Source organism: Spinacia oleracea, chromosome 5 (assembly GCF_020520425.1).
Source record: "Spinacia oleracea cultivar Varoflay chromosome 5, BTI_SOV_V1, whole genome shotgun sequence".
Classification (NCBI taxonomy): domain Eukaryota; kingdom Viridiplantae; phylum Streptophyta; class Magnoliopsida; order Caryophyllales; family Amaranthaceae; genus Spinacia; species Spinacia oleracea.
Genome location: NC_079491.1, coordinates 15,105,731 through 15,249,909, shown reverse-complemented (window position 1 = coordinate 15,249,909; position 144,179 = coordinate 15,105,731). Strand labels below are relative to the sequence as shown.

General features: G+C 38.6%; 7 protein-coding genes and 2 long non-coding RNA genes across 16 annotated transcripts; all 9 read left to right on the top strand.

Moving 5' to 3' along the window:
* Window positions 1–1,413: 1,413 nt before the first annotated feature.
* On the top strand, window positions 1,414–7,800 carry LOC110784612 (protein MEI2-like 4). 3 transcript variants are annotated; one of them, XM_056830342.1, is made up of 8 exons: window positions 1,414–1,897; window positions 3,199–3,547; window positions 3,638–4,348; window positions 4,974–5,616; window positions 5,838–5,922; window positions 6,009–6,077; window positions 6,162–6,341; window positions 7,242–7,800. In XM_056830342.1, exons 2-8 carry the CDS (start codon window positions 3,250–3,252, stop codon window positions 7,317–7,319), a joined length of 2,064 nt encoding a protein of 687 aa, XP_056686320.1. In that variant the 5' UTR covers window positions 1,414–1,897; window positions 3,199–3,249; the 3' UTR covers window positions 7,320–7,800. The 3 variants fall into 3 exon arrangements, with proteins under 3 accessions (XP_056686320.1, XP_021844755.1, XP_021844754.1); XM_021989063.2 differs by having other exon boundaries at window positions 1,414–1,902; window positions 3,223–3,547; XM_021989062.2 differs by having other exon boundaries at window positions 1,414–1,902.
* Window positions 7,801–13,684: 5,884 nt separating this feature from the next.
* On the top strand, window positions 13,685–17,968 carry LOC130460843 (uncharacterized). Of its 2 annotated transcripts, XM_056828491.1 has the most exons (6): window positions 13,685–14,908; window positions 15,005–15,258; window positions 15,347–15,430; window positions 15,505–15,588; window positions 15,666–16,340; window positions 16,427–17,968. In XM_056828491.1, the coding sequence occupies exons 1-6, from the start codon at window positions 13,834–13,836 to the stop codon at window positions 17,225–17,227; spliced, it is 2,973 nt and encodes a 990-aa protein (XP_056684469.1). In that variant the 5' UTR covers window positions 13,685–13,833; the 3' UTR covers window positions 17,228–17,968. The 2 variants fall into 2 exon arrangements, with proteins under 2 accessions (XP_056684469.1, XP_056684470.1); XM_056828492.1 differs by lacking the exon at window positions 15,347–15,430 and having other exon boundaries at window positions 16,427–17,967.
* Window positions 17,969–25,429: 7,461 nt separating this feature from the next.
* Window positions 25,430–27,349, top strand: LOC130462026 (uncharacterized). Its single transcript, XM_056830354.1, has 4 exons — window positions 25,430–25,837; window positions 26,421–26,576; window positions 26,823–26,893; window positions 27,015–27,349. The coding sequence occupies exons 1-4, from the start codon at window positions 25,513–25,515 to the stop codon at window positions 27,234–27,236; spliced, it is 774 nt and encodes a 257-aa protein (XP_056686332.1). The 5' UTR covers window positions 25,430–25,512; the 3' UTR covers window positions 27,237–27,349.
* A 36,739-nt stretch (window positions 27,350–64,088) lies between these two features.
* On the top strand, window positions 64,089–66,709 carry LOC110784583 (uncharacterized). Of its 2 annotated transcripts, none has more exons than XR_002532324.2 (4): window positions 64,089–64,245; window positions 64,346–64,603; window positions 65,124–65,187; window positions 66,623–66,709. It is a non-coding gene; the product is annotated as an uncharacterized lncRNA (long non-coding RNA). The 2 variants fall into 2 exon arrangements; XR_008921011.1 differs by lacking the exon at window positions 66,623–66,709 and adding an exon at window positions 66,113–66,608.
* A 2,606-nt stretch (window positions 66,710–69,315) lies between these two features.
* LOC110784611 (APO protein 3, mitochondrial) lies at window positions 69,316–77,099 on the top strand. 4 transcript variants are annotated; one of them, XM_056828451.1, is made up of 7 exons: window positions 69,316–69,472; window positions 69,573–69,830; window positions 70,350–70,413; window positions 71,849–71,935; window positions 73,469–73,903; window positions 74,742–75,942; window positions 76,302–77,099. In XM_056828451.1, the coding sequence occupies exons 5-6, from the start codon at window positions 73,503–73,505 to the stop codon at window positions 75,631–75,633; spliced, it is 1,293 nt and encodes a 430-aa protein (XP_056684429.1). In that variant the 5' UTR covers window positions 69,316–69,472; window positions 69,573–69,830; window positions 70,350–70,413; window positions 71,849–71,935; window positions 73,469–73,502; the 3' UTR covers window positions 75,634–75,942; window positions 76,302–77,099. The 4 variants fall into 4 exon arrangements, with proteins under 4 accessions (XP_056684429.1, XP_056684430.1, XP_021844751.1 ...); XM_056828452.1 differs by lacking the exon at window positions 70,350–70,413; XM_021989059.2 differs by lacking the exon at window positions 71,849–71,935.
* Window positions 77,100–79,095: 1,996 nt separating this feature from the next.
* Window positions 79,096–84,899, top strand: LOC110784610 (uncharacterized). The gene is made up of 7 exons (XM_021989058.2): window positions 79,096–79,540; window positions 80,949–81,321; window positions 81,464–81,620; window positions 82,305–82,349; window positions 83,582–83,744; window positions 83,859–84,229; window positions 84,314–84,899. The coding sequence occupies exons 1-7, from the start codon at window positions 79,277–79,279 to the stop codon at window positions 84,627–84,629; spliced, it is 1,689 nt and encodes a 562-aa protein (XP_021844750.1). The 5' UTR covers window positions 79,096–79,276; the 3' UTR covers window positions 84,630–84,899.
* A 7,582-nt stretch (window positions 84,900–92,481) lies between these two features.
* Window positions 92,482–112,309, top strand: LOC110784609 (protein BONZAI 1). Its single transcript, XM_021989057.2, has 16 exons — window positions 92,482–92,924; window positions 106,780–106,827; window positions 107,611–107,759; window positions 107,853–107,901; window positions 108,749–108,805; window positions 109,237–109,425; window positions 109,516–109,650; window positions 109,879–109,940; window positions 110,019–110,121; window positions 110,208–110,322; window positions 110,657–110,733; window positions 110,817–110,954; window positions 111,044–111,208; window positions 111,547–111,660; window positions 111,781–111,877; window positions 111,960–112,309. The coding sequence occupies exons 1-16, from the start codon at window positions 92,757–92,759 to the stop codon at window positions 112,061–112,063; spliced, it is 1,770 nt and encodes a 589-aa protein (XP_021844749.1). The 5' UTR covers window positions 92,482–92,756; the 3' UTR covers window positions 112,064–112,309.
* A 4,815-nt stretch (window positions 112,310–117,124) lies between these two features.
* LOC110784582 (ethylene-responsive transcription factor ERF114) lies at window positions 117,125–126,484 on the top strand. The gene is made up of 2 exons (XM_021989034.2): window positions 117,125–117,703; window positions 125,491–126,484. The coding sequence occupies exons 1-2, from the start codon at window positions 117,421–117,423 to the stop codon at window positions 126,153–126,155; spliced, it is 948 nt and encodes a 315-aa protein (XP_021844726.1). The 5' UTR covers window positions 117,125–117,420; the 3' UTR covers window positions 126,156–126,484.
* Window positions 126,485–129,318: 2,834 nt separating this feature from the next.
* On the top strand, window positions 129,319–131,664 carry LOC130460845 (uncharacterized). The gene is made up of 2 exons (XR_008921009.1): window positions 129,319–129,970; window positions 131,178–131,664. It is a non-coding gene; the product is annotated as an uncharacterized lncRNA (long non-coding RNA).
* The last annotated feature ends 12,515 nt before the right edge of the window (window positions 131,665–144,179 follow it).

The following is a 144,179-nucleotide window of genomic DNA, read 5'->3' as shown; positions in this document are numbered from 1 at the left end:
ATCTTACTCCTTATTTCGTTCATACGTATCAGGTTATAGTTTGAGTTTTAGCTTCTAGTTCTCCTTGTCCCCTCAAAAAAAAAAAAAAAAAACTTCTAATTCTCCCTATGCATTTTAAATCTTCTTATGTGGATAAAATAAAAAGGAAATCTACCAAAAAGTTGTTAAATATGGCTTGTAATAAATATTGTTTGTTTCAATTCGATCCTTCAAAATAAGTGACAAAACAAATTAAAGAAATAGACATATTATTTCAAGATGTACATCTTAAGACGAATAACTGTAATATGTTATATATTTTATTACGCGACATGCCTATGCTTGTACACACTAACTCCGCACACTTCACCCTCTCATCACATGTGTGATGCGATACATTATACATACTCCGCTACATATGATAAGTTACAAGAAACACACACAAATGCTCTTTAATAACAACATTATAACAATTGTAACCAACTCCATGAATAGAAGATAACTTTCACAACTCTTACAACGCCCAAAGTGAACACCAAGCTTCCTTTAAAAGTCATAAAAGAATCAATAAAAAAAGAAAAGGGAAAACAAAAAAACAAAGCAAATTAATTAGTTCATGCAAATGTTGTTTTTACTCCATATGACACAACACACAACTCAAGAGAGAGAAGAGCGTTACATCCTACAATTTGAGGCCAATACTCAATTCCCAATTTTCCCATTTCTTCAAACTAACAACTATACAACTTGTACTCTACACAACACATTCAATTTACTTTTAAAAAAAAATTATATTAAATTAAATATTATTTTGAATCATTCTCTTATCAAACCGTCTGACACATACATATATAATACAAAATACTCTATATTAACTGTCAAACTATGTTCACTAGCATATCAACTGAGTTAAAGTCCTTAGAGGTAATTAACGTCACATACAACATGACATTTTACTACTCCACTCCGTAACGGTTAAACGTCTTTTACAAAAGAATTTTATGACATACATAATACTTTACTTTGTAACCACAGAATACAGAGTAGTCTTTTACAAAAACTTGTTACCAGATTATACTGTATCATATTTAATATACGAAGTATTTAACTATCAAACCATGTTCACTAACATGTCATCCGAGTTGGAGTCTTTAGAGGTGAATAGCGTCATATACGGTCTGACAGTTTGCTAGACCATTCCGTAACCGTTAAACATCTTTTACAAAAACCTTTTACTCCACTTCTTATGACTTATTACAAATACGGAGTACTATTATTTGTGACTATCAAACAGTGTTTTACAAGAATTTGTTACTGTAGAATAATATTATATTTAATATAAATATAAAAAAAAGTTAATTTTATTAATATAAAATGATATCGTGTTCTCGTATTATTTTTTGTCCGAATACTCATAAGTCTTTCATGTGTCAAATCTCATCCCTTTCAACAACAAACAAAAGATAAACCCAGGCCACCTCTCCTCTCCTCACTTTCTCTCTCCTCTTCTCCACTTTCTCTCTCATTTTCCCCATTTTCTCTTTCTCTCTCTTACTTAGCCTGAACTGCCTTTCTGTTTTGTCTCCTTCCGTCTTCTCTTTTGCTTTCTCTCTCTTCTTCTTTTTCTCCTCCCTTCTTCCCTCAGTTTTCTTACAAGTACAAGTTTTTACCTGCTGCTGTTCCTGTAGATTCTTAAATTTCCCTGATCCGGGCTTTAAACCTCAAACCAATTTAATGTTTTTCAGTGGATCGCACCGGAATTAAACTCCTCTTAACTCCGGTAATTCGACGGAGTTTTCGCCGGCGTCGCGAATTTTGCAATGCAGGAGATCTCTATTTCTCTTTACTCCGTTTAACTTCCTTCGTCTCGAACAAGACAAGAATTCCATGGTTGCGGTGGTGGTAGTAGTTTAAACTTGTACGGTACGCTTTTTAATTTTTTTTTTGGTTTAATTTTGAATTATTTGTATTTATATATATATATATTTTTGATATTTTTGGGTGGTGGTTAAGTAAGAAAAAAAATTGAGAAAATCAAGTTCCGATCTATCTGTCTTAAAATTTTCTCTAGTGTCGGATTTCCATCTATAATTTTGTAAAAATGAAAATTAAATAAACAAAACTCCAATTCTTAATTTTGATTTGTTAGTCTGAAATACGGAATATTTTATTTTCGTAGACTGCTCACCTATTTATATTCCTTCCCTGTATATTATAATGACTAATTGATTGGTACTGTGCTTTAATTTTATTAATTAATTTAATTGAATCCCTTTTTTTAATTTTTTATATAATAAAGTTTTGAATTTTATCTTTCTTGACGTCTTGGTGTTTGGTTGCTGATTATGTAATTCAAAAGAGGATGAAAATTGAAGCAGTGGGTTTAAATTAAATAGTCAGAAAACGCGGAAATGGGGATTCTTTTTTATGATTATGACCCAATTAAAATTCGGTCCGCTTTCAAATTAGGTAGTAATAATCTTATAAGATACTCCGGATTTAACAATTCGGTGTAGAGAGAGCTATACAAGGTAGTGATGTAGACGGGATTTGATCCGGGTTTTTTTAATGCCGAGACTTAAAACCAATTAAACTAGTTGGCATCGAAAAATCTTATAGATATGATATGGTAATGAATTATTAATAATAAAATTGAGTAAAGTTTTGTTGCTACGCCTACCTTTTACCTGCAAAGTAGCTAATTAAGTCCTTATCTTATTTGTTGGTTCTGATCTGTATTCTCTTGTAATAATTAAAAAAAGGGTGTAATAGTTTACTATTTATATGATCTGTTGAATTATAGTCTTTCATCAACTTTGAATTTCAGTCTGGGAGGAAAAAAAACAAGTTATTCCCCAATTTTTTCTTCTTCTTGTGGAGTTCTGGGTCTTTTTGCAGAATGCAAAATTTTCAATTTTTTAAAAATTATGTTGGGTTGAGTTTGTGAAGAATTTCAGCTTGTGATATTGTTTGTACATTTTACATTTCCTTGTAAAATTAGGTTTTAGGTTCATATGAGTTAAATTATTGATCTCATTAATTGCTGGAAAATTGTGAATCTTCGGTACTAATGTAGGAATTTAATGCATGAAGTAAGGTTGAGTGTTTTTTAAGAAAAAAGAATATTGGGATTTCTTCAGAATTGTCACTAAATTGATGATATTAGCTGGAGTACTATCTTTGGGATATACTATTTCATTTTGGTTCTTGCTTGTTTAGGAGGCTACTTGATATTTGGTACAGAAACCAGGAAGAAAGAAAGAAAGAAAGATGGTTACTTTGTCATCTTTGGAGAAGATTTCGGCTGTGGGTAAATTGTCTGATTGCTTGGCAATGTCACAATCTCCAGTTCCCAGAGACCAGAAGATTGATGTAGTTGGAGAAGACGGAAACATTGGTGTGCATAGAGCTCTATCGAGATCTATGAATCAGAATAAAACGATGCGTCCTGATGTGTATTTTGATTCAACATATTGCAAAGGTGACAGACATCTTGTCGGTGTTGTCGGGGCACAAAATGAAAGCAGTCTTTTCTCCAGTTCACTCTCTGAGTTGGTTAATCATAAGCGTAAGTTCTTCTGCTACTCAATTTTTTCTTAATACCTTAGAAGTTGGTGGATGACTTGCTATATACTTATAGTAGTTTCCTCCTTTGCAGTTAGACTGTCATCCAATAAATTTGGGTCCCGCCAATCTTCTACTGTTGCTCCCCACATTGATGAGGTCGAGCCTTTTAAATCCCTAGAAGAAAGCGAAGGACAGACAATCAATAATCTTCTTCCCGATGAAGAAGAGCTGTTTTCTGGGATGGTTGATGAGATGGGTCATCTGGGTAATGCTAATGCCAGTGATGATTTGGAAGACTTTGATGTGTTTACTTACAGTGGTGGAATAGAATTAGAAGCGGAAGAGAATTTACAGGCCGGCCGGAGAAATGTGGGCTATCCTTGGGGGATTCACCAGAACCAGCAGCGACCCGTTCATGCAATGGATCATACCCAGAGGATCCATTCTACCGCGAGACTATCCAATGGGGCTATGATGGGTGATGCATCAGCTCATGAGAATTCTCGCATTTTCAATGGGTATCCATCTCCGGTTAGGATGCCATCTGTGGGCAATGAATTCGGTCTTAATGAGGCCAAAAAATCTTTTTCCCAAGCGCAGCTTGATAACAGAGGCATCCCAAATTTTCACCCCCATTCTCCTCAAATGCCGATGCATAATGTTCTTAATATGATGTCCCAGAACTCATTGGATAACGTGAATGGTTTTGCTGACGACTTCCGCTCCAGGGTATCTGAAAAAGTCAACTTGGAAAATCATCATTTGGGTTTAAATGGGCATGCTAGGGAACTCGGCGAAAGCGGTAAGCTAAAGGTTACATTATTGCTATAGCTATAAATCTATAATGCCATGTTTCTGTGTGCTTATGTTAGATATCTACTTCTGGTTGTCGTATGTAAACCACATTAAATATTGATCAGGAATACCTTTAAAGCATCGTTGGTGAATATATAGCTTAAGACTTTCATATACTACTAATTCCATTTAGCTCATGCTATTTGATACAAAAGTTATAATACTGTAGCGTGTAGTCCACTAACCAGTCTACAGAATACATCTAACTATTATCAGCTTGCAAAGCTTGGAAATCAATAATCACATTATACTGACAAGATTTGTTTATTTTGAGAAACATGTCCTCGGATGATGGTTAAATTATTTTCTTTAGGTAACCAATATCCTTCTATATTACTTTTGGTCATGATTGTGTAAAATAAAATCAACAATTTAGTTGAATATATGGTGCATTTACCATTTTTGTTTGGCTGTGTTTTCACTCCAATTTATTTATTTTTATTCATGTCATTGTTTTCTTCCTATTGGAATATTAGACTGTGGTTCTTGTGTTTGTGTGTGTGTGTTTATGTTGTGAATCTTCACAGTTTGGAACTTACAATGCGCTTGTGCTTATAATTTTCTTTTCCCAGTTTTTGGCTTTTCTCCTAGTGGAGTTCATGCACATCAGTCAATGGCAAACAAGCCTAACTCGTATCAGCAACATCATCTGAGATCCCTGCTTATGCCGAATTCCCCATCTTTTTTGAATAATAACCATACACATCACCTTGGAAGGCTCCCTGGATCTCCTGGCGCTCCACACCTTATGATGAATATGGTTTCACCAGTGCACCACCTTCAGGTGGGCTCAGCTCCTGTTGCACCAGTTATGAAGGCTTCCCTCTGGGACAGACAGCAAATTTATGCAGGAGAGTCTCATGAAACTTCTGGTTATCAGATGGGTGCCATAAGGAGTGTCGGTATTCCCGGATTTTCTGCATCGCCTGCTCGGGAAATATCTTCTCCTATTAGCTTTTCTCATGTTCATAGCACTGAGATGTCTAAAAATGCTGGGATACAATCTCCTCAGCAGATGTCTCACATGTTTCATGAGAGAAATACGATGAATTCGCTACCAACATCTTTTGGTTCTCCCAGTGAACGTGTTAGAAGAAGCAGAAATGAAACTAACTTGAGTCATGCTGACAGGAAGCATTATGAGCTTAACATTGATCGTATTATGCGGGGTGATGACAATCGAACAACACTGATGATTAAGAATATCCCTAACAAGTATGTTATTTTATATTCTAGTGGCTTTACTATAACTTTAAATAGTAAAAGAAATTCTACTTTTATGGCATCATCTAGCATATATTGTTACCAAGTTTAAATCATTCAGCTTTATCCATGTGGTTGTTTTGAGAAGTTGCTAACTAGAGTCAACTCTAACTCCCTCTACCCTATGCATTACATTGGTTTCCACTTCTTATGTAATGTTTTGGTGATGCCAGGTATACTTCCAAAATGCTTCTGGCAACAATTGACGAGCAGCATAGAGGAAAATATGATTTTATTTATTTGCCAATTGATTTCAAGGTATGGGACTCTTAAAAATCACCAGGAGCTACTAGAAAGTATTAATTGTTTGTAGATTTCTAATGGCTCACTTGTTTGATTGACAGAATAAATGCAATATGGGCTACGCATTCATCAACATGATTGACCCTGTCCAGATTGTTGGATTCCATCAGGTTTGTTTAAGGAAACTTGTGTCTAATTAATTTACATAAAGTTCTGTTTTTGTTAAATCTGAAATGGCAAAATATCTTCTGCAGACATTTGAAGGTAGAAAGTGGGAGAAGTTTAACAGTGAAAAAGTTGCATCTCTTGCTTATGCTCGAATTCAAGGAAAAGGTGCCCTTATTGCGCATTTCCAGAACTCGAGCTTGATGAATGAGGATAAACGTTGCCGCCCCATTCTGTTTCACACAGAAGGTCCAAATGCTGGTGATCAGGTTTGACAAATATTCTTTTCCATCTCCATTAGATATGTTTGTACTTCTATTCCACTTGCCTCTACATGTGATGCCTTTTATTGTACTACCCTTTCTAAAGTATTTGAATTTTTGTGGAATCTGAAGAAATAATCCATATGCTTGGTAGTTGGAACTATTTTACTCGGTCTCTTCCTTTTACCTCAACTACCCCTGTCGCCTTGTTAGATCCTCGGCACTCAGACTGTTAAATAGTTTAGAGTTCGGTTCACACTTGGCCACATACTCGTGTTTGATATGAGTTCACGAGTTCGAATAATATACCTCGGAAGCCATTTTGGTTGAGATTTCAGATTTTGAAATTCCCAGTTTCCCACAGCATGAGGAAAAGTTTTATGAAAATGACTAGTGGATGGATAAGTAACAGGTTTCAGAAAAGAATGATTGGACTGAGAATTGGGACCTCTATTATTGTTAGTCCATGGGTGGTTGGGTGGAGCAACCCAGATGTGTCAACATTTAGGTAGTTCTGAATGTAAGAGCCAGGAGTTGGTAAAGATGCCTTTTTCCATATAACTAGGGTAATAGTATTCATATAGCTTACCTAATTTAAGATAAATGATACTTCGTAATTGATGATGATTGAAGCAACTTAGTTAGCTTCGAACTCTTATACGGAGTAATATTCATAAATGGTTCTGTTTGGCTTGTTGACATTTTAGCCACCTTCAGTGATTAATTTTTTCAGATTTAGATTGTTACATGCATACTATAATTGACATCCAAGTTTCAACAAGGATACATCGGTCGTCACATTTATGGAAAGAATCCTGCACCGAATATTAGCCTACTACGTATTCGGTGTGATAAGGTTTTCCTGTATAACTGCTGCTGAATTGTTTTCTTGTTATTCTGTTGTAGGAACCATTTCCGATGGGAACCAGCTTCCGGGCAAAGCCGGGTAGGCAACAGCTGGCTAGCAGTGAAGAGGAAGAATAAGGAATTAAGACGTACGTGACTTGGAGCCCGGTGTTTGTAGGAGAAATGCTGTAAATTGTTTTTTCATGTGGCTCTGCATATTAAGACTTACCTTTTTGAAAGCACTGGTGAAGAAGACCTTGCTATTGTTAAGTAGATCGATCGAGTAATATTTTAGTCTAAAAAAAGCCTCTTCATTTCAGGTAGGAACTGAATTGGCCCTTTGTTTAAATTCTTTTTTCTTTTTCTAGAGTGCTTTTGGGGAAAGCACTTAGTAAGTATTTTCTGAAGTTTTGGGAACCAGAAATTTTGACCTAATCAGTCTCTGTGTTACGTAATGTAGCTGGGCCATTTTTGAGAATGCTGTAAATTTTTCATTGGGGGCATTTGGTTACATTTAGAGACTGGCCCTAAGACTTTTGATTACTGACATCTTTTACCTTAGGATGTAAGGCTTCTGTTGATGTTGTATGAGAATTTTCTCAGACTTTTTAATCTTGTATCCCTTACTTCGATTTTGTTGTTGAATTAATAGTCACGCGTACTAAACCAAACCGTAGTATTAAATACTACGTACTTATATAATTAACGCGATGGTAATGGTAGCTGGCTAGCTAGCTAGGTGACGATTGGCATCATGACATGGATGATGGATGGATGATGGATCTGATATTCTGATCTGCACACACTGGCAGTTAATATGCTGTTTCACATGACAAAGTATAGGTACCACAAGTACACACCTTTGGTTTGGGTGTGGAGATGGGTGTACGGGATATCTTTGGTTTTCGTCCATTAGTTATGATAGAGATATTTGAATTTTTCCAAAGGTGATGGTATAAATTGGCCTTTTCTGGTCCTTTGTCACCATGCATGATACATCTTGTTATTGTCAGTTGATTAATATGCTCTCCTTTCCCTTCATATGAATAATGCTGAGTAGGAGTACTCAATAAATACACTCTACCCCCAACTCTTTATATAATTCCGACCCATACAGCTAAGCTCATTTATGATTTTGCCACTTTTATTTATGCGTATAAAGAGCTATCGAGGAAAAATTATGTAGACGGGATCCGGTAAAACTAATTTATCTGTTAGTATATGCCTGAATCGGTCAAGTATCTTTCAAATAACCCAACACACAGGGATCTTGTTGTCCGATCAGTGAGTTGGGGTCCAGGGGCGCCACCAGGGGTTTGGGGACGTGACGTTATCCTAACTAGGCTTTTTCCGCATCTGTCTTGAGAGTGATATGTAAACTCTAGATTATAATCTAGTTGTACTATTCCGTAATTTGTACTTTCTAAATCGGTAAAACTTACCACCTTGAATATCTGTGCTCTTTATTTGCATTATAGAGAGTGGTAGATAGTAAAGGGAACCCTCCATCAAAGTGCCTCTAGTGGAGATTGAACCCCAACCTTTTGGTTGAAAGGTGAAATCCTTTCCACTAGGTCAAGGCATTGTTTGGTCTGTACTTACCATAGGACTTTAGGCTATTGATTAAAAAAAAATGTGGGTTTGAATTGGCATCCAAGTCAAAGTTTAAAGATAGGAAAAACAAGAGGCTTCACTTAAAAGCAAGAAGTTAGAGTGCTCACATTTCTATCAACATGTAGATATAACTATAACGACAATTGGGCTTTTCAAAAAAAGCCTTAGTAAATGTCATCTGGTCATTCAAATAGCGGACCATAGCGAGACAACAGTTGCGGACTTCATCCTACCCCCCAAAAAATGGGATACGAACAAATTGCAAAAATTTCTCCCAAAATCCTTAGTTCAAAAGATTAAAGGAATCCTAATTCCCTTACATGACAAGCAGGATGTTCCAATTTGGGATGTACAACTTCAGGAGAATTCTCAGTCAAATCAGCATATTGGTTAGCCCATAACCTACCAGCTAGTTTGCCTAAATGTTAATTCAGCGGGATATGGAAACTTGCCATCCCATCTAAGTTAAAATCTTTTATGCCAAATTCGCCACAAAAGTCTACCTTGTAGAGAAATTTTATTACAGAGGAAAATTATCTCAACCCCCATGTGCCCAAGATGCAACTCTAGTACGAAAACCATAAATCACCTCTCCCTGAACTGCAATTGCTCTATTTAAGTCTGGGAAGCACATGTAACTATTAATTGGCTCGATTGCACTATAAGGTTTAATGATTTATTCACAACTCTCAAAGAACTCCGGCGCTATACCAAAAGCACTTTCGAAATTTATTTTTCTTCTATGGTCCATTTGAAAAGAAAGAAACAACGATATCTTTTCTCAGACGGCTTTCTCTCCCCTGAGATGTTACTTCAAAGCCTACCATCTCTATAAAGAATGAGATTACAGACTCCAACTGGATTCTATTCAATCCCATGTTTCCTAATTTCTCATCACCATCGATCTTCATCTCTTCCAACCATCTCCCCTCCCATCATGGTGAGATGGTCTCCTCCTCCTCCAGGAGCTTTCAAGCTCAACTTTGACGGTTCTTGCAAGGACAACTCAGCAGCAGCAGAAATTAGCAGAAATTATAATCAGAGACACTGTCCAAATAAAATTGGCGGTAGCTTATAATCTTGGTTCTACTCAAGTCTACATGGCGGAAGCAATATCACTACACAAAGGACTTTAGGAAGCCATCAGTTTAAACATCTTCAACTTATACATTGAAGGCGACAACCTACTAGTAATTAACACCGTCAAAGGTGTTTGGGAAACCCCTTGGAAGCTGCAAAACATCATCGACGATATCAAGGAGCTAATGCTAAATTTCTCCACAGCCAACATCTAACACATCTATAGAAAACCGCGCCAACAGAGCAGCGGATTGGGTAGCAAATGTTGGTCATCTAGTTCCAGATTTCATGTATTTCTAGAATAATACTTCCTCCGTCTTTTAATACTCGCAACGTTTGTTAGTTTCACGCATGCCGATGCACAACTTTGATCATTTATATCTTAAATTCTCTTTATGCAAAAATTATAAAAAGTTGATATTTTGAAAATACACATTGAGACGAATCTAACAAGATCTCACATGACTATGTTTTATCTTATATAAAAAACACTACGAATTGTCAAAGTAGATTATATGAATAGTGGCAAAAGTCCAAACGTTGCGAGTATTAAAAGACGGAGAAAGTAATAGTCATATCCTTAATAAGATTGTGTATGATTACTACTTAGGAACCAGCCTCGAGCGGAGGGAGTCCTAAGTTCTTCTTTCCTTTTTCTTTACCTTTATAAAAAAAATGTAGATATAACTATATTTAATATGATCCGTCAGACCCATGATCACTTTAAACAAAAGGTCTTGCGCGTACAAGGTGTACAATAAATTTATTGTACACCAAGATAACTTTAACCCATTTTTTTTGTAACTTTAACCTAGTTTTGATTAATTTTTTATATTAGTAATAAAAAGTTGATAGATAAACATTTTAAATAATTAAATGATTAATTTTATACATTATTAGTGATTTTGAAAAAATAAGTTTTATTAAAATGAAAAAAATTATCACTAAAAAATAAATAACTTTTACATATATAAGCATAACTTTTAAGCATTTTGAGTTAACTTTTACTCCGTTGTACAATAATTATTGTACAACCCTTGTAAATAAGAATTTGTACACTTTAAAATACACCATAAGTTAGTTACCATTTGAAAATTTTAGGACGGTTGTTTGTGCTCATTAGACCTAATATTTTTTTTTAAAAAAAAAACCCGAGACAAACACATGGCTTAAATTTACGGTGGATCTTTTTTCTACAATATGGAGTACAATTTGAGGTTGACTTTTATTGCCCCGAATTACATAAATTACCTTGTCAATTAATGTTAAGGTGCGTTATGTTCACCTTAAGAAAATAAGTTTCAGGTCCAATAAGTTCAGATAAGTTCCAATAAGTTCAGATAAGTTTCAATAAGTTCCAATATTAATAATAATATTATTATTTATTATTTATTATTTATTATTTATTATTAGTAATAAGTTCCAAGAAGTTTCAATAAGTTCAGATAAGTTTAGATAAGTTCCAATAAGTTTCAATAAGTTCAGATAAGTTGAACAGAACGCACCCTTAATCAATATTTATAGATATATAATATTATTTTAAAAAACATTTAATTTATTATTAGTACGTATAAAATTACAATACATGTAATATAAAAATTTCACAACGTACACTAGTTTTCTTTAGAAGAGCTCTCAAAAGTTGAGATGATTCATAATGTGAGAAACGAACTCAGTTAGCCGTTAGGACACCTCCTTCCTTCCTTTCGCAATTTGCGCACGAATTGTTCTGATCGACTTGTTGATGATAAACCCTAAACCTGTATGAATCCAAATCTCATTCCCAATTATTGAAACCCTAAAAAAATTCTCATACATGTATGAGAATCAAAAAGCTAGAAACTCTAAGAAAGAAAAACAATGAAAAAACAAGAAAAAGGGTCAGAAATAGCCTAAAACCCGAAGAAATTAGACTATTTCCGACCTAAGCGACAAAGAAAATTAAAACCCTAAAAGATGAGAGAGAAGAGAGAAAAAGGAGAGAGAGGGGAGCAGCCAGGAATATTCACTTTTACGGAGTACTCCATTTGAATCTTATAGAGTATACTAAAAAAATACATGGGGAACTGTAATTTTCTTTTTGAATTAAAAAAATGATTCTAGAGAAAACTATTTTTATTTATATGCGCAAAGTATTACAGTATGTATTGTACTAGCACACTCATTCATTAATAAATACGGAATACAAATTACGGATTACTCCCTCTGTCCCTTAATACTCGACCTATTTTAACCGGACACGCTTGTTAATGTACAACTTTGACCACCAATTTCTTTAACTACATATTATAAAAATTTATAAAGTATTAATATTTTGAAAATATATATTAAGATGAATTCAACAATATATTATATACTAACATTTGTTTTTATATACTAGAAATAAAATAGGGTCAAAGTGAATAATGTGAATAGTGCAAAAAGTCAAAACAGGTCGAGTATTAAGGGACGGAGGGAGTATTCCTTAAAGAAAAATTAAGAGATACTGCCAAATTCATAAAAGTACGTTCTTCATCCCCAGTTCATATTTTACGTAGAAAGTCTATACAAATTCCGCTTTAATTTATTTTTTTCCACCATATTTTTTGTATATATAAATACAATATGATTCATAGTCTCCTTGCCATTCTAGATTTCATTTGTTGTATCTAGACCTGGTTATTGGACAGGGTAGTCCAATGGATACAGGGTTAGGGTCAAGTTAATAGGGCTTTTATTGGGCATGACTCCTATTGGACAGGGCCTTTATTGGACAGGGTCATTATAGGGTCGAACTTATACTACAATTATTTTGAAAAATAAAATAGTAATGATACAAAAAATTACGTGTATAGCTTCGTATTTACTTGTACTTGCACATGGCTCTTTTGTTTTTCATTTTTCATTGCTCGTTTATTGACCCGCCCACTAATGACCCGCTATTGACCCGCGACCCGCTTTTGACCCGCCCATTATCGACCCGCTAAAAATGACCCTTTCAATACCCGACCCTCTTTTGACCCGCACCGACCCTGACCCGCCCCGCCCGATAACCAGGTCTAGTTGTATCCTTCACTTGGTCTAAGCTCTTTTCATAACCATCTCAACAATAACTGTTCCGGTGTTGTAAAGATGGAAACAATGGGCTTCGAATGAAGGCCCTTTTGTATGTGTTGAAGATCTTGCTTGTTTGAATGAGTGGAGTCCGAATTCACCTGCACAATAGCAAAGTTACTAGCCTCGGGGGTGTTTCCGAGGAAAGCCCCTCCGATGCCTAAGTAAGAATGATGCTCGGATTCTAGAGAGAAGTTCTCTAGAAGAGTAGTCTTAAGGCGGTAAATTGGACGTACCTTGAGGTGTGAGCCTTGGCGGCCTATTTATAGTGTTTGCACAATAAATGCCCATAGGTCATTTATTGCTATTGGGCCTTGGGCCTTGATGGATGGCTGACTAGCCATTGGTGGGTTTGATGCTATTTGTTTAGAGCCATTGGGCTTTGGACTTAGTGGCCCAATAGAGAATCAATTGGGAGCCCAAACAACATGCCCCCCAGACCCGGTCCATTTAGAATTAAATGGGTGGGTTTCCAGCTGTCAGAAGTCCGAAAGTTCCCTCTCTTTTTTGAAAAGAGATGATTTGCATTGATGACAAGTGTTGGGAGTTGTACCGTGTCGTGGAGATCATGGGTTGAGGAAGTTGATGCGCCCTTTTCTTTTCTATAAATACTGGGTGCTTTGCTCTTTTTGAACTTTTTATTCCTTCTTTCAAACCCATTCTCTCTCTAAATTCCGGCGATCGCAGTGCAATTTGCTTCTTCAGATCTACGAAATTCGGCCAACTTTGGACTTCGGGAACTTGTGCTGTTCGTTTTATCGGCGAATTCCGCTTCGGAAGAAGGTAATTTGTTTCTGAATTCTCCTTTTTTCTTCGTTTTTCCTTCTACCCCTCAATCTCAACCCTAGACCGAGAATTCGCGGCCATGGCAAAGAATAGGGGCAAGAGCAAGTTCGTCGTTGGCTCCTCTAGTGAGAGGGAGAACGTGCCTTCGGGAAGGTTACCGAAAACTTCGAGGGGTCGGCCTTCGGAGAGGCTAGTGGAGAGGCGTTCGACTGGTTGGGATGCTTCGAAAGATGATGTTGTTGGCGGGTCTAGCGTGTCTGAACGCGCAACTTCTGGTAAAAAGGCTGGCTCTTCGGGTGTGCGCCGCTCCTACCCTGAGTTTCCAGTTCATTGGACTGAAGCTGATCCGCAGGGTAAGTATGCCCCGATTCTGCATGAGACCACTAAGATCGATGGTCCCTTGGAAAAATCGGTCAGTGGTGACTGGTTGGTGGAGGCGAAGCTGGGGCATTACCATCGGAGGGCCGAAGAGTTATACGGAATCCAGCACGCCTTGGGGTACTGGTGCGAGCTTCCCGACCAGGAGCGTCCTCGGGTGACTCATCCGCCGAGGGGGTTCATCTCTGTGTATACTCATCATTTGGAGAACGGCCTCCGCTTTCCTTTGGATCCCTTCATATCCGAGCTCCTGGTGTCGTATAACATCAGTTTGGCCCAGCTTACCCCCAAATCTATGAGGCACATCATCGGATTTAGATGGGTGTGCGATTTTATTAACTTTCCATGCTCTGTTGCCGTGTTTCGGGATCTGCACGATCTGTCTTTCAACCACGCTTCCAAGGGGGATGGGTATGGTTGGTGGACCATTATCAACAAAAGATCCCGAAGAAAGGGGGAGCCGAACTATATTACGGCCTACCCTTACCTCAGCTCTGATCATAACTGGAAGACGGAGTGGTTGTTCGTTCGTGTGCCGACAGATCCGAAGCATCCACATTTTTACCGCCCTCCGAAGTGGTTTGTGACTCCTGATCCTGATATGCGAAGCGTGGCTGCTCCGGATCGGAACCATCACCACTACGTGGATCTCCTCCAGTGGTTTTTGGCTCGGGAGGACAACTACAAATTGCCGTCCAACTGGCTCCCGAACCTCAACTATATCTTGCGGGAGGACATTCTTGCTGTTGCCGGTCTCAGCAGGATTTTTGACAGGGGTAGGTGTCTTTCGGCTGGGACCGTGCCTTAGTAAGTTTGCCCTCTTCCTTTTTGGTCTCGTTTTACTGATTTCGTTTTGTGCTTTGTTTCTGCAGAGTACGGCTTCAGCTGCGTTGATCCTGTGGTCTTGGGTATTTCTTTGGATCTGAAGACCATTCACGACTCGGCCCCTGATTATAAGTTCGGGAAGGAGAATCCTCGTAATCCTCGCTTGAAGGATTACGTGCTGTCTCCGTCGGGTGTCGCTCGGATATCTGAAGTTCGAGCTGATCCGTGGGATTCTGCCTCTTCTCCCGAAGCTGTTCCAGTGAAAGTCGTGCTCCCTGATTTGAGGACAACCTCGGATCCGGTGAGTGTTTCTAATCTCAATATCTTTTGTTTGTCTTTCTTTTTGGTTGGCCGTCGGCTAACGTCTTGGTCCTGGACCATCTTTTTAGGGTCCTGGGACTGACGCTGTGCCGCGTGCCGTTCCTTCGGTTTCATCTCCGGCTCGGATAGATATCTCTTTATCTAGGAACCGGGTACTTCGCGATTTTTCTTTATTCCTTCCTTTGTCTTGTTTTACCTTTATTGACCCTTGGTTTCTTCTGTTTAGGATCAGCGCAAAAGGAAGAGCAGCACTCTTTTGAGGCCTTCTGCGCATCCGAAGAAGGCGAAAGCTGATCAGTCTTCGGAGAAGGTATTTGTTCTGACTTAGAGCTTTTGTGGTCTGTTCTCTCTTTTTCTGAAACTGACCTTTGAGCGTTTGCCCTGTAGGAAGTGGTTTCGGAAGTCATGCCTCCTCCCAAAAACCTCCTTCACTTCATGCCCTTGCCCGGGCAGAAGTTGAAGAGTGTGGTGGTTGTGGAACCGCCTCCCGTGGACCAACCGCTGGCTGAGGAAGATACCATCCCTTCTCCGCTGAAGCCGTCTGCTGCTTTAGGGATCGAGATCCAGGATATAACCAAGGTGATGGAGGCAATTGAAGCCGACCTTGTTCCTGGCTCGGATGTCCCTATTGTGGCCGAGCAGAAGGAAGAAGCTGCTGACGTTTCTCTCGAAAGGGAGAAAAGTCCGGATAAGGAGATGGTGGATCTCACCGAAGCTCACGTAGAGGTTCCCGAAGCTGAGAAGGAGGAACCCGAGCAGGGTCTGACGAGGAAGAGGCGTCATTCGACCTTGGGCTCCACTTCGACCTCGGCCCTGGATAGACTGATCCACGCTGACCCTTGCTCGGATGTTCCGCTGAAACGGATCCCCGAGGAGGTAAGGGAAGCGATGGCTCGCTATGCCAGAGCTCCGGTTTTGGGGGAGAACCCCATGGCTCACGTGGGATCTTTGGTGGGTCCCGAAGCTGCACGGGAGAATCTTCTTCGGGCCAACCCGCAGTGGAGGGTTCCTGGAGCTGAGGAGAGGAACCCAGCTATGATGGCCCAATATTATCTGAATGAGGTAAGTCTTGGAAATTTTGTTTTGAGTTCCGTTTTTGGTTTGTTGTCTTCTTTCCTCATCTTTTCTTGTCTTTTCTTCTTTCCCAGGCTGTTTTCTGGTCCTCGTTCGCTTCCGAGTGTAGCTCGGTTGAGGAAAGGCAGCTGAGGAGGTATCAGGAGGCTTATGCTCGTGATATCCCTGTCTTGGACCAGAAGGCTGGGCAGCTCATGGCCGAGATGGTGGACCTCAAGCAACTGTACCTTCAGTACAGTCGTGAGGCTAGGGAAGCGGCGGAACAGATCGGGGCCGAAGTTGGGAGGCTCACTTTCCGAGTTGAAGAGGATGCTGAAAAGATAGCTTCCTTCGACAGGGAGAGGAGAGAAATGGCTGCCAAGTTTGCGAGCGAACTTGAAGAAAAAGACAGTCTTCTCAAGGAGATGACGTCTAAATTTGAGGCGGCCATTAAGCAGAGCCAGGAAGCGGAGGCGAGGCTTCAGCAGTTTATCAAGCACCGGGAGATTGTTCAGAATCAAGCTGACAAGGTGCCCGTTCTCCAGCTGAAGATCCGAGAGAAAGATGCTGCCATTCGGAAGTTGGAGCAAGAGAGAGTTGACCTCTACACTGCTGATCAGTGTAGAGAGCAATACTGGAATGGCATCCTGGGTGCTCGGCGGATGTTCGCGAAGCACATGCCTCATTTCCCTTGGAATGAGAAGGTTCCGCTCTGGATGAGGGCCCAGGATCACTTGGTGGAGTGCCAGGCCGATCGAGACGAAGCTGAAGCTGAACGCCAAGCTGCTCTTGCAGAGGCTCGGGCCCAGAAGGCGGCTTCCGAAGGTGATACTACTGCTGGGGGTTCTTCGAAGGATGCTCCTCTGGGGGATGCTCCTGAGACTCCCAAGAGCTAGGGATTCGGGCAGTCGTCTTCTTCAGAGTCGGTCGGTTCCAGTTGAGGACTTCCGAACATGTGCTTGCCTTTCCCCCCTTTTGCCTCGGCGCTGCGTTGTACTTATTTCTTTTTTGTTTTCTTTAGTACTTCGGTAGGCCGGTATTGTCTGTTGATGGCTGCCGATTTTAACTTGTTTCATTTTGTTTTCAATTTTTGAGGTTTTTCGATGTATTTGTACTTCCCCCAAATATTGAATAAAAAATGAATGTTTGTTACTTGGCTGCTTCTTTTCAACTTGTTCTTTCGCAATTTTTAGGTCTTTAAATCCGTAGATTTCTCGAGCTCCTCTTTCTGTAGACTTGCTAAAAACCTTTTGACCTTGCGAGCTCTTTAGATCCGTAGATCTGTTAAGAGACTTTTTAACCTTTACGAGTTCTTCAAATCCGTAGATCTGCTAAGAGGCTCTTTGACTTTGCGAGTTCTTCAAATCCGTAGATCTGCTAAGAGACTCTTTAGTTTTGCGAGTTCTTCAAATCCGTAGATCTGCTAAGAGACTCTTTAGTTTTGCGAGTTCTTCAAATCCGAAGATCTGCTAAGAGACTCTTTAGTTTTGCGAGTTCTTCAAATCCGAAGATCTGCTAAGAGACTCTTTAGTTTTGCGAGTTCTTCAAATCCGTAGATCTGCTAAGAGACTCTTTAGTTTCCAGACTCTTCAAATCCGTCGATCTGCTCAGAGGTTTGGATTGTTCTTCCGATCTCTTGTGGTTCGGAAACCTGGGCAAGAGATCGCTAGTCTGCCTCTTAGTTATGCCTTCGGCGATCCGTGGATCTGAGCCGGAGTTTTATAACTTGATTCGAGCGACTGTTTGTTGCGAACAAATTTTATTAGGGTACCGCGAATCCGAGGATTCTGGACGGTTCCCTGAAGTGTATGATTTGGTCATTTCTTGCATTTTATCAAGGAATGGGCAAAGTCAACCTGTTTTTAGTCTCGGATTGATCAGATCCGAGGCTGCATGTATATATAAAGGGACAATAAATATAGAGATAAGTTTAATGAAACTCATGGTGCCCATGGCTTTCCTCTTCTCATTAAACAACTTACTTGGTTTACAGACAGAGATCATACAAAATATTTCTTGAGAACATCGGTATTCCAATGGTTCTTCAGAATTGTTCCATCTAACTGTTTCAGCATAAACGTGCCTGGCCTTTTTTCGGAATGGATGATGTATGGTCCTTCCCAAGTGGCTGAGAGTTTGCCATGGATCCGTCCTTTCTGAACCGAGGCGGCGTTTCTGAGTACTAGATCACCGACTTTTAGGGGTCTGGCGTTGACTCTTCGGTTGTAATGCTTGTTGACCCTCTGCAAATAGGCTGCGTTGAGTGTCCTTGCATCGTTCCGAGCTTCGTCCAGTAGATCGAGAGCTTCGGATAGAAGTTGGTTGTTGCTTTCTCCTTGGAGCCCATCATACCTGTTGTATGCCTGGATCCTCAGGCTTTCTGTTCCGATCTCCACAGGGATTACAGCTTCGGATCCGTATACAAGGTGGAACGGTGTTTGCCCGGTAGCTTCTTTCTCAGTGGTCCGAAGGGACCATAGCGTTCCGGGTAGCTCTTCTAACCATTTATTTTTGTCATCCTCGACTCTTTTCTTGAGTGCATTGAGGATGAGTTTGTTAGCAGCTTCGGCTTGCCCGTTGCTTTGTGGGTGACAGACTGCTGAGTACGCTAGGTGTATGCCGAACTGTTTGCACCACTTTTGCAACGGGGTGTTGTCGAACTGTTTCCCGTGGTCGAAGACCATTAGTCTTGGTATGCCGAACCTTGTGATGATGTTCTGCCATATGAACTTGCGGACCTGAGGTTCGGTGATGGAGGAGACAGCTTCGGCTTCGATCCATTTGCTAAAATAGTCGACTCCTACAATCAACCACTTCTTCTGGTTCGTCGCTGAGGGGAAGGGACCAATGATGTCTAACCCCCACTGTGCGAATGGTAAGGGATACAGTGTTGATTGTAGGGTTTGAGCTGGTTGATGGATGGCTGGTGCGAACTTTTGGCATTTCTCGCATTTCCTTGCCATCTGCTTTGCCTCGGAGACCATAGTGGGCCACCAGTACCCAGCCCGAAGGGCTTTATGTGCTAATGTCCTACCTCCAATGTGGTTTCCGCATATCCCGAGGTGGATTTCCCTTAGGATGTAGTCAGCGTCTGTTGGACCCACACATTTTAGCAGCGGAGCAGAGAATGATTTCCTCATGAGCTCTCCTTCGGCGCTGATGATGAACCATCTGTTGAATCTTTTCAGTTTTCTCGCTTGCAGCTTATCTTCGGGGAGTTCTCCCCTTTCTTTGTATGCAACTACTGCGTCCATCCAGCTGGGTTCGGTACGTAAGCTGCATACTGTGGTGGGTAGCAAGTCGATGCTTCTCTCTTGGTGAACTTCCACGTGGACCGACCTGTTTAGGTCGATGAGTGTTGAGCTTGCGAGTTTTGACAGTGCGTCTGCTTGCGTGTTCTGTCCTCGGGGAATGAGGATGACTTCAAAGGATCTTAACTTTGACGTTAAGGATTTAATTTTTGCTAAATAGGCTGTCATGCTGGGCCATTTGGCCTCATACTCCCCTCGGATCTGGTTGGCTACAAGCTGGGAATCAGTTTTGAGGCGAACATGTTCGGCCTCCAGGGATAAACAAAGCTCTATCCCTGCGATTGCGGCCTCGTATTCGGCCTCGTTGTTGGTTGCTTTGAAGCCGAACTTTAATGCATACTCTATGCTTTTCCCCGTCGGGGGGATCAGTACAACTCCTGCCCCTGAGCCGTTTATTGTGGAAGATCCGTCAGTGAAGACCTCCCAAGTGCTTTTCGTATCATCCAACATTTCCTGGTATGAGCACTCGGCCAAGAAGTCTGCCAATGCTTGTGCTTTGATTGCTGTCCTCGGCTGATATTTGATGCCGAACTCTGATAGTTCGAAGGCCCAGGCAGCCAATCTTCCTGACCTCTCTATTTTGTCGAGTACTTTTTCGAGCGGTTGGTCAGTTAGCACTGTGATCTGGTGGGAGTCGAAGTATGGCCTCAGTTTTCGTGCAGCTACCACTACTGCATATGCGACTTTCTCGATGAGTGGGTACCGGGTTTCGGCCCCTGTGAGTGTTCGGCTGGTGAAGTAGATTGGCTGTTGCTTCTTTTCTTCTTCCCGAAGAAGCACTGCGCTGACGGTTCCAGGGCTAACTGCGACATATAGGTACAGGGTTTCCCCCTCCTTTGGTCTGGCCAGTGTCGGCAGTTGAGCTAGGTGGGCTCTGAGTTGCTGAAAAGCTTCTTTTTGCTCCTGTTCCCATATCAGTTCGGGATCCACTTTCCTCGGGCCCCCCTTTTTTCTTGACTGGTTCTGCTTCTCCTCCGGGGAGGTTCTTTGGTTTCAGTGCTTTGAAAAAGGGGGCTCCCTTATCCGAGGCCTTTGATATGAACCTTGTTAGTGCGGCTAACCTGCCGGTTAGCCTCTGCACATCTCTCTTGGTCTTCGGCTCGGGTAAATCCAATGCCGCTTGGACTTTGTCCGGGTTCGCATCAATTCCTCTTTCGCTCACCATGAATCCGAGGAATTTCCCTGACTTCACCCCGAAGACGCATTTTTTTGGGTTCAGCTTCATGCTGTATTTCCTCAGATTTCCGAAGGTCTCTGCCAAGTCTTTGACATGGTCTTCCTCCTTGATGCTTTTTACGATGGAGTCATCCACGTAGACCTCCACGTTCCTCCCTTTCTGGTCGGCGAAGACGTGGTCAACTAACCTCTGGTAGGTGGCTCCGGCATTTTTTAAGCCGAAAGGCATCATTTTGTAGTTGAACACTCCTGCGCTTGTGATGAACGCTGTCTTTGCCCTGTCATCGGGGTGCATGAATACTTGGTGGTAGCCTGAAAAGGCATCCATGAAGCTGAGCAGTGCATGGCCGCTGGTGGAGTCAACCAGTTGATCTATCCTTGGCAGGGGATAGCAGTCTTTGGGGCAGGCTCGGTTCAGATCTGTGAAATCTACGCACATTCGCCATGAGCCGTTCGCTTTCTTGACCATCACCACGTTGGCCAGCCACTTCGGATACATGCATGGTTCGATGAATCCGGCCTCTTGCAACTTCTTAACCTCCTCGGCGATGGCTTTGTTTTTCTCCGAGGAGTAATTTCTCTTTTTTTGCTTGATTGGCCGAGCTTCAGCGTTGACATCCAGCTTGTGACAAATCAGCTTCGGATTTATCCCTGGCATATCTGCTGCTGACCATGCAAAGATGTCTTTATGATCCCTGAGTAATCGGATCAAATCGATTCGGAGCCCCGAGCTTAGGCCCTTGCCTATTCGGACGCTCCTGTCTGAATCATCTTCGAGGAAGATATCCTCCATTTCTTGATCCGGTTCGGGGGATAGGGTTTCGGGGCGAGCATCAACTTCCGCGGGAGACAAGCTGCTCGTGCTTGCTCTTCTCCTTTTTGCCTCGCTTTCCTCTCCCGTAGCTCCTTTTTCCTCCTCGGGGCCGTCCCCTAGTTTGGGCTTTCGGACAGCAGTGTGGCAAGTTCTTCTCGCCACTTCTTGATCACCTCTGATTCGTTCGGCGAATCCTGCATCCGAGACGTATATCATCAGCTGGTGGTATGTGGAGGGGACTGCTTGCATCTTGTGAATCATGGTTCTCCCCATGATTACGTTGTATACGGAGTCGCAGTCCATCACCAAGAATTCGTCCCGAAGGGTTTTTGCTGCCTGGCCTTCGCCCACTGTGACTGGCAGGGTGATCTTTCCTCGAGGGATAGCTGCGGATCCGTTGAATCCGATCAGAGGATAACTGACTTTCGTCAGTGCTTCCTCTGGTTCTTCGAGGATCAGCTGCTCGAAGCAGTTTCTGAAGATGATGTTGACGGCACTTCCTCCGTCGACTAACACTCGATGTACGTTGTGATTGTTGAGGTCCATGGAAATGACCAAAGGATCGTCATGTTTGTACTGGACTCCGAAGCAATCATCAGCAGTGAAGGTCATGTTCGGGGGGTGTGGTTGGTTGTCTCCAACCGCGCTGAAGTTGACCCGATGGGAGAGGGCTCTTAGGTGTTTTTTGCTGGCCTGGCCAGACTTCTGTCCCCCGAACACCACTAGGATGTCATTTTTCTTGTGCCCTGTTGCTTCGTAGACCCTTTTCTGGGGTTGCTCGTGTTGTTTGCCGCTTGCGGCCTTTTCTTTTTCCTCCCTTCGGTCTAACAAGTACTGTTTCAGGTAGCCTCGGCGAACGAGGTCTTCAATGTTATCTTTCAGCGAGTTGCACTCTTCGGTATGGTGACCGAAGTCATCATGGAACTCGCACCACTTGTTCTTGTTTCTCCGAGCTGGGTTGGACTTGAGCTTCCCCGGTAGTTTCCACTTTTCATCATTTCTGTTGAGGCTAAATATCTCTTTTCGGGGCAGAGTTAGTGGAGTGTAGTTGGTGTATTTGGGTTGAAGTTCACCCCTTCTCCCGTCTTTCTTCGGGCTCATCTCTCTAGCTCCTACTTTCTCTTTCCCTTTCCTTGAGCCGCCCTCGGGCCTGCTCTGGTTATTCTTTGTGTCTCTCGGATCTGACGATCCCTTCAATTTTGCAGCGGCCTTGTTGAACTCTTCGGTTCTGATGAACGCATCGGCCATTTGGAGCACGTCAGCTATTTTGGAGGGGTTCTTCATTGAGAGTTCGTCACGGAACTTCCCTTCCTGGAGCGCGTGCTTCAAGGCGAAGATGGCCACATCTGGCTGCAAGTTTGGTATGTTTGTTGATTCTTTCATGAATCTGGCCATGAATTCTCTCAGACTTTCGTCTCTTTCTTGTTGGATTGAGGTCAGTTCTGCTGTGGTTCGCTCGGGGCGATTGTTGCTCACGAACTGTGTGCAGAATCTCTTTTTCAGCTTTTTCCAGCTCTTGATCGATCCCTTCGGCAGCGATCTAAACCACTCTCCCGCCACTCCGGTTAGCGTGGTTGGGAAGTATTTACACCAACATGCTTCGGAGTAGGGACTCAAGAACATTTGCTGTTCGTATGAGATGACATGATCCCTCGGATCTGTGATTCCGCTGTAGGTTAGGTGCGCTGGCAGTCTTACTTTCGGTATTTCTTCCATGATCAGCTCGTCCGAGAAAGGGGATGACGTAGGAGTCATGATTCTTTTCCCGAGTCTAGCCCTGATGCCTTCGTTTGCCGAGGTTCTGTGATTAGAACGCTCGGGCGTACGATGGGGGCTAGGGGTTCGATCATGCCTCCTGTCTCTTCTTCTTTCTCGGCTACTGACCTCGGGTCGTTCGCCAGACCTGCTCGACTCACCTACCCCGAGTCTCGTATGGATCGAAGGTCTTAACCTTGAATGGACCGAGGGTCTCAACCTGCTGAGCACCGAGCTTCGGATCCGAGTGTTACGGGTAGTTGATTCGCTTTGGAGAGCTGTTGGAGTAGGCGATGGTCTCGCAAACCAATCTGGTTGCTGTTGTGCCCTTTTTTGGGTGTCCCACGTGCTTTCCATCCACCTCGACGTCAAGTGTGTACCTGTCAAGGGAAGGAGTTCTCGTTCGGGTCTGGACACTTCCACACTGGGTGGCTCGTTCAGCCTTCGCCTGGTCCTCCTCTCTTCTCTGCGGTCATTTGCCAGCCCTTGCTGCTTCTCATTGAAGAGGAAGTTTTGCATGATGGTCATGGCCGCAGTGAGCTCTTCCCTAGTTGGAATCGGAGGTCCTGCATTTGTGGCGGTCGTAGCTCTGCTTGGCTGTGACCTCGCCATCGATTGAGGGTGCCCCTCTTGGTCAGATTCTGAATCTGACCGCACCATCATATCGTCGTCTTTGTTGTTAACAACATCGTTCACCATTTTCGCGGAAAGAGGTGATTGATGTCTTTCAAAGGCTTTGAAGTGTTCTTCCCCACAGACGGCGCCAAATTGTTCCGGTGTTGTAAAGATGGAAACAATGGGCTTCGAATGAAGGCCCTTTTGTATGTGTTGAAGATCTTGCTTGTTTGAATGAGTGGAGTCCGAATTCACCTGCACAATAGCAAAGTTACTAGCCTCGGGGGTGTTTCCGAGGAAAGCCCCTCCGATGCCTAAGTAAGAATGATGCTCGGATTCTAGAGAGAAGTTCTCTAGAAGAGTAGTCTTAAGGCGGTAAATTGGACGTACCTTGAGGTGTGAGCCTTGGCGGCCTATTTATAGTGTTTGCACAATAAATGCCCATAGGTCATTTATTGCTATTGGGCCTTGGGCCTTGATGGATGGCTGACTAGCCATTGGTGGGTTTGATGCTATTTGTTTAGAGCCATTGGGCTTTGGACTTAGTGGCCCAATAGAGAATCAATTGGGAGCCCAAACAATAACTAATTATTTTTTTGGGTAACATATAGGGGATGGATTCCAATGGTAAATTTATTGATGAAATAACACCCAATACGAAAGAAAATTGGAAGCTCAAAGTGCGAATAGTTTGTCTATGGAATGTCTGATGTTTTGAAACCATCGAAGAACAGTTGTATTGAGATGGTGTTCATGGATAAAAAGGTTAATCTTTGGGGTATTTTATGTTATCATTTTTTTTAAATGTATTACAATTTGAATGCTTTAAATTTATATTGGACAATGATAGAGTAACCCTAAGGGTTGGTAACCCTTTAAATGTTAAATTATGATTGGTTACAAATGCATTGAAACTCACCTTACAACACATTCTCTCTCCAATTAATTACACTTATATATTATTTTATGTTATATGTATCTTAAGGGTTGCTAACCCTTAGGGTCAACCAAACATTTTCCTTAAATATTCATGAATTTGTTGTTACACGTCTTTTTTTATTATAGTAATATAGTAGTATCTCAAATGGCAATATAAGAAAGTTATTAATATTTCAAAAAATCGTTCATCACACAATTACACGGGTATTACCTAGTGAAATACAATATAGTAGAATAATCTTATCCTTGATGTTTATCTCTATATACTAGATTATAATCATAATCTTATTGTAATAATTATTTATAAAAAATTTAATTGCCAAAAAAATTAGCAAATATATTTTGTTTTGAAACAGCAAGGATGAGTCGTTAACATTTTGATTCATTTAACTAACCTTAAATTTCTCAACACTTTTTTCAAAACCACAACAACATATGGAGAATCAATTTACTAATACCCATTAAATAGGATCACCATCATATTAGCAATACACTAATACTAATTAAAAACCTTTCCTGGCAGAATTACAATAACTAATCACTAATCATCAACAACACTAATTACAAGATCATGTTGAAAATCAAGATACAACAAGGATGGGTACTCAAAAGGGTTTTAGCCGTCGTTGCAAACATGGGCCCCACAGCCTTGATGGAGATCTTACCAACCGGGTTGTTATTCCGGGTCACGAATCCAGCCCAAGATGTTTCGACCATTCTAGGGATTAATACGGCGGCGTTTCATCACTACTCGTGTGATGAGGCTCTTGTTTTTGAAGTGAATCTCCAACAATTTAGCTCAATCATAAACTCTGCTACTGATGATGAAGACATTACCATATGTCGATCTTATGATACTCCAAATCTTGTTTCTTTTGTGTTTGTCAATAATCAAAGTATGTCCATGCTACCCTTTCTATCCTTCATGTGTCAATTTTTATTATTCCTATCAACTTCTTCTTTCTTGGCAATGTATTTGTTATATATATCTTCAACACAATCTGTATTTTTTTGCATTTTTTTATACATTCGATTCTCTGGTTTCTTTTTTTTTTTTGTTTTATTTTACTTTGTATTTTCATTAGGGATTTCTCTAATGAAAAAACTTAGAGAACATATTATAAAGCATTTTTTTTTGTTTTTTTTGAAGGAAAATAAAATGTATTTTGTTTGATCACTTTTCCAATATTTATACTTTGTATTTCTTTTCACATACTCCGTAGTTTTTATATCATGTGATATAACAACAGAAGTATATATATTTATTATCATGTTCTTGTCATATTACCGCATACAAAAGATGTTATCCTTGATAGGTTTATTGCACGTACTATCTTAAACGTTTATTTTTGCCCTAGCTTTTACTGTAGGCACATGATATAATTATTTATATTATATCAAAATTAAGTACCACGTATGTTATTTTGTACATTGTATGCATGATGCAAAAGTGTAATATATTTTCTCTATGTTGTATAGATAACGAGGATAACAGAAACATAGAATTAGAGGTTGCCAAAGTGGAAAAAGACCATTGGAGTGCAGGTGACGAATTAATGCATGAATTCAAAGTTTGCATTAGGTGTGAAGATTTAGCACATATTATGGAGCATTCCAAGGTGAACAAGGAAGCAAGTAAGAAGTTTCTCCCTTATTTAAACTTAAACTATATTTCTCAATTATCGAGCTAGTCAATCTATGATGGAGACTTACAATAAACTTATTATCGTCAAACATTTAATTTAAATTAAATTATATATCCCTGAAATTTAAAGTAGTTACATGCAAAAACATATGCATTTTAGTTATTTAACAAGATTTTGAGTGTATTTTTGTTTCTCCTTGGTTTTTTAATTATCAAAGATGTATGCATTTGAACAGTTACTATTACTATGATGGGAACCATGGTGACTCTAAATTCAGGCTATGAAACACTCCATCTCAAAGAAGAGGTAAAAAATAACTGCTTTTAAACGCGTTTTAATACAAATTATTGATTTATTAGTATGCTTTAAGAGGTAAAATTACTGAAAAGTAAAGATCTAACTTAAAATGTGTTGGTGGTAAGTGCAGCGTCAAGAATGCATAATTAAGAATGTACCAGCAGGAACAAGGCAACATTTACAACTAAGTGTGAATAGGCTGGACTCTTTTCTATTGGTGTGTCGTACAACGAACATAGTATGGATCCATGATTCCAATTCCCGGTCTCCAATTCGCCCGCTTTTGGAGTTTCCCCTCGGTGATTTGGGCAGGCTTCTTATATTTTTGCCTCAGCCTTTTATCATCTCTTGATCAATAATTGACAAATTAGACTCAAACTCCCATATCTCATTAATTCTCAACGTATATAAATATTATAAGGGAAGGTTAATTAAGTAACTCTGTATATCTATAATATTACAATATTAACATAATATATTTCGTATACTCCGTATATATTATCGTAACATCCCCTCAAGGTGGAGCATGAAGATCCCGAATGCCCATCTTGTTTAGAAAAAACTCAAATTGCGCCTTCCCTAATGTTTTGGTGAAAATATCCGCTAACTGAACCTTCATTGAGACATACAAATGACAGATGATCCCCTCTTTGATTGCATCACGAATAAAATCACAATCCGACTCAATATGCTTTGTGCACTCATGAAACATTGGATTCTGTGCAATATGCAACGCATAATGACTATCACAGAACATGCTCAAACCTTGCGTGTGCGGTACTCCCAAATCTTGTAGTAGTTGCTTCAACCACTTTAATCCACACGTCAATGCGGCCATCGAATAATATTTTGCCTCTGCAGATGAACGAGGTACGATATGTTATTTCTTGGTCTTCCAAGACACCGAAGACAAACCAAGTAACACAAACCAACCACTCAACGGACAATTCACCCAATGCGAGTCACACCATCCCTCCAACTTCAAAGCATTGTCAGATCGAAGTAGAATACCTTGACCCGAACATTTTTTCAGATGTCGTACCACTCTCAAAGTCGCTTCCCAATGCTCCTCTTTCGGTGACTGCATAAACTGGGACAGAATATGTACGGAGTATGCCAAATTTGGTTGTGTACCGGCCAAATAAATCAACCGCCCAATTAGGCGCCTATATTTCTGCCAAGTCTGCCCCGTCTGCCAAAGCTAGTTTATGATTCTGTTCCATCGGAAAATCCGCGGGCTTTGCACCCAACAATCTAGTCTGTAAAATAATATCCAGAGCATATTTTCTCTTACAGGCGTAAAATCCATGACTACTATGAGCCACCTCTAGCCCTAAAAAATATTTCATAGCACCCAGATCCTTCATTTTAAAGCATTTACTTAAGTATGCTTTAAAACTCTCAAGTGCAAATTTATTATTTCATGCGATAATCATATCATCAACATAAATAAGCACACTCAATTGCAACTCACCTTTTGACAAGGTAAACAAAGAATAATCAGAATAGGACTGCTTAAATCCGTATTTCATCAGAGCCGTAGACAATTTTTCAAACCAACATCGTGGTGCCTGTTTCAAGCCATGTAAATATTTCGCATTCTGCATACTTTGTCTGACGTATTTGTATGAAATCCGAGGTCTGTCAACTTAAAATAATAAGGATAAGTACCGAAGTCGTATGTCTAACGATGTATTTCCTATCACGTGATTGGACTCAAACCCCTACAACGAACGTAGTCAACAAAGTTGTTTGACATAGAAGAAAAGATCGGAGATCGAAATCGAAACGAATCGAATAATGGAAGTCAATGACAAGATTACTACAGCAACAAAGCTCAAGAGCAAACGAAAACGCAATATCCCCAAATAGTCGCCTTAGAATGATATAATGTACGAATCACGATTTTTATGTAAACGTGTTATGAATCAACCATGCTCGTGTGTTAGATCAAATGATTATGGATATTATGCTTATGTTGAATATGAAAATTTTCAATTGATGAATTATGTCTGTATGATATGGATTATGTTTATGCTGACATGATTATACTGGTAATCTAATTGTTATACATGGAAGTCGTCTTCGATGGAAGTTCTCCTGAGCTCAGAGAACGAGATTGATATATTAAATAACTTTTACAAATTATTTGGTTATTGCAATTGGTAGATAAATATTTATTTTCATTATATATACATATATTTCCAGAATTATAATTTTGCATTAATAGTTACTATTTTTGGTAGAAAATATTTTCAAACAAGATACCACAAATTAAAATGGGAGCCTAGTCTTAGCTAACAGCCACCCCCCGAAACCACCACATCACCGCACAAAATTCCTCTTGTTTGCGCGACCACCTTCTCCCCCTCCCTTGTTGTTCCGCCGCCGCGTAACCACCCCACCTCCGTCGCCTCTCCGACGCGGTTCCCCGCTGCCGCTCTGCCCAATCACCACCTCTCCTCTTCTCCCTCCTCGTTCTCCCCTGCTTCCTTGTGCGCCTTCCCTGCTTCGCGTTTCCCTGTTCCAGAAAACAATTTCCAATTTGGAACTTTGTTCTTCTTTTATTCCCCATATCCAAGCCCAAATTCCTGGCCCAAGTTTTGTTAGGTAAGCCCTTTTTTTTCATTTCAAGTTTTACCCATTTGTTTTGATACAATATTCAAGTTTTATGAAAGTAATTTTAGTTAAGCACTTTAACCTTGATTATATTATGAATTTTGATAATTAAATATATATAAATGTATTTTGACATAAATCTAATTTGATAATGTTTTCATTAAATTATAGAATTATGTTTTAAAATCATTATTTATAAACTTATTATTTATAAAAATATCGATTTTAGATTATTTATCGTTTTAATAACTAATTCAATAACTTGATACTTTGAAAGAAATCGAACTCGGGCTCAGGAAGAACGAACCAACGAAAAAGGCTTAGCAAATCTTGGAATAGAGGTAACGGTTATTGCTAGTACCCGCAATTCATTCGAAATGTATTTATGTACGAATGATGTTATGAACGATTGATGTTTTATAATGTTGTTTTATGATTTGTGGGATTACAAGTATGATTTGATTGAATTGCTTTATGATAATGCAGCTTTATGAAAAGTATTGATTTAATGAATTATTATTCCCGAAAGAAATAATTTTATGAAATAACGAGATTTAATGGTTTATTGAACCACCCTAAATGAATGAGATTTTCCTGATTAATGTTCCATTAAATAAATGCAAACATGATAAATGAAAGTGTAAGAACTGGTCAAGTTCCTCTGATATGGAGCTCAGGCTCCCCATGATAAGAAGCACTGATTTCCCCTGATATGGAACTAAGGTTCCCCCTGATAAGAAGAACTGGCTTCCCCTGATATGGAACCAAGGTTCCCCCTGATAAGAAGAACTGACTTCCCTTGATATGGAACCAAGGTTCCCCCTGTTATCAAGCACTTGCTTCCCCTGTTATGGAGCTCAGGCTCCCCCTGTTATGAAGCACTGACTTCCCCTGTTCGTAGGAGACGTCCTACCATGTTTTCCTGTAAAATCCTGACGACCAAAATAATACTGTTAAAAAGGAAAATGGTTAAAGAAATGATGTTCCTGAAATGATATTCCTGGAATGTTATTATGATGTTCCTAAAATGATATTTTCCTGAAATGATAATGTTTCTGAAATGATGTTTTATTGAATGTTTTACTATATTCTATTCTCCCTGTCTTATTAAATAAAATGAATTGAAATGTTGTTACGATGCTAGGGTAACTCGTTACTGAGTATTCGGCTCACCGTTTTTTTTTTCTGTTTTAGGTACTGCTGGGGACCACGGAAACAAGTAGTGGCGATGATTTCACTATAGCAATATTCACCTAAGTTAATGTTAGTTGTAACAAGTTTAAGTATGAATATTTATTAAGTTATGTACTTTATGGATAAAAAGGATTATTATGTTAATCTGGATAACTAATGGTAATTAATAAGATAGTTGCCTTGTAATTCCCAAGAGGGAGTTACGGCAGTAATGTCCCGATCGAATTAGGTAAATTCTGCTGCTTAATTAAGTAATTAGAGTTCGGGGTATATATATATATATATATATATATATATATATATATATATATATATATATATATATATATATATATATATATATATATTTGGTAACTCCGTATATCTATAATATTACAATATCAACACAATATACTCCGTATATATTATCGTAACAATAATATATGCCGATAGAAATTGATACATTTGTTGTGTGTCTTTCTGTTACGATGTTACCCTCCCACGACCCTTTGAAATAGAAAGCAGTATCCTTTGAAATAACATTATAAAAGTAAAACAAGAGAAATTGTTTAATGGTTAATAACTACAATTTTAAGAATGATAATAATTAACGACTAATAACTAGAGATATTAACAACACATTCTACATGTTAAGTAAACACCAAATTATTTCCACATTCAACCGATAACTATGTAGTACTTCAATGTCAAGTCCCATAGTGAGTATGTCATGTTTTTTGTTTAAATAAACCAATAATGTTTGCTATATCAAACACAAAATCACAATCACTTCATTTTGGTTCATGATGCGTTGAATACTTGAATATATCTATCTAAGTAATAGGTACTGCGTACTGTTAGGTTATGATACATATGACAATACATAAATCATGCGGAAAAACCATAAAGCCAGGAAAGCATATTATTTACACATAATCATTTAGCATAGTATAGATGCATACACTTTGTAGCGTGCCTTCCCTAGCTGCGCCCGAACCGAACAAGAACAAGTCTTTAGGACTCCAAGTGTCGTCCCTCCGTAGATAGTCCACAGTACGTCCGGATCCGCCTCAAGATTGACCAACTAGAATCGCCCTTAAGGTGCTTAGGAATTTTCGGCTATTATTGTGCAAGAGTGTGGTTGAATTTTCTTTCAAAAACTTACCCTTTGAATACTTCAATCGTATTTATAAATTATGACCCTAGGCCCTTATTTATAGAGGTTTGGAAAGGGAATTGGAATCTTAGTAGGATACGATTTAATTAAACTTAGAATCCTACAAGGACTCTAATTAATTAAATAATCCTAATAGGAATAGGAATTTAATCATACACCAAATCCTAATAGATTTAGGAATTATGCATGGACACAAACACACACACGCACGGAGCCACGAGGGCGCCCGCACGCGTGCGCTCGGCCCACGCAGCCCACGCTGGGCAGCCTTGCCTTGGCGCGCTGGGCCTGCCTTGCGGTGGGCCTGGCGCTGCCTTGGGCTGGGCGTTGGCGCGCGTCTTTGCTTGCTGGGCGATGGCCTGGCTTCGTGCTGGGCCTTCGTCCGGCAGGCCTCGTCCGATGCTTATTCGTACGATACGCTTCCGATTAAATTCCCGGTTCCGGAATTCATTTCCGATACGAACAATATTTAATATTTACGTTTCCGGAACTATTTTCCGATTCCGATAATATTTCCGATTCTGACAATATTTCCGTTTCCGGCAATATTTCCGATTCCGGCAATATTTCCATTTCCGACAATATTTTCCGATACGTACCATGTTTTCGTTTCCGGCAACATCTACGACTTGGATAATATTTATATTTCCGATACGATCCATATTTCCGTTTCCGGCAATATCATCGTTTCCGGAGTATTCATTTCTTGCTTGTGACGATCTCAGCTCCCACTGAAACCAAGATCCGTCGATTCCGAATATCCATAGATAGAGTATTTAATGCCATTAAATACTTGATCCGTTTACGTACTATTTATGTGACCCTACGGGTTCAGTCAAGAGTAAGCTGTGGATTAATATCATTAATTCCACTTGAACTGAAGAGGCCTCTAGCTAGGCATTCAGCTCACTTGATCTCACCGAATTATTAACTTGTTAATTAATACTGAACCGCATTTATTAGACTTAACATTGAATGCATACTTGGACTAAGGGCATTATTTCCTTCAGTCTCCCACTTGTCCTTAGGGACAAGTGTGCATTTCCTAATTCCTTTGTCGCTCGATGCTTGCTCTTGAACATAAGGTAAGAGCTGTCATCCTTATTATGTCCAGAGGTGTTTCTCGGTTTCAGAGTTCAACTGATCAAATAAACAGATAATCATAGCCTATGATTCATCTGAGCACGGCCATGCATTTCACAGTTTCTAGCTCTCCGAGTGGCCTTGTACAACGTTTAAGCATCTCATCCCGATTTATGGGAGGACAATCCCAATCTTGCGATCTTGAGATTAGACTTCGTTTGATAGGTGATTACCTGAGCGTTGCCTTTATAGCCTCCTTTTACGATGCGACGGTTGGTCAACGTCAAAGCAACCAGTTCTTAAACAAGTAATCTCAATCACTCAGGTATTGAGGATTTAGTGTCTAATAATTTTAATGAAATTTACTTATGACAGATTTTCATCTCTTACAGTAAAGTTTCATAGGTCTGTCCGATACTAGTCTTCCCAAAGTAAGTATCTATGCAAATGATTATGACATTGCCATGTCCACATAGTTCAAGAAACAGAATTACGTACTAGTCATCTTGCATTCTAGTCGTCTAACGTTTTCTATGCGTCCAATTTTATAGAAAACTCCGACCAGGGACCATTTTCAACTTTTGACATTCAAGTTCACTTGATAGACATTTCTTAGTCACAGGACTGGTCCTGACAGTCTATCTTGAACTCTAAAACTTTAAAACATTAAATAAGGACATCAAAGCCATTCTCCAATATGCTTGATTCCCATGGCTGCAGTGTGCGAGTTGTGCTTCGCCTGCGGTAGAGGTTTAGTTAATGGATCTGATATGTTGTCATCAGTTCCAATCTTGCTTATTATGACTTCTTTTCTTTCAACGAACTCTCGTAGAAGGTGAAATCTACGAAGTACATGCTTGACTCTTTGGTGGTGTCTAGGCTCCTTTGCCTGTGCAATAGCTCCGTTATTATCACAATACAGGGCTATTGGTCCTTTAATGGAGGGGACTACACCTAGTTCACCTATGAACTTCTTTAGCCATATAGCTTCCTTTGCTGCTTCATGTGCAGCAATGTACTCCGCTTCAGTTGTAGAATCCGCAATGGTGCTTTGCTTAGCACTTTTCCAGCTTACTGCACCTCCGTTGAGGCAGAAGACAAACCCAGGCTGTGATCTGAAATCATCTTTGTCGGTTTGGAAACTTGCGTCCGTATAGCCTTTAACAATTAATTCATCATCTCCACCATAGACCAGGAAGTCATCTTTGTGCCTTTTCAGGTACTTCAGAATATTCTTGGCAGCAGTCCAATGTGCCTCTCCTGGGTCTGACTGGTATCTGCTCGTATCACTGAGTGCGTACGCAACATCCAGGCGTGTACATATCATAGCATACATTATTGAACCAATCAATGATTCATATGGAATCCCATTCATTCGTCTACGCTCATCAAGTGTTTTTGGGCACTGAGTCTTGCTTAGAGTTATTCCATGAGACATGGGTAGGTAGCCTCGCTTGGAGTCTGCCATCTTGAACCTATCAAGCACCTTATTGATATAAGTGCTTTGACTAAGTCCAATCATCTTTTTAGATCTATCTCTGTAAATCTTGATGCCCAATATGTACTGTGCTTCTCCTAGATCCTTCATCGAAAAACATTTCCCAAGCCAAATCTTGACAGAGTTCAACATAGGAATGTCATTTCCGATAAGTAATATGTCGTCGACATATAATACTAGGAAAGCAATTTTGCTCCCACTGACCTTCTTTTATACACAAGATTCGTCTGCGTTCTTGATGAAACCAAAGTCGCTGACTGCTTCATCAAAACGTATATTCCAGCTCCTGGATGCCTGCTTCAATCCGTAGATTGATTTCTTTAGCTTGCATACCTTTTTAGCATTCTTTGGATCCTCAAAACCTTCAGGCTGTGTCATGAACACAGTTTCTGTTAAAACGCCGTTTAAGAAAGCGGTTTTGACATCCATCTGCCATATTTCGTAATCGTAATATGCAGCGATTGTTAACATTATTCGAATAGACTTTAGCATTGCAACTGGTGAAAAGGTTTCATCGTAATCCACACCGTGGACTTGCCTGTAACCTTTTGCTACCAATCTAGCTTTGAAAACTTCAAGTTTCCCATCCTTGTCCTTTTTCAGTTTGAAAACCTATTTGCTTCCAATGGCTTGGTAGCCATCTGGCAAATCGACCAAATCCCATACTTGGTTTTCAGACATGGAGTCTAATTCAGATTGCATGGCTTCTTGCCATTGCTTGGAGCTAGGGCTCGTCATAGCTTGTTTGTAAGTCGCAGGTTCATCACTTTCAAGTAATAGAACGTCATAGCTCTCGTTCGTTAAAATACCTAAGTACCTTTCCGGTTGAGATCTATATCTTTGCGATCTACGCGGGGTAACATTTCTAGATTGACCATGATTCTCACCAGATTCTTCTAAAGATCTCTGAGTTTCATCCTGAATGTCATCTTGAGCATTCTCTAGAGTTTATTGTTCGACTCGAATTTCTTCGAGGTCTACTTTTCTCCCACTTGTCATTTTGGAAATGTGATCTTTCTCCAAAAAGACACCATCTCGAGCAACAAACACCTTGTTCTCAGATATATTGTAGAAGTAGTACCCCTTTGTTTCCTTTGGATAGCCCACAAGGATACATTTGTCAGATTTCGGATGAAGTTTGTCTGAAATTAATCGTTTGACGTATACTTCACATCCCCAAATCTTAAGAAAAGACACATTTGGAGGCTTTCCAAACCATAACTCATATGGAGTCTTTTCGACAGCTTTAGACGGAGCTCTATTTATAGTGAGTGCAGCTGTATTTAGTGCATGTCCCCAAAATTCTATTGGAAGTTCGGCCTGACCCATCATTGACCTAACCATGTCTAGCAAGGTTCTGTTCCTCCGTTCCGACACACCATTCCATTGTGGTGTTCCAGGAGGAGTCAATTCTGACAGAATTCCACATTCTTTCAGATGGTCATCAAATTCATAGCTCAGATATTCACCGCCTCTATCAGACCGCAGTGCCTTAATCTTCTTGCCTAATTGATTCTCTACTTCACTCTGAAATTCCTTGAATTTGTCAAAGGTTCAGACTTATGCTTCATTAGGTAGACATAACCATATCTACTGAAGTCATCAGTGAAAGTGATAAAGTAGCTGAAACCACCTCTAGCATTTGTAGTCATTGGTCCACATACATCTGTATGGATTAAACCCAATAGTTCAGTTGCTCTTTCTCCAACTTTGGAGAAAGGTTGCTTTGTCATTTTGCCAAGTAAACATGATTCGCATTTACCATAATCCTCTAAGTCAAATGGTTCTAGAATTCCTTCCTTTTGAAGTCTTTCTAAGCGTTTCAAGTTTATATGGCCTAATCGACAATGCCACAGATAGGTGAGATCTGAATCATCCTTTTTGGCCTTTTTGGTATTTATGTTATAAACTTGTTTGTCGTGATCTAATAAATAAAGTCCATTGACTAATCTAGCAGATCGATAAAAGATCTCTTTAAAATAAAACGAACAACTATTGTCTTTTATTAAAAAGGAAAACCCCTTAGCATCTAAGCAAGAAACTGAAATGGTGTTTTTAGTAAGACTTGAAACATGCAAACATTCTTCCAGTTCCAAAACTAGCCCAGAGGGCAACGACAAATAATAAGTTCCTACAGCTAATGCAGCAATCCTTGCTCCATTTCCCACTCGTAGGTCGACTTCACCCTTGCTTAACTTTCTACTTCTTCTTAGTCCTTGTGGATTGGAACATAAGTGTGAGCCACAACCTGCATCTAATACCCAAGAAGTTGAATTAGCAAGTATACAGTCTATAACGAAAATACCTGAAGATGGAATGACTGTTCCGTTCTTCTGATCTTCCTTTAGCTTTGGACATTCTCTTTTGTAATGGCCTATTCCATCACAATAAAGACAGCTTGATGTGGACTTGTCCTGCCTTGATTTAGAATTGCCCTTGGACTTTCCACTTTTCTTGAACGGTCTCCCTTTATCCTTGAGTAAATCTTTGGCTTCACAGTCCAGTATTATCTCAGCCTTTCTGACAAGGTGAACAAATTCTGCAACTGTTTCTTCTCTTGGTTCACTTAGGTATAGTTGCTTGAAGCGACCAAACCCACTGTGCAGTGAATTGAGCAAGATAGAGACCGCCATCCTTTTGCTTATTGGTGTTCCTAGCAGACTTAGGCGATCAAAATATGAAAGCATAAGATCCACATGGAACCTTAGTGGGACGCCTACCCTTTGTTTAGTGCGAAGGAGATGAACATGTGTTTCTTGGACTTCCATCCTATAACACCTGTTGGGAGAACTGACCTTAAGACCTGACATTGATTCAATCAACTCATGGACGTTTAGGTCCCTGTCCTCCATGCTTCCACGACAGATATCCCTCAGATTCTTGACGAGCGTAAAAGGTTCATAAGCTACAAACCTTCTAGCCCATTCATCAGGGATATTGTTCAGCATGAGACTCATAACCTTTTTGAGATCCGCATCCCAGGCGAAAAATCTTTCAGGGGCCATGTCTCTGGCATAGTAGCTTGGCATGGGATGTAACAGTACATGCTCAAGTCCATTGAGTCTGACTATTTCAACTAGCTTAGTTTCCCATTCAAGAAAATTTGTTATGTTCAGCTTGACCATAAGCTCAGAACCCATGATGATGTTTTGATTGTTGTTTTCCATAGTTAAAACTACAATTGAAAAGAATAAACAAATAAATAACCATTCACAGTTTCTCTTAATAAACTTAAATTCTAGCATACATGCATAATTCAATGTTCATTAAGCATTTTATTCAAGTTATGTGTTCCGACAGGTGTGAATAAAATGATTCCAAGATCCTAAAATCATTGAAGAATTAAGCACAGTTTGTCGACTCTGTAGACACCTACTCTTGTCCCCATTCCCGCAAGGGAAAGGTTCGATGATGAAAGCATAAAAACTCCACTTGACAACGCATCTCCTATAAAATAAACGAATCTCAATTCCCCTTTTCATTTCACCCGAAACCAGCTATTTATGGAAACCTGCTAAAAATAGTAGCTGCCGTAAAACGTAGCTTCTAAAAGTGGCAAAATCATAAAAGATAGAAACCTGTCAGAATTAGGTGTTGCATTCCAACATAAATCCTAAATGAGATAGAAAACTGCGAGAATCCTATTCCTAATATGATTCGGAAATAAGAGTTACATATTAATTGAAATCCTAACGAGCCTAGAGTTCGTAACGGACCCAGACGCATTCCGTCACAAAATTAATACGCTGTAGACACCTACTTTTGTCCCCATTCCCGCAAGGGAAAGGTTCGATGATGAAAGCATAAAAACTCCACTTGACAACGCATCTCCTATAAAATAAGCGAATCTCGATTCCCTATTTCATTTCACCCGAAACCTGGGATTTATGGAAACCTGCTAAAAATAGTAACTGCCGTAAAAGGTAGCGTCTAAAAGTGGCAAATCATAAAAGATAGAAACCTGTCAGAATTAGGTGTTACACTCCAACATAAATCCTAAATGAGATAGAAAACCGCGAGAATCCTATTCCTAATAGGATTCGGAAATAAGAGTTACGTATTAATCAAAATCCTAACGAGCCTAGAGTTCGTAACGGGCCCAGACGCATTCCGTCACAAAAATGATACGCGCTAAAAGACTCGAATTAATCTCAAACTCTACGGATTTTAGGAATCCGAATCTGACAAAACAAAACTGCCCAGACCCTATTTTCAACGCCTGGCTCTGGGCGCCGAAATCTTCGGCGCCCAGGCTTAGGCGCTGAAAATACCTGGGTACGTCTCTTTTCCTAATTCTTTGCGGATTAGAACTCTGCAATTCTATCTTTCCGCGAACTCTTTCCTATAAATAGGCCCCTAGTTTCGACGTGAAACAACACACAACAACACATAATATACTCTGAGTATTGACTCTAAACCCCTTAGCCTAAGCCTCTCGCTGCGAAACTGTTCACGCGTTCTGTCGCAATCGATCCATAAATCGAACAGAACATATCCTGTCCCATAATCGAGATTCGTTAAATAAAAAGGAGAAATAGCAAAGTCAAAGTGGTTAGTTTTCTGAGAACCCTGACGCACCTCTCAAGGGTGCGTCGTAATGTGTCCCTTTTCGATGATTTAACTGCTTTCCTCGCCCTTTTTATGAACTGTTAAACTAACCTAATATGATTGTTCTATCACGCCTAACAAATATAATATTTTTGGGAAATCGGATTATCATGCTAGGTCCCTTAACGCTATTTAAAACAGATAATCACGATCGAATTAGTATTATATGTTGCATATTGCTAAAATCAATTCAGATTAGTTTAATAGTTAACGCATGTCCCTTCAATTATTTATGCTGAGCTAGTAAGGATATCCTGCCTCTGGAGTTATCGACGAGCGAATTACTCCTCTCGGTAGTTACAGTCCCCCGAACCCTCAATCTCTACCTTGCGGGTGTATATTGAGAGATCCCCACACCAGGGATCACAAGGGAACCTACGACCGTCGTGGTCAAACATAATTGCACTCCCTTTATGTCACGATAACCGGGTTTTGTCAGTTTTTCTCATTGTCGTTAAAAACTGAATGGCGACTCCTATATTACTAGTCAATTGGGTGTATACTCACAGGAAATCCAATTACACTTGATTGAATAAAAAGAATCGTCACACCCACGAGGGACAAGGTCACGCATTAGCCTCGCGCTTTTTCGACCCCTCACATACGCGCTAAAAGACTCGAATTAATCTCAAACTCTACGGATTTCAGGAATCCAAATCTGACAAAGAATTCGGCCCAGACATCACTTTCAACGCCCAGAGCTGGGCGCCGAAATCTTTGACGCCCATCCCTGGGCGCTGAAATTGCATGGATCTCTAATTTCAACGCCCAGCCCTGGGCGCCGAAATCTTTGACGCCCAGAGCTGGGCGCCGAAATTACCTGGGACGTGTTTTTTCCTAATTCTTTGCGGATTAGAACTTTGCAATTCTATCTTTCCACGAACTCTTCCCTATAAATAGGCCCCTAGTTTCGACGTGAAACAGACAACAACACATAATATATTCTGAGTATTGACTCTAAACCCCTTAGCCTAAGCCTCTCGCTGCGAAACTGTTCACGCGTTCTGTCGCAATCGATCCATAAATCGAACAGAACGTATCCTGTCCCATAATCGAGATTCGTAAAATAAAAAGGAGAAATAGCAAAGTCAAAGTGGTTAGTTTTCTGAGAACCCTGACGCACCTCTCAAGGGTGCGTCGTAATGTGTCCCTTTTCGATGATTTAACTGCTTTCCTCGCCCTTTTTATGAACTGTTTAACTAACCTAATATGATTGTTCTATCACGCCTAACAAATATAATATTTTTGGGAAATCGGATTATCATGCTAGGTCCCTTAACGCTATTTAAAACAGATAATCACGATCGAATTAGTATTATATGTTGCATATTGCTAAAATCAATTCAGATTAGTTTAATAGTTAACGCATGTCCCTTCAATTATTTATGCTGAGCTAGTAAGGATATCCTGCCTCTGGAGTTATCGACGAGCGAATTACTCCTCTCGGTAGTTACAGTCCCCCGAACCCTCAATCTCTACCTTGCGGGTGTATATTGAGAGATCCCCACACCAGGGATCACAAGGGAACCTACGACCGTCGTGGTCAAACATAATTGCACTCCCTTTATGTCACGATAACCGGGTTTTGTCAGTTTTTCTCATTGTCGTTAAAAACTGAATGGCGACTCCTATATTACTAGTCAATTGGGTGTAAACTCACAGGAAATCCAATTACACTTGATTGAATAAAAAGAATCGTCACACCCACGAGGGACGAGGTCACGCATTAGCCTCGCGCTTTTTCGACCCCCTCACAGTGGCGACTCCACTGGGGATAGTGAAGGAAATACTCGTGCTTGTAGGTAATCAAAATAGCCGAAGGGTGAAACGATCCTACCCCGCGTTTATTTCCCCATCAAGTTGGGACGACCTGAAAATCAGCATATTAATGTGAACGGGCAGAACATCATAACGAATCTCGGCTCCCTCGGGAGTTGGGACTAAGGATACCTTTTTTCGCCAATAGGGGGGTGCATACGCCGCGCATGTTTCCCACTCGGTACTTGTGCAGGTAGTACACCTATCCCGAACCCAATCGCTCGCCCATTAGGTCCCTCTCGCCTGCATGCCCCCTTGGCTTGCACTTGCGGGTTGGCCTCTTGAGCGAAATTCGTCTGTTGAAGACACTACCTCGACCGGGGCATGTGTTGGATCTACGATAGAAGCGGTACCAAGCCAGGCGCAAATAAACTACCCATAGAAGCCTATCATAAACTACGTGGCATATTTAATTTTCAAATCCATGTTTGTAATGTAGTTATGTGTAGCGAAATATGTGATTGTGTGTGACAAACTATCCTAGAAAACCAACGACCTTAAAACTGCCCGAACATTCATAAGACTAATTTGCCAAAGAGTTATACCGAAACACGTGTTCCGCAAACCTCAATGATCGCCACAAAATAAGCGACGCTCGGGATGGCCTGTAACGAATCCCACAAACGCTGTTACGCGTAAAGGACGTTATTAGGCAAGCACGCAAGTCGAAGTCGCATAAACAGAAGATAGAAAACGAGAACCAGCCAGGGACGCATTTTCAACGCCCCTGGTTGGGCGCCAAAGTTTCTCACGCCCACTTTTGGGCGCTGAAGTTGCTGCCTGGCCTTTGGTCAGGCACAGCAGCCTCGGTGCCCGCGCATGAAAATATATACGTAGCAAAAAAAACAACTTTTCGTAAAAACAATTGCTACGAGGGCGTATGAAAAAGCACTCGATTCTAAAAGCGACTTGTAAAAAATAAATAACTCTTTGTGTCGTTGTTAGGCCTCCTACGACGACGAGGTTCGGCACCAAAGCCGAGCATGCTAATTAAACCTTGAATGTCACATGGGCGAAGTATTCAAAAATAAATGTTCGAATAAAGTCTTCAAAAAATAATGTTCAAATAAATCCGAGTCTAGACTAGACTATGCCAAAATACAACCCAAATCCTAAGTCTTAGTTGTCTTATCCATAGAATCAGTCCTAATACTTGGTGTCGTTCTGCAAGTTAAAAGGTTAAACCATATTGAGTCTCCCTTCCTAACATTTAAATCAATAGGCACCCACATGTAATTGTCATCCCTTGCTAAGAATCCACGGCCTCAATACTCTCTCTCACCAATAAAAAGAATATGTTATAGTATTTGCAAAATGGAAACGGTCACATTCTGAAAATCATTCCCCCATAGTCGCACAACCCCTAAAGTGAACCTAAGGTGTCAGTACCATTGGCAAGGAAAATTAATGGCCTCAAGGCTTATAATCACATTGGGTCACGACTATCATAGTCCTCTCGAGTCACTCACTCCTTGAAATACTATTAAGTACGGACTAAAAGATTTTCCATGAATGCAACATGACCAACCATGAAAATACCCAAATCGGCGTACCAATAGGGCTACCATTGGGGTAAAGCAATACACACTAAGAGAGAAGCCGCACTAATGATTCTAGTCTTGCAAAAATAAAAAATTCGATCTCCCCAATTAACTACCTTGCCAACATTAAGTAAAATGGCGCATGATAAATGAACACCCAAGGGTTAAAATCTAAAGCGTCAACCAACGAAAGTTATGGTCCAATTAGCCTAAGTCTGAGAGTCGCTTGGTCAAGTATTATAGGCTTACGCCACGCCATTATTTTGAGTCTAGGCCACCTCCTTGTATTCATACACGGGTTATAATCAGAAAGATTAATGAAAGTTTGAGTCTAAATCACAACTTCCAATTAAATCCCGTAAAACCGGAATCTGAAAAGAAACAAAAAGTTATTTTCGATGTAATTCTTTCGTTAAATTTCAATAAGGTAAAAGCAACATTTTGAATCTACGCTATTTGCACATTTTAAGAAACGACTAAATACGCTTGCAAAGTAAGACAATTTAAAAGGTCCACCCTAGGCCTACGAAAATTAAAAGGTCCACTATAGGCCCACCAAACGAGGCTCACTCAGTCTCGCCTCGTGACTCAAAGACCACAACCATCTACCCTTTAGCCCAAATTGATTGAAGAATTTATGTTGGGGAGAAATCCCAAGCAAAAAGAAAAAATAGAAAGAGAAAAGGGAGAGCGAAAAGAGCGAGCCATGAAATACTAAGCCTGTACCTCCCAAAGTACGAAATTTACCCAAGTAAACGAAGGAAGAGAATTGAGTCGACCAATCCAAATCATAAAATTCTACGATGTCTACCCTTTCCAATCCTTATGCTCTTAGACGCATTCGCTCCGGGGTCCCTGTTCAGCTCATCTAACCCATCCATGTTCTCATTGCCATAACCCAAGAAACCATTACCTCGACTCTTGTTCTTGACTTGTTGTCAACCGCAAACCACGCACGGCCATTGACACGTGCGTCATACCCATTATTTCCAAAGCCCAAAACCTGTTCTTACGCCACCATTAGCATAATGACCATATAACTTATGTGGATACATCCTGTTGATATACCCTTAAGCCGTCCCCATACTACTCATTGACCTTGGTTAATTTAAACTCACGACACTAGTTCGAAGCTGAAAATTGTGAGCCCTAGCTAATATAATCCTCATGCTTGACCAATACCTATACAAATTATCCTATCTCATTCAACCCGCCTTTCAAACCGTCTTGAGTCACGAATATAAAAAAAAAAGGACAAATGAAAAGTACAAAAAAATGTAAATAATACAAAAGCAAACTTTGCAAAGCGCCTCTAAAGTTAGTCTAAAAAGGAAAAGAAGCATCTAGCGCACCAAAAAAAAAAAAAGATCCGCCCAGAAGTCATTTTTAGCGCCCAGAGCTGGGCGCCGAAATCTTTAGCGCCCCTGCCGGGGCGCCGAATCTCTCTGCTCGCCAAATTTTGTCCAGAAGTGCTCGTCATTTTATCCGCACATGCAAGGAAAAATAACGAACACTTGGAGGGGTACAACACGTATTCAGACACACGTATTCAGACAGAAAGTCGCACCTCACGGCTTTGTTAAAAATAGCACACTACTATAGGAGGTCGCTTGCACATACGAGCGTGACCCCAAACATGATTACAAGATGCAAAAACAACCGACGAGCCCCAACGCTTGGGGGCTCGCAAAAAAGGGGACTCCAACAAGGAGCGCGCAATCAAAATCACATTCCCAGACTGCACCACACACCATATCATGTTTGGATATCTCAAAAAAAAATATTGTTAAACAAAAATATACACAGTGTGGACCCAATTATAGGACACATCTAATAAGGAAATATTACGACCCACCAACAGGTTGTAATCACCAAAAGCTCTTCTACATAGGCAAAATTAGAAATTCAAAATGGGCTCGCCCACCCTCAGCGGGCGGGGTCTGCGTCACTAGCCGCGCAGGTCCTCAGTTTTTCGAAGAATAAAGTCTTCAAATTTAAAATAGGCTCGCCATCTTCAGCCGGCGGGGTCTACGGCGAGCCTGTCCTTATTTTCAAAAAAAACAAAATAAAATTTCAAAACAGATTCGTCCACTTCTATCGGACGGGGGGTCCACCCTCAGCGGACAGGCTCGCCATCTTCAGCCGGCGGGGTCTACGTCACAAACCGCGTAGGTCCTTATTTTCAAAAACATCAAACAGATTCGTCCACTTCTATCGGACGGGGGGTCCACCCTCAGCGGACAGGCTCGCCATCTTCAGCCGGCGGGGTCTACGTCAAAAACCGCGTAGGTCCTTATTTTCAAAAACATCAAACAGATTCGTCCACTTCTATCGGACGGGGGGTCCACCCTCAGCGGACAGGCTCGCCCACCTTCAGCGGGCGGGGTCTGCGTCACTAACAGCGCAGGTCCTTAGTCGCTGCAGCGATAACTTTTATTGGTTTTCCCTTTTTCCAAAAATTAAAGGATTGGTTTGTTGGATTTTTCTTCGTTTTACGTCCTATAAAAACAAGGGGGTTTTCTCGTTTAGCTAGCCCTGAAAATGAGAATCTTTAAAAACGTTTTACCTCGTGATTGGGCTTGGCCAGGCCCAATTACACTTTACAGCTTTAATTTCGAAAACATCTGTAGTTACTCCCAATGAGAAAGTGAGGGAGTTTCTACGCATCTTTAGATCCTTCCAATGACAAAGTGAGGAAGTTTCTATAGCATCAGTTGACAAATCCCAATGACACGTGAGGGATATGTCGACACTTCAAGTGATGACCCTTAAGTCAAATGTTATCACTCGGGGGCTCGTGAGACCCTCGCAAAACAGGTCACATACACCATGGCTTGTGTGACGCACTCCATCTAATACTTTGACCATCGTCTTACTCCAAGACTCAGTCAAAGTGGGGGCTAACTGTAGACACCTACTCTTGTCCCCATTCCCGCAAGGGAAAGGTTCGATGATGAAAGCATAAAAACTCCACTTGACAACGCATCTCCTATAAAATAAACGAATCTCAATTCCCCTTTTCATTTCACCCGAAACCAGCTATTTATGGAAACCTGCTAAAAATAGTAGCTGCCGTAAAAAGTAGCTTCTAAAAGGAGCAAAATCATAATTGCACTCCCTTTATGTCACGATAACCGGGTTTTGTCAGTTTTTCTCATTGTCGTTAAAAACTGAATGGCGACTCCTATATTACTAGTCAATTGGGTGTATACTCACAGGAAATCCAATTACACTTGATTGAATAAAAAGAATCGTCACACCCACGAGGGACAAGGTCACGCATTAGCCTCGCGCTTTTTCGACCCCTCACATACGCGCTAAAAGACTCGAATTAATCTCAAACTCTACGGATTTCAGGAATCCAAATCTGACAAAGAATTCGGCCCAGACATCACTTTCAACGCCCAGAGCTGGGCGCCGAAATCTTTGACGCCCAGCCCTGGGCGCTGAAATTGCATGGATCTCTATTTTCAACGCCCAGCCCTGGGCGCCGAAATCTTTGACGCCCAGAGCTGGGCGCCGAAATTACCTGGGACGTGTTTTTTCCTAATTCTTTGCGGATTAGAACTCTGCAATTCTATCTTTCCACGAACTCTTCCCTATAAATAGGCCCCTAGTTTCGACGTGAAACAGACAACAACACATAATATATTCTGAGTATTGACTCTAAACCCCTTAGCCTAAGCCTCTCGCTGCGAAACTGTTCACGCGTTCTGTCGCAATCGATCCATAAATCGAACAGAACGTATCCTGTCCCATAATCGAGATTCGTAAAATAAAAAGGAGAAATAGCAAAGTCAAAGTGGTTAGTTTTCTGAGAACCCTGACGCACCTCTCAAGGGTGCGTCGTAATGTGTCCCTTTTCGATGATTTAACTGCTTTCCTCGCCCTTTTTATGAACTGTTAAACTAACCTAATATGATTGTTCTATCACGCCTAACAAATATAATATTTTTGGGAAATCGGATTATCATGCTAGGTCCCTTAACGCTATTTAAAACAGATAATCACGATCGAATTAGTATTATATGTTGCATATTGCTAAAATCAATTTAGATTAGTTTAATAGTTAACGCATGTCCCTTCAATTATTTATGCTGAGCTAGTAAGGATATCCTGCCTCTGGAGTTATCGACGAGCGAATTACTCCTCTCGGTAGTTACAGTCCCCCGAACCCTCAATCTCTACCTTGAGGGTGTATATTGAGAGATCCCCACACCAGGGATCACAAGGGAACCTACGGCCGTCGTGGTCAAACATAATTGCACTCCCTTTATGTCACGATAACCGGGTTTTGTCAGTTTTTCTCATTGTCGTTAAAAACTGAATGGCGACTCCTATATTACTAGTCAATTGGGTGTAAACTCACAGGAAATCCAATTACACTTGATTGAATAAAAAGAATCGTCACACCCACGAGGGACGAGGTCACGCATTAGCCTCGCGCTTTTTCGACCCCCTCACAGACTCAATCCTAAAACATCTTAGGTAAGCAAAAACCTTTTGCTAATAGTCTAGAAACTATTCTTGATTGATAGGCACGTCTAAGAACTTATTAGGTAAACCTATCGATTTGCCACGACATAAAAGGACTCCTTACTTATATCGTTGAGTTTCACCAAAACTAACATGTACTCACAATTATTTGTGTACCTTGCCCCTTTAGGACCAATAAGTAACAGCTCGTTGAGCGAAAACTATTACTAGATTGATGTAAAGGATATCCAAGCAAGTGTATATTTTGGCATGGCACCTTTTAACTCAATTTTTTAAGTTTGGAACTTAAGGCTCTTACTATGTTGGTTAGATTTTAAGTGAACTAAAATCCTTAATCAAGCAACATAATCAAGCCACAATCTCATGCATAATTAAGACATATTTAAAGAAATAAATAACTTAAAGCATGCATAAGATAAATTTGATCTAGTATGGCCCGACTTCATCTTGAAGCTTCAACTTCAAAGTCCGTCTCGAAAATCTCCGTGGGAGGTGTTGTGGGAACTTTTACGGTGCTGACGTGACACGCGCTCCTCGGAGGTATCAAGTATGACCTGGCACGAACTTCTGGCAACCTGCAAAACAAGAATATTCCCGTAGGAATATTCCCTCCGATGCTTAAGTAAGTATAAGCTAGAGAGATAAGTAATTTGTAGAGAGAAGGCAGAGCAAAGATAGGTTTTCTGTTGCTGAGCAAGAATTGATTGCCCTTTTACCTAGGGATCTGCACTATTTATAGTGCTAGGGTTTCTCGGGAACTGGTCCCGCATGATTGAGTGTTTACGCAAGATTGGGACACGTGTCCTGCATTGGTTCTGGAGGCTTGTTTAGGCCCAATGTGGACCTCTTAATCGTTTGGGCCTGGGCTCTGTGCAGTTTGGAAAATGCCCATAGGCAAGCTTTTGGGCTCTTTCTTCTGGGTTTTGATAGTGCAGTCAGGTGGCAGTCTTTTAGGCCACATCATTTGCCCCTCAAGGAGGATACCCCTTGTCACTGTGGGGTAGGCTGCTTGATAGGGAGGAACGCCACGTGTGAGGGCTTCTCAGAGCTTAGATTTTCCTTTAAAAGCTTCAATTTCTCTTTCATTTTTCTTTTGTTACTTCAGAGCGATTTTTTCTTTTAGAGAGAGAAAGTAAATTTCGTCCTGCCAAAGATCTGCTGGTGCGTGCGCTTGAGTGTTCTTGGATTTGCTGTCCAGTGTTCTTGAGGGTTTAGAGGATTTGCCAAGACTTCTCATCAGTTTGATCATTTTCTGGTAAGTTTTCTATCAACACCTTGTTGTTTGTATGCTTGTGGGACCTCTCTCGTTTATTGTTTATAGTATTCTGTGGAGGCGTCTTGGGGGTTATGACACCTATCCCTTTCATTCATTGTTAAAGTCAGACGTCCTGTCCCTTATGCAGGATGGTATGGCTCTAATTAGACAGACAGCTAACGTGCGTGCATGGGCTGCACCGCGAGAGGGGGACGATAGGGTTCCTTTTTCGAACCCGTCCCAAGGAAGTAGGAGTGGAGTCTGTTCTTCCCATGATTGGCTTCCCGTCCCCGCGTTCCACGCGAGGATTTTGAAGATGACTCCTCTAGCTCCTCAGACGAGGAGTTTGCAAAAAATATTCCTCCTATGGTCCGGGGGAAGGAAGACGTCAATCTGTTCCCGTCGGATATCTTTCCCAGCATGAAATGGCTGCGGTACCTGAGGGAGCAGGGTCGCGACTTTGAGCGTTTTCTGCTCTTGCCTCCAGGTTTTAGCCTTAGGAGCCCTCGACCTCATGACTCCGTGGACCAACTCTCCCAAGGGGAGGTAGCCGTTTATACTGCTGCCTTTAGGTTGGGCCTTAGATTTCCATTGCACCCCTTTATGATGGACGTTTTAGAGGGGTATGACATTGGCCTTGCTCAATTGACGCCCAACTCATGGGAAAATGTCTTTGGTTTTGTTGCCAAGTGTGCTTTGAGCGGCGTCACCCCTTCCTTTCCTGCTTTCCTTCGTCTCGTAGTTATTGCCCCTTCTTCTCGTTCTCCCCAGGGATGGTTCACCCTTTACAGCCGTCGGGGATATAAGACGGTGGTGGGTAAGACCTCTAGTTGGGTTTGGTGGAGGAAGAAGTGGTCTGTTGTCCGAATGGAAGACCTCTCTCTTTCCAGACGTCTTTCTCGTTGGAACCGTCGGCCTCGTTATTTGTCTAGAGCTGACGCCTACCCTCGCCTCTCGTCCAGGGAGTGGGGACTAGTGAAGCCCTTGTTCCAGGCTGAGATGTATCGGCTGTCGTCAAAAAGCCATGCCTGGGTGCCTATATCTTGGCTTCCCTATGTCGGCCAGTTCACCAATATAGTCTTTCTTTCGGCCGTTGGTCTTTGTTCTTTTTTGAGTAGAGGTAGTTCCCTAGTAGATTTTTAGACATTTTTCTTCCATCTTTTTTTTTTTTTTTTTTTTTTTACTAACCCTTGGCTTTGTAGGTTCTGCCATGGATCGCTTATCTCCAGAAGACAAGGGTGTAGTGGAAGTACCCGCTTGGCTGTCCGAAATATATACCGAGGACATTCTCAAGGCCGTGGAGGCCAAGAAGTCCAGTGAGGGTGCCTCTGGCGAAGTCGCCAAGGTAATATATATATATATATATATATATATATATATATATATTATTTTCTCATTTCTGGTCATGATTTGGTCGTTGATTTCTTTTCCTTTTAGGAACCCACCTTGCCGGCTACTAAGAAGCGTCCGGCATCTTCGACGGAGGCTCCTAAGCCAAAACGACCCTTCTTTAAGAAGATGGGTCCGGCCGACGCTGTCACCAAGCCGTCGGTACCAAAACCGTCCGCTCCCCCAGCTATGGGGGAGGTTCCTCCTATCCAGACGCCCATTCCTCCTCCTGAGCAAAAAGAGGTTCCATCCCAGGTGGACACCGAAATGGATGGTACTGCCGGAGCAGCTGCTGACGAGGCAGCAGTCGATCAGCCTGCGGCGGATGACGCCCCCGCCTTGTCCAGAGAGGACAAGGGTAAAGGCAAGGAGACAGAGGCTCCTTCTACTGATAATGCCTCTACTCCTCCTGCAGCTTTGCCAATCGGTTAGCGTCTCTGTACTTTAAATTTGTGATAATCAGGTTGGGATTTGCACGATATTTATTAATCTTGGTGTTTGGTTCAGTTGAGATGTTCAAGCGGATGCGTCGGGCCGAGGTGGCGAGCATCCCTCCTTCTGCCGGTTTTAGCTCAGAGGCGAAGGATAAAATCCTTGCCGATGTGTATGCGGCCATCCCTGAGGAGTACGTGAGGTCACTCCCCGGGATTGACTTGGGATTCTTTGGGTCCATTCAGTCTCTCGTCCTTGATGTGAGATACTTACCCCTGTATTTCCGTGGTTATGATTATATGTGTACGCTATTTTTAATTCTACACTGTCTTTTGGCAGCTTTTCATTCGCTGTGCTGAGAGTAGGAACTACCGTTTTGATATGCACAATGAGATGCTCAAGCAGAAGGACCAGATCGAGAATCATGAGCAATATGCTGAGAAGACGGCCAGGTTGATCAACTTGGACGCGGATAAGAAGATTGCTCTGAAGACGGAAGAGCTGAAGAAGGCCGAGATGGACGCTGAGAAATATGAAGAGAAGCTGCTGGAGCATGAGGGGCGGCTTACCGTGCTGAGAAAGGAGTACTCTTCCGTCTTAGAGCGGGTGACTGATTTCTCTTCCAAGGTGAACGTTCTGGAAGGTCAACTCAAGGCCATGCAGGGGAAGATCGAGGCCGTGCGCAAGGAGGCTGCAAGCTCTTTTAAGTTGGGCGAGGAGTCCATCTTGGAGAGTGCCCAAAAGGCGTGGGATCAGTCTATGGACGGGAAAGATTTTTCCTGGTTCAAACGCCGTATCTCTCACCAGATAGCTGTTTCGACGGCTAGGCGCTTGGGCTTAGATCCTCCCGAGTTTGTTAGTGACGGGGAGGAAGACGTAGAAGAAGACGAGGTGAACTCCCCTGAAGGCCAGGACGTCCAGGACGGGAGTTCCATTGCCCCTCCTCCTTGAGCAGGTTTTCTTGCAATTGGTTTAGATGACGTCGTGGGCGTTTGTAAAACTTTGGTGCCTTCGGGCATTTATTTGATTTGGTTTCTTTGCGCTTTGGGCGCTATGTATAAACAGTTTGTGCCGTTGTGCACTGTATTTTAATTCTATCAGTTCGGTACTGATTTCTTAAAAAAATTTCTTTGGATCCAATTGTTGGACAGAAACCTCAGTGTTTTAGGTGATCAGCCTAATTTGAGGCGCTAATCTAGGCCACTTCTCAGGCCGTCAAACGATTAGTCTTTTTAGACGGCATCCCAGGAGGAGGTCTTATGTCTGAATGTTTCGCGAGCCTATTTTGAGGTGCTAATCTAGGCCACTTCTCAGGCCGTCAAACGATTAGTCTTTTTAGACGTCATCCAAGGTGGAGGTCTTAGGTCTGATTGTTTTGCTCTTTGTTTGAGTCTTTCTGGGCGCTTTTCAAAGAAAAGGCGTCATGCTGGATGTCAAAACCCTTCGTGTTTATTAGCACGGGGTACATCCAAATCCTTCGTGTTTATTAGCACTGGGTATTGTTTATTTAGCGGATAGGGACGTCAGTTTAGGAACTGTTTTCTGGTGAGTTTCTTTCAACAGAGACTTGTTTTCGTCAGATAAGTGTTAATTTACTAAATTGCTTGCTACATTCACAGCGTCTTAGACGCGTATTTACAGGCCGTTTTGTGGGCTCTGAGTACAATAGCTAGGTCGTTTTGTAGGCTCTGAGTACAATGGTTACCCTAATGTTCTACTCTTAGCCACCTTCTTCAATTTTGACCGCTTCTACTTGGACGGGTCCAATTTCTTTGGTGATCTGGGGTTCATCTTCATGCTGACGGGTTGAGGGTCGTCAGGTAACAATCCCTAGCCTGTTGTTGATCTCCATGTATGGTGCCTATGACTCCATCATCGCACACGAACTTCAGAAGCATCAGATCGATGACGACTACAGCCTTGATCTTGTTTAAGGTGGATCGTCCCAGGATGACATTGTATGCCGTCAGGTCTTTGACAATTAAGAAGTCCACTTCCATTTTCCGCCCATTCTGCCTATCTCCAATTCGAACTGGTCGAGTGATAACGCCAACAGGATGAATGATACTCCCTCCAAAACCAATGATGGGATAGTGAATTCTTTCGATGGCTTTGGGATCGTGTGCTAGGCGATTGAGGCATTCTAGACTCATTATGTCGGACGAGCTTCCCGTGTCTATTAGTATGCGCTTAACTCTCATGTTAGCTATCTTGAATTCAACCACAAGTGGATCATCGTGCGGCGTGGCTATCCGTCCACCGTCTGACTCACATATTTCAATCTTTGGGAATGGGTCCATGGGCGCTTTGGCTGACAGCAGCACCTGCCCTAAGCGGCGAGCATAATCCTTCTGTCCTCTCATGGTAGGTCCTCCAGCGGCTGGTCCTCCAGATATGACGGCTACAAATCCTTCGTCGCTATGTTGTCCCTTAGTCGGCGAGGCAGGGGACTTGTTCCTTTTGTATTGGTTTTTTCCAAAGCCCTGAGCATTCTTCCATAAGTAGTTCTTGAGATGTCCTTTGGAGGCTAGACCATCTAAAGCCCTCTTCAAGCTTCTACAATTCTTGGTTTCATGTCCTATATCTTCATGGAACTGGCAATATAACTTGGGATCTCAAGTCTCAGCAGGGGACTTCATGGGGAAGGGTCGATCAAGGTCGTACTTTTAGTATGGTGAGAAGGTCTGTGTTGTATTCGAAATATTCCCACTCTTGCGGTCGTTCTCTCTTGTGCCCCGGAAAGTTGGTATCATGCTCTTTAGAGAGAGCCCATGTGCCATTTACCCGTGGAGGTTTTCGGTCCACCTTATCCTTCTTCCCGGAGGAGTCTGTTGTTTCTCCAATCCTCCCTTCCTTTGACGCGCTGCATATTTCCGTTGCATGGATAAATGCTTCAGCCTCGTCTAGGACCTCTGCCATAGTCCTTACACTCTTCTTAACTAGGTCAAACTTGAAGGAGCCCTTCTTCAATCCCCTGATAAAATTATCAAAAGAGACACCATCGGGCAAGTCTGGGATCTGTCCCGCCTCCAGATTGAAACGCTTCACGTAGCTTCTTAGGGACTCGTCCTTCCCTTGCTGGATCCGTCCTAAATGCATGCTAGTTTTCCTTTCTTCCTTGTGTGCCATGAACCTTGTAGAGAACAAAGTCTGTAATTCGCTAAAAGAGGCAATTGATCCTGGAGGCAGCGGTTCAAACCATTTAGACGCTACTCCCTTAGGCGTGGCTGGGAAGTATTTGCACCAGGTGGCTTCATTGGTTCCCTGTACGTACATGTGGTGGCGGTATGCGACAAGATGCATGTCGGGATCAGTGGTCCCGTCATAAGCTTCAATGGTAGGGGTTTTTACTTTGGGTTCCTTCGGGGCGTTCATAATCTCGTCAGAAAAAGGGGTACTCATGTGCCTTAACGTCAGGTTGTTGAATCCTTGCTGAATATGATAGGTTGGCTCACGACGGCTTGATAGCAGGCGGGGGCGCATGCTTACCCTATGGGGCGTCATCTGGGTTAGTCCACGTGTAGTGGGATAAAATGGCGGGTCTTCCATCACAGGGGTGGACCCGGTGTCTGATAGTTCAGATTCAGCCTCATAGTTCTCTTGACGCCTTGCAGCTGGTCGCAAGACGGCTGGGGGACTTCCCCTAGATGATGGTCGTAGGACCGGGTCCCTTCGAGGTAAGAAGGTGGGCGGGTCACGGCCATATTCTGAGTGCTCAGGCACAGGGCTAACTCCCCTGCTTGCTTGTGGACGAGAACCTTCCCCAGCTCTCCAGACGTTGGACCTGAGCGGCATTCTGCTTATCCGATTGACGCCTAGACTGAGGGGCCTCTGCGGAGCCGTCCTCTAAGCGCAGTAGATCAACATGTTCTTCCGAATTTCATCTTGCAGTGTAGTGCTCATCTGTTGTCGGAAGGTCTGATTCATTTGCTGTTGGAATCCTGTTAAAATCTCACGTAGGGAGCCCACTGATACTGGCAAATCTAGATTCTCATCCAACACGACGTCTCGGACGTTAGGGCTTAGATGGCCGCCTGGCGGAGACGCCTCGGTTATTGGTTCTTCTTCCACCACCACCTCAGCTTGCATTCGTCCTGGTGTGTTCCCTGCATTCGCAATTCGATTCGTCTCTTCAATGTGCCGTCTCTCTTCTTCACTAGCATGCTCTCTGTCAGGGTGTAGTTCGGCCATGACACTGTACCTCCCCACAGACGGCGCCAAATGTTGTGGGAACTTTTACGGTGCTGACGTGACACGTGCTCCTCGGAGGTATCAAGTATGACCTGGCACGAACTTCTGGCAACCTGCAAAACAAGAATATTCCCGTAGGAATATTCCCTCCGATGCTTAAGTAAGTATAAGCTAGAGAGATAAGTAATTTGTAGAGAGAAGGCAGAGCAAAGATAGGTTTTCTGTTGCTGAGCAAGAATTGATTGCCCTTTTACCTAGGGATCTGCACTATTTATAGTGCTAGGGTTTCTCGGGAACTGGTCCCGCATGATTGAGTGTTTACGCAAGATTGGGACACGTGTCCTGCATTGGTTCTGGAGGCTTGTTTAGGCCCAATGTGGACCTCTTAATCGTTTGGGCCTGGGCTCTGTGCAGTTTGGAAAATGCCCGTAGGCAAGCTTTTGGGCTCTTTCTTCTGGGTTTTGATAGTGCAGTCAGGTGGCATTCTTTTAGGCCACATCAGGAGGCACCATTTTCTTCAAATAGGATAAGCTATAATTAAACTAATTACAACTATTTGATGGTACGCAGCCCATATTTGAATTGAAAAACAATTTTAGTACTTTAGACCAATTACATTCAAATTAATGGTACGCAGACCATATTTTCTATCCTATTTGGGCCATACTAGTCACTTCATAACCTGCAAAACAGTACATATACAATATATACCATTCACCCATTCATTATCATGAATGGCCCACATAGCTAGTTAGTAAAACACGTTATGCATCACATAAACATTTGCAGCAATTAATCAAGGGCACCAATAATCTACAAATTATTCAATCCTTATTAATTCTAATCAAGTTGTTTTAACCTTAAGGATTTGTAGACCTAATCAAGAGTTTATGACTAAAAGGGCTCCCACTTAAACCAATAAATTCATACGCTTTACTAATTTTAAACATAAAAATGTATTTCTAGTCTAACCGGAAACATACAAATTTAATTAAAATTTAAAGCTCATATAAATTTATAATTGAATCCACAAATTTAATTTATTTTCAGTCGTATTTAAATTAATTCATGATTTTAATTTTAGTAAAATAATTAGAATAAATGAAATTTATTATAATTATAATATTCAAAATTAAAATCCAAGAAAATAATTTAAATTATTGATTTTAAAATTAATTAAAATTACGTAAACTGAAAATTTCAAATTAAAATTTTAAAACGATCTAATCCTAACATGAGGTGCGCAACATCATCACGCAGTGCACAGCCATAGGCCACACGCACGCAGCCATCGCTGGCCATGTGCGCGCAGCCTATGTATTGCGTCGCATTCGTCGCTGCACACCATCGCAAGGTACCATCGAAGCACACGAGGCAACTGCTCGCTGCGCGCGCCAGCGCTCGATGCACGTGAGCCATCGCTCGCTGCGCGCTGTCGTTCGATGCTGGGCGTAGCGCTCGTCGCACGCGAGCCAGCGCTCGCTGCGCGCGAGGCATCGCTCGCTTGCGCGAGGCTGTGCGCGTTGCACGCGACTGCTCGCTGCCTTGCTCTCGCCCTTGCCCACTCGCCCATCGCTCACAGCACACGACACAAGGCGGGGCTGCTGTCTTGTGCTCGTGCACCATAGCCTTGCTCATTGCATTCGTACCGCATGGGCGACGAGCTCCCTTGCTCGTCGTCGCATGCCCGCACTATACAACACCCCTTAAGGGTAACACGTAGCGTCCATTGCTTTGTGCGTGCAAGTTTTATGAGTGATTGCATAAAAATTAAAAAAATTTAATTCAAAATTAATGACGAATTAATAAAACATATTAATTTCATAATTTTAGGGCGAAAAATCGAAAATTTATTAATTAATTGATTTCCGATTAACATGGATTCAAGTCTAGGTCATAAAAATTTAAAATTTAACACAAATTTACAAATTTTATGGTGGTTTTTAATCATAGGTATCTAATTAAATTATTAACTAATTATGAAAATCAAATTAATTCTAAATTATTCCAATTTTCAACAAATTAATCATAATTACAAATTAGATTGCATAATTAACAAGGCTAGGCATTCAAACTTGTTAAACATATACAGTAAGTCAATCAAAAAATTCAAGATTTATCAACAAGAATCGCAAATATTTAATTTAACATCTTAAATTTACGAAATTTTGCGTTCGAAAAACTAAAACCTCCGAAAAGTCATAGTTAGGCTTCGAATTTGAGAATTCTGGGTTCGGCCGAAAAATACTCTTTTTGTCAAAATTTTAGAATGCTTTTTACATACGAAATTGACACAAAAATCACTCGATTTGGATGAGTAACGAAGAAACTGCCGAAAAACTGCGTACATATAATTAAATAAACGCAATTTGCAATTAATTACCAATTACGAAAATTAATCACCCCTTTTAATTCTTGCAAATTTGTAATACTCCCTCCGTCCCGGAATACTCGACCCGGTTTGACCGGCACAGAGTTTAAGGGAATTGAATTGACTTATTTAATTTAATAGGTAGTAGTTGATAGTGGGGTATTATTTTAATGTAGTTAGTGGGAGGTGGGTTAAGAGGTGGGGTTGGGGGAGAGTAGAGGTTGAATTTTTAATTATTTTTTGTATGGAGTAGGGGGTAGGTGGGTTAATAGGGGTGGAGTGAGAAATAATATAATATTGTTAGAATATTTCCATTTTTAAAAACAGGTCAAGTATTAAGGGACGGCCCGATAAGGAAAACAGGTCAAGTATTCCGGGACGGAGGGAGTATTTAACCATGTTTATGCAATTTAGATTATAAAAATAATAAGAGGCACTGATACCACTGTTAGGTTATGATACATATGACAATACATAAATCATGCGGAAAAACCATAAAGCCAGGAAAGCATATTATTTACACATAATCATTTAGCATAGTATAGATGCATACACTTTGTAGCGTGCCTTCCCTAGCTGCGCCCGAACCGAACAAGAACAAGTCTTTAGGACTCCAAGTGTCGTCCCTCCGTAGATAGTCCACAGTACGTCCGGATCCGCCTCAAGATTGACCAACTAGAATCGCCCTTAAGGTGCTTAGGAATTTTCGGCTATTATTGTGCAAGAGTGTGGTTGAATTTTCTTTCAAAAACTTACCCTTTCAATACTTCAATCGTATTTATAAATTATGACCCTAGGACCTTATTTATAGAGGTTTGGAAAGGGAATTGGAATCCTAGTAGGATACGATTTAATTAAACTTAGAATCCTACAAGGACTCTAATTAATTAAATAATCCTAATAGGAATATGAATTTAATCATACACCAAATCCTAATAGATTAAGGAATTATGCATGGACACAAACACACACACACACACGGAGCCACGAGGGCGCCCGCACGCGTGCGCTCGGCCCACGCAGCCCACGCTAGGCAGCCTTGCCTTGGCGCGCTGGGCCTGCCTTGCAGTGGGCCTGGCGCTGCCTTGGGCTGGGCGTTGGCGCGCGTCTTTGCTTGCTGGGCGATGGCCTGGCTTCGTGCTGGGCCTTCGTCCGGCAGGCCTCGTCCGATGCTTATTCGTACGATACGCTTCCGATTAAATTCCCGGTTTCGGAATTCATTTCCGATACGAACAATATTTAATATTTACGTTTCCGGAACTATTTTCCGATTCCGATAATGTTTCCGATTCTGACAATATTTCCGTTTCCGGCAATATTTCCGATTCCGGCAATATTTCCATTTCCGATAATATTTTCCGATACGTACCATGTTTCCGTTTCCGGCAACATCTACGACTTGGATAATATTTATATTTCCGATACGATCCATATTTCCGTTTCCGGCAATATCATCGTTTCCGGAGTATTCATTTCTTGCTTGTGACGATCTCAGCTCCCACTGAAACCAAGATCCGTCGATTATGAATATCCATAGATAGAGTATTTAATGCCATTAAATACTTGATCCGTTTACGTACTATTTGTGTGACCCTACGGGTTCAGTCAAGAGTAAGCTGTGGATTAATATCATTAATTCAACTTGAACTGAAGCGACCTCTAGCTAGGCATTCAGCTCACTTGATCTCACTGAATTATTAACTTGTTAATTAATACTGAACCGCATTTATTAGACTTAACATTGAATGCATACTTGGACCAAGGGCATTATTTCCTTCACGTACAACATTACAAAAGCACACCATAAAATTGAAACAAAGATCAAGTCTATGAGTTTCTAAGGAAAATTGATTTAGGGACTCCTTTTGCGGGGGTGGGAGAGTGGGGGTGAGTTACGTTACGGACTAACAACATGTCACTTCAATTGACTGTGAAATTAAAATTTTCAACAACATACAGAAACAAGAAGTGTAACACAATTTATCTAATCTTCATTAATTGAATAATGACGTTAACCAATCAACATTTGCATTTGACCAAAATATCTGACCAAAGAGAATATCAACTAGAATACTACTTTACTTTGTGCAGTTGAAAACTAGATGCTAATTTTAAATTTGAAACATTTGAACAACGCCAAAGTTGATAAATCACGCAGTTATGGGAGATCGGGTTTGGCTGCAAATTATGGTCATTACATTGCTTTCAAAGCGAAGATAATGTGCCGACAATAGTCACGCTACAACCGCGACCACCAATTCTGCCGGAAATTTCCTAGCGGTACCATGATGGTACCGTAAAAAAAGTTATTTTTTTATTTTTTTTTATTTTTTTTATTTTTAGAGTGAGAAGAGTAGGAGAGGTGATTCCACTTTTTAAATGATGGTGTTTTTTAGTAATTGGAAGACGTTATGAGTTTGTAATTTATGCTACTTTCAAGTTGCAAGTTTTTTCATCGGTTGACTACAATAACCTTCGAGCTCGTATAGATCCTAAACTTTAATTACTTGACGTCACTAATTTTTTTTTATCATTAATAATTAGGGTTTCAAAAAATTTCTCATGCTTTTTTAAAGGACGAGTTACTTCTACACTTTTCAACAATGTTGAACCAAACCTGACCAAACTGCTTGAAGTTTGAATATGATATTTAACACCCTCAAATATTGTATGTATTATTAAGTTGTGGCTTAGTATGAATACCAAAGCCAAAACTAATCCAAATCGATAAAGTCCAAACAGATTAGGCCATACCGGATGATGAGATTAATGTGTCTTGCAAATCGAATGCATGATGTGTGATTTGCACAATGTTTACCTTGGTGCACCATCCATGTGTTGTGTATAATGAAATATGTTAAGGTCACTCCTCTATTTGCCAATTGTTTTCGTTTTGGTTCATTTGTTTGCCTGACACCCTTAGGGAAACCACCTTCACGGACCTCGGACCCGGGTTAATTGTTGATTTGGAAAGTTCTTTTCTACCTCTTGCATAGATGGTGGTCTATTTTTTAAGTTAGCTATTTTTTTTCCTTTTATTTTTGTGCGAATGACGCACAATGACAATACAAGTCGCAAATAAGGAGGAAGATTCAATCTGAAACTTATTTTATACAAACTCGATTTTTAATCACTAGATCAATAACTCGTTGGTAAGACCAGAGGTATTCATGGGTGGTTAACCGTCCCGAAACTTGATTCGGTTCGATAACCGAAAATTCCAGTTCGGCATTTCATTAACTGTAACTGTACCGTTTAAATGGTTAACCGCGGTTTTGGTACGGTTACCCGGTTAACCATAAGTCGCTACTCTATTATTATTATTTTTTTGGATCGCATTTATTGTATTATCATTTTTACAAGAAATAACAATTTTAAATAGAAAATCGTGTTAAACAAAAATAAGTCCAAACAACATCTAAAATTACACATGTTTATCAAGTTCAAACGTAATTACTAAGTCACGTACTAGTTGTTTCCTAAATGGACTTATGAGCTAAGAGCATAAGAAATAAGTACACTTTTTTTTTTGACGGGGGAGAACAATATCATTAATAATAAGCCATACGGTATATACAATGACAAAATAGATTTGCATACCACAGATTCAAAGAAAATTCATAACTGTTACAATCAAAATAATTATTATTCTGCATCCTAAAGCACATCTCGTACTCCACCAGTTTTAGCTTGACGCGAGTAGTGATTTTCGATGATTTCACATCTTTCCAAATAGATCCCTTCGCAATCTGCGCACGAATTATTCTGATCGACGAGTTGATGATAAACCATGAACCTGTGTGAATCCAAATCTCCTTCCCAAGTATTGAAACCCTAAAATAATTCTCATCCATGAATGAGAATCAAGAACCTAGAAAAGTCTAGGAAAAACCCAAATAAATTGGGAACAACCCAAGAATAAATTGGGAACAAATCAACGGAAATGAAACCAAAACAACAAAACATGAAAAGAAAACAATGAAAAGCAAGAAGGGTCGGAAATAGTCTAATTTCTGAAGAAATTAGACTACTTCCGGCCTAAACGGCCAAGAAAACTGAAACCCTAAAAGATAAGAGAGAAGAGAGAAAAAGGAGAGGGAGAGAGAGGCATATCGGCTAAGAGGAGATATCCTAAACGCAAATATCTTAAAAGAATTAAGAAATAAGTACACTAATTGAGCTAGCAGTGCACAAAAATATATTTTTTTACTAAAAGACACACCAGGAATGACACGTGTCACGTCCTGGTGAGTCCTTAGTATTTTTCCTTTTTTTTGCCGAAAAAATTTCACCATATTTTAAGAATCTTATCATTCCTTTTTTTGATATAAAATCATTCCTTATCTAATTAATAGAAGTATCTTTTATCAACTTTTTATTTTATTTGTAATGCATGTTATAAAATATCCTTATATTATATTCTTTTCAAAATATACTAATATAGCAACATACATTTTTTGTACTACGTAATTTTTTTTTTTTTAACAATTTCATTTCTGAACAATCAATCAACACTACTTTATTTTAAAATAATACCAAAAATATTATGTGTTCCTTCTTTGCGAGAATGTTTGTGGCACATTTTTAACTAACAAGATCAATAACTATAACTATCATTCAATCCATCAATTACTATTATTATATACTTACAGACACGCAAAACTCCCTCAAAAAAAAGACATGCTAAACAATACACGTCAACTTCTGGTGCGCTCTGCATTTTTTTAATTAAAAATATATGATATGGATATTTATATGGAAAGAAAAAAAGTTAATATACATTGGAAAAAATTTATATAGAAGTCTATTAAAGCTTAAAATTTTGTCATAATTAAGTTTCGATCATCAATAACTATATATTCCGTACTAAAAGACACACCAGAAATGACACGTGTCATCTCCTGATGAGTCTTTAGGTTTTTTTTATATTTGTTAACTTAAAAAATGTATATTAATAAAACTTACAAAAAAGGAGAAAAAATAATTCGAGCTATCAATCCGTATTGTTGAAAGTTCATTGTAGCTCATATCTCTCATATCTTTGTATTATATTAATTTAATAATGACTTAAAATCCTTTTGTCTTACGGAAAATGAATGTATCGTATCTTCAACAAAATTACGTAATGAAATTAATAATTTAAGTAAAGAAATAAGCTGGAATATGGGTGAAAAAGGGAAAAGAAAAAGTTGCGAATAAAGTAAATATGAGAAACTTTTTATAAAGAATTGAAAGAAAATATATATTGGCAAATTGTTACCTTAAATTGAAAATAAATATGAGTACACCTATTTCAAGGAATATAAATTTAGATAAATTTAGTTAACTTAAGGTTCTGTTTTATTCCACTTATTTTGTCTGGACTCATATTATATTTGAACTTATTTTATCTTGAAAAAAAAACTTATTTTCACTTAAATAAACTTATTTGTGGGTTAAAATGTTTGAAAAAAACTTAAATTTTTAAAATTTATTTATTTAGGGAAAATAAAATCAATTGGTGCCGATAAACTCATTTATGAAATATATTTTATTTTATTATCTTTTCTGTAAATAATTATTAAATTATTAAAAGTATTACATAAAAATATTTACGGAGTAGTAATAATCGTGCGTTGCACATTTATTAAACTAGTTATTTAACTATAATTTTGTGAATTTGTTACCTCCATCTAAATTAAATTGAATAATTAAAAAAAAAAAAAATTCGGTTTTTTCGGTTAACTTTTTTGTCAAAAATTGTAACCATAACCGACCAGTTTAACCGTTAATTTTGCCGGTTCGGTTACCGTAACCGCTTGTGTTATTTTTTCGGTTCGACTTACCGTCCGTTTAGTCCGATTTTTACGATTTTCAATACGATTCGCGGTTACGTTTTTTTATGAACCTCCTTGCACTACTACAAAATGCATACAATTCCTACACTTTTCTCACCACACTTATATAAGTGTCGCAGTTAAATTTCATTTCCTTATAATCCCGACACTTGATTTGACACTTAATTATATCACCAATTCACAAGGGTTCAGTGGCGGGTGTAGAATATCGTTTGCCGCTGTACTTGCTAGAAAATTTAGGCGGGTTTTTTAAAAAAAAAAAATTGTGATAGTGGAGAAAAAGACGCTGAAGAAGTTAGAGAAAATTTAAACCCTCGCTTAACTCCTCCTTCAACCTCGATCGAATCTCCTCCTCCAAACCTCGCTCGAATTCAATAGCGAATTACTACTCACTTCTTCGATCAGAGGTAAGATCTCAATTCTTTGTAATTCGTATTTCGTGAATTTTAATTGTGGGTGAATGAAATTTTCAAACCAAACTCTAGAGGTTTCATTCTATCAATTCATTGGTGACGATAATTATGAATTTTTGTTAAAATTTCGAAATAATTGCAGAGATTGCTTGGGTGTGAGAATTTATATGTTCTTGTTTGTTTTCGTTGATGATTTTTAGGATTTGTAGCTTTTGAAATTATACAAGAACGATGCATCTCTATCGGTGACGACTCCAACCAGATCGTTCAATTTCTTGGTAGGTTCATCCTCTCTATCTCTCTTCGTATATGAATTATTTTTCAATTTCGTGAATTTGATTAATTGTGGGTGAACGAATCTTCAAACCAAACTCTAGAGGTTTCATTCTATCAATTAATTGGTGAAGATAATTATGATTTTTTATTATAATTTCGAAATAATTGCAGAGATTCCTAATATATGAATCTTTGAAAAAAGACCCACTTCCTGAATTTGAAGTATGTGTAGAATTTGTAAAGGGTTTGGTCCCTAAAGACGAATCTAGATTTGCGGAGGTATAATTATTGGGCTTTTTAGCTGTTGTTTTAGATGCAGCCATTGTAGCTAATTTTCCTTAGGATTTGATCCCATACCCTTGAACTAAAACACTAACATCATCCATTTTTGTTGGATTTTCAGCCAGGTCGAGCTAGTGGGTGGGTTTTCCTGGTATTGAGTATGACTAAGGCGACTTGTGAGAGCAAAGTGGATTGTACATTGTTAGCATATGTAGATATTTCAGCTTGCAATATTGGATAGGAATCACAGTTTTGTTAACATATAATGTCAGATTCCATGCTTTACGAGACTCTGCTGCAAGCCCAACGCCAAAATTTTGTACACAAATTATTCTTAGAACTAAGAGAAGTCAGTAATCAGGATATGTGTGCCCAAAAAAGATTAGTAAATACTTAACTGTAGTCCCAAACTCAAACCAACAATGTAATCCCCGTAATTCTATACATTTTATTAATATATTTTAACGTATAGTTAATTATATTTAAATAGAATTTACGAATTTTAGAAATAAATAGGTAATTAACGAATATTTATTTTTGTACGTTTTAAATATTTCAATGATTTATAAAATTAAAATAATTTTAGAAATTTGTGTTGAAAGGAGTTTGAATTACGAAAACACGTTCAAAATTGAAAAACAATCCTAATCGATTTTGAATTCAAGGTCTAAAACTAAATTCTAATTCTAAGCCCACTTGGTAAAGCCCAAACAATAAAACACAAAAATCAATCTTTCTCTTTTTTCTATTTCACGTAAAACTCAAAGCAAAACCTCCCCTTGCAAACTCACGCGAACCATCAACCCATTCTCCTTCTCTCCTCACTGCCGTCATTACTACTGCTGCCCAGCCGCCACCACCGCTGCGCTTCCTCCTTCGTCGTCCCTCTCCGTCGCCGCCGGTAATTCTGTCTTCCTCCTCTTGTTCGTTCTTCCTCTTGTTCTTTTCTTTCTTTCGCGTTTCTCCTCCTCAAGTCTTGCTTTTTTGTTACATTGAACCAGGACCACCACGCGTCGGCAACCAGCCGCGCCACCGCCGCTGCTCAGCCGCGGACCTCACTTCCTCTTTCCTTTCTCCTTCGCGCAAGTACTCCTCTTTGCTTCTTTCTTGCGCACAGCCACTGTGCTGCCACCGCACCACCACCGAGCGCAACCACCACCTGCTCGGCTGCACCCAGCCGCGTCACCCAGTTCTCCTGACCAACGGCCGCTGCCGCGCCTCCCTTGCCGCCGGCCAACATTCCTTTGAATCTTTAATTGGTTAATTTCTTAAACACTAAGTTAATTAAATGTTTTAATATATGTTATTAATTTAATTTATGTTTTGATTGAATTAAATTTATGATTTTTATGATTTATTTACGAATTTCAGATTTTTATGTTTGCATAATTGAATTATTAATTTTCAGATTTCATAAATTGTTAGAAATAAGAATTTGAATTATTTAAAGCATGAATTTTTAAGGTTTTAATATTTTAAATTCATGGTAAGATGATTTGAAGTTATTAAATTATTGTTTTTATGATTTTAAGTATGTTGGATATATTTTAGAGTAGTTTGGAATTAATGTATATTGCTGGAAATTGAGAATGGCCATGTTTATTGGAGTTTATGATACTTGGTGATGATTAGTGTAGTAATCACTATGTTAGAAAGTTTAGTAGTTAAGTTTTGATAATAGGAATGCGCTAATTATGTTTAGGAAGGGTTTGAAGCACCCTAATGTTGCTGATAAAAATTCAATGTGAATTGATATGAGTCTATATTGGTTGTTGTTAGGTGGAGAATTCTCCGTAGACGACTTTTGAATTGTTAAAGTGGTCTCGCACTTTGTTTACACAAGGTACGTACATGCCTGTGTGCTTGGTGATGTGTGTTATTATTGAAACCATGTTGAATTGTCGATGAACTTGGTTATGTTGGAATTTACATGTTTAATGTTGTTGGATGAACACGTTGAACATATATTTCGTTATGAGAAATATAACATGTTAGTATGGATGATTGATGCAAACATGTTGGTTGGGAACACTAGATTATTTTATATATATTGGTTTAGATCGATTGATCGTTGTTCCCTTTTAGCTTTTCACTACTTTATGAGGGCCGAGGACCTTGTTTAGTAAGTTGAAACCTTATACCCATATACAGGGGTTGATCATTGTTAAAGGAAAGGTTGAGTTAATTGGAATGAGTCTTAATTTATACCTTTGTGATCACTTACTTAATTCCAAGATAAAAACAGTTGTGAATAATTGTTGATTGTATGACTTATGTGATTGTTGAGTCATAACAATCTGTAAATCATGTAAAGCAAAACTGAGTAGCAATAGCTTTAGACTGTGCACGTCTGAAGTGACGGACAAACATGAGTTGGGGTTCATGGTGGTAGCCCTGGCCTTTTCTGGGACCGGATTGATCACCGTGTGCTATTTTTTTATTCAAAAGTTCCTCGATATCGCAGGTCACTGAGTTTACGGAGTCGCGCCCGTACCTCGTCTTCCTTAGTGAAGCTTCTAGCTAGACAACTCGGTCCATTGACTATTTCAATTAAAATAATATTGTTGTTATAAAAGTTCTAGCCTAGTCTAGTCAAGTGTGGTCTTCGAATTAATATGTTTTGTTTGCCCTTACTTATGTTTTATTAGTATCATGTTAGGATTATTATTGATTTAGTATGTAGTACTCTGCTTTGCTGATTACGTGCTTTGTTTATGTGTGTTGATCATGGCTATGCCTATGCCTATGCCTTATTGATCCTGTGATAGACCCATTTTGGTGAGCAGTCTCTAAGGATCAATAAGCGTTGCCCACCTAAAGGTTTGAAGATGATGCATCATTGGGATCGGGATTAGAGAGCTTGTATTGAATTGTTTTGCTAAGTGATTTGGTTTGTTAAATTGGACTTTAAACTTGTCGTACTAGCTACATCACTTTTCCAAAAAAATACTCCACTATCAACTAACACCCATTAAATTAATAAGTCAATTCAAGTGTTTTAAGCTCCGCACCGGTCAAACTGGTGCGAGTATTAGGGGGCAGAGGGAGTATGATGCAAGAAACGTTTCGAAATATCTAAACTTCGAAAGGCGTTTCGAAACGTCTAAACTTCGAAACACGTTTCGAAATGTCTAAGAAACGTTTTATTTCTGTCGAAACATTTCGTAATTCTGAACATTTAAAATAGGCTGGGAAACGCGGTTTTCGGAAATAAGACTCTTACAACCCCCAATTCCCAATGATACAATTCATAACCTAGGTTCCGACGAATGTCGCAGGCTCGCAGCTGGTCCTCCCTTCACCGTCGATTGTCACTCTTCAGTCTTTACCACCGATTTTCAGTGTTCTTCGGCGCCGGCGTCTAGGTAAGGCCTTGTATTGTATGAATTAAGTAGTTTAAATACTTCGAGCTATCAATCCGTATTGTTGAAAGTTCATTGTAGCTCATATCTCTCATATCTTTGTATTATATTAATTTAATAATGACTTAAAATCCTTTTGTCTTACGGAAAATGAATGTATCGTATCTTCAACAAAATTACGTAATGAAATTAATAATTTAAGTAAAGAAATAAGCTGGAATATGGGTGAAAAAGGGAAAAGAAAAAGTTGCGAATAAAGTAAATATGAGAAACTTTTTATAAAGAATTGAAAGAAAATATATATTGGCAAATTGTTACCTTAAATTGAAAATAAATATGAGTACACCTATTTCAAGGAATATAAATTTAGATAAATTTAGTTAACTTAAGGTTCTGTTTTATTCCACTTATTTTGTCTGGACTCATATTATATTTGAACTTATTTTATCTTGAAAAAAAAACTTATTTTCACTTAAATAAACTTATTTGTGGGTTAAAATGTTTGAAAAAAACTTAAATTTTTAAAATTTATTTATTTAGGGAAAATAAAATCAATTGGTGCCGATAAACTCATTTATGAAATATATTTTATTTTATTATCTTTTCTGTAAATAATTATTAAATTATTAAAAGTATTACATAAAAATATTTACGGAGTAGTAATAATCGTGCGTTGCACATTTATTAAACTAGTTATTTAACTATAATTTTGTGAATTTGTTACCTCCATCTAAATTAAATTGAATAATTAAAAAAAAAAAAATTCGGTTTTTTCGGTTAACTTTTTTGTCAAAAATTGTAACCATAACCGACCAGTTTAACCGTTAATTTTGCCGGTTCGGTTACCGTAACCGCTTGTGTTATTTTTTCGGTTCGACTTACCGTCCGTTTAGTCCGATTTTTACGATTTTCAATACGATTCGCGGTTACGTTTTTTTATGAACCTCCTTGCACTACTACAAAATGCATACAATTCCTACACTTTTCTCACCACACTTATATAAGTGTCGCAGTTAAATTTCATTTCCTTATAATCCCGACACTTGATTTGACACTTAATTATATCACCAATTCACAAGGGTTCAGTGGCGGGTGTAGAATATCGTTTGCCGCTGTACTTGCTAGAAAATTTAGGCGGGTTTTTTAAAAAAAAAAAATTGTGATAGTGGAGAAAAAGACGCTGAAGAAGTTAGAGAAAATTTAAACCCTCGCTTAACTCCTCCTTCAACCTCGATCGAATCTCCTCCTCCAAACCTCGCTCGAATTCAATAGCGAATTACTACTCACTTCTTCGATCAGAGGTAAGATCTCAATTCTTTGTAATTCGTATTTCGTGAATTTTAATTGTGGGTGAATGAAATTTTCAAACCAAACTCTAGAGGTTTCATTCTATCAATTCATTGGTGACGATAATTATGAATTTTTGTTAAAATTTCGAAATAATTGCAGAGATTGCTTGGGTGTGAGAATTTATATGTTCTTGTTTGTTTTCGTTGATGATTTTTAGGATTTGTAGCTTTTGAAATTATACAAGAACGATGCATCTCTATCGGTGACGACTCCAACCAGATCGTTCAATTTCTTGGTAGGTTCATCCTCTCTATCTCTCTTCGTATATGAATTATTTTTCAATTTCGTGAATTTGATTAATTGTGGGTGAACGAATCTTCAAACCAAACTCTAGAGGTTTCATTCTATCAATTAATTGGTGAAGATAATTATGATTTTTTATTATAATTTCGAAATAATTGCAGAGATTCCTAATATATGAATCTTTGAAAAAAGACCCACTTCCTGAATTTGAAGTATGTGTAGAATTTGTAAAGGGTTTGGTCCCTAAAGACGAATCTAGATTTGCGGAGGTATAATTATTGGGCTTTTTAGCTGTTGTTTTAGATGCAGCCATTGTAGCTAATTTTCCTTAGGATTTGATCCCATACCCTTGAACTAAAACACTAACATCATCCATTTTTGTTGGATTTTCAGCCAGGTCGAGCTAGTGGGTGGGTTTTCCTGGTATTGAGTATGACTAAGGCGACTTGTGAGAGCAAAGTGGATTGTACATTGTTAGCATATGTAGATATTTCAGCTTGCAATATTGGATAGGAATCACAGTTTTGTTAACATATAATGTCAGATTCCATGCTTTACGAGACTCTGCTGCAAGCCCAACGCCAAAATTTTGTACACAAATTATTCTTAGAACTAAGAGAAGTCAGTAATCAGGATATGTGTGCCCAAAAAAGATTAGTAAATACTTAACTGTAGTCCCAAACTCAAACCAACAATGTAATCCCCGTAATTCTATACATTTTATTAATATATTTTAACGTATAGTTAATTATATTTAAATAGAATTTACGAATTTTAGAAATAAATAGGTAATTAACGAATATTTATTTTTGTACGTTTTAAATATTTCAATGATTTATAAAATTAAAATAATTTTAGAAATTTGTGTTGAAAGGAGTTTGAATTACGAAAACACGTTCAAAATTGAAAAACAATCCTAATCGATTTTGAATTCAAGGTCTAAAACTAAATTCTAATTCTAAGCCCACTTGGTAAAGCCCAAACAATAAAACACAAAAATCAATCTTTCTCTTTTTTCTATTTCACGTAAAACTCAAAGCAAAACCTCCCCTTGCAAACTCACGCGAACCATCAACCCATTCTCCTTCTCTCCTCACTGCCGTCATTACTACTGCTGCCCAGCCGCCACCACCGCTGCGCTTCCTCCTTCGTCGTCCCTCTCCGTCGCCGCCGGTAATTCTGTCTTCCTCCTCTTGTTCGTTCTTCCTCTTGTTCTTTTCTTTCTTTCGCGTTTCTCCTCCTCAAGTCTTGCTTTTTTGTTACATTGAACCAGGACCACCACGCGTCGGCAACCAGCCGCGCCACCGCCGCTGCTCAGCCGCGGACCTCACTTCCTCTTTCCTTTCTCCTTCGCGCAAGTACTCCTCTTTGCTTCTTTCTTGCGCACAGCCACTGTGCTGCCACCGCACCACCACCGAGCGCAACCACCACCTGCTCGGCTGCACCCAGCCGCGTCACCCAGTTCTCCTGACCAACGGCCGCTGCCGCGCCTCCCTTGCCGCCGGCCAACATTCCTTTGAATCTTTAATTGGTTAATTTCTTAAACACTAAGTTAATTAAATGTTTTAATATATGTTATTAATTTAATTTATGTTTTGATTGAATTAAATTTATGATTTTTATGATTTATTTACGAATTTCAGATTTTTATGTTTGCATAATTGAATTATTAATTTTCAGATTTCATAAATTGTTAGAAATAAGAATTTGAATTATTTAAAGCATGAATTTTTAAGGTTTTAATATTTTAAATTCATGGTAAGATGATTTGAAGTTATTAAATTATTGTTTTTATGATTTTAAGTATGTTGGATATATTTTAGAGTAGTTTGGAATTAATGTATATTGCTGGAAATTGAGAATGGCCATGTTTATTGGAGTTTATGATACTTGGTGATGATTAGTGTAGTAATCACTATGTTAGAAAGTTTAGTAGTTAAGTTTTGATAATAGGAATGCGCTAATTATGTTTAGGAAGGGTTTGAAGCACCTAATGTTGCTGATAAAAATTCAATGTGAATTGATATGAGTCTATATTGGTTGTTGTTAGGTGGAGAATTCTCCGTAGACGACTTTTGAATTGTTAAAGTGGTCTCGCACTTTGTTTACACAAGGTACGTACATGCCTGTGTGCTTGGTGATGTGTGTTATTATTGAAACCATGTTGAATTGTCGATGAACTTGGTTATGTTGGAATTTACATGTTTAATGTTGTTGGATGAACACGTTGAACATATATTTCGTTATGAGAAATATAACATGTTAGTATGGATGATTGATGCAAACATGTTGGTTGGGAACACTAGATTATTTTATATATATTGGTTTAGATCGATTGATCGTTGTTCCCTTTTAGCTTTTCACTACTTTATGAGGGCCGAGGACCTTGTTTAGTAAGTTGAAACCTTATACCCATATACAGGGGTTGATCATTGTTAAAGGAAAGGTTGAGTTAATTGGAATGAGTCTTAATTTATACCTTTGTGATCACTTACTTAATTCCAAGATAAAAACAGTTGTGAATAATTGTTGATTGTATGACTTATGTGATTGTTGAGTCATAACAATCTGTAAATCATGTAAAGCAAAACTGAGTAGCAATAGCTTTAGACTGTGCACGTCTGAAGTGACGGACAAACATGAGTTGGGGTTCATGGTGGTAGCCCTGGCCTTTTCTGGGACCGGATTGATCACCGTGTGCTATTTTTTTATTCAAAAGTTCCTCGATATCGCAGGTCACTGAGTTTACGGAGTCGCGCCCGTACCTCGTCTTCCTTAGTGAAGCTTCTAGCTAGACAACTCGGTCCATTGACTATTTCAATTAAAATAATATTGTTGTTATAAAAGTTCTAGCCTAGTCTAGTCAAGTGTGGTCTTCGAATTAATATGTTTTGTTTGCCCTTACTTATGTTTTATTAGTATCATGTTAGGATTATTATTGATTTAGTATGTAGTACTCTGCTTTGCTGATTACGTGCTTTGTTTATGTGTGTTGATCATGGCTATGCCTATGCCTATGCCTTATTGATCCTGTGATAGACCCATTTTGGTGAGCAGTCTCTAAGGATCAATAAGCGTTGCCCACCTAAAGGTTTGAAGATGATGCATCATTGGGATCGGGATTAGAGAGCTTGTATTGAATTGTTTTGCTAAGTGATTTGGTTTGTTAAATTGGACTTTAAACTTGTCGTACTAGCTACATCACTTTTCCAAAAAAATACTCCACTATCAACTAACACCCATTAAATTAATAAGTCAATTCAAGTGTTTTAAGCTCCGCACCGGTCAAACTGGTGCGAGTATTAGGGGGCAGAGGGAGTATGATGCAAGAAACGTTTCGAAATATCTAAACTTCGAAAGGCGTTTCGAAACGTCTAAACTTCGAAACACGTTTCGAAATGTCTAAGAAACGTTTTATTTCTGTCGAAACATTTCGTAATTCTGAACATTTAAAATAGGCTGGGAAACGCGGTTTTCGGAAATAAGACTCTTACAACCCCCAATTCCCAATGATACAATTCATAACCTAGGTTCCGACGAATGTCGCAGGCTCGCAGCTGGTCCTCCCTTCACCGTCGATTGTCACTCTTCAGTCTTTACCACCGATTTTCAGTGTTCTTCGGCGCCGGCGTCTAGGTAAGGCCTTGTATTGTATGAATTAAGTAGTTTAAATACTTAAACCTCCCTTAATTTATACGAAATGAGTTTAATTTATACAAAATTTGGGATTAATTTATACGAAAATGGGTTTATTTGATGCACAATTGTGTTTAATACTTCAAATTATATGAAATTTAGTTAATATTCTACGAAATTGGGTTAATACTCTACAGAAATTGGGCTTTCGTGTTTGAAATCGTAGGTGTAGGATTAGATGCTAATAGCGGAATTTCAGAAAACACTTTTCTCACATCTAACATGATCGCAAGCATACATTAATATGAATCATAACATAGGAGTTAAATATACCTTTGATGCGTGATTCCCGAGTATACGAACAAGGACCAATTCGGAGACAGAATCTCAAGCGTGATTCTCTACTTAGTCCACACGAGCACGGATCAAGATCTCCTTACGTCGTTTGCTAGAACGGATGGAGAAGATGGAAATCTCTCTCTCACTTTCACAATTAAGGACGGGACGGATTTGGAGTATTGAAATAAGGTTAATGATTTAGTCAACTTGTGTTTTATCATCTAGTCATCACGTCTATTTATAACGTTTATAATAGCTTGATAACAAATCCTATTAGAACTAGAAAACCTAGTAATCCTAGTAAACCTTGACTACACCAAAATCCTATCCAACACCAAAAACCATCGTGGGCCTTGGGTCATATTGATCGTATCCAATACTCTATTGTGTGTGACCTTATAGGACCCGGTTATATTAGTAATAGCCCAATAATAATTAGCCCACAGATCATAATTGGTTTCTAGCAAAACATTATGACCATCTAAATAACCGGATTATTAATCTCCATTATTTATCCTAATCTATATTTAGTGATTGCCATCTTGATTAAAGGACATATTCCTTAAGTAGGTGTTATTAGTGGTAGTTGATAATAATTAGTAAACTGTATTGGTTGGTGTTGGTTAGTGTTGGTTAGTGTTGCACTGTTGTGTCGAGTTGATTAATCTGTAGTTGAAACTTGATTTAGAATGGTGGTGGTTACTGTTGTGTTCAAATTGATTAATCTGTAGTTGAAACCAGAACTTGAATCCTACTTCTGCTCAGATGAAATTACTAGGAACAATCAAAGTTAAGTCTCTGTTTTTCTCAAATTATACTACTGTCTATTGGCCTTTTGAGACTACTAGCCTTTTGAAACTACTAACTTACTAAGTACGTATCTAATGTAATTATTGCTGTCAGATTGATATTAGTAGTAGTCTTGTAGATCGAAAATGTCATGTTATGCTGCTGTGATTTTGAGACTACTAGCTTTTGGAGACTATTAAGTATCTAATGTAATTATTGTGTTGTCTGACCATATTTTCTAATTTAAATTCCTTTTATTTATGCATTTTTATTACGAAGTATTTAAATTGCCGTTTCCCCGTATCTTATAATTTTGAAAATTGTCGTTTCTCCGTTTTCCGTTTCACGTTTCCGTGCATCCTAGATTGTTATTGATTTGTACAATCCAATATTTGAATTTTCCAGTGAAACATTGATGTGCTGAGGGACAATAATAGTGATGGTATTAGTGAAGAGGATCAAGTTGAACCAATACATTCGCTGTCATCTTTATTTTGTTAGTCGATATTGTCATGGAGGGGGTGTTGATGGGGAGGATGTTAGGGTGATTCCCTTTGGAGGAGAAGTTGATGATCCATTGTACACTGATTTGCCCGAGCCTCATCGATGTAAATCGGAGAGGAAGCCGTATATAACTCCCATGAAAACCCTGATAAAGAGAGCTAAAGAGGAAAGGGAATTGACGAAGTCGAATCCTTGTCGAGTTCTTGAGCATCCTCCTGATAATGGACTTCTTGTTCCCGAGCTTGTGGAAGTCTCTAGACGAGTTTATTGGGCACGAGAATCACTTCTTATTGGCATATCCAAGCTTCTTGCCTTCACACCTGTTCTCAAATGCAGGTTAGCTTTGTTTGTCTGTTGCTTAATGTAACTGCACCATTATGTTGTAAGATTGTTCTTTCTTGCTTTCGTTACTTGAATTTGATTTCGATAAGAAGAGATTTTTAATCCCTAATAAGATGGTAGTCACTTGCATTTCTTGGTTAATCTGTTTGAATTCAGCTTCACCTGCTGGAATTTCAAGTCATTTGTGGCTATTATCAATAATTTGCTGCAATAAGGTTATTTTATTGTTCTGTCAACTTCTTGTTGTATAGTTTTATACTCAGGGAGTCAGGGTTTGGTATTGTACCTAATTTCATGTTTGATACGAAGTATTTAGTACTATCTACGAACACCAATTTGTATTTTACACTAATCTAAATGATTCTAACTGAAACGAGATGCAAACACTAATATTACCCATTGTGTTTGTCGAACTGGTTCTGCCTTTGCTTTAGTAGCACAATCCACTTTATTGTGAGTGTCTTGGCTGATCATGGCACTGTTTGTAATCCATCCTCCAGAGCCTTAAATTCATGTCTGGCATCCTAAAAATCATGAAGCCTTACAGTCACTGTGTAATTTGTTTTGTTAACTTTTGAAGCACATAAAAACAGTCAATATTGATTGCTCCATCTGAAGGGGATCAGAGTTGATACTATGACCGGAATATCTCTTTAACGGCGCATATGTAGTAAAAGTTTCCTTAGCGAAGTTATCGAGACCCATAGCCGGAAATTCTTTAGATGATGTCTCCCAGTGACAAAATTTTCACTTGTCAGTTTTTGAAAGTTGATTATTGGTTTGTTTTGTTTACATCAGTGCATGTAGATGTTGACTTAAGATCTTTTTCCAGGTCCTGCTCAGAAGTTCATGTTGGACATATTGGGCATGAAATACGTACCTGCACTGGACCGAGGAGTGGTTTTCGCAGTGCTATGCATGATTGGAGAAGAGGAGGCTTAAATGATGTAGTTAATTTTCCCAAATGCTTCCACCTCTATGATCGTGTTGGGAAACCAAGAGTTGTCCATGATGAGAGATACGATGTCCCTCGTATCCCTGCAATATTGGAGCTCAGTATACAAGCTGGTGTTGATCTGGAACAGTATCCTGTGAGAAGGAGAACAAAACCTGTCTACAGCATTGAAGGAAGAATTGTAGACTTCGATCCTAAAATTGGTGAGAACGATGCGAATTGTGATAAAGATTCTAGTGATAATAGTCTTGAAATAGATTCTGGTTTCAGGACACCAGTGGAGGATGGGAAGGGTGATTCTGTAAAAGACCTTATTCATCCAATGGTACGGTTGAATCTCGAGAATGGAAGAAGCTTGAAGGAATTGAGCATTGGGACGATGGAATCTTGGTTTGAGATGATATCAGGTGCACGGAAGATCATGGAGAAGTACTTTGTATGGACGTGTGGTTACTGCCCTGAGGTTCAGGTGGGTCCCAAAGGACACAAGCTGAGGATGTGCAAAGCCAGTAAGCACCAGTCTCGTGATGGCTTGCACGCGTGGCAAGAGGCGGCCATTGACGATCTTGTGGGCCCCAACTATGTCTGGCATGTACGAGATACATCTGGCCCACCCTTGTGCAACAATTTGAAAAGGTACTACGGCAAGGCTCCAGCTGTGGTAGAGTTGTGTGTGCAAGCAGGCGCGCCTGTTCCAGAACAGTACCGAAGCATGATGAGATTAGATGTAGTTCCTCCTGATATTGATGAGGCTGATCTTGTTGCATGATGGTTATTACAAACAAAGTGTATGTTGGTTCATTGGTGATACCTTTTTGCTCACATTCAGCAAGTAAAAAGGACATAAGGTGGAAATTTAGTGAGACAATTGCCTTTACTGATCGCATCGACTAACCTGCAAGTATCTGGCTGAGAATGAAAAGAACTCGTGATTTTTATTCCAAAGCTCTTATTGCTGAAAAGTTGATGATATTGCATTGACTGGCTAGCTAGCCCATGGACTTCTGATTCGGATATTTGAATTTGACTGTCTGTTGTCATTTCTTACTAAAGAAGCTGTGTTCAGAATTGAAGCCTGGTAAAGTATTTGATACAGTTTGTCTTCATACATCTTTTCCTTTCATTTAAATGATCCCCCCTCTTGTTATTAGTCAAACTAAGGTGTAGTTACAGTTAGTCATCCCCTCTCCTGTCAATTGTGTAGCACCATAAAATCTGGTCAGTTATTTCTGCTCGATTATTCAATGCAAATCTGCTTGCAGGAAACTGTCATTCCATTTTTTATCAACTCCCCAAAATTGGTCTAGCTATGCCTTGGTTTTGTCTGTTCTTTCTTTGTAGCTTGCAAGAACTGAGTTCGAATGGAGGTTGTATTGAAGTCTTTCAAGTTCGTGCTTTAAACTGATGCTAATATCTCCCCACCTTGTTACTTTTCAGGACCCGTTTCCAATGGTTAGATGTTATAGCCAAAGCCTGAAATCACAGACTCAGCTGTGCAATAATGAAGGATGACCGAGTTGCTTAAAGAGGTCGTTGACTGTCATAAGATGATGAGATGCAACAGCGAGTATGTTCTTCATTAGGATCTGGGCTCAACAAACTACAACCTAAAGACCCTGCTTCTGCTTGTAACTTAGACCTATACCGTTTTCTGGATTGCTTTGAGGCCGGAAGCACTTCCAGAAGTTTCCATGATCAGAAATTTTGACCGAACTCGTGAATTTGCCATTTCCGGGGATGCTGCCATGCTGTGCATTAGAGTTGCCTTTCAATTAGGCATCCATAGAGAGACAATGACCACATTGGAAAGACTAATGGGTCTAAGCTATCATCACTTGGTATGTTTCATTTTGGATATCAGAAACCACAAACGAACACTTTTGGAATGGCCAAAAGAAACTAGTGAGAAAATGATCGATATCAAGTTGTCTCTAATTTATTAGATTTTGTATCTGATTCTTCGCATCAATCTTAGAGAAGAGGAAAGACTCAAACATAAGATCTGTTGACAATAAGGTCTTAAGGTGTTACTTGATGCAACTAGGTCAAATAAATTGATATTAGACAACCGAGGGCTCGTTCGGTGTCATTGCAAATTTTCAGTTTTTGGTGTTTTTTGTTTTCAAAGTCATATGGTTTAGATTGAATTAGGAACTAAAAATAGTCATATCAATAGTAACTATGTTAATTTTGAAATCTGACAACAAAAAATGAACTACTTTTGTGGTTTCTGTATTTTGATTTTTAGTTTTATACAAAACAAAATTGGAAACAAAAAATGATGCAAAACGTGCCCTGGACGGTTTGTTATTACTGCCAATTATTAGTTTAAGTTTTATAATTTTAAAAGTCGTATGATTTGAGTTGAATAGTGTTTTTTAAAAATTAGGTTTACTTATAATAATCATGTTGATTTTGAGCTCATTTAACACCATTGTTAGTTTCCAGTGTGTGATTTTATGATTTTGAAAGTCATATAATTTACTTCTAACTAGCTTTTGAGCCCGTTCAAAGAACGGGCGGTTGTATATTAGTTGTTCAAATGTCTTTTGAAATTTTAATTAGTTAGTAATTTTGATTTTTAGTAACATATGAATTAAAGAGAGGTGTAATTTAAAGATTGGAATGATGAATAAATATTGGATGTTAAAGTGGTGGAGTGGAAGAGACTAATGAGTATAGTAGACTATTAATAACTTGATGTTGAATAAGGAAGATGGAGTGGAAGAGGCATTAGAAGTTGTAAAACATAGAAACAATAAAGAGAAATTGAAAAAAACAATAAAACAAAATGATGGATGAAAGGAGAAATGACATATGACTTCTAATAATGAGATGCCACACGGCTTCTAATAACCTATGGTTTTCCTTTTAAAATACTAGGTATAGATGTGTACGAGCCTTTAGATTTTTTTGATAAATCAGAGAACAATTGGAGATTCAATTTGTTGAAATTGATATTAGAAGGCCGTAATTAATTTGAAGAAATAATCAAACATGAACAACAAATCCAATATACTGCATCTCGGAGATGATTTAATCGGCATAACAAACAGATGCAATATGCAACATTCAATTAGTGTTGCCAAACATAGCCTAAATCACCTACTTACTAACCTACCTTCTACTTAGTTTGTTCTTCCCCAAAAATATCCCACCTTAACCATAGCCACAAAAACTCCAAATCTTCCATGAAAACTATTCAGTAAATCGCAACTTCGGTTAGTGCTTTTATATTCAACTTTCACGATATCAATCACCCCACTGCTTTCCCTTCTTGGTTCTGCAACTACAACAACGATACTTGTCTTGCTCATGATGCACGTCCCTGTTAGATCTACATTTTAGCTTATTCAAGAAGGCACGTTAAAACAAATATACAAATATGTGTATCATCGTCATTCTGTTCTAAAACCTACTACGGCCTTCAAGCAAAGGTTTGTCCACGGGGGCATCGCTCAAACTTGATTATGTGACGAGCCTTACAAACAAATACTTCGAGATAGTTTTTTTTAATCTTGATATGACAAATAGAGTCCGTAGGATAAATGAAGAGAAAATTAATCAAAATATGAGGGCGAGTTAAAGGGTAAATTGGTAGTTAGGTGATTTAACCCCATAAATAATAAACCCAAGATCTAATTACATTAACAACTAATCCATCATTAAGTTACAACCAGTTTATTATTTTTTATTTTCAGTTTTCTAGTTTTTTGGTTGTCAGTTTTTAAAATCAACTTAATTATTATAGATATGATTTTTTTTCGTGATTCAATCTAAATAATACCTATACTATATATTAAAAGGCGTTTCTAAAGAAATTTATGTGCCACGTGGCGCTCTGCTTGTGATTATTTCATTTTACGTAAACTTCATATATTGAAAAATTAAGAAATGAAGCATGAATAAGACTCGAACCCGCAACTTCAAGTTTAAACATTAACGTGTTTACCATTGAGCTATAACACATTACATGCTATCATTGCAACAAAAATATACTAATAAATGTAATAAAAAGGAACTGATTAATAATATTTTCAAATACGAAATAAGAATAATATAAATGTTACTAATGCAGTAACCCGGGGCATCGCCCGGGGCTAAAACTAGTTAAACAATTAGAAACTGACAGTGATATCGAACAAGCTCTACAATACATGGTAATTTTCAAAACTATAGTTTTAAAATTTTCCACAGTTTAGAATTTGTGAAACCCGAAGGTCTGCGGCAGAATATCCCAATAAAAAACACTCAAAGCTTAGAAAACCCAAAATGTTAGAATGGTGAATATTCATACATACTAGTATACCTACACCCAAAAATACGGACCGCCTAACTTTAAAAATTTGAGTTCACCATTCTAGCAGCAACCAAAGAGAAACGTAGTCTAAGAGAGAGAAAGAAGAGGGGAAATGGACGGCAGAGGAATACTTAAGAAACCCAAGAGAGAGATTGAATCAGATGGTGAAGAACATCCCAACAAGAAAGAAACCAATAATCATAATTATAATCATAATCATAATCATAATCATAATCACAGTAGTAGCGATGACGATGATGAAGACGCAAGCACGAGCAGATACGATGAACAAGAAGAAGCCCTCGTTGCTCTCTTTGAACATCGCACTAAAGAAGTTGAACATCTTAATACCCGCATCTCTTATTACCAATCTCAGGTTTTCTTTTCATTTTTGTTATTTTACTTCGTATTCTGTTGCTTTTTTTTTTGAATTGTTTGAATTGTTGCATTGTTTTGTGTGGATTTTGTTGTTCCGGAATTGATAATTTTGTAGGTTTTTGTAATTTTGATGATTTTGATTATTAGGGTAGTTGAATTTTGTGTTAGTTTGAAATGGCTATGGAAATTTTGTATCAAGTTAGTGAAATGAGCAACTTAGAGTTCAAAATTGGGGTAGTTGGTAAAGATTACAGTTTTTCTGTTTGTTTGGTTGCCGAAATATTTAGTTTTGTATGTGAATTTGGTGGTTTTTGGAATCGATTATTTTGTAGGTTTTTGTATTTTTGATGTTGATTATGATGATTTTGGTTATTAGGGTAGTTGAGATTTTTGCTATTTTGAAATGGGTATGGAAATTTTGTATTAGTTAGTGAAATGAGCAACTTAGGGTTTCAAAATTGGGGTAGTGGGTACAGATTGCTGTTTGTTGTTTGGTGGGTTGGAGAATTACTTTGAGGAGTAGTTGTGAAACAGACCAATGTCATTTTACAATGCTTAAATGTTTTTCTTGCTGATGTGAAAGTTGTATCTTGTAAAGGTTGTTCGGGTAGCGATTGACCGGTGGCGAAAAGTAATGAGGGGAGGCAAAAGAAGTGAAAAAAGAGAGGAGGGGTCATCATTTCTGTTCCTTAGTAATTTGTTTTAGTAATTAGGATAAAACAAGGGGAATTTACTGTTTCTAAGGTTTTGTGTTTGGATAGTTCATTAGTAAGGAATTGCGTTAAACTTTTGTTAGCTTTCTTTCGTTTCGTATTATGTAGATTTGGTGCAGAAATAAGTTGAGAGTTGGATCCTGTCTCAGAATGAACAGTGGAGGATCTTTATCAATTGTCACTTTTCTTTATTAAACAAGTGCTCTTAGGGATACTTTTATGCAGCTTTATAAGTAATGAAACATGAAGGGGATGTTGTTGTAAAGAAGAAAGGTTATAGAAATTTTGGCAAATGCCAGCGCGGGTGCCGAATATGTAAGTAATCTAAACGACTGTAAGAAGTTTGGAACTAGAAGCTTTTCGAGTTTTTTCCCTTTTCTGCCAAGAATAGATAATTGGGGGGAAATTTACAAGGTTTTTTCTTCACAAATCCTACCATGTTACTTCTTTGTAAGAAGTTTGGAACTAGAAGCTTTTCGAGTTTTTTCCCTTTTCTGCCAAGAATAGATAATTGGGGGGAAATTTACAAGGTTTTTTCTTCACAAATCCTACCATGTTACTTCTTTGATGTTTTATTTATTATCTTTTAATACCCCTCTCCCCCCCCACCCCATGTGGCGTATAATTTACGGACGGTTTTTTCCAACAAATCCGAAACAATCGGTGGCTAATTTATTGGGAACAATTCTGCAGCTTAAACAAGCACAGCAAAGGTTACATGATACAGAGACTAAATTGGTTCATGTTCGGCGCAAAATATGTGACAAGAAGTGGAATTGTCATATTGATCCCAAAAGGGAGGTGACGAAGGAGCATAAATCTATTAGTTCTGTGAATGGGGGCTCCTCTCAGCGCCAGCCACAATCTAAACCGCAACTTTTGATCCCAAGTGCTAATCAGAAATCTTCCCGGCCAATGACTGTAGCTGGAACTGATCCAAAAGCTTCACCCAGTCGCTATGATAGTCCCATCAAGCCAAGAGGAGACAGATCTCATGGAACTCCTTCTAGACCGGAAGACACTAAATCTCAGGCTGTAGCGCCTGTAGGGGTAAAGAGGAAGCTTGGTAAGTTAGACCTGCCATATTTCCTAGAAATATTTGTTTCTTATTGTCTTGTCTAGAGTAGCATATGTTGCTATTGTAAAAATGCTTCTTGAATTCCCATTTTGAAGGTATATTATTTCCCTTACACGATGGTTTTTTACAGAATGCAAAGAACATAGAGAATTAACATCCAAAGTACGCAGCACTTCTTCACCGACTATGATTCAGTGCTATGCAAGTACTCATATTTCGAGTCAGCATAAAAGGAAGCTCAGAAGTTTGACTTTATGTCCTATGATTGATAAGCTCTTCATTACCAGGTTGTGATCTAGTCATTTGATTGCCTTTGTGGTTCCCAAAACAATTTTTTTTCTCCAAGTTTCCTCAATACATTTGCAAGTGTAGGTTTTTATCCTGTTGTTATAATACAGCAGAAGATATGAAATGCCTCTCAAATTTTAAAGTTCATGCGCAAGAGAGATTTTAAATTGTATGGATTATTGAGATATTGACTTTTAAAGAGATTCAGTCCACCCTAAATAATTTCTCCCTTCATAATTACCATTATTTAAGTGATATAGTATTTAGGAAGGGTAGCACGTCGAAGTGAAAACTGTTAAAGATTAATCTCCTTATGATAAAAATAATCGTAGGACAAACCAGTGTGAGCAAGTGTATCCATTCAGAAAAGCCTACACCAATGGTATGACTAGTATTGGCAGTTCAGAAAAGATGACACTCTCGTGTTCAGGTGGACTGAAATAGTTAGAGTCACGTTTGTCATCCTATGGTGATTTTTGGTGCATCACACTAGATATAAACCCATCAGCATTTGCATATAATGATGTATCGCTCTGTTTAATTAGTAATGGACTAATGGTAGCTCTGAACTTGCTGTTTCCTGTGGAGTGTGGAAGGAAGGAAGATTAACTGTGCTTTCTTGTGAAGATAAACAATTTTTAAGTTCCCAATTGCTAAATATTATTTTTGTTTTTGATATCCAGTGCACTCGATGGAATGGTGCACTTATGGCAGATCCAGGCAAAAGGGTAATCTCTGACTCTCTTATCTGTTTGTAAGACTGGTGCTTGTGTTAATTGTTGACTAATGATTGGGCTCTAGAATGCTAAGTGAAATAGAAAATAATTCGTTATCATGAGAGCAATTTGGATGTGGAATATTCATTGAAAAGGCATATGTACTTCTTTACATTATAACTCCGTAGTACCTTTGTGGTACGTATGTGAAAGTTCAAGTTGAATTTTTTCAAAATGAAATTATCTTTTACCATCTGTCTCTTATTCATTTTGTGATTCTTAACCTTTTTGTGAATTGTGTCTGAGTTTTTTCAATACTGTTAATGTTGTAAAGGTGGCTCTATTGTGTCGCCTTACTTGTTGGGAGGACGAAATGTGCTTGATGATGTATAAACCTGCCTTCTTCCCTATCCATTCTCTTCTCTTTCTCTTTTCCTTTTTTTTGTTGTCCGTTTTCCATTTTTCTTTTGGGGCCCATGGGCCCATGGTTCAATGAAAGGAGTCTTAATCTTTCATATGTAAGAAAGATAAGAACTCAAATTAACTCCATGAGTCCATGTCCTTTGCATGATCTTCAACAAAAGTATTGTGGTGGCATTTAGTACTAGGAAACCATTGTACATGTGAATACAAAGGGCATCTCTATATCTTGTCTTTGAATGACCTATGTATTTATTATGGAGTGTGAGCGTTGAGATATTAGTGAATGTATATGGTTGCTCAAGTGAAGTTTTGACTTCTCTGTGGAAGCCAACTTGATGTTATGTGGTTGATATTGGGGGTGCGTTTTGATTTATTTATTTTATAAAAAGCATTTAAAGCATATGTACGGTTGCTGAGTTGAAGATCATGTTATGCATAGGAATACCATCTTAATGTTTAGGATTTAAGAGTTTGGTGGACTTTTAAATGTTTATCGGTGATTCCATGCTTAGTATGTCAGTATGTTATTCTACTTCACTATGGTGATTGCAATTTTGAAAATTATTGAGGTTTTCCTGTGAGAACTTGATATATAGATGTATCCTTCTGTATTATTGTTTGAACAGAATTGTCAATGAACACAAATCTCCCTCGGCATTAATCCAATCTGCACTAGAAAATAGAGATCTAAGGGGACAGTGTTTTGCTCAAAAAGCTCAGTGAAAGTGCTTTGTGTTGCTTTGCTTTCTCTGTTCATTCTTCCGAGTTACTATTTTTCAGGCATTCAATGGTTTTCACATGCTTGTCGTACCATGATTTAGATCAGGTGCAACTCTTTTGAGCTCTACAGAATGTCTATCTCCAAAACAGAGGAGATGGCCTGAAGATATAGCTTGGCATCCGGAAGGGAATAGGCTGGTTGCCGTATATAGTGCTGATGGTGGGGATAATCAGATATCAGTGTTAAATTTGAACAAAAGCCAGGTAACGTGCTACTGCTTTGTCACGCCTTGTTGTATTATTATAGTATCATTTATGGTTCAGGTTCTTTTCAACTTAGGGAATTTGAGGCATGTCTCACTTTTATGTCTTTGGCAGAGTACTCGTGTGTCTTTCCTGAAAGAGAAGCCGCACGTCAAGGGTATAATCAATAGTGTCACATTCATGCCATGGGATGATACTTACTTTGCGACAGGTGGTAGTGATCATGCTGTCGTATTTTGGAATGACAAAGATGGAGGTGATGAATGGAAACCAAAGACATTGCATAGGAATCTGCATTCATCTGCAGTGATGGGAGTTGCTGGGATGCAACACAAGCAGATGGTAGTGTCTGCTGGTGCAGATAAGAGAATAATTGGATATGACGTGCTTGCTGGAAGGGTGGATTATAAACATCAAATAGAAAGCAAATGCATGAGTGTGCTTCCTAATCCTTGTGACTTCCACCTTTTCATGGTTCAAACAGGGTAAATGACAAACATACATAATCATCCAACTTGTTACTTAAATTTGCCCTTCATTTCTGACTAAGTTAATGGGTGATGTTTCAGGACTCCGGAAAGGCAACTTCGACTATTTGATATTAGGCTGAGGAACTCAGAACTTCATGCATTTGGGTGGAAGCAAGAAAGCAGTGAATCTCAGTCGGCTTTGATTAATCAGGCATGGTCTCCTGATGGTCTGTACCTGACTTCAGGGTCAGCAGACCCAATGATCCATGTATTTGATATCAGATACAATGCTCACAAGCCTTCTCAATCTGTGAAAGCACATAGCAAACGAGTTTTTAAGGCTGAGTGGCACCCCACAATGCCACTTCTCATCTCAATATCATCTGACTTGAACATTGGACTTCACAAGATTTGATAGTAATTTCTACCTTCTGGTGATCTGCACCAAAGTTTTGTTTCTCTTCTTTATATTTTCCTTAGGATTTTGTCTTGGTCTTTGGGGACTCCTCATCTCTTTTGGACTAGAAAAGAAATTGCTATTGTTTTAGGAAATACAAACTTGTAAAATGCTGCAAAAATGCTAGTGCGGTGGGCTGTTGGTTGATAAACAGATCTTCTGCCTTGGTTATACAAACATGATTTTTGGCCAGAAGGAGTAGATTAAGCAGTCTAATTGTTTGCCATATTTCTTTGCTGTATACAGGCATCTGCTTATGTTTACAATTTGTGTTCGGAATTTTCTGGTAATGTTATTTGCGCTGTTTGGTGGAAATGCTGACTGACAAACACAGTTTGAACAAGATTTGACCCATCCCAGTAGTTATCTTGTTAGACATTAGCTCGCCAATGTCTGGTTGTAGCATAGTATTACAAATTCATCAAATTCAAATCTGAATTTCCCTTGATTCTCTTTGTACTGCTGCAAAACAGATCTGATTCAACCCCACACTTAAAATGATCCAATTCGAAAGACCAATTTATTTATCAACTCTTTTTCAAGGCCGATGTGAAAGAGAGTACTCACTTCATATGATAATGTGAGTGTTAATTGCAGACATAATGGGTATAGTCGTATAGAGGCGGCTGCATTTTGATAGTACAACTTTAGAATGGATAGAGCAGGCCACTGCTGTGAAAAACTGACCAGATCCAGCCGATATCTAGAAAAAAAAAATCGTAGTCACCCGGAAAAAAAATTCACAAGTAGTATCCGCATGAGCACGATGACCCCGTACAAATCATTATCCGATCAGTATAAAACCGATTATTCTCAACCCGTAACCAATCGATGACCCAATTTAACAGGAGTGAGGTCATTACAACATTGGCAGAGGATGGGCCTGGAAATGGTACATTCACCATTCAAAACCAAAGCAATACCATCAGACCATCGGTAGTGGAGATTTCACCATTTTTGTCAATCTTTCTAATAGTTGACTGGCTGATGTCTGTTGACTTTTTTTTATTTTTGTTCTTTATTATTCACTTCCTCTATCTATACACTATACTAAAACAGACATTAGAAATGACATGTGTCACTCCCTCTTGTAATTTTTCCCGTCAAAATATTTTTTAGTTTTACTTTTTTCATATAAAATTTTACATTACCGGCCGTCTTTTAGGAAATAGAATCAAAATGAAATAAAAATACAATTCAATTACCATAAATGTAACTACATAATCTAATATATATAAATGAAGCATATTTGCTGAAATATTAGAGCGCCACCTAGGAATAACTATTGACTAGATTTTAGACCGTGCGATGCACGGATTCTATTAAATCGTTATTTTTAAATAAAAATCCTATGTATATATACCACTTTTATCTATTGGATTAGATTAGTTTTTGATTGAATTTTATTTTAGATATATTTTTTTTAATTATGAGAGTGTTTGTTTTTTTATGAAATTGTATATGCATAGTATTAATAATTAGTTAATAAAAATAACAATAATAATTGATAAAATTCATTATTTCTTGTAGTGGGTATTTGTCCCTTTAGCAATTCAGTTAAGTTAAAGCACACGTGTTATTTTGTTAATTGTGATGAATTGATTTTGATTTTGCAGCTTTGCACAAGGGTCAAAATAGAGGTGTAACACGGAAAACATTACAATTAGGAAAACAAAGAGTGATAGCGAAATATATGATTTTGGATATGACGTGATTTTTTCCATATCAAATTACAGATCCTAAATTGGAATTTCTTGTAGTGAACCTAAGTAACTTAACAATATTTAATCATTCATACTCCATAACTAAAAATAATTCCCATTTTGCTTTGGCTTTTTTTAATGCAAATTTTAATTACTAACTAGCTTGTGGGTTCGAACGATGCCTCAGACTATCAGATATTCACATGAATAACTATAATTTTGCTCTTATACAAAAAAAATACGGAGTATCAATTTACTCCCTCTGTCCCTTAATACTTGCACCGTTTTGACTGGACACGTTTGCCAATGCACAACTTTGACCACCAATATCTTTAACTACTTATTATAAAAAAATATAAAAATATTAATATTTTGAAAATATATATTAAGATGAAGCCAACAATATATTATACACTAACATTTGTTTTCATATACTAGAAATAAAATAGGGTCAAAGTGAATTATGTGAATAGTGCAGAAAGTCAAAACGGTGCGAGTATTAAGGGGCAGAGGGAGTATCTTTATTATTTTTCCTTTAAAGGATAACATGTAATGTGATATGGTTCAACGGTAAGTCTTTAGTGCTAAACTTTGAGATCATTGGTTCAAATCTTGTATACATCATGTACTCCCCCCGTTCTGGAATGTTAGTCCTTTTTGGAATCTAAGTCAATCCAATATAAGTACACTTATATCTAACCCATGTGGGTAAGAGAGAGAAATAATTAAAGGGTTTAATGGGGATAAAAGGTTACTTAGGAGTAAACAAGTGGAGTATTTGGATAGTTTTGAGGGTATAATAGAGATAAATGTTGGACAAATAGGGAAAGATAATAAAAGACACTAATAAATAAAAACAACCAAATACGAAAAGAGAACTACCGGAAAATATGGTTTGACTACCGGAAAATGATTCTTGGTCCCTATTCACAACAAAAATTCTGATTTAGGTCTTACCTCACAACTTTTTTTTTAAAAGGTCATTTGTCACAATTTTTTGATTATAAAAGGTCCTTTCTGACAAAAATTCCTTAAATCTACTTCTTTTAGTTTTATGGAAACCAAAAAATGATAATAACGAGCACGACATTACATGACTTTTAAATATACTTCCTTACCTTATTGTTTGTCCCATATCCTAACAATGCGTTATTAAGAATTTAGTTTGGTAGAATTGAGAAAGATAAAGGTGATGGGCCAAATGTGTTTGATGTGAGAGTAAAATTTTGATCTCATTTCTATTTTTAGTAATGGGGCAATATTTTGAAGACGGACCAAAGTAGTTAAGTAGCAAATGGGGAAAAAAACGAAAAGAGATGGAGAGAGTTAAAGAGGAAGTAAATTTTTATATCAGATACTTCCTCCGTTCATTTTTATTCGCAACGTTTGTCACTTTCACGCATGCCAATGCACAACTTTGATCATTAATATCTTTCATTCTCTTTAAGAAAAAATTATAAAAAGTTAATATTTTAAAAATACATATTAAGACGAATCTAACAAGATTCCAAATGACTATGTTTTATTTTACGTATCACCAACAATGGTCAAAGTATAATATGTGAATAGTATAGAAATCATAAACGTTGTGAGTGTTAAAAGTCGGAGAAAGTATGTATTAGTAAAACATATCATCCAACAACAAGACAAAATAGGAAAAGGACAAGCACTAACGGACAAAACACACCGATCAAATGATATTTTTATATAAAAAATTGCATTTTTATGGAACACCTAGTGTACAAGAGCATCTTGTACACCACCAATAATATGTTGACAACTCATCAATCCCACTAATAAAGGAGAAGGAAAACACAATGAAAAATTGACTTTTGGGCGGGAGAATTTTTCACAAATTGCGCCAACTAATGAGAATTGGGCGGTATTTATTTGTCCAATTTGCGCCATCATGAAGAGCGCTAAATGAAATTATTGTAGGTCCTTCATCTTCCTTCATCTCCCTTCTTCTCACTTTCTTTTTTCTGCCATTGTTGTACAGAAAAATAATCTGCCATTTTTTGTCCAGTGTCCACATTCATTCGTGATATGAAGTACTGAGTTTTTCGAATTGGCTATAAGATAGATGGACATTCGTGCTAGATATAACCTAATATCAATTGCAATTCGAGCTGCGCCCTTTAATATCTTTCGAATTGGGCTATAAGATAGCCGAAATTTTTATTACATAAACCTCCCTTTGTGATGCATATAAGATGTTTAGCAAAATGCTCAATTGAAATAATAAATTTAATCTACGTACCTTTCCTGAATTAGTTTCAGTTGCAAAATCTAGCTATATTGATGGTTGGAAGAAGGTGTAGAAGAAAACTTGCTATGTTGATGTTTTGTGCTTGAACGGAAGCAAAAGTTGGATCCTTTACCGAAAGTTGATGAAGATGACAATGACTTTTCAGAAGTGACAATGGTCGTATATTGCAATATGCAATCTGATTATGTATTGTTTATTATGATTCCGTAAATACTAAGAAGAAACCATAAAAACAATAGTAACATAAAACAACAATTGCCCAAAGAAAAAAAACGATCCATATATAAAAGATCCAACACAGGTCTAGCAATGTAAAGATGATCAAATAAACTTCGTTGTAACCAGCTGTTTGGCAAGGGGTACAACATCCATTCGTGCTAGAAAATATATAATACATTAGAGATTTTGAGAATATAGATAAGGTTTTATAAGCCGCGAACGTTTAGATTCATAATACATAAAATGATCACACGTATTAAAATATATACTTATAAAATTTAATTTTCATTAAAAAAACATACGGAGTACTTCCTAGTAAAAATATAATAAAAACGCTTTTCTGCCAATAACCCTTTATTGAATTAGGATCGAATATTGATTGATAATTCAAGCACTTGGAAATTATGGAGTAATTAAGCATATAGTCAAGTTAATTAGTCTTTTCAAGCCTTCATGACTTGCGCTAAAGGCTTCATCATAGTAATATTTTAATTTTTATGCAATGTTTAATCCATTCATTACAAACGTTTATGGATATTTGCTAAAACAATACCGTCGTAATAGAAGGTTTCATTTACCTTTTTAATAGACGATTACTCTTTAAGAATCTAGGATGAGAATCCATACACACCTAGAAGCTAGTTAATTTATGTTTTAGTAAACACATCTAATACAACAATAAAAATAAAAGGTTACCCTGGCTATGGATTTTCCTAAAGCAAAAATTATCTTTCCAAAGTTTAAATAGGCTTTAGAATCCTGGCCAAAGAGGCAATTACTTGGTTTAATTTTTGACCATGAATTTACAGGATCATTATACTTTTAAGGTAAAAAGGAAAAAAATAGTCAAACTCTAATTAAAAGACAAACTGATTCTTTTGCAAATATAGACGTGCGGATACCCCTTTGTTGTAATGGTAACTAAACGCTGATCATATTGCATAATATTCCCACACACCCATGTTCGACTCCTTTCAAGTACAAACAAAATATTTTTAACATAACAATACTATAAAAAGAACTGGTTGGTTTATCAAAGTTACAATTATAACCTCCGCAAACAATATAAATAATAGTATTTGTGAGATCATTTACATATTTAAAAGAACCAGTATTGTATATTTAAAATTTGGTAATGGTTTAATTTGATTATCTTAATTAGAAAATGATACTTTACAAATAAAAATAATGAAAAATAATCTTCAAATCAGTCAAAGTTAAAAATATTCCATATTTGCCAGGTTGCGAACATGAGTTGCGCACAACATTGAAGCTCAAACATTGTTCCAGTAACCATTGTAGTAGGGGGGTATCAGCACTTACAAAATTGCAACTTAATTTTCTTTATCTATTCATGTGTTAATTGTATTTGAACAGTTCATTTTATTTGATTTTTGGAAAACAAATATGATCCCGTAAATTCAAATTTACAATTTTACGAAATCATAAATTCAATCAGAGTTTTAAAATCACCTTTTTATTTTCTTAAAGTAAAAAAGATCCCGTAAAATCTTAGTCAGATTTAAAAAAAATTGTAACGTAAATTCTTTTTATCTATGCCTGCCACAATTGTATTAGAATCATTTAAATTGATTCTATAAAACAAAAAATGACCCGTATATTCAATTTTAATATTTGTGATTTTTTACTAAGATTAAATAATTTTTAAAAAATTACCTTTTGATTCCCTTATTTTTAAAATGATCCCGTTAAATCAAAAGCATATATAAAAAAAATTAATGAAGAACATGAAGATCTGGGTTTGTTCATGAAGAACATGCACAAGCTTTTGTGTAAGACTGTCTAACGGTTAGACCATTTTTTTGGTACTAACTAAAATACTTCCTCTGTTCTTTTTTAAATGACACAATTATTTAGGCACGTTTGCCAATACACAATTTCAAACATTAATATCTTCTATTAGGGATAAAAAAAAAGTTATAAAAAGTTGATATTTAAAAAATATTTATTGAGACGAATCTAATAAGACCCCACACGACTATATTTTTTCTTATGTACAAATCACAAAATGAAGTCAAATGAGTTTGTTTGAATAGTGTCAAAAACTCAATTGTGTCATGTAAATAAGAACGGAGGAAGTAGTGTAAAACATAACTAAAAGTAATAAAATCATAACTAATTGAATAACAAAATAGTTAAGGTGTAAAGACAAATAGTTAAAATTAGGAGTCGAATAGTTATTATTTTTTCATTGCTTAACTAACCAGTTTAATTATTTAACTAATTGGTTCAGTGCTTAACTAATCAGTTTTATTTGGTGACAACAAAGTGGTCTAACCTTTAGATGGTCTATCCTAAAAGTTGTAAAGAACATGAAGATCTGGGTTTGTTCAATGAAGAACATTAAACGGCACCCACAACAACAAATCGAAAAAACTCAAATATTGGTCATCCCATATCATACCAGCACACCACCACCTACTTCAGACCTAACCCACCACCTACTTCCCACCTGCCGCCTTACCATCACCGTCGTCACCACCCTCAAAAAACCTCCCTTCTCTTTCTACTCTCCTATCTCTTTTTCATTATAACATTATCCCTTAATATACCCTTTTCTGCCCCTAGATTCCGACCAGAATTAGAACACCAACAACTCACTGCCGCCGTGGTTCGACTCCCACAACCGCCGATGGGTCGAACACCATAGCCGCCAAAACCCAAAACCCTAAATATGGGTTCACGAAGAACATGAAGAACGGAAAAAAAAACCCAACTTTAAATTAACTAGGAACATGAAGACCAAAAGGTGAATGACGGAAGAAAAGTCAACACGGCAAATATGAAGAATCGGAAGAACACGAAGAACCGTTGAAAAAAAAATCAACCAAAAATATGTTTTCTCTCTCCTCAAAAAAAAAAAAAAACCAAAAAAAAAAAATTCATTAATTAAGTTTATTGAAATTTATGTTAAATTTAAAATTCAAATTTCAATTTGAATATGAAAATTTGGGAAAATTTTAAAAAGATATCATATTTAAAAATTCTCTTTCAGCTAATATATTGATGGTATACAAGATATTATGTACACTAGGTGTACATATACTAACATCTAATTTTTATGTGAAAAATACTTCGTAATTTTTTTTTTTTTTAAATGGTATTTTTACGGCTCTAATATATTTTTGGTACTCCGTAGTACATACTCCCTCCGTCCCGGAATACTCGTAACGGTTTGACTGAACACGCTTGCCAATGCACAACTTTGACCATCAATATCTTCAATTATATATTATAAAAACTTATAAAATATTAATATTTTGAAAATATATATTAAGATGAAACCAACAATATATTATATGCTAAATCTTATTTTCATATACTATAAATAAAATAGGGTCAAAATAAATTATGTGAATAGTGCAAAAAGTCAAACCGTTGCGAGTATTATGGGACGGAGAGAGTATCTGAGTTCCCCTATCCGATCCCGAGAGTTAAATAACCACGGCACCGAACGGATACAAAGCAAAAAAAATGAAAGTAGATTCATACGAGTGAATATAAAAATAAGAATAAAATTGGTCCGTAGTAGATTCCAAGAGAAGAGATAGTAGTAGATCAGAGTATCTAAATTCTAAAATTGAGGAGAGAGAAAGTAAGTCGTTGGTCAGAGAACAGAGGGGAAGACCAATTTAGAGTGGGACCCACTTTGATTGATTGTAGTAAAAACTCTCAACACAACACACTCTTCTCTCTCTTACCTTGCCTTGGCTTTGGCTGCTGAGTTGCCTACACATCTTCCTTGTCCCTTCATGTCCCCTTCCTAACCTCCCTCCCTCCCTCCCTCTTCCTTCTTCTCCCAACTATTTTCCCCTTTCCTTTTTTCTTTTCCTTTTTTTTAATTTCTCCCTTTCCTGGGGAAGGAGAGAGAAAATGGGGAATGGCTGCTGCTTCGGCGAAGTAGGCGGAAGGACGGCGGTTGGCACAAGCATGTATGGTGGCGGTGGTGGTCAAAATAAACATCATAACGACGGTCCAAACGACGCCGTTGGTCACTTTCTCAAGTCTCACGGTTACCATGGTCTTTTCTCGCAGATCGAGGTTATTTCCTCTCTCCTTTGACTGTTTTTATTGCCGGTTTTGGGTTTGACTGTACTATGAAGTATTTATGCCAGTTTATTGAAATTTAGTAATTTACACACTATTCCCATAATTGGTAATGTACTAATGTTGGTTTTGTTCAATTTTGGAAATTCTATTTGCAATTTTCTTGTTATAGTTTTCACCTTTTGCTAGAATTAATGCTGATTGGATTGGGGTTGGGATTGGATTGGATGTTTTAGTAAACAAGCTTAATTTTATTTTAATTTATAATGTAGTTGCTGAAAGTTATGATATTCTGATTGGCTTAGTTTGGTAACAATGTAATTGGTTAAAGAGAGTGGTGATTGAGTATTTAGGGGCGCCTTTCCTTGTGAAATTCCTGTTATTTTGAGCAGTTTATCGCGAAGCACGGATTCGCTTCCTGTGTTGCTGGATACACTATGTTGGAAACAGGTGCTGGATACACTATGTTGGATACATAGTCTTTCTTTGGTTGGTGTATCAGTTTTGTACCATTTTGACGAACTAGAACGTTATCAGTTAGCTAATGAGAGTTGTTTGGGCTCCCAATTGACTCTCAATTGGGCCACTAAGTCCAAAGCCCAATGGCTCTAAACAACAGCATCAAACCTACCAATGGCTATTCAGCCATCCATTAAGGCCCAAGGCCCAATAGCAATAAATGACCTATGGGCATTTATTATGCAAACACTATAAATAGGCCGCCAAGGCTCACACCTCAAGGTACGTCCAATTTACCGCCTTAAGACTACTCTTCTAGAGAACTTCTCTCTAGAATCCGAGCATCGTTCTTACTTAGGCATCGGAGGGGCTTTCCTCGGAAACACCCCCGAGGCTAGTGACTTTGCTCTTGTGCAGGTGAATTCGGACTCTACTCATTCAAACAAGCAAGATCTTCAACACATACAAAAGGGCCTTCATTCGAAGCCCATTGTTTCCATCTTTACAACACCAGAACAATTTGGCGCCGTCTGTGGGGATTTCAGAAAAAAGGAGAATTCAGAAACAAATTACCTTTTTCCGAAGCGGAATTCGCCGATAAAACGAACAACACAAGTTCCCGAAGTCTAAAGTTGGCCGAATTTCGTAGATCTGAAGAAACAAATTGCAAAGCCATCGCCGAGGAGGTGAAAAAGTTGCAGGAGGCCGGATTCATTGAACCATGCATGTATCCGAAATGGCTGGCCAACGTGGTGATGGTCAAAAAAGCGAACGGCTCCTGGCGAATGTGCGTGGATTTCACAGACCTGAACCGAGCCTGCCCCAAAGACTGCTATCCCCTGCCAAGGATAGATCAATTGGTTGACTCCACCAGCGGCCATGCACTGCTCAGCTTCATGGATGCCTTTTCAGGCTACCACCAAGTATTCATGCACCCCGATGACAGAGCAAAGACAGCGTTCATCACAAGCGCAGGAGTGTTCAACTACAAAATGATGCCTTTCGGCTTGAAAAATGCCGGAGCCACCTACCAGAGGCTAGTTGATCACGTCTTCGCCGACCAGAAAGGGAGGAATGTGGAGGTCTATGTGGATGACTCCATCGTAAAAAGCATCAAGGAGGAAGACCACGTCAAAGACTTGGCAGAGACCTTCGGAAGTCAGGGAAATACAGCATGAAGCTGAACCCAAAAAAAATGCGTCTTCGGGGTGAAGTCAGGGAAATTCCTCGGATTCATGGTGAGCGAAAGAGGAATTGATGCGAACCCGGACAAAGTCCAAGCGGCATTGGATTTACCCGAGCCGAAGACCAAGAGAGATGTGCAGAGGCTAACCGGCAGGTTAGCCGCACTAACAAGGTTCATATCAAAAGCCTCGGACAAGGGAGCCCCCTTCTTCAAAGCACTGAAACCAAAGAACCTCCCCGGAGGAGAAGCAGAACCAGTCAAGAAAAAGGGGGTCCCGAGGAAAGTGGATCCCGAACTGATATGGGAACAGGAGCAAAAAGAAGCTTTTCAGCAACTCAGAGCCCACCTAGCTCAACTGCCGACACTGGCCAGACCAAAGGAGGGGGAAACCCTGTACCTATATGTCGCAGTTAGCCCTGGAACCGTCAGCGCAGTGCTTCTTCGGGAAGAAGAAAAGAAGCAACAGCCAATCTACTTCACCAGCCGAACACTCACAGGGGCCGAAACCCGGTACCCACTCATCGAGAAAGTCGCATATGCAGTAGTGGTAGCTGCACGAAAACTGAGGCCATACTTCGACTCCCACCAGATCACAGTGCTAACTGACCAACCGCTCGAAAAAGTACTCGACAAAATAGAGAGGTCAGGAAGATTGGCTGCCTGGGCCTTCGAACTATCAGAGTTCGGCATCAAATATCAGCCGAGGACAGCAATCAAAGCACAAGCATTGGCAGACTTCTTGGCCGAGTGCTCATACCAGGAAATGCTGGATGATACGAAAAGCACTTGGGAGGTCTTCACTGACGGATCTTCCACAATAAACGGCTCAGGAGCAGGAGTTGTACTAATCCCCCCGACGGGGAAAAGCATAGAGTATGCATTGAAGTTCGGCTTCAAAGCAACTAACAACGAGGCCGAATATGAGGCCGCAATCGCAGGGATAGAGCTTTGTTTATCCCTGGAGGCCGAGCATGTTTGCCTCAAAACTGATTCCCAGCTTGTAGCCAACCAGATCCGAGGGGAGTATGAGGCCAAATGGCCCAGCATGACAGCTTACTTAGCAAAAATTAAATCCTTAACGTCAAAGTTAAGATCCTTTGAAGTCATTCTCATCCCCCGAGGACAAAACACGCAAGCAGACGCACTGTCAAAACTCGCAAGCTCAACACTCATCGACCTAAATAGGTCGGTCCTCGTGGAGGTTCACCAAGAGAGAAGCATTGACTTGCCACCCACCACAGTATGCAGCTTACGTACCGAACCCAGCTGGATGGACGCAGTAGTTGCATACAAAGAAAGGGGAGAACTTCCCGAGGATAAGCTGCAGGCAAGAAAACTGAAAAGATTCAACAAGTGGTTCATCATCAGCGCCGAAGGAGAGCTCATGAGGAAATCATTCTCTGCTCCGCTGCTAAAATGTGTGGGTCCAACAGACGCTGACTACATCCTAAGGGAAATCCACCTCGGGATATGCGGAAACCACATCGGAGGCAGGACATTGGCACATAAAGCCCTTCGGGCCGGGTACTGGTGGCCCACTATGGTTTCCGAGGCAAAGCAGATGGCAAGGAAATGCGAGAAATGCCAAAAGTTCGCACCAGCCATCCATCAACCAGCTCAAACCCTACAATCAACACTGTATCCCTTACCATTCGCACAGTGGGGGTTAGACATCATTGGTCCCTTCCCCTCAGCGACGAACCAGAAGAAGTGGTTGATTGTAGGAGTCGACTATTTTAGCAAATGGATCGAAGCCGAAGCTGTCTCCTCCATCACCGAACCTCAGGTCCGCAAGTTCATATGGCAGAACATCATCACAAGGTTCGGCATACCAAGACTAATGGTCTTCGACCACGGGAAACAGTTCGACAACACCCCGTTGCAAAAGTGGTGCAAACAGTTCGGCATACACCTAGCGTACTCAGCAGTCTGTCACCCACAAAGCAACGGGCAAGCCGAAGCTGCTAACAAACTCATCCTCAATGCACTCAAGAAAAGAGTCGAGAACGACAAAAATAAATGGTTAGAAGAGCTACCCGGAACGCTATGGTCCCTTCGGACCACTGAGAAAGAAGCTACCGGGCAAACACCGTTCCACCTTGTATACGGATCCGAAGCTGTAATCCCTGTGGAGATCGGAACAGAAAGCCTGAGGATCCAGGCATACAACAGGTATGATGGGCTCCAAGGAGAAAGCAACAACCAACTTCTATCCGAAGCTCTCGATCTACTGGACGAAGCTCGGAACGATGCAAGGACACTCAACGCAGCCTATTTGCAGAGGGTCAACAAGCATTACAACCGAAGAGTCAACGCCAGACCCCTAAAAGTCGGTGATCTAGTACTCAGAAACGCCGCCTCGGTTCAGAAAGGACGGATCCATGGCAAACTCTCAGCCACTTGGGAAGGACCATACATCATCCATTCCGAAAAAAGGCCAGGCACGTTTATGCTGAAACAGTTAGATGGAACAATTTTGAAGAACCATTGGAATACCGATGTTCTCAAGAAATATTTTGTATGATCTCTGTCTGTAAACCAAGTAAGTTGTTTAATGAGAAGAGGAAAGCCATGGGCACCATGAGTTTCATTAAACTTATCTCTATATTTATTGTCCCTTTATATATACATGCAGCCTCGGATCTGATCAATCCGAGACTAAAAACAGGATTGACTTTGCCCATTCCTTGATAAAATGCAAGAAATGACCAAATCATACACTTTAGGGAATCGTCCAGAATCCTCGGATTCGCGGTACCCTAATAAAATTTGTTCGCAACAAACAGTCGCTCGAATCAAGTTATAAAACTCCGGCTCAGATCCACGGATCGCCGAAGGCATAACTAAGAGGCAGACTAGCGATCTCTTGCCCAGGTTTCCGAACCACAAGAGATCGGAAGAACAATCCAAACCTCTGAGCAGATCGACGGATTTGAAGAGTCTGGAAACTAAAGAGTCTCTTAGCAGATCTACGGATTTGAAGAACTCGCAAAACTAAAGAGTCTCTTAGCAGATCTACGGATTTGAAGAACTCGCAAAACTAAAGAGTCTCTTAGCAGATCTACGGATTTGAAGAACTCACAAAATCAAAGAGTCTCTTAGCAGATCTACGGATTTGAAGAACTCACAAAGTTAAAAAGCCTCTTAACAGATCTACGGATTTAAAGAGCTCGCAAGATCAAAAGGTTTTTAGCAAGTCTACAGAAAGAGGAGCTCGAGAAATCTACGGATTTAAAGACCTGAAAATTGCGAAAGTACAAGTTGAAAAGAAGCAGCCAAGTAACAAACATTCATTTTTTATTCAATATTTGGGGGGAGTACAAATACATTGAAAACCTCAAAAATTGAAAACAAAATGAAACAGTTAAAATCGGCAGCCATCAACAGACAATATCGGCCTACCGAAGTACTAAAGAAAACAAAAAGAAATGAGTACAACGCAGCGCCGAGGCAAAAGGGGGAAAAGCAAGCACATGTTCGGAAGTCCTCAACTGGAACCGACCGACTCTGAAGAAGACGACTGCCCGAATCCCTAACTCTTGGGAGTCTCAGGAGCATCCCCCAGGGGAGCATCCTTCGAAGAACCCCCAGCAGTAGTATCACCTTCGGAAGTCGCCTTCTGGGCCCGAGCCTCTGCAAGAGCAGCTTGGCGTTCAGCTTCAGCTTCGTCTCGATCGGCCTGGCACTCCACCAAGTGATCCTGGGCCCTCATCCAGAGCGGAACCTTCTCATTCCAAGGGAAATGAGGCATATGCTTCGCGAACATCCGCCGAGCGCCCAGGATGCCATTCCAGTATTGCTCCCTACACTGATCAGCAGTGTAGAGGTCAATTCTCTCTTGCTCCAATTTCCGAATGGCAGCATCCTTCTCTCGGATCTTCAGCTGGAGAACGGGCACCTTGTCAGCTTGGTTCTGAACAATCTCCCGATGCTTGACAAACTGCTGAAGCCTCGCCTCCGCTTCCTGGCTCTGCTTAATGGCCGCCTCAAATTTAGAAGTCATCTCCTTGAGAAGACTGTCCTTTTCTTCAAGTTCGCTCGCAAACTTGGCGGCCATTTCTTTCCTCTCCTTGTCGAAGGAAGCTATCTTTTCAGCATCCTCCTCGACTTGGAAAGTAAGCTTCCCAACTTCGGCCCCGATCTGCTCAGCCGATTCCCTAGCCTCACGACTGTACTGAAGGTACAGTTGCTTGAGGCCCACCATCTCGGCCATGAGCTGCCCAACCTTCTGGTCCAAGACAGGGATATCACGAGCATAAGCCTCCTGATACCTCCTCAGTTGCCTCTCCTCAACCGAGCTACACTCGGAAGCGAACGAGGACCAGAAAACAGCCTGGGAAAGAAGAAAAGACGAGAAAAGATGAGGAAAGAAGAAAACAACAAACCAAAAACGGAACTCAAAACAAAATTTCCAACACTTACCTCATTCAGATAATATTGGGCCATCATAGCTGGGTTCCTCTCCTCAGCTCCAGGAACCCTCCACTGCGGGTTGGCCCGAAGAAGATTCTCCCGTGCAGCTTCAGGACCCACCAAAGATCCCACGTGAGCCATGGGGTTCTCCCCCAAAACCGGAGCTCTAGCATAGCGAGCCATCGCCTCCCTTACCTCCTCGGGGATCCGTTTCAGCGGAACATCCGAGCAAGGGTCAGCGTGGATCAGTCTATCCAGGGCCGAGGTCGAAGTAGAGCCCAAGGTCGAGTGGCGCCTCTTCCTCGTCAGACCCTGCTCGGGTTGCTCCTCCTCAGCAGAAGGGACCTCCTTCTCAGCTTCGGGAACCTCTATGTGAGCTTCGGTGAGATCCACCATCTCCTTATCCGGACTTTTCTCCCTTTCGAGAGAAACGCCAGCAGATTCTTCCTTCTGCTCGGCCACGATAGGGACATCCGAGCCAGGAACAAGGTCGGCTTCAATTGCCTCCATCACCTTGGTTATATCCTGGATCTCGATCCCTAAAGCAGCAGACGGCTTCAGCGGAGAGGGGATGGTATCTTCCTCAGCCAACGGTTGGTCCACGGGCGGCGGTTCCGCAACCACCACACTCTTCAACTTCTGCCCTGGCAAGGGCATGAAGTGAAGGAGATTTTTGGGAGGAGGCATGACTTCCGAAACCGCTTCCTACAGGGCAAACGCTCAAAGGTCAGTTTCAGAGAAGAGAGAACGGACCACAAAAAGCTCCAAGTCAGAACAAATACCTTCTCCGAAGACTGAGAAGCTTTCGCTTTCTTCGGATGCGCAGAAGGCCTCAAAAGAGTGCTGCCCTTCCTTTTGCGCTGATCCTAAACAGAGGAGACCAAGGGTCAATAAATGTAAAAGAAGACAAAGGAAGGAATAAAGAAAAATCGCGAAGTACTCGGTTCCTAGATAAAGAGATATCTATCCGAGCCGGAGATGAAACCGAAGGAACGGCACGCGGCACAGCGTCAGTCCCAGGACCCTAAAAAGATGGTCCAGGACCAAGACGTTAGCCGACGGCCAACCAGAAAGAAAGACAAACAAAAGACTTCGAGATATAGAAACACTCACCGGATCCGAGGTTGTCCTCAAATCAGGGAGCACGACTTTCACTGGAACAGCTTCGGGAGAAGAGGCAGAATCCCACGGATCAGCTCGAACTTCAGATATCCGAGCGACACCCGACGGAGACAGCACGTAATCCTTCAAGCGAGGATTACGAGGATTCTCCTTCCCGAACTTGTAATCAGGGGCCGAGTCGTGAATGGTCTTCAGATCCAAAGAAATGCCCAAGACCACAGGATCAACGCAGCTAAAGCCGTACTCTGCAGAAACAAAGCACAAAGCAAAGTCAATAAAACGAGACAAAAAGGAGGAGAACAAACTTACTAAAGCACGGTCCCAGCCGAAAGACACCTACCCCTGTCAAAAATCCTGCTGAGACCGGCAACAGCAAGAATGTCCTCCCGCAAGATATAGTTGAGGTTCGGGAGCCAGTTGGACGGCAGTTTGTAGTTGTCCTCCCGAGCCAAAAACCACTGGAGGAGATCCACGTAGTGGTGATGGTTCCGATCCGGAGCAGCCACGCTTCGCATATCAGGATCAGGAGTCACAAACCACTTCGGCGGGCGGTAAAAATGTGGATGCTTCGGATCTGTGGGCACACGAACGAACAACCACTCCGTCTTCCAATTATGATCAGAGCTGAGGTAAGGGTAGGCCGTAATGTAGTTCGGCTCCCCCTTCCTTCGGGATCTTTTGTTGATGATGGTCCACCAACCATACCCATCCCCCTTGGAAGCGTGGTTGAAAGACAGATCGTGCAGATCCCGAAACACGGCAACAGAGCATGGAAAGTTAATAAAATCGCACACCCATCTAAATCCGATGATGTGCCTCATAGATTTGGGGGTAAGCTGGGCCAAACTGATGTTGTACGACACCAGGAGCTCGGAAACGAAGGGATCCAAAGGAAAGCGGAGACCGTTCTCCAAATGATGAGTATACACAGAGATGAACCCCCTCGGCGGATGAGTCACCCGAGGACGCTCCTGGTCGGGAAGCTCGCACCAGTACCCCAAGGCGTGCTGGATTCCGTATAACTCTTCGGCTCTCCGATGGTAGTTCCCCAGCTTCGCCTCCACCAACCAATCACCACTGACCGATTTTTCCAAGGGACCATCGATCTTAGTGGTCTCATGCAGAATCGGGGCATACTTGCCCTGCGGATCAGCTTCAGTCCAATGAACTGGAAACTCAGGGTAAGAGCGGCGCACACCCGAAGAACCAGCTTTCTTACCAGAAGTTGCGCGTTCAGACACGCTAGACCCGCCAACAACATCATCTTTTGAAGCATCCCAACCAGTCGAACGCCTCTCCACCGGCCTCTCCGAAGGCCGACCCCTCGAAGTTTTCGGTAACCTTCCCGAAGGCACGTTCTCCCTCTCACTAGAGGAGCCAACGACGAACTTGCTCTTGCCCCTATTCTTTGCCATGGCCGCGAATTCTCGGTCTAGGGTTGAGATTGAGGGGTAGAAGGAAAAACGAAGAAAAAAGGAGAATTCAGAAACAAATTACCTTTTTCCGAAGCGGAATTCGCCGATAAAACGAACAACACAAGTTCCCGAAGTCTAAAGTTGGCCGAATTTCGTAGATCTGAAGAAACAAATTGCACTGCGATCGCCGGAATTTAGAGAGAGAATGGATTTGAAAGAAGGAGTAAAAAGTTCGAAAAGAGCAAAGCACCCCGTATTTATAGAAAAGAAAAGGGGCGCATCAACTTCCTCAACCCACGATCTCCACAACACAATACAACTCCCAACACTTGTCATCAATGCAAATCATCCCTTTTCAAAAAAGAGAGGGAACTTTCGGACTTCTGACAGCTGGAAACCCACCCATTTAATTCTAAATGGACCGGGTCTGGGGGGCATGTTGTTTGGGCTCCCAATTGACTCTCAATTGGGCCACTAAGTCCAAAGCCCAATGGCTCTAAACAACAGCATCAAACCTACCAATGGCTATTCAGCCATCCATTAAGGCCCAAGGCCCAATAGCAATAAATGACCTATGGGCATTTATTATGCAAACACTATAAATAGGCCGCCAAGGCTCACACCTCAAGGTACGTCCAATTTACCGCCTTAAGACTACTCTTCTAGAGAACTTCTCTCTAGAATCCGAGCATCGTTCTTACTTAGGCATCGGAGGGGCTTTCCTCGGAAACACCCCCGAGGCTAGTGACTTTGCTCTTGTGCAGGTGAATTCGGACTCTACTCATTCAAACAAGCAAGATCTTCAACACATACAAAAGGGCCTTCATTCGAAGCCCATTGTTTCCATCTTTACAACACCGGAACAAGAGTAATAAAGTATAATACACTTTGAGGCGCTTTTGCTGGAAATTCTGGTCATTTCACTCAGTTTGATTCCAAGAAATGGTTCCTAATTTTGTTTTGATGCCCCGGAGGGAAAGGGAAAATGACAAGTTATCAGATTTAGTGAAGAAATGTGGATACATTACCTTTTGTTGGTAACCGATTGGATAAGGTTTTCATACCATCTAAATCAACCAGAACATTAACGTGATTGGTGAGGCAAGTATAACAACGGGCCAATGGCTGAAGCTATGATAGTTGCCAATGGCTTAGAATTAAGAGACTTGTTATTGAAGATGATAATGTATGTGTTATAAAGGCAAACCAGATTCCAGAATGAATGAAAGGCTCCTTGGAAAATTAAAAACATCATTGACGATTTCTTATTAGATCTCCTTAAGTTGGATATTTCCCTTTGATCTTCATAATTTGGCCGCTAATTTTATGGCCAGTTACGGAAATTGGGCACAATTGCACATCCTTTCTGTAAGAATTAGCCTCCCCACACAATGTAAAAAGTCTGCAGGATGCTTCAGTGCTTCACCAGTTTGATTCAAATGTTTTCTTTCTTCCAGCATAGGAAAGCATTCTAGTTCCCAAAACCTCTCATTTATTAAGCTTAGATGCCTAGTTACCAAAAACACTACACAGTGATCGACTAGGCTAGTTTCTTACTTGACTAAGAATCCCGGGGTACCTCAAGGGTCCTCAACTCAATGTCTGCATGGCATCTCAGCAAAGCTGTATCTATTATGTTGTGTTTTTATCAGTATGTTCAATATACATGGAGCTCTTGTTAGGATATCCTTTTGGCCCATATGCAGAAGAAAATTCATAAAAGGCCTTATACTGTTGTTTGACAAATGGCAAGTTGACAGAAAAGACTTTTGGTGTATAAGGTTTTGTGTACCGAGAGGCAGAGAAATTTGTGTACCGAGAGGCAGAGAAATTGGAGAGAGTCTTAAAAAGCTCTTGGTGGCTTTGCATTAATCAGAGTCGTGGTACCCAGTTTAACAGGCTAGATAGATTGTTCTACAGATTCCTAGGAGGTTAAAGGACTAACATCCTTTTATTTCTTTAGCTGCTAGACAGATTTAGATACAAAATCTCCAGAACTATTTTTTGTGACCAAGTAATTAATTATTTATAAAAGTCTCATTTTCAGCACTCCTTGAGACTTTTTGTCGTTATACCAAGCTTAAGTTGAGGAAACTCAAACCTTCCTTTCAGCAAGGCCTTCTTAAATATGTCTGGAAGCCGACACTGTAACGTGCAATAAATAAGCTTCACCTTCTTTCTTGTTCTTCATCTTAACTCACATGAAACTTCAATTTCTTATGCTTGGTTTACTACTTTACTGTACAAAACTGCATTCTTTGCAGTAACAATTGTTGACCTGTTGCCATCATCTTTGTAGCTTTTCCTCGTTTATAGACAAAATGCAAGATGATGATAGCAGAACCTAGAATGTCTTTTGGCTTCCTTGGTTGCTAGAGTTTCAACTTCTTGTTTCTGTGAAATCCATGAACATACTACTCCCTGACTACGTGAGAAAATATAAACAAGTTTGCTTTCTATTTCATCTATCTATACACATAATGGCTGTCCGAATATGCTATAGCTTCAGGTGTCATACGATGGGAATACGATGTCGAGTTTTGAAGTTTTTTTTCAGTATCCTTGTAATCTTCTTGCAGCACTCATATAAACATCACTTGGGTTAACTGATAAACCTTGACAGCAAACTTACCTTATAAAAAATCAGGCCTGGTTACTTGAGACTCTGTTCTTTTGAACCTTTTTTTCAGAATTTCATGTCATGTTAGGTCTAATAAGTTCAGCTCGGCTCAGGTCAACTTAGTTCATTTTGACACTAGAAATAAGTTCAGTTAAGTTGAATTCACTTCAGTTCAGGTCCAATAAGTTCGATTCAGTTCAGATTCATTTAGTAGACTTTCTGCTGAGGTTCTCTACGGCCTTGGATCAGCTTTCCTCTACCTATCAGATTTAGACGGTTTTTTTTTGTTCATTTATAAGCGATGTTGTAACAGGCCTGTAGTGCTGCTTCATAAACTTCATTAACATATGAAGCATATACTTGGTTTAGAAGTGAAAAACTGAAAATTACATCTTCTGGTTGTTCACTAAACCCAAATCACTCAACTCAAAAAAAAAAAAAAACTATCACTTCCTAATGTGCAAGGATAATATGTGGATTCTTTCCCGTTACCAGAAAACTGTTAACAGAAAGCGGCAAAATAAGCACATGATCTTTGCCATCCTTTCTTATGTAGTGAATATGTCATGTTTACTTTTCATAAATCCTTGTTCAAGAACGAGTCATTTTTTCTGTACAGTTCTTGCAAGGGATGTTTCAGGCTGTACTAAGACTACTAACTACTAAGATCTACTTAGTTATGCACCTTTTCTTTTTATATTTTGACCGCAAGTTCGGAAGGTTGCTCTATGTAATTATCGTCCTCAAGCTCTTCATTGTGGAAGGCAGAATTAACCATTTTTTAGTAGCTAAAGCTAAGGAGTCCTGGGTATGTCCATATTTCCACAGGATTGATGGTATTTCATAATCAGTTCTGGTTTGTTGAGAATATCGTTATGACAAATAATCTAGCCTTGTAATAGTTCACCAGACCAATCTAGATTTGATATTATTTCATTCATCTTTAAACCAACTTTTTGGTAAAATGTCCATTCATTCAAGGGAGGAGGAAAGAGGCCCTGGTGAACTGTAATTCATTCACTCATTCATTTACATCAAGATTTTTGGGAGGAGTCTTTTACCTTTAAGAATAATAGCATCAGGACTTGATGGTGACCATTAATCTATACAGGAAATGATACTGGTTTATTATGGTCTGAATCCATGTTGAAGACATCACTGGCTTAGCTCATTTACCTATCAACCGTTTTTTCTTCCCAGTTACTGATTGCGTCGTAATTGAAATCCACATTTCTGCTCTTCCGTATTACATACTTCTCTACATATTAAGATTGAAGACCCTGTAGCCTTTTTCTTGAGTTTTCCTTATCAAACTTTCTTATTCTTTTGAGTGGAATGTGAGCATTAGTCTGTTATAATCTAAACCAAGTACTCAAATGTTTTTCTGCTAGTCACTGCCTAGAATTTCTTCAGTTTGCACAGAAACAATTGTATGACTGTTGGTCTGTTGTGTTCCTCCTTTTCAGTACAATTATTTGGGGCATGCAGTTGGCTTTCATTTTCATAGAATCATCAGACTCTGATAAAGTGCATTCCTTTCTCTTGTCCTGTTTTCCAATTTTATATTCTCCAATTAGCACCTACTTTGTGTTTACATGAGGGCTTTGAGCCTTTTGGAGACAGTTGTAACTTCTGATCTCTCTTTCATAAAATATACCTTGGTCATCGGGTGAAATCATAATTTAACAAGTGAAAAATAATTGTTCTGGTACTCGATAAAGTCTAAACATCAGGGTGAAACAGCGAGTAAAAACTTACTAAAAGTAGAATGTATTCTATTTATTTATATGGGACATTCAGTTTTGGTAGATGTCACCTTAAATATGGACGGAGGACATAATATTTAAGATTCATAAGACATCAACTGTTCTGACTAATATTGAGTATCGTGCTTTAGGACATAGTTAATAAGAAAGTCTGTGTAATTTGTTACAGGGTGTTTAATAGATGTCAACAGTTGCAAATACAATAAATATTTGTGTACAGCAAGCAAATTGCTCGAAATACTTTCATCAAGTTATCTTCTTAAACATTATATAATATGTAGTAAAATAATTATATAATAGAATTATGGTCAAAATTAGCAAGTGTTAACCAAGTACAGTAGCTTGAAATGAAGAGATATAAAATTACACTTCATTACTATTCTGGTGATTATTTCTTCTGAATAGCAGAGTTGCCTACATTTTGATTGTACTTATGTTAATTTCTGTGGCAAAGTTGATATTACACTTATGGATTTGGGGATAATCTTCACTATAGCTCAAGGGTATAAAAGTCCAATGAATTTTGTTTATTCTATTTTCATTCAAATATGATAATATTGAGCATTGCCTGTGCCTATCTTCCGCCAAAGAACTAAGCCGGTTGGATCCCCCTGGACCCTCCCATACAACGAGTTTTGGGTGTAGCCTTGAGCCCAACTGGTGTCCATCCTCCATTCAGATTTCCTATTTTCTTAATCATGGAAAAAAAAATCAATTTTAAGTTTGAACCTCAAACAACTAGACACTTTTGACCTACAGCCAATCAAGCAGTAATATAGGTTCTATGCATAGTGGAGCATGATGATTAGATCTTGCTAACAAGTCCTCCCTAGTAAGTGCTAACACTTTCTCTGGTGCTATTGTGCAGCTGTCATTATCAGCTTCAAGCTTACGTGACCGCGACGTGCTTTCAAAGGTTTGTTTACCTAGACCTTCTGTGTTATGTTAATCTGTAAGTTTTTCTGTTTGGCTTGTACAATTTCAGTTCACATCTGACGCTGATATTGTTGGTATTAAAATTCTAAGAACGATTGAAACTATTCATTTTCATGTTACTTCACATTCCATAAAGTAAAAGTCTAGTTGTTCTCCAAATTTTGCATTAATGTTTAAACTAACATTACCTTGAGATGAGCATATAATTTCTATATGTTTTTATGTATCTAAGTGAAACTGGAACAGAGGAAATACAAGGTTGTGCATGGCTCAATCATGAAACATGTTCTTATTTAATTGTTCTGAGTAAGGAACTCAAATTAGCAAGTAAAGCTGTTTGAATAGTAGAAAGACTGTCTGAGTTTTGATCATGACTATGCATCACTTAAGCATCAGCTTTTAAAATGTGTTTTTAGTATTAATACCGGAGGGGGGGGGGGGGGGGGGGCAAACAATATGCTCGATAAGGAAGTAATGGAACCAAAATCAGCGAATAAAAGTTATATGATTGGCAGAAGACTTTCTGAATTTTCATGTCTGGAATTTGCAAATCTAAATCTAACTGTTTGTCTTATTACTAAACTCTTTGTATTTTTCTAAGGGAGGATTGCACGTCTGACCTATATATGGTCATCTTGGCCGAGACTCATTTGTTGGGAACATTTTGTTGCTGATATTTTGTTGAGACTCTTTTCATCCCGTATTTGATTGGGTTTTTTTTTTTTTTTGGTTTTTTTTGCTGATATTTCTTGCACACATGTAGAGTGATCCAATGGCAGTGATTTATACACAAGGAAGAAATGGTAGGCTTGAAGAACTTGGACGGACAGAAGTTGTTTCCAATTCACTAGATCCTACTTGGATTGCAAAGCTCAATGTAACATATCATTTTGAAATTGTGCAGACACTAGTGTAAGCTCCTGAGTTCCCTCTTGATCTCCTGGTGTATGTAATGAAATTTTACTTGGTTTTATTGACAATGAAGTCAAATATCTCTATTTTCAGGTTTCACGTTTTTGACGTTGATACTCAGTTCCATAACGTAGATGTACAGGTACATGCCAGGCTTCTGCTCTCAGTAGTTTCAATCTGTTTCTTCATTGTGTTTTGAATGATTGATGTTATGTGAACTCTTTGTTATGTTTGGGATTTCACATAGAATGGTTAATGTTTGGGAATCTCCTTGTAGAAACAAGTTTAAGATTTTGAAGGCAAAATATAGTGTAAATATTGTCCACTTTTGATTAAACTGGGCTGTAAATTCAGCCTTCACTTCTCTCACCGTCTCTCCTGATGTAAGCGTTGTGAATATGTTCCTTACTACATATATTTGGTATATGCGAGAATTGCATATTTGAGATCAAGAGCCTTGAGGAAAGATTTATGCCCATATACATATGAGAACGTGTTACCATATCTGGAATTGACAAATTGATCCATCCTCCAGTCTATTTTGGTAAACTTGTTTCTTCGAAACACTTTTTATACAGTTTTGAGCTAATAAATTGACCAAAATAACCTGGAAGTGGATCATCGTGGTAATTCTTGTGGAAATATGCCTCATTCCTCATGTTAGTAGCTAGCCGACAACTTCGTTTCATCTTGGATTCTGCTGCTACCAAACTTACTCCTATAAAAAAGTATCCTTGAATGCAAAAATCGACTAGTTGACCCAGCTGAAAAAGACATGATGTAGGATACACCTCAGGAAATGATATTGCATGTCCTAATCTTGAAGTCAGGATTGAATAATCATGGCTTATTTTCACTCTCATTTTATATTGGAACTTTAAAGCAAACTTGTTGACAACAAGATTGATATTACGTGAACTATATCCAGTACTACTTGTGTAGTTTCAAGCAGAAGACATCAGTTATATGACATATTTTAACTCCTGCAGACACTTAAATTGGATGAGCAGCAATTTCTTGGCGAGGCTTCATGTGCATTGTCAGAGGTATACCTTTGTCATCGACATGATTTCCCTTGTATTCTAATTCAGTATTCGGTGCCGCATTTCGCTTTTGAAAATTTTACCCCCGCCAGAAAATTTGATCTCCACATTGGCATATTGTTCAGTGTATGTAACCTCATGACAATACAGTGATGTGTATGTAGATCCTAAGATTGAGGAATAATTTGAGTATGATAAATTGGACCAATCTCCTGAATTCTGATACAGGTTGATGATAGTCGTCTTCATAATGTCTCTTTTTGGATATGTACCCCGTCTCATCTTTATATAGTTACGTTTTTAATAATGAATCGCATCATGCCTTCTTTGATAATGAGCATGTCTTAACAAACAATCAGTTTTATATGCGCTGTTGCTTGTCATACTTGGTGCCGAAATTTGCTGTAAACCATTGTTGTTCAATGGATATGCAGGTAGTTACCAGATCTAACGGATTATTGACATTAGACCTTGTGCAACATGATGAAAATTTGAAAGCAACCCATCCGAGAAGCTGCGGAAAGCTTACAGTTCATGCCGAAGAATCTATTAACTCAAAGATCACAACTGAATTGTTATTAAGATGTTCAGACCTGGAAAATAAGGATCTCTTCTCTAAAAGTGTATGGAATTAGTTGCTTTCCTTCTTTTCTATCAATGCTGTGCTGTCCGGAACTGTTTTTGAGCATGCATTGTCCAATCATGTTCTGCAGGATCCCTTCTTAGTGATATCTAAAATTGCAGAGAGTGGTATACCTATCCCAATTTGCAAAACGGAAGTCGTAAAGGATAATCTGGACCCAGCCTGGAAGCCCGTGTTCTTAAATATTCAGCAGGTTGGCAGCAAGGTATGTGGAGCCTACTTTACTTTCAGATGCATGTCAAAGTTTTTCTCGGTTTTTTGATATCTGGTCTATGCGGAGAGATAAGTTTAACTATTTTTTTTTTAATATTGTATTAGTGCACGCTTTATCAGAAACTTGTCAACATATTGTCTAATTCCAACTGACATTTTTAATTTAAGCCATTCTTCTCGGACTCTCTAAGTAGTTAAACTGCTCATCTTTTGCATGCAGGACAGTCCATTAACTATTGAGTGCTTTAACTTTAACAGCAACGGGAAGCATGATTTGATTGGGTAAAAAGACATATTTTCTTGAATTTTTAGTCTATATACTTAAGTTACTGTATTGAATTTGTTTCAATAATTTATCAGGAAAATTGATAAATCTCTAGTTGATCTGGAAAAGATCCATTTGAGTCAGAATGGTGCAAATCTATATCAACCTGCTCCAACTGGACATGATTATCACAACAAGGTTTTAACTTGGGTTACATAATTGAAATTTAATTTTTTTATTGACAAGCTCTATCTTGTATGATGAGTTTAGCAGTATTATCCCAGGACTTGAAAAGCAAACTTTTCGTGGACAAGTTCTCGGAGAGTGTCCAACACACTTTCCTTGATTACTTGGCTGGTGGATGTGAGTTGAATTTCATGGTGGCCGTTGATTTTACAGGTGAGGCCGTATGCACTCTAGGATCCAACGTTCCAAGCTTCTTTATGAATTGAAAATTTGCTTTCATTCTTTTTCTATTTTGTTGGTGTTTATCATGTGTGTGAAAAGTTCTTTTACTTTGCTAAAAGAAAGGGAAACAGACGAATAGATAAGTCAAGTAGGCTACTCTTATTGCAAACTGGTATTAGGATGGATGCTCATTTGCACTTATCTGCTATCCACTTATCCTCCCTACATGCAAATGTAGGCTTTTGTAGAAAGGCAGAGAAGTGAAACTTCAGTAGTGATATTTATGACACGCAGTAAGTTCTGACTCGGGTATCTTCTTTATCAGCTTCAAATGGGAATCCCCGTCTCCCTGATTCCCTGCATTACATTGATCCATCAGGTCGCCCAAATGCATACCAGAAAGTAAGAAATGATAAATATATATAGATTACCCTTGAGATCTAAATCTATGAACTGTAGATAACGATGAGCTATTGTTCTTTTAGGCAATTTCAGAGATTGGGGGAGTGTTGCAGTTTTATGATTCAGACAAACGCTTTCCTGCTTGGGGTTTTGGAGCACGTCCAATTGATGGTCCAGTCTCTCACTGCTTCAACTTGAATGGTAGCGAAAACTACTGCGAGGTGCGGTAGTCAACAATACTTTTTAATCAGATCAGATTACCTCACTGCCTTCTTGGGTTGTTGAGCCTTAAATGTTGTTCAATTTTCAGGTTGATGGGATTCAAGGAATCATGACAGCATACACAAGTGCTCTATACAATGTTTCACTCGCAGGACCAACCCTTTTTGGTCGTGTTGTTACTGTTGCAGCTGATATTGCTAGTCAGGCTCTTTTAGAAGGACAGCAAAAGTACTATGTCTTGCTAATAATCACGGTAAGATACATTTGAAAGCAGAAACTTTTTCCTTTTAATTGATATTAGATTTTTGTGCATGGGTTTGGGACCATGCATTTTGACCTCCTGATGATCAGTTATGCCAAAATGACATTTGTCAAATTGGAAGTCTTTCCAAACCACTTTGATGTTGAGAATGCTAATGAGTGTTGGAATTGAGCTCAGGAACTACTCTATGAAATTTTTATTGCTTTCTCATCATCTTTTTTACTCTTCTTCAAGATATGCGGATGATTTTCCCGGGTTAAGGACATAAATTGGAGTGCAATGGTGCTAAATTGATTCTGCATTCATAATCTAATTCAACTTATTTTCAGGATGGAGTGATAACAGATCTTCAGGAGACAAAGGATGCTATTGTAAAGGCATCTGACTTACCTTTGTCAATACTCATTGTTGGAGTTGGAGGAGCCGACTATAAGGAAATGGAGGTATGTATAGTTGTATACACTACAATAAGCAAGCCTTGGGTGGATGGTTTGATACTTGACAGTAATATACAAGTACAAGACTTATGTTCTGTAAATCCTTCAAACTTCTCTTTTTCGCAGTTTTTAGACGGAGACAAAGGAGAAAGGCTCGAGAGTACAACCGGGCGTGTTGCATCTCGTGATATCGTGCAATTTGTCCCATTTCGGGATATCCAGGGTTAGTAATTTTATCTTTGAGCCTGTTAAATACCCAGTATTTGGTTAGTTACACTGAGTACTGAGTTCTGTTTTGATTGCAGGTGAAGAAGTCTCTGTAGCTCAGACACTTTTAGCAGAATTACCAACACAATTTTTATCTTACATGCGGACTAGGGGCATTGAACCCAAAAGCATGATATTGTAATAACTGTACATATTTTATTTTTTATTTTTTTGGTATTTGTTCGTGCTTTCGGTGGTTAATCGAGTCAAAATTATGAGCACAATGCCAAATTTTTCATTATAATGCTTTTGTTAAGTTTTCTTTCCATTTTATTCCTTCTTTATGTGTAATTTTTTGTCTCCTTTAAAAGGGAGCAGGAGAGAGAATTGTGTCTTAGGCAGAAACAATATTCGAATGTAATACAAAGCAATGTTTGTTCTTTACAAATATTCTTTCTTTTTTCCCCATTTGTTCTGGTGTTTGGGGGAACCAGGGAGACACAAAGGTCCATCCATGCACATATTACATATATAGGGTATAAGCACTCTTTCAACTTTTTCTTAAGATGTGATTATTAATTAAGATGACATTTTGTAACAGATTCACGTTTTTTATAGTGTAATTTAGCAATTATTGGTGTGGATTGCTTCGTGGTATACCTGGATGTATAATGTACACCTTACTGTTGAATATCTCATGTTAATATAAATTGAAAACTTAGGTTCATATATTAACATGAGTTATTCAACAATTGCTGTAATTAATGTTTTACTTAGCTTAATATTTCTTCTCTTTGCCCAATAGATGCAACAAAACAACTATTGTCGTTGTTTGTTAATTGTTATAGGGGAATGGGAAATACAGTTACAAGCCTTCTCCCCCAACTCTTACTATTTTCTTCTTGATAAAAAGGGAAAGAAGAGGCAAATACTAATAAATGAATATTTATTCTATGAGATTAATAAATGGCCGCTTGTTCTTCCCTTCAAGCAAAAAAAAATGTTATCCTGTGACTCTGTGAGTCTCCAAGACTGTCTTTAGTCATAGATATCTTTAGTTACAACAACAACAACAAAAAAAAAAAAAAAAATTGTAATCAACATGATAAATTTTTTGATGAAAAGGCCTTGAATGATTAATTTTCTTGTGAATTTGAATAAAACTGTGGTCAAAATAAGTACTCCGTGATTGTAAATAAGTAACTAGTTGTAGGTATTGAGCGATGCCTCAGGGTTACTTCATAAATAAACACTTTTGATCTGATGTGTAAAATTTCTAAAGGATATAATATGTATTCAAAATTTCAAACTTATTTAATATATTTTCTAAATTTGTGAACGTATTAAAAACTTTCGCATCAGTCGGTGCAATTATAGCAACTTCAAATCTTCAATGATGAGCTATAAGATGTTGTGGCTAAGTTTGTCACGTCAAATTTCTAGCTACAATGGATTAAAACTACGGAGTACAAGTTATCACATTGGTGGGCTACGATACTTTGTAGCTCTCTATAATATTTAATTTAAATAATTTATTTATTTGAACTATATTTTTTTGAGCTACGTAGCTCAAAATAGTTACAAGGTTTTAACAGCGGCTTATGTCATTATTGTATCAATGGTGGGCTACATGCTCACTTGTTCTTTTTTTTTTTGTGAGCAGGTCCATTTTGTAATCATTGGAGTTGCTCTTAATAGTTAATTTAGCTTAATAAATGAGAATTGTATAAATCAATTGATAGTTTAATTGTTTTACAAGTGAGATGTTTAGAATCGAGTACGATTCACGTTTTTAAATGGAAGATGAATATTTGAGTGAAAGCTAGTTAAATATATAAATAGAGAACCATTAGTAATAAATAGACAGACAGAGAAAATTGATTTTGTCACACCTCTATATGAGTAGAGCATGAAAAATTGTGCTCTTACGGTAGATATGCCAAAATCGTTTCTCGTAGATAGATAGATATATATATACTTCCTCATTTTCTTAATAAATACATCATAGTCCGTATTGATTTTTCATACTGTTTATTTACTAATTTGATGCATTTATCGTAAAACAGAGGAAGTAAATAGAAGTAAACGAAAAGATATTTAGAAATAGAGAGAAGAAAGTGTGTGACGCGGTTTAGGCTAGAGAGGTGGAAATTGAGTGGGCATGCTGACAAAGTAAGAAACAGTAGTTTGGTGTGGAGTACTCGTTTCTTTGTTAGTCGTTAGTGGTACTAATCACAATTCACGAGGAGCCCAAAAGATCTAAATGGGTTCGATTCACACACCCTTAAACAATAATATATGTAGGTAACATAATTAACAACTAACTGAAATTTTATCATCTACGACTAAGCTAGACCCCTCCTTAATCATGACCAATATCAACCATTTTTCTTGCTCCTAATCATGGAGTTCATGGCCCGAACGTTCTAAGGAATGCTCATCAAATCAAAATTGGACAAGTGGCAAGAGTAAAAGCACTTTCTTTGCAAAAGAAAATAACCGAGTTGCAGGTTTCTTACGTGTGTTCAAAGTTAAATGTTCCACGTACTTCAGAGGAAAAAACGAGGAGGGTAACCACTAACCACTAACCACTTACCATACAGTTTTAGGATAGAACCCTGCAAACTTTATACTCTCTGTATTTTTTTTGGATATTCTCAATTAAAGATGTAATAAATTAATGTTTAATAATGGGTAAAGTAGGAAAAATCTGATGAAGTATAATTATTATAGGAAAAACGAGTAAGATCGTAAAAAATAATTGTCCAAAATAGAATAAAGTACAAGTGTATACATAATTAAAAATAAAAAAATAGAGGGAATATGTGTTTATTAGAATTGTTGTTAGGAATTAATTTCCCTGAAAAAAGAAACATTTTGATCGATTCCCTAATTGATTTTTCATTTGGGATATTAATGGATAAAAGGAAAAATAGATAACTGGGTGTTACATAAAGTTTCGTTAACGTTTACTTTAATTTATTCTAATTTTTTCACAATGTATTTTTTACCATCTTAATCCCATCCCCCTACAATATCCACAATTTTCCCTTTATTTTCTCGGCTCTTACTTAGCTATTTTATCCATTTTTTTCTCAAAAGATTTTGCACATCGCAGATTTACAATATTATTATTATGTGACGCTGTCTTGATATGCATAAAATAAAAAGTAACACTGTTAGTCTGTTACTATACAAGTTACCTTAATTTGTTCTCAATAGAAGTTACCTTGGAAATTATAAAAATTATGCCGGTAAAGTAACTAATTTGTCCTTATTAATGTGGACTCTAACGAAGTTTGAGCTTGTTTTTTCTTTCATTGTCATTATAATGGTATTACTCCCTCCGTATTTATTTAAGGGATACACTTGCCTTTTTCGGTCGTATTTATTTAAGAGATACACTTGCCATATTTAGTAACTTATCAACTCCACCATCTAACTAAAATAATACATCTAATTTACTCTATGACCCACCATCCTATTAAACAAATAATTTCAGAAACCCACCCCACCTCCCAACCCCCAAAATAACATGATCCCAATTTATTTATCCAAATTTATTTACTTATTAAAATATCTACCAAACTTCACTTGCTTTATTACACTACAAAAATTTGTATATTTTATGACAATCTAATAACGACGGATAAAAATCCCGTCGTAAAAGGGCTTTTGCGACGGGGATAACAACCCAACAAAGACGGGAACAACCGTCGCAAATGTCTTTTACGACGGGTTAACGACGTGATTTTCCATTAACGACAGCCCTCTTTTATGACGGGTTCGCGACGGAAAATCCCGTCGTTAATCAACAATTATTGACCTTTAGCGACGGGATTTCCCGTCGTTAATAGTACAATTTTTTGTAGTGTTATTTTATTTCATTCAATTCTTCTTCTTAATACTTGTGCCCGACCAAGTGTATCTCTTAAATAAATACGGAGAGATTATAAGTTAAAATCTCAATTCTTATGTTAGGGTGGGAATGGAGGAGGTGGGAGTTGAGAACTTAACTACAAGGAGAGTACTCATTCAATAAATTAGTATATACACGATAATTTGAAATGTTATACTAGCTAGTAGAGCTGTCAAAACAGGTCATCGGGTCGGGTTCGGGTCGGGTCATCTCGGGTTTCGGGTTATGATCAGGTCGGGCCGTGTCGGGTCAATATTTCATTCGGGTTGAGTTCGGGTTCGGTCGGGTCGATTTCAGGTCGGGTCATATCGGGTTTTTTTCCTATCCCGGGTTCAGGTCGGGTTCGAGTCGGGTCACATTTCGGTCAGGTTTGATTTCGGGTTCGGGTCTTATCGGGTCGGGTTTAAGTCGGTTTGTAGCAGATAATTTCGGGTTCGGGTCTTATAGAGTCGGGTTTAAGTCGGTTTGCAACACAGTTATTTTCGGGTTCGGGTCTTAGTTTGGATCGGATAATAATCAGATCAAATAGAATTCAGATCGGGTCACTCTCAGGGACGGGTCAAACTCGGGTCTGATAATTAACCTATACATTTTAAGGATTTTATGTTCTAAAAAATTTTGTTTAACTTATTTTAGAGTTAAATTTTTCAATATTTAGCAATAAATAATTAAAATAGATATATCAATGAAGTTAATATTTGGTCGTGTCATTGATAACTCGGGTAAATCGAGTAGCGGGTTCTCACAGGTCGGGTCAATATCAGGTTTCATCGAGTTACAATCGGTTTCGGGTTGACATCGGGTCGGGTATCAAATCGGGTTCGGGTCATTGTTCGGTCGGGTCAGTTCGATTATCGATCATTTTCGGGTCGGGTGTCGGGTTCGGGTTCGGGTGTTACAACATCGGGTTAAAATCGGTTATCGATTTTTTCGGGTCGGGCACAGGTCGGATTTCGGGTTACCTGTTTTACCGTAATTTCGGGTCATAGTCGGTTACGGATTCGGTCGGTTCAGGTCGGATTTTCGGGTCGGGTCAGTTTTTGACAGCTCTACTAGCTAGCCTAACTTTTTATTTACCCATCTTACTTTATCCATCTTATTTTTACGCTCACTCATTTTTTTTCAAACTTAAATAAAAACAAGAGCTTACAATATGTGAATAGAACATTAAAAAAACGGGAGTACTATTTCATATCATATACGTAGATATTATATAACAAAAAAAAAAAAGGAAGAACAAGGGAATGTTTGGAGTAAAGTTTAAGAAATAAAAAAGGGGAATTTGTGATAGTAGTATAAAAGGGCAACAAAACATGCTAACAAAAAATAAAACGGACAACAAAGTCTAAAAGCCTTACTGTCTCACTGTCCCTTTTATGACAAAATTGGTGTCTAAATCCAATGTTCACACCCAAGTCAATATTTCTTCAAAACAATTCTATTAAAAAACCCTAATCAGTTTTTTCCATAGTTTCTTCAATAATTTCAATCTCCTTACTTTATTCTACTACATATATAATCCAAATTTGTTTGAAATCCATCATTTCTTACCTTCAATTGATCAAATATATACCAATTACTTCTACAAGAAGTTACATATTATATTAAAGGTGGATCCAAAGCAAGGAAAGAGACCTCTAATGGCATCCGGCGGCGACGACAACGAAAGCGGAGGATATTATCACAACCGCCACGGTGGTAGTCACGGTGGTGGTGTAGATGATGATAGTCTTCTTAACTTCCCGGTGTACTCGGCTCGATCTCAACATGACATGTCTGCCATGGTTCAAGCCCTTTCTCAAGTGATTGGGAGTACAAGTAATAACAATGATACATCCCCATCTCAAGATCTTATCCCAGCTCAAATATTTCATGCAAACCAACCACAAAATCTGAATTTTCAACCCCTTGAAGCTAACCAAGGTAATTAATTAATTTATTAAAGCTATAAATTAAAATGGTTTTTTTTTTTGGTTGCAAATGAGCCACAAGGGCGGGGATGACAATCGATCCCATAATCGCCTGGAATCGGGATGGAAGCTCTAACCAACTGAGCTATCCATCACTCTCATAAATAAAAATGGTTTTGATTGCTTGATTAGTAACTCAATCATCCAACTCGATCCTAATTAGCATGTTTTTCTCGTGTTTCGGTGTTCAAATAATTGATTGATTGATCAAATGGGAACTAATAATGCTCTAAAATTCTTAATAACCATGTTTATCATGTGCTTATTAATACTAAAATTGAACTATTTTAGTATGCAAGTAAAATTGAAGGTAGCTAACAATATAATAAACATATGTGGTCGCGTTGTTGGTATCGGATCGGACTCATGTATGTATGTATGTAGCACAACAAGAAATAACCTAATTTTCGACCGCCTAAAGTGGTCGTTAAAACACGAAAAACGGTCGCTAAATGTTTTGGCGACGGCCAACGGTCGCCAAACATCGGTCAGCTTTCACTTGGTCGGTATTTGGAAGAACTTCGACTGGTAAACGGTCGCAAAAGTTTAGCGTCTGCTGTAACGTCTGTTTAGCAGTCGTTAAATTAACGACCGCTCCAGTAGTCGTTAAATTATCGACTGACAAAGCAGTCGTTAATTTGGCGACTGTTTAAGCAGCCGTTAATTTTACGACTGTTATATCTGTCGCTGATTTACCGACCGTTTTAGCTGCCGTTAAATTAACGTCTGCTTAAACAGTCGCCAGATTAACGACCGACTTAACAGTCGTAAAATTAACGACGGCTTTGTCCGTCGTAAAATTAACGACTGTTAATTCGGTCGTTAATTTGGATTTTTTTATTTCCCCAAACTTATTTGCGGTCGTTAACCTGTCTGTAGTGGTCGTTGAATTAGTATGCAAATAGTATGCAGGAACAATTGTCTTATGACCTGTACAATCGTATGACAACCCTGTTCAAACTCAACCAACAAAACTCATGTTGATGTTCCAACCTGTTAAACATATTGCAATTAGTTCAAACCTGTTAAACATGTTGCAATCCGTTCAAACTCATACATACATAAATACTAAGTACCTAGCACAATTAGTTCAAACTCATACATACATAAATACTAAGTACCTAGCACAATTAGTTCAAACTCATAAATAAATACTAACTACCTAGCACAAAGGTTTCCCGCCGCCACTGGGATCTCGAGGGTCCTGCGACTGCGAGAAAGGAAAACCAGAACACTGACTGAACATCCTCTCATAGGACTCCATTGTCCTTTTCAACTCGGCGACGTCCCTCTGACGCTCTAGTCGCTCTTGTTCTCTCTCCTTTCGCTCTTCTTCTCTCTCCCTTTGCCTCTGGAGTCTCTCATCATCCATAGCTTTTATCATCTCAGCTTTTGTTGTTTCAAACTCAATGGATTTTTGAGACAGCTGTTGTTGAGTTTCTTCCAAACGGGCTGAGAGTTGAGAATACATAGATGGAGTGTATGAGCTAGAAGAACTACCACCCCTTCTAGTAGATGGTTCATAATATAGAGCTGCTCCACTCCCTAGACCAGGAACTTTTCCCTTTTTTCTCCCACCTACTGTCTCAAAGTAGATTTGATTGGGATCTTTATTAATGCCTTTTTCACGGCATTCAGCAACATTCTTTTCGTATGCTTCCTACAAAAATTGAAATATATTAACAACTTTGGATGAACTGATGAAGTATTTTCCGCTTTTAACAGTGTCAAAATAGGGCTAGAGTTGTCAAGATGCCCATAATACACCAGGAGGATGATCAAAATTAACTTTAAAAGAGAAGCTTCATTAAAACAACATGATCCACAACATCTAGAAAGACCTTTTTATCAGATAACTAGTGCTAAAAACAAATCACGCGATCCTCATTAACATGCAACCAAGACATCACTACAAGTAAATGCTCATCCTAAGGAGTAGTAGCAAATAGGAAAGCACTAAACATCACCTCTTTTTTCTCAAGAGATTATATTAGCTAATTGAAGAACTTTATTAAGAATGATACACAGCAAGTGAACACCACATATCTGCCACTCCAAAACCAGATAACCAGAGCATTCGATGTCAGACATCAAAGGAATTTTACATCACGGGTCCTAATTGAAAGAAGGGCCTGAAAATTTAGATTTGTTAATCCTGAGATTTATAATGTTCCATAACGAAGTTTCAGTTTCTCAAGATAGTTAAGGTACATGTATTCACATATATGCCTCAAGATAGTTAAGTAGTAAATGCTTTTGACAGAGAAAAAAGTGTAACATGAATTCTAGTCCCATAGCCACTGTTAATATCTTTGTTTAAAGAAAAAAGAGGAAGAGTATTTTGGACCAGAGAAATACAAAAACAACAGCTCAAAAAAAGGCTTAATATCCGGAAAAATGTCTCCCGCTGAGGGAAATTACAGGATTGCAGCTTGGATAGCTCAAGAAAAGGCTTAATAGGCTTAATATCCCAAAAATCCTCATTCAGCAAGTAACAAAAGAGAGTTGTGCACATCCATACATGTATTAAGGAGGACATATAATAAAATGACCAGTGTATACCCTATGTAACTCTTATTGGAAGATAAATGTTCCGAGAAGAACACTGTAATTGCATTAATCATAGTAATAACAGTAGCTAGGAAAATGACATATTTATCAATATAGTAAGTAACATATTTAGTTCTGCCATGTTTAGTGTTGGAGAGAGTAACATATTTATCATCTCAAATCTTGAATTTTAAGTCAAACATTGCTGAACTAGATGAAATTAATCTCTAATTTAGAACATGTATCCTAAGTTATAAGAAACTAAATATGTTGATCTTAGAATTGATTAGTAGCAGCTTACAGATCTATTCCATAAAATCAATAAATCATCAAGAAAAAACACAATAAATCAACAAATTAAAAAGCCAGAGCACAATTCCAAATGAGCCATAAAATCAATAAATCGTCAAGAAAAACACAATTCCATAGGTCATATTTTGCCTAAAATGGCATTTTCTCGCCCAACTTTATTAACTTTCTCGCCCAATCCCATAGATTTTCTCGCCCAATCCCATAGTTTTATTAACTTTCTACGACATATTCCAATCTATTTAAGCTACAAATGTTTAAATAGTTTACTTAAAAGAATTAAATAACAATATAGTAAGTTACCTTGATTTGCTTTGCTTTGCTACTACAAAGGACTTTCCCTTTACCCGGCACCTCCTTCGTGTGCGTCTTCAAGTACAATTCACCGGCTGTAGGCATTTTACCTCCATTTTCCTTTGCCTAAATATATAAGTAATGTGTAAGTATTTAAAGTAGTAACAATGTAAATTAATTTAAGTTAAATCATTAAGTTACCATCTTCTTTGCAGCCTCAGTTGTTGAAATGGAACCTTGGAAATGTGAGGGTTCGACCTTGTTGGTCAATGAACCCCCTCTCCTATTTTTCTTGGCCCGCTCAGATCTTTTCTTGAATTCACCATCAACATCCACAAACTTCATCATTTCTGCATGCACTTCATCAGGCATCCAAACTGGCTTCCTCCCACTCATTCTTTTTGTGACCTGGTAATGCATGTCCCTGACTCGTTTGAATGCATTTGCATGGTAATCATGCACAGCAAGGTGATCAAACTCAGGCAACCATTTATAGGTTCTCTACACAAAAGAAAATAAAAGAAAGGATCTTTTGTTATGTTACAATTATAACAAGTTGATAAATTAAAAGTGATACATTAAATGATATAAAAATGAATAAACCTTGAACAAGGTGAACCAATGCTCTTTTGTATCCTTGTCAACTTGGGTGTAACACGTCCAAGGACTCTTGAAATATTGCTGGATGACGTTAGTAATATCCCGGGAAATGGAACTATGATCAAACCTTAGATAGGGAAATAGGAAAAAACACAAGTAATGTTAGTTTACAAATTCCTTACATGAGATAAAATAATTTAAATGTAACTCTAAGTCTTACCAAAGTTCACCCGGTGCCATCCAAATCACTCCAGTATTCTCAGATTCTTCATATTCTTGTGAATCAGGAACCAACTCTTGAGAGTCTGGACCTTGAGTTTCATCATCATCAAAGGTATCATGTGTGTGTTGGGTGACCCGTGGACCAGCTCCAAGGCCACCTCCACGACCACCTCCATGGCCACTTCCATGGCCACCTCCAAGGCCACCTTCACGACCACCACGTGCACCTAAACGATTGCGGATGGTTGAATTTTCTCCTCGATATGACATCTAATAACAAACAACAAACAACACGTGGCGGTCGGTAATTTTGGTCGGTAATAAGGCGCTTTCTTGTAGTGCCTCTTTTATTTAGTAGAACAGTGAACCAGGATGGTTTTAAACCTAATCTAGAAACACACCTAGTTCCATTGCTGTCAACAAGATGTGAAGAAGAGCTTACAGAATCCAACGAAAAGGGTGCTACAAGATCTTCTAAGGCTTGGCATCATCCACAGCTTCTGAAGGTAATTACTGATTTGAGCACTTGCATTGTTGTTGTGGACATTACCATGTATTTAAGGGTGTCTGGAATAGGGCCCTACTCATATGCTGCCATAAGCATGTCCCTCTAAACCCCTGGATTTGCTGGGAGACTTTGATACTTGGACTCTTGGTCACATCAAATAATATGAAAGCAAACCTTACCTAACTCCCAAAATTTTGATAATACGGCTGTCCTATTCTCACGATAATTGATCCGTGCCCAACACCCAAGTTTGAGCAACTTGCACGTGCATCACTGCCATTTAGATATGCATTGGACACATTTTCACTCCTTGTTTCTATTAGAATTTTTCTTAAATATTATTTTGCAGGTTCTTTCAGAAGAGCTGGATTGTGCTATTGCTGACATAGTGACTCTTGAGCTTAATGTTTGTGATACTCAACCTAGTTGTCTAGGGGGCATGAACAATGAGTTTATATTTTCTGGAAGATTAGACAATCTCGCCTCTAGTTTTTGCGCACTCAGCTTACATTTTTTTGCACAATTCTAACACTTAGCTTACATTTTAGACCAAATTCAGCAGCTTTGTTAGTGAAATTAAGTCACCATTATAGAAATCACCACAAACTACAAAGCGAAAACCCAAGTTCATTATAACATTCCGCTCTACCTATCTATCTTTATTCTAAGCTTTTTACAAATAATCAAATTATACAAAAAACCCAAAGCCATAAATCTACAAATAGACCAGATTCTAAAAAGTTAGGGTTTGAACACATTGAACCAAAATCAATAAATCAAAAGGAACAAAGATTACCTGGTTAATTGGGTGTAGGGTAGGGCTGGCGAGAAAGAGTGATAGCGGCGGTGGGGTATGGCTGGCGGCGGTGGGCGTGGGGGTGGGGCTGGCGGCTTCGGCGAGGGTTGTTGGCTTCGCCCAAATCGGTGGCCCACGACTCACGAGGAAGAGTGACATCGGCGGTGGGTTGGGGCTGGCGGCGGTGGGGATGGGGGTGGGGCTGGCGGGGCCGGTCAGTTGGCTTCACCCCTTTACCCCAATTCGCGAGAAAGAACTTCACCCCTTTTTTTTCTTTCTAGAATGTACAATGAGGAGTTTAGTTGGTCGTAGCTGCTATAATTTTTTTTAAAATTTTAACGACCGCTAAATCGGTTGGATTAATTAAATAAGCGGTTGGTAAAATTTTAAATATTTTTTTGAACTAATAGGATTTTTACTGACTATTAGTTAGTCGGAACGCATGGAAAAGCAGTCGCTAATTTATCGACTGCTAAAAATACAGTCGGTAAATTTAAAAAGTAACGACCGCTTTCTCATCGGTCGGTAAATTGCCGACTGCTTTAATTTTGGTCGATAAATTCAGTTTTACCAACCACTTTAGTGGCGGTCGGTAATTTTGGTCGGTAATCAAGCGCTTTCTTGTAGTGTAGGGCACATATAATATGATTTCAATAAGTTTCTACAATTTCTGCCGCCATTCACATTATTCACATTCAAAGATCCGTGTAGTATATAACTAGCTTGCTATCAATCAATATTCTTCCAAGTATTCATCTAGTCAAATTGTTCACACTCAAGCTATTTAATATGTATTTTGGTGTGCAAGATTGTGTTTTTTGTGTGTAATTTAAGTTGATAAGTGTAGGAGTTGTGTCCGAGTGTTTTAGCATGGCCGGGCCTTTTAGGATGAATTTATTACGCATACACTACAAGATAATTACTTTATAGAGAATTCAAGATGAGAAATTGAACTTTGCCTCTAAAATCGGTCCAAATCCGTCTCATAAATATTGATTAGAGACGGAAACAGGGTGTCCTGGACTAGAGAGGTCATCTCTTGAAACAGAATTTTTGAAGCTCCATATACAATTCCACCTCAAATATTATTTAGAGACAAAGTTTTAGTAATTCGTCTCAAATTTGAGTTGCTTAATTATAGTATCCGTCTTAAAATCCTTCTTTAGTACTGCATAAATTTGAAGTGATATGTTCCATATGTATAACCTTAAATCTTTCGATCCTCGTGTGTGATCCTGTAAAATTATCTGAACCGGCAATAACGTTCAAAATGAACAACTTATATGCAGTACAACATTTGTAGGTTTTCATCCCTTTACCCTTAATTGAAGCATACGAGGGGAGAGAGTTAGTCATTGATGTCGGCAGTGCACACCTTGATATACACCAAAAAATAATCCGTAGGTTTGTTTGTTTCAAATAAATCTTTGTAAGGTTTAGTTGGGAGTAGTAGTACATGCAATGCACCTAGAGAAGCTAATGATTTTCCACTAATTTTCATATATTCTAATTTTCTACTTATTTCTTCTTTTTGGTTTGAGTTTTTAAAGATGAGTGCATAATTAACAAATTTTATGTTTTTCATATATCATGATCAACAAACTTCACCCATATTTTTTTTTTACGCATAGCACACCCGGTTCACCGAAGCTTGGCTCCGACTACATCCGGATCCGACCCGGGTCGCACACCTTGCTTGTGGTGGGTGAGTCTCCCAACAAGAGTTTCTGCATACGGCGAGGCTCGAACCCGAGACCTCCCTTAAGCGGCATCAAGCTGCTTACCACTTGAGCCAACTCTATGTTGGTACAAACTTCACCCATATTGTGTGCGCCCTAGTTTTGGTCGCGGTTTTCTATTATTTTGTACTCCCTCCGTTTCAGAATACTCGAAACGGTTTGACTTTTTGCATTATTCACATAATTCACTTTGACCCTATTTTAATTCAAATATATGAAAACACATGTTAGTATATAATATATTATTTGCTTGATTTTAATATTTATTTTTAAAATATTAATATTTTATAAGTTTTTATAATATGTAGTTAAAGATATTAGTGGTCAAAGTTGTGCATTGGCAAGCGTGTTCAGTCAAAACGTTGCGAGTATTCTGAGACGGTGGGAGTATTAGAAGAATAATTTATCACCAAATTAAGACAAAGTTCGTACATATGTTCATGATGAAAACTTACATATCTTTATATGATGAAAACTTACATATATATATATATATATATATATATATATATATACGCCATGCAAGTTTTTAGAATCTAAACATCCAATATCACAATGATTAATGCCTTTCAAATAAAACTCCTGTCAAACCAAACAAACCTTATAATTTCTGGAGCATATCTTTTAATATATTGTCATATCTTAACAACAGTGTACTACGTGCCATAGTTAATGCAACTTCTTAATTAATTAGCTAAAATTTGGTTAGTGATGGTATGTAGGTGATGTGAGGAAGAGACACTATAGAGGAGTAAGACAGAGGCCATGGGGGAAATGGGCAGCAGAGATACGCGATCCAAAGAAAGCAGCACGCGTATGGCTTGGAACATTCGACACTGCTGAATCTGCAGCTCTTGCTTATGATGAAGCTGCCCTTAAATTCAAAGGTAACAAAGCCAAGTTAAACTTCCCTGAAAGAGTTCAAGGCAAGTTAACCGACTCCGGCTTCTACATGATTCCGGCCTCCTCCTCCTCCGCCCTTCAACAACCACCACCACCACCACCGCAACATCAAATACCTAACAATTATCCTTATCCACTTCATTATCAAACACCTAATAATAATTATAATTACAATAATTATAATAATTATATGATGATGACTTCTTCGGCTATTCCTTTTAACAACATCCAAAACCACCAAACTCAGCATGGGGATCATCATAGCAGCTTTCATTATAATAATTCTCAACAATATGAAGCAATTACTCCGCCAAGCTATAATGTTTCCGAGTCGTCCTCGGCTTCTTACGGCGGCGAGGATCATAGCAGCAGCTTTGCTACTATTAAGATGGAAACCCTCAATCCTGATGAACTTCAACAACAACATGATCAACACTTGTTTTTTTCAACCTCATCACTACGTGGAAGAGGAAATAGTGAATAGTACGTAACTACGTACGTGATTATTATATATGCATGTAATGTTATTTCTTTTACGTTTGCTTCATTTCCTAATTGCTTTGTATGCTCATACGTAGTATGTACGTAACAAGTATTACAACTTTTGTTTTCGGAAACCATCAATTGGCCGGATCGAGGTCGATCATATCATAGAGAATCCAAGTTGATCGTCACTCCATCCGAAATCACTTGTCATGTTATTCCAATGTCTCATAGTCAGAGAAATTATATGCATGGTATTATAATTATATGTACCCTAGCATTTGTAAAAGTTCTATCTTTTACCCATGTTTACTTAACTCATGTTAGGCAATACAATCAAAATATAATACCTTTGTTATTAGAAATGCAACAACTTTTTCTGAAACTTTAAATTAACTAACACGTGTGACTATTGATTCTGTAACGATAGATGGTGCAGGTATAGACGTATAGTTCTATTGAAACCAAATAACAAAAAATAGCAAGTACTCATTATTGGGATTAAATTAGTGCTTAAAACTTGTAATTTTTCATCATTAATTAACATTTGTAATCATCTATAGATCAAAAAAGAGAATTAATGAGGTGATGAATTTTTGGAAACAACACGGCTAATAACTCAAAAGTTATATTTGAGGGACCCACATGCAATGATAAATATTACTACACGAGCAAAATAAGAGAAAAAGTTGGGCATCTAAATGTAGAATTAGTACTATGTAAAAAGAATTAAATGAAGTTAATTTGGACGTATTCAATCGAACCCTTAGAATAGCTTAAGGAACAAAATGACATAATTTGCTTTAATTTACTTTGTTACCAAAAGTAAGCTTAATAGTACATTTTGTTAAAAGTTAGTTGGCTCCTTTCTGCGTTTAACTAGTAATTTAAGCAAAGTATCTTATTTTCCCATGTTAATTAAGAATTATACTTTGTCTAGAACTTGGAATTTAGAAAGGGTGGACATACTTTAAAAGTATTAATTAGCAGTTTAGCACCACTAACATGGAAAAGTAGAAATTGAACCGATTTGAGTGAGCCGGCTCGAACCCAAAACTAGATGCAGGCCTGAAAGTTAATCTAAATAGAATTGACCTGACTCGAACTTCATTCGTCGTATTTAAAATGGGATGACTTATAATTATTTGGTCCGAATAGACTCAATATTCCATTCGTGTTTATTCTATTCCCCCCTAAAGTTACTCTAGCTCCATATGCGAAGATAAATGTATGTTAATTTTAGGAAAATTTGTGAGAAAGAACTTTTTAAAACACACAAATTGTGAGAAAGGACCTTTTAAAAAAAAGTTGTGAAAGAAGGCCTAATTGGGTTTTTTTGTTGTGAATAAGGACCATAAGTGATTTTCCGATGGTCAACGACTGTTTTCCGGCGTTGACCATCACGTGACACTTCCTCCCACCCCAACCAACTTATTCAGATGTTAAAAAAAAAAAAAGTCGATTTTCTCTCTCCTGCTATATATGTACTGCTCCGCCATTTTCTTCTTCCTTCCAACCACGAATTTCTTCTCCTCAGTTGAAATCAACCAAATTCGCACAACGCAATTGCTTGTCGATCCTTTTCGTACGAGGTAACACTAAAAGCCCCAATTTTTTTGCTTAAATTTCTCCAATTTTCGGATTCTTAAAATTAGGGTTCTTTAGCTTTTTTTTATTTTATTTTTTTTTCCTTCTGATTTTACTATACATGAGTTTAATTTTGATTTTACCCAATTGCTTGTTTTTTTTTTACATCTGAATAAGTTAGTTGGGGGTGGGGAAAAATATTGGAGAAAAATTTTTTTTAAAAAAAAATTGTTAAAATTTAAGACACGTGCGTGTCACGTGATGGTTAACGCAGGAAAACAGTCGTTGATTACCGGAAAATCGCTTATGGTCCTTATTCATAATAAAAAAAAAAATTAATTGGACCTTTTTTCACAACTTTTTTTTAAAAATGTTCTTTCTCATAATTTTTGTGTTTTAAAGGTCTTTACTGACAAATTTTCTTTAATTTTATGGGGTGGCTGAGAGGTTTGACCCCGAAAAACTAATTTTACAAAAGCCGGTTGTACATATGAAGAATTTGAAAGAGAGGTTTTGGAACATAGTGGTGAAATGAGCTATATCCGATCCAAAAGCAAATACGTCAAACTTTTACCAATGACTCAGTAATTATTTTCCACCAATGAACTATTCCAAGATTCTTCTCGGCCATTTTACACACCAAATAACTTAATAATTATCAAGATCGTAACTATTTAAGATAAATAAAATGAGTTACCAAACATATATATATATATACATGCATACCGAGGATAAGGACCTCGCTAAAAGGCCTTAGTGGGGTTATGGTATTGAAAAGGAAAATTTGGTAATATTAATCCAACCTTTGACCTGTTTTCTTTTATTAATCCCACCTACGATATAATTTTTAATAATCCCACCTTTATTACTAACGATTTTTATTAGGCTTAAGTGACCGGTAATCGGTGAAAATCATCAAGATGGTGATGAATTGATGATGATGAATGAATATATCGAGGGAGAGTACTGCCACGTAGGGACATATTACCGCCTACAATAAGTTTATGACGTGTTGGACCGAATAAAAGTCGTTGTGTAGTAAAAGTGGGATTATTAAAAAATATGTCGTTAGTGGGTTTAATAAAAGAAAATCGGCCAAAGGTTGGATTAATATTACCAAATTTTCCTATTGAAAATGAAAGATGATTTTATGAGTGTTCTCATAACTTCCACGACTACTTGATGTGTACTGTGTAGTTGAACATTGTTCCAAATTTAGTTTGTTTTGCGGTGGGTCAAAGTGACCTTAGCAGCAAACATTTGTTTAGTCAAATTCAAATTGTAAAACTTAATATGTAAAGAATAATAGTAATATACATGGGTCAAGCCTAAGATTTGAATTCTAGTATTTATCCATCCATTATTATCTGCAAATTCAATTCACAATTGATGATGTCAACTTGTCAAGTAACTTACTGGTTGACTTGATCACTTCATATACGGTTAGTCAAGTTTAGTCTAATTGCTTGTCTAGTGAAAACGTCGTCCTACACATATAGGAGTATTAGGACCTTTTGCACCACTTCTTGTCCTATATGTTTTACTTTGACTGTGTATGTTGGAACTTATACTGTAGTATAAGTTGTTAGTTTGTTTCCTTAGTTTAGGAAGTTTATTACTAGATACTAACTTGTACATATGTTAGTATAAATACCTAAGCTTGTATTATTCTCATAAATAACACAATTAATAAAATGTAGTCTTTAGTTTTTCTCTCAAAGCTCACGAGCTTCCAAGGCTCAACAATGGCTTCTTGCTTTCTTCTTCCTTTCTTCTTCCTATTTCCTCAATTCTAACATGGTATCAGAGCGGGAACGATCCCGGCTCTTCAATTCCGCATAATATTTTTGTTCAAATCAACTCATCAATTTCTTTTTCCCCAAAAATTTTCTGCTCCGAAATTTTGCTCGAATTGGGTCTTAATTCGACAAATTAGGGCTTTAATTCGCCCTAATATCTTCTAAAATCGCTCACAAATCTTCTTTAGAACCTTGAATCAAACAATTTTATGATTCTTGAGTTTTCCCCAAATTTTAGGGTTCTAGAATCTTACTACTGGAATTAATCGCAAGCGTTTCGTCAATTATTCCTCGCCGGCGATAACCAGAGGAAGATGAATAGTTACTGCCGCCTCCACTGCCACCCGTAACACCATTTTTTCACAATCAAAGGCGCGAAATCATCATCAAGATCTTCGCTGCCATTGAGGAAACTCTTGGAGAATTCAAGGTAGTGGATTACGATTCTTGAGTTCGTACGTTGTTTGGAGCGTTCTTGGTTTGATTTCTTGATCTCCTTGCTTACCTTCTTTAATTGCGAGTTGAATAAAGTTTCACATTATTTGAGTGATTCTCTGTTTAATTGGTTGATTTCTTGGCTTCTACTGCTTCCCCTGCCAATGATGTTGCTTAGTTTTGTCCTTCACCTGAAAACTCTCTCTCTCCTCAACCAAACTCCCAAAGAAAACCAACTTCAATTTCATCTCCCAAAACTGGGTTTCTAAACCTTCTGCAAATTAATTGATATGTTTTGTTAGTCCGGGTAACATATGCTTGAGCTGAGGTTTAAGAAATGTCAACTGCATCAGTTTATTTCCAATTGGTTTTGAATGTTCATTGGCTTCCAATTGGATGTTGTTCTAAGATGTTATTGTAGTTTGAAGTTCTGGTTCATGTCCGATTTGGGTAGTTCTTGACTGGACATTGAATTGAAGTGTGAGTGTATTGTTGGATGATGGTGGAGTATTGGTTTTAGGGATAGCAGAAGTAGAAGTTCATGCTGGAGAATTCAAAGAAGCGTTTATTGTAGGTAGTACTTTCATTGGAGGATTCTTTGTGACTTATGTCAAATTGTCCTCCAAGATGAAATCATACGAGTATGGGTGTTGTATGTGATTTGAAATGGTGGTTCTTATGTCAGTCCTGCAGATAACAGAGGTGGTTGTTGAATGTTGGCTTGATTTATTGCCAATAACATTGAATTTTTTTTTTTGGTGTTGAAGTTTGTTTGTGACCCAACAGAGGTTGAGGTTTTATTTTTGTGATGACCCAACAGAGGTTGAGGTTCATTTTGTGACCCATAGAGGTCCTTTCTCATTGATCCGTAAAGATCAATTTCATGATCCATTGTGATCTTTCTTTTGATGAGACCCATTGTGGCTCATTCTATCCGACCCATGGAGGTCATTTTCAGACCCACGGTGGTCCTCTTTCCGACCCATAGTGGTCAGTTTCGACCCAAAGTGGTCAATTCTCAAAAGACCCAAAGGGTCATTCTCAAATTGTTTCTTTTTTGATCAATTTCTATCTTCAGCTTTATTTTTCATAGCTGAATTTCTCATTCTTTTCCTCTCAAACACATTATCCTTCATTCTTCACATTGGAGTTACGGTGTATGTGTGTGATTGGTTAATGATCAATGGTGTATTTTGGAGCAGGAAGCTGATTCATGGTGGTTAGTTCAACCAAATTATTCTGATTGGTAGTTCCATTTGTATGAAGTATTCTGGTGGTGTTCTCATCAGTCAAGTTGTTGGTCATGGTCAGGAAACAACCATGGATTCACATAACAGTTTTCAGATGCTAAGTGTTGAAGAAACACAAAGGTGCAGTGTTCAAAACTTCAGATACCTCCCGTTGACAGTATTCCAGATGTTGTGGCTGCAGTTCTCATCGCCAAGAGGAGCAACCGAGAAACAACTGCTTCATTTCATGATTTCAAACTGAAAATGTTTAACACCATTTTCAGTTTGAGGGGGGGTGTTGGAACTTATACTGTAGTATAAGTTGTTAGTTTGTTTCCTTAGTTTAGGAAGTTTATTACTAGATACTAACTTGTACATATGTTAGTATAAATACCTAAGCTTGTATTATTCTCATAAATAACACAATTAATAAAATGTAGTCTTTAGTTTTTCTCTCAAAGCTCACGAGCTTCCAAGGCTCAACAATGGCTTCTTGCTTTCTTCTTCCTTTCTTCTTCCTATTTCCTCAATTCTAACAGTGTATATGCTAAAATATGGAGAAGTTATATTATTTGATTTGTCTTATATTATTCACGGACATACGCCTCTACTTATATTATAAATTAGATGTCTTACACTACGTAAGATTTCAAAAGCCTATATACTTCTATCCAGTTGCATATCCAAGATTTTGAAATAGGTTAGACACTTTTTAAAAGAAATAAAAACTACAATTTTTTTAAAAAATATACAATGAAAAGACTTATTTCCTTCTTTTTAATTTAATTTATTTCAATCTTGATTTCACACTCAAGAAATTGTACTATTAACGACGGGAAATCCTGTCGCTAAAGGTCAATAATTGTTGATGAACGACGGGATTTTCCGTTGCGAACCCGTCATAAAAGGGGGCCGTTGTTAATGGAAAATCCCGTCGTTAACCCGTCGTAAAAGACATTTGCGACGGTTATTCCCGTCTTTATTGGGTTGTTATCCCCGTCGCAAAGCCCTTTTACAACAGAATTTTTATCCGTCGTTATTAGGTTATCATAAGATATACAAATTTTTATAGTGTCACTATAATGTTTCGATTTACATTTTATCATTCATCATATTATGTTTGACCAGGAATGGATGAATTACTCCTTATAGAAACAGCATATCTAGTTTGCTTACGTTTCTTTAACGTCAAGGCTACGAGGTGAAGTGGCAGATCCTTTTCATTTCCGGTAGTACGTTAAATGATACTAGTACTACGTACTTTCTCCGTCCCTTAATATTCGCACCGGTTTGATCGTTGCGGAATTTAAGATATTTAAATTGACTTATTAATTTAATGGGTGTAAGTTAATGATGGTGTATTTTTTTTAATATAGTCAGTGGAAAATGTGTAAGAGGTGGAGAGTGGTGAGTGGGGGTGTGAATTTTTAAATTATTTTTTGTAGGGAATAGGGGTGTAGGTGGGGTTAATAAGTAAGTGTGAGAAAAATATAATATTAATATAAATTTTTATTTATAGAAACGGTGCAAATTTAAGGGACGGCCCGAAACGAAAGCGGTGCGAGTATTAAGGGACAGAGGGAGTACAATTTAATTTCCCTCAAAAAAAATATACTCCGTATGGAATTTAATCTAGTCGTGGAATTCGGCTACATAAATGATGCTTAAAATCATGAGACCTAGAATTTGTTTTCTAATTCTTTGCTTTCCTTTGTGTTCAAGTATCGATTAATTAGTTGTTATTGGTCTTATTGCTACGTAGTACTACCTCCATACTTAAACGTTTTTTTGACATCTTGGAATATGTGTGTTAAGTATGAAAAATTTAACCGTAAATTCACAATATATATACGTCAAAACACTATCGTATAAGATATTGTTAGAATAGTATCAGTGTGTATTTTCAGATTATCAACTTTTATAAATCTTTCACATACGGAGTGAATATATTAGTGGTTAACAATTATATTAAAATTCGTGTAAACCTCGAGTCTTATATGTGACCAGCCACACCATCAACTTGATAGTGTGGCGTGTTCACACTTATAAATAAACCCATCGTGTTTAAAGCTCGGCGTGTTGGTTACCTAAATCTAAAAGTAACATCAGCATAGAAAATAAACACCAGTCTATACAAGGAATCTATAAAATGAAACTACAATAAAACCAGAAAAGTAACGACGAATACAATGTACAAGTAAAACCATCATAGAAAGTCAAGTAACAACGGTCTATACCAGGAACCTCTAACATAAAATTGAAAAAACTACAATAACTAAAAGTAACACCAGCATAGAAAATCAAGTAGCATCAGTTTATACTAGGAACCTCTAACATGAAATTGAAGAACCTAGAATAAAACAAGAAAAGTAACTGTGCGTATGTATACGTAACACCAGCATAGAAAGTCAAATAACACCAGTCTATATAAGGAACATCTGACATGAAATTGAATAAACTGCAATAAAACAAGAAAAGTAACAGCGAATACAATGTATAATTAACATCAATATAGAAAGTTAAGTAACACTAGTCTATACAAGGAATCTCTAACATAAAACTGCAATAAAACAAGAAAAATAACAGTGAATACAATGTATAAGTAACACTAGCATAGAAAGTCAAGTAACATTAGTCTATACAAGGAACCTCTAAAATGAAATTGCAATTGAACATGAAAAATAACAGCGAATACAATATATAAGTACACTATCATAGAAAGTCAAGTAACATCAGTCTACAACCTTCTCCATAGTAACTGCGCGCGAGTGAATTACACGCGTACGTCACACCATCAAGTTGATGGTGTAGACGATCACACAGGAGACATTGTTGTGTAAATAGCGAATATAAAGAACTTTAGTCGTATGAAATATTGCTGAGAGTATAAGTGAGGGAGCGTGGCGTAGAATAAGGCTTAGAAAGTCGGCTGCCTGCCGTGTCAAATTTTGCGGCAATTACCAACCAAAGACCACCGTGCATGCACCGTCCCATCTCCATTTCTGTTTACTGTCGTTGACTTAATTGTGGTTTCAAATCCTTTTTGCATTCATGGGCAACGGAATTTAATCGAATTCTCTTTCTTTGTCCTATGATCAAGTTCGAGTGACCCACTAATTACACACGTAACAACCTAGAAACAATCAAACATTCCTAGGCTTTCATTAAAAAAGACTTAATTTTATAATGACACTGGGTCGGACCGAACTAAAACACAAGCGACAACGCATTATGGTTTGAGATTAGCCTGATCAGGGATGTCCAGAGCGACATTGTGTGTGTTGGGTCGTGGATGTGTTCAGACCTCTTTTTTTGGCTAGTTGTCACGGATCGGTCCATAGAGAGGCACCAAAAGTACAGGTTTATATTACTCTATCCGTCTTTTTTTTTTTTTATCTTTACGTTTAGTATCTGTGAGGGGGTCGAAAAAGCACGAGGCTAATGCGTGACCTCGTCCCTCGTGGGTGTGACGCTTCTTTTTGTCAAATCAAGTGTAATTGGATTTCCTGTGAGTTTACACCCAATTGACTAGTAATATAGGAGTCGCCATTCAGTTTTTAACGACAATGAAAAAAACTGACAAAACCCGGTTATCGTGACATAAAGGGAGTGCAATTATGTTTGACCACGACGGCCGTAGGTTCCCTTGTGATCCCTGGTGGTGGGGATCGCTCAACGTACACCCGCAGGGTAGAGATTGAGGGTTCGGGGGACTGTAACTACCGAGAGGAGTACTCGCTCTTCGATAACTCCAGAGGCAGGATATCCTTACTAGCTCAGCATAAATAATTGAAGGGACATGCGTTAACTATTAAACTAATCTGAGTTGATTTTAACAATATGCAACATATAGTACTAGATCGAGCGCGGTTATCTGATTTAGATTGTTTTAAGGGACCTAGCATGATAATCCAATTTCCCAAAAATATCATATTTATTAGGCGTGATCGAAAAATCAGATTTTAGTTAGTTTAACAGTTCATAAAAGGGCGAGGAAAGCAATTAAATCATAGAAAAGGGACACATTACGACGCACCCTTGAGAGGTGCGTCACGGTTCTCAGAAAACTAACCGCTTTGACTTTGCTATTTCTCCTTTTATTTAACGAATCTCAAATTATGGGACGGGATACGTTCTTTTCGATTTACGGATCGATTGCGACAGAACGCGTGATCAGTTTTGCAGCGTGAGGCTTAGGCTTAGGGGTTTAGAGTCAATACTCAGAATGATAATTGTGTGTTGTGTTCTCCTTTTTTCACGTCGAACTTTAGGGGTCTATTTATAGGAAAGAGTGGCGTAGAAAGATAGATTTTCAGGAATTTGAATACGAAACGGATGAGGAAAAGAATCCGTCCCAGGTATTTTCGGCGCCCAGCTCTGGGCGCCAAAGATTTCGGCGCCCAGGGCTGGGCGTTGAAAATAGGGTCTGGGCATAATTCTTTGTCAGATTGGACTCTAGAGTACGGAGTCCATTAAGAGACTTAATCCGAGTTATTTGGTGCGTATTAACCTTGTGACGGAATGCGTCTGGGCCCGTTACGAACTCTAGGCTCGTTATGATTTTAATTAATACGTGACTCTTATTTTCGAATCATATTAGGAATAGGATTCTCTCGTAATCTCTATCTCATTTAGGGTTTATGTTGGAGTGCAACACCTAATTCTGACAGGTTTCTATCTTTTTATTCTTACTACTTTTAGCAATTACCCTTTACTGCAGTTACCATTTTTAGCAGGTTTCCATAAATAGCAGGTTTCGGGTGAAATGAGAAGGGGAATTGAGATTCGTTATTTTATAGGAGATGCGTTGTCAAGTGGAGATTTTACGCTTTCATCATCGAACCTTCCCTTTCGGGAATGGGGACAAAAGTAGGTGTCTACAGTATCATGCTCGCAATTTTAACAAATAATTAACGTGGATAACGATTCCTTTTTTTCTCTTTAACCAACTTAAATTATGTGTTTTTAATAATGTTTTCACTTTTATCCAAAACCTTACCTTGAAAATTAAGAGAGATTTGGTATCTCAATAGGAAATTAAAAAATATTTAATGCTCTAATTAATTTGGTTGATTAAAATAATCACGTGACACGATTTTTAGAGAATATTATCAACATTTACTACTACATATAAAAGAAAAAATGTCAGAAGTAAATATTAAGAAGGGACTCTCATAACAAAAACACGTAAAGAAAAAGGAACGGAGGGAAAAGGTATAAACTAAATCTCAATACTTGTTTTATCTTTGATTGCGACATTCTTTTGTATTAACTTCAACCATATTTTATTATTATATTATTAAGTATAGAGTATATCGTATCTATTCTAGTGTAGTTTTCTTACCACCAAGTTAAGCTTAGTCTAGTACTAAGTTAGAACTTATTACATATACTCGTGTGTAACGTACACCCATTCATATTTTTCCTTACTCATAGAGAAAATGTAATAAGGATTATATTGAGGATAACGTTATTCTAGATAATAGAATATCGTATGTGGTAGAGTTGTGTTATATCTTAGATATATGATATAAGATAGAAATCTATATGACTTAGGAAAACTACGAAACGTAAGATATATAGTTTGTATTATAAATACAGGCATATGCCCACGAACACAAGACTACATACAACATTATATTTTCTCCTCAATAATATTTTAACATGGTATCAAGAGCAAGTTGAGATATTGGGATTGTCTACAAAAGCTTTTCCCTGCCGGTAGGTTGGACAGTTAGACCCACCGATGGAATTTAGAAGTGTTTATCCAAAAATAAAATAAAAATTAAAGATTTTTTCAATTAATTACTATATATATAGTAGTGATAAGTTTGATTTTTATTTTTATTAAAAAGGGGGGATTTATTTTTGTTTCGTGTTGTTTGATGTGAGAATTGAGGTTTGTTGTGATTTATTATCCGGAAAAAAAAAAGTTTTGAGTTTGGCAAGGAGACTAGGTTGATGATATCTTGTGTTGATTATTAATTTTTTTGGTGATGGTGATGGTGATTGGTGATTTGTGCATCTCATGTTTGAGCACATGGTGATTAAGTGCCCTTTGTCATGATTTATCGGTTTTTCATTTGTCGTAAGAGATGGACGGTTCTCCATTTTTGTAAGATATGGACGTTTCCATGTGTCATAAGACATGGACGGTTCTCCTTGCGCCATGAGACAAGGTTCGGCTCACCCTGTGTCGTGAGACAGGGTTTGGTTCTCCTTGTGTCGTGAGACAAGGTTAATTTGGTTCTCCTTGTACCATGAGACAATGTTCATAATGTTGTGTTTTCTTGTACCTTGAAACGATAAGATATTACTTGAAACGACAAGACAAGCACACTTGGTTAGTCACGACAGGACAAGCATATGGCATTTTTTCTATTTCTCCAATCATAACGTTCGTGAAACTTTCATTTTCCGATTGCGCGTTACCCTAGATGATAGAATATCGTATGTGGTAGAGTTGTGTTATATTTTAGCTATATGATATAAGATAGAAGTATATATGAGATTTCAAGGGAGATTATGCGTACCAAACGACGAAAAGTTGAAAAAGAGAATCTTAGAGGAAGCTCACAGTTCGCCATACTCGATCCACCCTGGAGGAAATAAGATGTATAAGGATTTGAGACAGGTGTATTGGTGGAGCAACATGAAGCAAGAAGTGGCAGAATATGTGGCTAAATGTTTGACGTGTCAAAGAGTTAAGATAGAGCATCAAAGACCAGCAGGGTTGCTGCAACCTCTGGATGTGCCAGAGTGGAAATGGGACTCAGTTTCAATGGATTTTATCGTAGGGTTGCCAAGGTCAACCAAGGGAATGAATGTTATTTGGGTCATTGTTGATCGATTAACAAAGTCAGCGCATTTCTTAGCAATGAAGAACAATTCAATTTTGGATCAACTTGCTGAACTGTATGTGAACACTATTGTGCGATTGCATGGAGTGCCTAGTTCGATTGTTTCTGATCGTGATACGAGGTATCAATCAACCTATTGGAAAGAATTTCAGAAAGCTCTTGGAACGAAACTTAACTTCAGTACTGCATTTCACCCAACGACCGATGGGCAAACAGAACGTACCAATCAAATTGTCGAGGATATGTTGAGAGCATGTATTTTGGATTTTCAAGGAACCTGGGAGAAGTTTCTACCTATGGTTGAATTTTCGTACAACAACAGTTATCAGGCCACCATTGGTAAGGCACCGTACGAAGCTCTTTATGGAAGAAAATGTCGAACACCATTATGTTGGAGTGATATCGATGAAGCACGTGTCATAGGACCAGAATTGATTCAAGAAACTACCGACAAGATTCGTTTAATCCAATCAAGAATGAAAGCAGCGCAAAGTAAGCAAAAGAGTTATGCAGACCGACGAAGAAGACCGTTAGAATTTGAAGTTGGTGATCACGTGTTCTTGAAAATTTCACCCACGAAAGGAATAATGAGGTTTGGTCAGGCTGGAAAGTTGAGCCCAAGATACATCGGGCCATATGAGATATTAGAAAGAATAGGGGAAGTAACATACCGACTTTCCTTACCGACCGACTTGGAAAAGGTGCATAATGTGTTCCACGTATCCATGTTAAGGAAATATGTTCCTGATCCTAGCCATGTGATTGTTCACGAACCCTTGATGTTGCGAAACGATCTGATCTACGAGGAGAAACCAATCGAAATTCTCGAACGAAGAGAGAAACGCCTTAGAAACAAAGTAATTCCAATGGTTAAAGTCTTGTGGGCCAATCACTTGACATCTGAAGCCACCTGGGAAGTCGAAGCGCAAATGAGATCGAAATACCCCCAGTTATTCGTTTAGAAGCAATAAGATGTATGAATTTTAATATGTTATTTCAATATTTATGTTATAATGTTATTTCATCATGTTTGTGCAACAAATAGAATGATTAAGTGCGAATTGTATGATTTCTATGGATGGCTAGTTCGACTGAGCTCCAGTTTCGAGGACGAAACTTTTTCTAAGGGGGTAAGGATGTAATACCCCGAAATTTTAAACTCGATTTATTAAAATCAAAAATATTTATTAACTTGATTTCGTTTTAAATAATTACGAATAATCGAATTCCGTTAATTTAAACGTTTTTACGATTTATTTTAAACGATAAATTTATAAACGAAAATTTATTTATTTTTCGTTAACGATATTTTTATTAAGAATCATTTTAACTAAACGTTTCTATTTTTAGTAGCTTCCAAAAATAGCAACAAATTTCAGAATTTGGCCTAATCTTGTGAAATGACCAAAATACCCTCAAGAACAAAATTTCATTTTCTCACTTCTTTCTCCTGCTTTCCACGTGAACCAGAGGAAGAAATCATTTTCTTCATTCCTTCTTCCCTTTCCCTAATCTGGTCTACATTCAATTGGGAAGTTCAAAATGAACTCCTCCTTCTTTTCCAGTACAAATCCAACACCAGGAAACCAATTCCTCAACCAAAAATCAGAAATCAAAGAAAAACCAAACCCACTTCACCTCCTCTGTTTCCTGTAATTTCGAACCACCGCAAACACCACCGCAACCACCGGCTACCACCACCACAGCAAATCACCTTCGACCACCACCACCACAGCAACCACCTTCGACCACCACACCTCCCTCATCCTCTCCCTTCCCCGCACGCGTCCCCCACCCCCCTCCCCTGTTTCTTCCCCTCTCAGCGCCTCGCCGCACCACCCCCATCACACTCCACCACCGCACACTATCACCACCCTGCACCCTAACCTCCGCCGCCCACTTTCACCGGTGATCCATCCCCTACCTCCGCCCAGGACCACCGCAAAACACCACGCAAATCTCCCCTGTTTCTCCTCTCCTTCGCGCAATTCACCACCTCCCCTTCACTGCTCCGCCGCCGCAAACCACCCACCATCACCGTGACATTAACCCGCGCCGCCCAGACCGCCTTCCTTCTTCCTCCCATTTCCCTTTCGTGCTCCCTTGTCTCCCCCACCCTCTGCCGTGTTTTCTTCCAGAAACCAAAAATCAATTTTGGTTTTAGTTTGGTTTTATTCTCCTTTCAAACCCACAATTGAAATTGGGCCAAATTGATTTGGGCTTTTGGGTAAGAAACCCACTTATGATTTCAGATTTTCCTAATTTATTAGTTTCATGTTTTAATTTATTTCTATGATATAAATATTTACTAATAAAATTATTTATTATTTTTCAGGTTTAATTACCGATTTTAATAAAGGAAATTACTAGATTTATTTAACAAAAATGGAATTTAAATAATATTTATGAAATATATATATATATATATATATATATATATATATATATATATATATATATATATATATATATATATATATATATATATATATATATATATATATATATATATATATATATTGATTGAAAATTAGATTAATATTAGTTTCATTAAATTTCGAAAGTATATTTTATTAAAACTCTTTATTTGTAAAATTTATTAATTATAAATCTATGATTTTATAAACTATTGATTTTAAATTATTTATCGATCTAGTACTAATTCAATTATTTCATATTTTGAAAGAAATTGGACTCGGAGCTCAGGACGAACGAACCAACGAAAATCCCTTAGCAAAGTCGCGGAATTAAGGTAACGGATATTGCTAGTACCCGCAATTCCCTTATAAATGCGTTTATGAAATTACAATGTTATGATTTATTTATGGATTGAATGTTTTGACATGTTTTATGAATTGCGGGAAATGAAATATGATTTGATTGAATTATTTATTATAATATGATTTGATTGAATAATTTATTATATAATTTGATGGAATCATTCCTTATTTTATGATTGATTATAAAATGATATTATGATCGATTGAATTTCTTATAAAATAGTATTTATAGAAACCATGAAAGAAATGATGCTTTATGTTGATCACATGATCTAAAGGAATTATGTTATTTCAAATAAAGTAAAAAGGCTAAAATGTAAAATTTAACGAAACATGATAAATGAAAGTGAAATACCTAGCCCGTTTGGCAGTATATGTTCACAGGTTACAATTCTCGGTCATGCATGTACCCATGGGGCATCCGCCCATTGAGCCAAGGCTCTCATGTTTTTCGGGCCAAGGCCCCATGTTTTATGGACAGCGGTCCATCGTGGAAGACGTTCCACCATGTCATACTTGCCACGGCTAGCATGTGCACCCTAAAACTATAAATGAATTAAATAAAGGACTTTATAAAATGATTTACTATATTCTATTCTCCCTATGTTATTAAATAAAATGAATTGAAATGAATTTACGCTGCTAGGATAGTCGTTACTGAGTCTTCGGCTCACCGTTTTGTTTTCTGTTTTAGGTACCGCGGGGAACGATGGAAACGATTAGTGGCGAGGAAATTCACAATAATAACGTTCACTTAGTTTATGTTAATGTTTTAATAGTTTAATTAAAGACCTTTAGTGAGTAAAGTACTTTTATTTTGAGGACTATTATATTATTTTGGGAGTTCTAATGGAATATGATTGATTGTTGCCTTGTAATTCCCAAGAGGGATTTACGGCGTGTAACGACCCGACCGAATTAGGTTAATTCCGCTGCTAATTATGCTTTAATACTTGAATTAGAGGTCGGGGTGTTACAACAGGGTTCTTAATTAGCAATGTGAATGGCAGACTGACTATCACAAAATAAATACATCGGCTTCGGATGCAAAACGCCAAGAGAGAATAACACATATTTCAACCACTTAAGCTCACATATAGATACGGTCATAGAACGACACTCAGCTTCAGCAGACGAATGAGACACAGTAGGTTATTTCTTTGTCTTCCAATATATTAAAGAACTCCCCAAAAAAACCAAATAACCAGATAAAGAACGACGTGTTAACGGACAAGCCGCTCAATCACTATCACAAAATGTCGTAAGAGATATATTAGGCATAGGGCGTAGTAAAATCCTTTCCCAGGGCTCCCTTCCAAGTAGCATAAAACACGGGTTGCTGGATCCCAATGTAACACTTGTGGTGCACTTAAAAATTGAGCGAGAGTGTGCACTGAATAATTCAATTCAGGGTGAGTCACAGACAAATAAACAAGTCGTCCTACCAGACGGCAATATTTCTCAAGATAAGCAAACGGCTCCCCCTCAACATAAGCAAGCCTATGATTTTTCTCCATATGCGTATCAATAGGTTTACAACCTAACATTCCTACTTCAGTTAAAATGTCCAAAGTATATTTTCGTTGTGAAAGAAAATACCTTCTGCACCTCGAGCAACTTCAATTCCCAAAAAATATTTTAACACTCCCATATCCTTCATACGAAAACATGTACTCAAATAATCTTTAAATCTTACAATAGCATCATGGGAAGTCTGCAATTATCAGATCATCAACATACACAAGGATATGCATGGAAATACAACCCTTGTTAGGTTATGAATTACATATGACAATTCATAAATCATGCGGAATAACCATAAAGCCAGGAAAGCATATTATTTACACATAATCATTTAGCATAGAATAGATGCATACATTTTGTAGCGTGCCTTCCCTAGCTGCGCCCGAACCAAACAAGAACAAGTCTTTAGGACTCCAAATGTCGTCCCTCAGTAGATAGTCCACAGTACGTCCGGATCCGCATCAAGTTAGACCAACTAGAATCGCCCTTAAGGTGCTTAGGAATTTCGGCTAGTGTTTGCAAGTGTATGGCTGATTTTATTTCAAAACTTACCCTTTGAATACTTCAATCGTACCCATAAATTGTGACCCTAGGCACCTATTTATAGGAGTATGGAAAAGGAATTGTAATCCTACTAGGATGTGGATTTGCTAGTTAGAACTTTATTAGGACTCTAAATAACAAAACAAAACTAATAGGATTAGGATTTTAATCTTTGCACAAATCCTAATAGGATTAGGATTTCCCGCACAAGCCGTGCATCCGCGCAAGCCTTGCGGCCCACGACAGGCGCACAGCCCACGCTGCTGTGCTGCGCGCTCGCGCCCTTGGCTGGGCCTGGCCTTGTGTTGGGCCTGGTCGAGGCGTGCGTTGGTGCGTGCGGCTTGCTGGGCGATGGCCTGGCTTCGTGCTGGGCCTTCGTCTAGCGGGCCTCGTCCGATGCTAATTCGTACGATACGCTTCCGATTAAATTCCCGATTCCGGAATTCATTTCCGATACGAACAATATTTAATATTTCCGATTCCGGAATTAATTTCCGTTTCGAACAAATATTTAATATTTCCGTTTCCGGAATTATTTTCCGATTCCGATAATATTTTCGATTCTGACAATATTTCCGTTTCCGGCAATATTTCCGATTCCGGCAATATTTCCATTTCCGATAATATTTTCCGATACGTACCATGTTTCCGTTTCCGGCAACATCTACGACTTGGATAATATTTATATTTCCGATACGATCCATATTTCCGTTTCCGGCAATATCATCGTTTCCGGAGTATTCATTTCTTGCTTGTGACGATCTCAGCTCCCACTGAAACCAAGATCCGTCGATTCCGAATATCCATAGATAGAGTATTTAATGCCATTAAATACTTGATCCGTTTACGTACTATTTGTGTGACCCTACGGGTTCAGTCAAGAGTAAGCTGTGGATTAATATCATTAATTCCACTTGAACTGAAGCGGCTTCTAGCTAGGCATTCAGCTCACTTGATCTCACTGAATTATTAACTTGTTAATTAATACTGAACCGCATTTATTAGACTTAACATAGAATGCATACTTGGACCAAGGGCATTATTTCCTTCAGTCTCCCACTTGTCCTTAGGGACAAGTGTGCATTTCCTAATTCCTTTGTCGCTCGATGCTTGCTCTTGAACATAAGGTAAGAGTTGTCATCCTTATTATGTCCAGAGGTGTTTCTCGGTTTCAGAGTTCAACTGATCAAATAAACAGATAATCATAGCCTATGATTCATCCGAGCACGGCCATGCATTTCACAGTTTCTAGCTCTCGAGTGGCCTTG

Excerpts from the sequence above, each read along its gene's own strand:
- LOC110784612 (XM_056830342.1), top strand. The coding sequence starts at position 3,250 with ATGGTTACTTTGTCATCTTTGGAGAAGATTTCGGCTGTGGGTAAATTG. Across the intron at positions 3,548-3,637 it reads TGAGTTGGTTAATCATAAGC|TTAGACTGTCATCCAATAAA; the intron begins GTAAGTTCTTCT and ends CCTCCTTTGCAG. Across the intron at positions 4,349-4,973 it reads TAGGGAACTCGGCGAAAGCG|TTTTTGGCTTTTCTCCTAGT; the intron begins GTAAGCTAAAGG and ends TTCTTTTCCCAG.
- LOC110784611 (XM_021989060.2), top strand. The coding sequence starts at position 73,503 with ATGGTATTAGTGAAGAGGATCAAGTTGAACCAATACATTCGCTGTCAT. Across the intron at positions 73,904-74,741 it reads ACACCTGTTCTCAAATGCAG|GTCCTGCTCAGAAGTTCATG; the intron begins GTTAGCTTTGTT and ends ATCTTTTTCCAG.
- LOC130462026 (XM_056830354.1), top strand. The coding sequence starts at position 25,513 with ATGTTGAAAATCAAGATACAACAAGGATGGGTACTCAAAAGGGTTTTA. Across the intron at positions 25,838-26,420 it reads TGTGTTTGTCAATAATCAAA|ATAACGAGGATAACAGAAAC; the intron begins GTATGTCCATGC and ends TATGTTGTATAG. Across the intron at positions 26,577-26,822 it reads CAAGGTGAACAAGGAAGCAA|TTACTATTACTATGATGGGA; the intron begins GTAAGAAGTTTC and ends GCATTTGAACAG.
- LOC110784582 (XM_021989034.2), top strand. The coding sequence starts at position 117,421 with ATGGCATCCGGCGGCGACGACAACGAAAGCGGAGGATATTATCACAAC. Across the intron at positions 117,704-125,490 it reads ACCCCTTGAAGCTAACCAAG|GTGATGTGAGGAAGAGACAC; the intron begins GTAATTAATTAA and ends GATGGTATGTAG.
- LOC130460843 (XM_056828491.1), top strand. The coding sequence starts at position 13,834 with ATGGCAAAGAATAGGGGCAAGAGCAAGTTCGTCGTTGGCTCCTCTAGT. Across the intron at positions 14,909-15,004 it reads CAGCAGGATTTTTGACAGGG|AGTACGGCTTCAGCTGCGTT; the intron begins GTAGGTGTCTTT and ends TTGTTTCTGCAG. Across the intron at positions 15,589-15,665 it reads CTGATCAGTCTTCGGAGAAG|GAAGTGGTTTCGGAAGTCAT; the intron begins GTATTTGTTCTG and ends TTTGCCCTGTAG.
- LOC110784610 (XM_021989058.2), top strand. The coding sequence starts at position 79,277 with ATGGACGGCAGAGGAATACTTAAGAAACCCAAGAGAGAGATTGAATCA. Across the intron at positions 79,541-80,948 it reads TCTCTTATTACCAATCTCAG|CTTAAACAAGCACAGCAAAG; the intron begins GTTTTCTTTTCA and ends ACAATTCTGCAG. Across the intron at positions 81,322-81,463 it reads AGGGGTAAAGAGGAAGCTTG|AATGCAAAGAACATAGAGAA; the intron begins GTAAGTTAGACC and ends GGTTTTTTACAG.
- LOC110784609 (XM_021989057.2), top strand. The coding sequence starts at position 92,757 with ATGGGGAATGGCTGCTGCTTCGGCGAAGTAGGCGGAAGGACGGCGGTT. Across the intron at positions 109,426-109,515 it reads AGGATCTCTTCTCTAAAAGT|GATCCCTTCTTAGTGATATC; the intron begins GTATGGAATTAG and ends CATGTTCTGCAG. Across the intron at positions 111,878-111,959 it reads CCCATTTCGGGATATCCAGG|GTGAAGAAGTCTCTGTAGCT; the intron begins GTTAGTAATTTT and ends TTTTGATTGCAG.